At 46.7% G+C, this 144,179-nt stretch overlaps 1 protein-coding gene across 1 annotated transcript; it reads right to left on the bottom strand.

Moving 5' to 3' along the window:
• Nucleotides 1–45,259: 45,259 nt before the first annotated feature.
• Nucleotides 45,260–125,466, bottom strand: LOC147685207 (tumor necrosis factor receptor superfamily member 16-like). The gene is made up of 7 exons (XM_086941118.1): nucleotides 124,566–125,466; nucleotides 83,564–83,696; nucleotides 79,052–79,294; nucleotides 72,346–72,711; nucleotides 56,670–56,865; nucleotides 49,890–50,035; nucleotides 45,260–48,244 (listed from the first exon to the last, which is right to left on the bottom strand). Exons 1-7 carry the CDS (start codon nucleotides 124,617–124,619, stop codon nucleotides 47,940–47,942), a joined length of 1,443 nt encoding a protein of 480 aa, XP_086797244.1. The 5' UTR covers nucleotides 124,620–125,466; the 3' UTR covers nucleotides 45,260–47,939.
• Nucleotides 125,467–144,179: the final 18,713 nt, after the last annotated feature.

Here is a 144,179-nt window from a genome sequence, read left to right as displayed (position 1 = left end):
ATCCTTGTCTTGTGGGGATTTTTCTTTTTCAATCAGTGTTTCCGCTCTGCTGATTTTGTCGACTTTCTTTTTGCAGTTATTTAATACATAGTCTTTGTATCCTCTGGATTGGAATCTGGTTTTACTTTCAAGAATTTTTCTCTCCGCATCTTCTACTTTCGAGCAGTTTCTCTTTAGTCGGACGTATTCTCCGTACGGGATACTTCTGAGCAATGATTTCGGGTGGAAACTGGTCCCATGGAGGACACTATTGGTAGCTGTTTTTTTACGGAACAGCGTGGTTTCTAGTTTACCTTCTGAGACATAGACTTTGGTGTCTAGGAAGTCTATCTCCTTGGTATTGGTTGAACATGTAAACTGAAGCCCAATCTCATTTTGATTCAGTTTGATGAAGAACTCTTGAAACTGTGCATTGGTCCCATTCCAAATAAGGAAAAGGTCATCAATATATCTGACCCATAATACAATACGGTCAAGTTCTTCTTGTTCATAGTTGTTCCATACTAGCATTTTTTCCCAATAGCCCATGGTGATATTGGCGTAATTGGGAGAGAAAGAAATGGGAATTTCTTTCTCTCCCAATTACGCCAATATCACCATGGGCTATTGGGAACAAGAAGAACTTAACCGTATTGTATTATGGGTCACCAAAGTATATATATATATATATCTCTCAGCAAAACCGTTTCAGTAAAGAAACACGCCGCACACTACTCCATAGGTTAATTAATTGGGTTTATTTTCTGTAGGATCCCCACCTACGCGTTTCGGACAACAATCTGTCCCTGGTCACGGTACAAACCGTGAATATATATATATATTCGAAAATATATATATTCACTTAAAAAAAGACAACGGTTACAGAGATGTTATAAGTAGAGGTAGATTTTACTTATACAAAACCAGAGAAATTCAGCCATTATAGTTATTTTAGTTAACTATAACTCAAACCCCCGCAATGCACTGCTAATGACATCACATATTACATCACTCATGACATGGTCAGTGATATCGCTGATGAAATCTCAAATGACATCACTGATGACATCATCCATGTGATCTCTCATGCACCTACTCATACCCTAATATACCCACTTCAAATGTCAAACTACCATTCTTGAAACCATTGACACACCAATACCAGTACATACATACCCACTCACTGATTCATAGGTCTACATACCCATCCACTCACTCACACATACAGACATTCACACAAATAAGTCACTCACACATACATTCACTGAGACACGTATAATCACTCACCTATACAGTCATGCACCCACTAAATCATCCATACAGACATTCATACACCCACTGATTCATCAATACACATTGGTGTATATATATAAATATATATATATATATACATATATATATATTCACTGAAAAAAACATAGGTTTCAGACATGTTATAGTTAGGAATTAGCATTTAAAAAACCTTAGAAATTCACTGAAGAAACCATAGGTTTTAGGGGTGTTATAGTTAGCTGGACATTTCACTTGTACAAGACCCTTGAAATTCCTTCGTTATAGTTAGTTCTGCTAACTATAACTCGCCCGCCCGCAATCCACTGCTGATGATGTCACATATTACATCATTCATGACATGGTCAGTGACATCACTGATGACATCACTGATGACATCTCAAATGACACAGTGGTGAAAGAAGGGGATGTGGCATGAGGTGACATGTCTGCAAAAACGCCCTTCGCACGTTTTAAGTTAGAGAATTAATTCCTCCTCCATCCTGTGGGTCCCTGGGAGCCAACTAGCCCACCAGGCACCTCCAGATGTTTAGAGATGCGGCAATCAACTGTGTATAAGGGAAGGAACTCGCACATCAACAAAAATGTATTTATTTTAATACTCAATAAATTTTAAAAAACGAATAGCACCTATTTAAAAAAATAAGGATAATAGGGGTTTTGAATGGGGAAGTGTATTAAAATTGTGGACAGAAACTGTACACAGTAACAAATAAATATACTTGTTTTAAAAAATAAATACAAAGATATTTATTTTAATACTCGTATAATAAAAGAGAGAAAGAATTAAAAGCACGTGTCAACTGAAAAACGTGACAAAAAAATGGGAGGAGCACTAACTTGGTTCCATAGTGACTTCAATAACCAAAACGTATATAAACTACACCCCGTAGGATGATTACTTTTGTTTCTGTGATTTAATTACGGGTGACCAAACTACGAGCAAGATAAAGTTTACGATCGTCGGATTCATCTTCAGTTATCGTCCATTTCCTCAGGGGGAACATAAAGTTAATGTATATATTGTAATATATAAAACATTATGCTCCCTCCAGAGGATTTGGATGAATGTCAACGGAAGGAAAAAATAATTTTAAAGAGAGGTAAATCAATAGTATAAGTTTGCTTTATATATTTTTCTAATGCAAGTATATTATTATGATTTCTAAATGTAGTGTGTAAAAGTATAATTGTACTTTAGAAACAAAATGACGTAAGAACAGTTCATGTATTATCGTCGCAAATTGAAAATACTACAAAGACACAGAAAAAAGAAGGTTTGAAATATGTACAAATCAAAAAAAATTATCAAGTACTTTTCTTTTTCTTCTAGAGTGAAAATGGGTTTTTCAGTATGTATATTGTGTAGTACTGTGACCTATTTTCACACATGAAGAACTGGAGGTTTATCGTTGGAAGCAGTAAACATGTAAAAAAATATTAATGTCAATTAACAAATGATAAAATAATCCTTTTTAACAGTCACAATATTTTCATGAAGAGTAATTGAAAAGAAATGTACAAAAAACAAAAAAGAAAGATGAAGTAGTGAGGGAGTGTTTGTAGTAGCACTTCTACTTTATCTGAAAGTAAATCATGCCCGCTTATATTAATAAAAATTTCGGGCAACACTTTAAAAAAGATTTGAATAGAAAATAGTGTTTGCGGAGAAAAAAGGGAGTGTGTTCATATTTATGTAGCGCAAAGTCGACCTAAAACTATATCAGCAATTTAGATGAGCACCGTATTTACAGTACATTTTCAGGCAGGTGTAGATTAGATCATTTCTCTTCAATAACAGGATGTGGACGCGACTCAGAGGCTCGAACACTAATTTCCAGCACCAAGTTCGACAGTGTACCTGAATGACCACATACGTATATATATATGTAATAGCTGCCCTTCATGTACCAAAAACTGCATCCTAAAGTTTTCATAGCACTATATTACTACAACTACAGCACTCCACTGAATGTAAAAAAAACATTCATATTCGCAGAAATACGTCATGTCCACCATCTTTTATGTGTGCAACTATGGATGAATATAGGGTCAGTGATACTCCTTACCTTCCATGTTGGCCATGCTGTAGTACTTTACAGATATAATGACACATTTGCGTTTAAGACCCGAGTGACGTCAGCATTACAACACGGACACCCAAATCAGTTGATTTCTCACATAGCTCACGACGGAACCACGCCCATAGCTCTGGAATCATGGTTCACAACCTCGCGCAGGACTGGCATACGTCAGTCCAGCCCACTCCGCTTACGCTTCCAGGAAACCACAACAAATTTAACAACACTTTCCTAACGCTAAAGCAACAATAATTTTAACGCTGTCCTTGAAAATATGCCCCCAATATCACAAGAAATACAGCGAAAATTCATGTTCGCAAGTGAAAACCTTGTTAATATAAGACTGTGCACTTAAGATATCAATCCACCTCGCATATGAAACATGTTTAAGTCTACTTCACATGTTAGGATCCGACATAAACTGCAATTAACGAGAGTTTTGCTATCGGTCCTCAAATCCAGGGTCGCCTTGTAAATGCAACGCTGTTGTCATACCTCCCTCTTCCTTTTTATATTCTCATAGAAACACCTACCTTGCCACTGAGAACACCTACATTGCAACTCATTGGAGATACGAGGCGACCACTTAGCAAACCGGCTGCTAACATGCATTAATGCATCTTAGCGTCACCTAGTAAAAGGACAATATAATTCTCACTGCATTTTTGGCTTTTTTAAAAAAAATTGTGGTGAAATGGCACTTGTTAATATGCCCTCAAGTTTGCTATGACACAGTGAGAACCTCGACTCCTGCCCTGCCCTAGCAAACAGCAGTGTCCCGGGGGTAGACACCCCGAGACACAGCAGGAGCCGCTCCTGGGGGGTGGTATTCCCCAAGGCTTTCGACTGATCCAGAATGGAGACCACACGACCCCCCCCTCAAAATATAAAAAGCCCCGGAGGGTGGTAATCCCTGGGCTTATATGGACCTTTGAGCTCCCTCACCTATTTATTTTGTAGCACCAAGGAATGGCTGCCCCCGGGCTACAGGGCCCCTCTGGACCCCCATCAAATGTAATATTTTAGACACCGGGATTTGGCCATCCCAGGTAACTAATGCTTAAACAAGTACAGGAGCCCCCGCTTCATTTTTAGGGCTCGCCCCTTGTGATGCACTGCACAGCAGTGCCCGCGCAGGCGAGCCGTTTTGTAGGGGGGTTCAAAATGGACCCGGAAATTCCACACGCTCGTGCGTGTTCATTTCCTATGGTCCATTTTGATTGGGCTTTGCGTGCGTGTTGTTTTTTAACAGAACGCGCAATAGGCCATAGGCGGTCGCGTTGCTCCACCCATGGCCTATTGGTGTCTGTTACGCGCACCAAATCCCATATGTCTTCAATTATCGTGCCCAGACACGGGCGCGATAATTAAAGACATATGCCTCCCAGTGGCACTCGCGGGCATTTTAAAATTTCTTTTTTACAATGGCGATCCCTTTCGCGATCACTTTCAGCACTTGTTTTTATTTGGTATTTTGACAAGCCCAGTCCTAGTCATTTAAGAGGTTGCGTTTGTTTGGATACATTTTAGTGTTGCTCGGATTACACACCCAAGTGATTTGCCTGCATGCTTTAGACAAGTGCCTAGCTGTCTGGCCACCCTTTGCTCGGGGGTTGTAGAGGAAAAGTCTGGCACCAGTCACTGTGCATCTAGCACCGAGTCAGTCCGCTTCGGGGTTGTAAACAGAAGTCCCTCTGTGGATTTGTGGGAGAGAAAACGCAAGGTCCTCGTGCAACACTTTGCTATTGGCAGTAAGTGTCCACTTTCACTTTTAATCTCATAGAGGTACTTTTTTAATGGTCCCTTTTACAAGGTTGTTAGCAAGTATGTTAATCCAATCTGCGCAATTAAGATAAAACAAGGTTTCAACTCCTAGAAAGTACTAATATGTTAAAGTATAGTCCAGGAATGTTTAAGTGGTGACTTGGAGCCATCTGGTCACCCTAGGCATGGGGGAACAGGACACTATCTCACAGCAAATGAGGGGCAGCTAGGGCCATCTCCTTTCTCCACCCAGTCTGGCATCTACCCACAAGAGCCACTCTGGGCCCTAGTTTTGTCTTTCATCTCGTCACCACTATAGGTTGTCTGTATCCGACTAGTTTCAGTTATTTGTCTCTCTTTACCTCCACACTGCAGATGGAATGCAAATCATTAAATTTAGTGCACTTGCTGCGAAAAACATGACACAAAAATATCCCTCATGACTAGCCCGCCAGTCAAGATGCTTCCTTGTATATTGTCCAGCCCCTTTTGACCCCGCACAGCCAGAGGATGCGGCATGAAGATCTGATAATGGGGCAGTGGAAGCAGCTTCAGGGGCCAGAAGAGGGCCATCGGCTGACAACGACACTGACTGCGGGGAGCGCAAGGGCAGGGCAGGCCGTGGGTTCCATGGTGGCGGGGGCAGGGCAGGCAGTGGAGGCAACCAGTGAGGACTCTCGAAAACATCCGATGTGCATAGAAGATGGCCGCATGTGTGAAAGGGGGGTATTTTCCCCTATCGGTGTGTTTTAGGCGCTATGACCAAATCATTGACTTTGATTGTCTCCCACCCAACACACACACGCTCCCTTTCCTCTCATTCTCTCTCTCTCTTTCTTCTCTCTCTCAAACTTTAAATCACAGTCTCATTTTCTTCCTCGCTCGCTCCTACCCTCTTTAGTGACCTCCTTTTCTTTTTCTTCTTCTTTATCTTTACATCTTTCTCCCCCTTCTCTTTTTGTATCTTACTCCATCCTCTTCCCTTTATATTACACTTTCTCTATTCATTCCCTTTTTCTTTCTCACACTTTCTCTTCATTCTGACCTCTATATTTCTTTCTTCCCTCGTATTCTTTTTTCTCTTTGCTTGTATTTCACTTTCTCCATTTTACTCTTTCTTCGCTCTCTAACTCACACTCTCGCCTCTTACATCAAGCTCTATATTTGTCTTATTTCCCTTGTTCTTTTTCTAGAATTCTTTTTGCATGTCTCGTTCGTTTTCCCTCTCTCTTTTCATCTCCCCTTCTGCTTCTCTTTGTTTCCCCTTCTGCCCTTCGGTATCTGTCCAACACAACACCGTCTCTGTTTAACCCACCTAGACCTCCGTTGCTCTCCATCTAAGCCTCTTTCTTCCAACATTTTAAATTGTGCGTTGGTGCAGTATCTTCTCCTATGGGTGCATCGCCAGGCAGGAGGCTGCACCCGCCTCCAGGAACCCGAGGACGTCAAATGACCATCCTTTTGTCTCATGTTATAGTTCAAATTGATATTTTCACCACCCCTTCTGCCTCTCTTTGTTTCCCTCTCTGCCCTTCTGTATCTGTCCAACGTGTCCAACACAACACCATCTCTGTTTAACCCACCTAGACCTCCGTTGCTCTCCATCTAAGCCTCTTTCTTCCAACATTTTAAATCGTGCGTCGGTGCAGTATCTTCTCCCATGGGTGCATCACCAGGCAGGAGGCCGCACGCGCCTCCAGGAACCCGAGGACTTCACATGTTATAGTTGAAATCGATATGCTTACAACAGGTTTCCTGGAAATACCATACATTTCCAAATCTTCCTGAAATAAGACGGCATCCGCCTAGGCACTGTATTGAACTGCATTGAAATTACATTTATGTAGCACTTGCCACCTCTGACTAGACGCGGAACCGCTATATTTTGTGTTAGGTAAATGAAGCACGGGCCGTGCTGATCAGTGTTGGAGAAGGTGGGATAAATGCATTTTAATGGCAGCCGGTGTGTAACAAGTGTATGACAAGTCTCTGTTACAAACACCGATTTTTTTTTTTTTAAATCTGTTTTATTGAAACACTTGACATACAATTACATTTCTTGTGTGTGTGATTCAAAGGGGAAACAACAATTGGGGTAGCTCGTACAATATCAGAGCGAATCTGTTGACGACGGTTGAAAATCCAATAAATGCACCTATTAGTAAATAACACCATCAGTTGTCATGGGGACAGTCACTGCATTCACCATACTGATCACTTCATCATTACATTACAGTTTAATTCGCGGTGTCGATCCTACCAGAGTATCTGACCTCGCCCATTCAGACGGGCAGCCTGTTGGCCAGCTGTACCCCTGTTGCCCACAACCCTCTGGCCAGTGATGTAGTGTGTTGTTCCTCAACAGTGTAAATAACCAACCAGGCCCGGTTCCGGGCGACATATATGAGTGCCGTGGACGACTAGGATGTTCAGTACGTCGTCGCCGTGTGGTAGAGGGTTGCGGCAGTGGTTGTCATGTGTGCTACAATCCCGTGTTTAGTCGCCGTGTGCCAAAAGTAAAAGGTTTGCATGAGAAAGGCAGATCCAGCGTTGTCAACTGGGGGGCGACATTTGCCGTAGGTGCCACTGACCTAATCGGGGGAAAATAGGAAAGAAAGTGGGGGTGCAATGAATCTTAACTCGGGGAGGGGGGAAGGGGGTGCTGCAGTGTGGGTCCTGTCGTGTTAGGTCCGGGTGGAGTGGTCTCGCAGGGTGCTGGTGTCTAGTGTTCGCGGGGAGGTGGTTTGGGTGGTGTGTGGTAGCTCTAAGGCCCGGGGTGGGGCTGCATTATTGGAGTCGATTGTGTGTGTGGCCCCTTCTGACTAGGGGGGGGGTGAGAAGTAGGGGGAGGGGGGGTCGGGGGGTGAGAGAGGGGCTATAGGGGTGGTATTTCATGTCTGTATGCGTGCGGCTCTCGTATCTCCCCATTGCTACGCAGCTTGCCACCCAGACGTGTTCCCTCATTCCACTGGGGGGGGAGTGGGGGCGAGCTGGCTATCATCTCACATCACCCCTTTATCGTGGCAGGCCCTGATGAATGTTTGTAGGAAGCCCTCCCAAATCTGGGCTATCGGTATGGCCCTCCGCCTCGCTGTTTCTTCCCTGCGTAGTACCGTGCCCTCTGCGGTCGCCCAGTAAATGAGGGAGGCACTCCAGTGTTTCGTCAGGGGTGGTTCCGCGGCTTTCCAGTGATGTGTTATGAGTCTTTTGGCGGTTATCAGCCCCAGATCCCAGAACCTCGTGTGGGCTTTGTTGTGTTTTGTCCTGGTAAGGAGGCCTAGCACACAGGTGTCCCAGTCGTGACGAAGGCCCAATGCCGTCCCTTTCGTCAACAGCGTGTTGACATCGTGCCAGTACGTCCGTAGTTTGGGACATGCCCACAGCATATGTAGGAGATCCGCGTTCAGTAGCGCGCATCGTGGGCAGCTGGAGGTATCCAGGCCAAAATAGCGGTTAATCTTGTCCGGGGACAGGTATGCCCTGTGTGTGATGTAGAACAGTATTATTCTGAATCTCGAGTTGCGGGGAATGTGTTGCGGTCCCTCCAGGATCCTTTCCCACTCCTTATCCGACCAGTCCTTCCCCCTGTCAGTTGTCCACCTGTCCCTGAGTGACTGTAGTGAGCTCGTTGTGTGGGACCTCAGCGCCTGTGTTAGCCAGTGTATGACGTGCGACCCTGCCCCCATAACGTGTAGGTATTGTATCAAGAGATGTGTCTCGGGTTCCACGGACATGTCGCCCCAGTGTTTCGTTAGGACCCGTATCATTGATGCATGTAGCAGGAACTGTCCCGCTGGCAGTCCGGGATTCTCTACTAGCCCCTCGAACAGTACCAGGGTCCCTTCGTCATATAAATCCGCCATTGTCTCAAGTCCCACCTGCACCCAGTCGTGTAGGCGCGCTGCAGTCACCACTCCCCCAGGCCTGGGCATTCCCTCCAGTGGAAGTGCTGGGGCGTAGGGTGTAGTCTCCTTGGTTAATTTTAGTGCACGCTTGTAGCATCGCAGTGCCACCGCGAGGTGCAGTTGCGTCTCGCTAGTCGTGCCACTAAGGGGGTGGAACATTGCGAGAGCCTCCGCGTGAGTCAGGGCCGGGGCCACCGAGGCCGTATCTTGCAGATTTCTACCCGCGAGCCAGGCCACCACCCACTGGAGCTGCGCGGCGAGGTAGTAATGCTCATGGTTCGGGACCGCAAGTCCCCCCCGAGGACGTCGGGGCACACATTTTCTTCAGGGCCACCCTTGATCTCCCTGCATTCCATATGAGTGTTCGCACTAGAGTCTCCAGGTCTTTGAAGACCCGAGCAGGGACATACACCGGTATGTTCGAGTAATAGTACAGAAGTCTAGGTAAGACTATCATTTTCGACAGGGTGATTCTGGCCGGGACATTAAGCGGGAGTGTGCCCCAGAAACGAATCTGGGCCCGCAGGGAGTTTATGGCCCGAATCAGGTTGCCATCCAATATATCCGCCGTGTTCCTGTAAATGTGAATGCCCAGGTATTTGAAGGTGCCGGCATACCACGCCAGCGTCATGTCCCCTAGCTGCACTGCGCGCTCCTGCATATCTGGGTGAAAGGGGTAAACCCCGGATTTCCCCCAGTTGACCCTCAGTCCCGAGTGGGTTGTGAATTCGCGGAGGGCACCGATGAGCCCCGGGGGTATCCGCGTGAGGTCTCTGACGTAGAGGACTAGGTCGCCGGCATACAGGGAGACCGTGTGTATGCCATCTGTCAATGGGATGCCCCACTCGGTACCCTGCATCCTCAGTAACTCCGCCAGCGGCTCCATGGCCAACGAGAAGAGCAGAGGCGATAACGGGCAGCCCTGTCGCGTGCCCCGCCTCACCTGTATGGCGTCCGATAGCAGGCCCCCTATCCGGACACGAACGGTGGGTGTTTGGTATAGGAGTCCCACCATGTCCAAATATGCGTCACCCAGACCAAACTTCTGCATAACCGTTCTGAGATACGGCCACTCTACCGAGTCAAATGCCTTTTCCAGGTCTAAGACAATGCAACCCGATTGCGGCCAAGGGTCCCTCGCGTACTCCTGCACCCTGAACAACCGGCGGATATTGAGCGATGTGCTGCGTGTAGGTACGAACCCGTTCTGGTCAGGGTGGACCAGGGTAGGTGTATATTGGGCCAGTCTCCTCGCTAGTGTAGAAGCTAATATTTTGTAGTCAGTGTTTAGGAGGGCAAGAGGTCTATACGAGCCCATTAGCGACCCCTCTTTTCCCGGTTTTAAGAGGGAGACCAGGGTGGCTTCACTCAGAGAAGGAGGCAGGGAGGAATCATCCAATGCTGTCTCATACAGTTTAATGAGTTCAGGGATCAGGAGGTCTTGGTATGCTTTATAGAACTCCGCTGGGAGTTCGTCGGGGCCAGGGGACTTTACGTTGGAGAGCGCCGCTATGACCTCCCGGAGTTCCTCGGGGGCAATGGGTGCTGCTAGGGCGGTGCGCTGGGCATCGTTGAGTGACGGTAGCGGCACCTGGCTGAGATATTCCTCCGTGTCCGGGGCGGGGGCGGGCAGGCAAGAGCGATACAGTGTTTTGTAATGTGCGGTAAATGCACCATGAATCTCCGATTGTGTGTGTAGGGGCGTCCCATCCGCATCCAGCACTTTCGTGACTGGTTTCGTCCGGTCTTCTCTGGCGATGAGCCACGATAACAACTTACCGGGCTTGTCCCCTCTGTCGTGTGTGCGCGCCGCATGAGCCGCATAATTCAGGCATCTGAGCCTCTCTAGTAGTCTTTCGTGATTCGCCTGCGCAGTTTGGAGCCCAGCGATGTTCCCTCCCACCGAGTCCCGTTCATGCCGACTCAATTCCTCCTCTACCTTTTGTAGGTCCTTCTCCACCTGCCGTTTGAGATTCCCCTGCGTGCCTAAGCACTGTCCCCTGATGACCACTTTGAACGCCTCCCATTCTATCTGTGGAGAGGTGGCAGAGCCTGCATTGTCCTCAAAGTAATGCACTATATGTGTAAACAGTGAATCCCGGAAGGGTGCGTCTAGCAGGAGGTCCGGCTGCAGTCTCCAATTGGGGACAGGGGGGCGAGCTCGTGTCCATGAGATAGTTAACATGTGTGGATTGTGGTCGGAGTGTGTCCTACCCATGTAAAGTGCTTCCGTTACTAGCGGGAGCAGATCATCAGTGAGCATGAATCTGTCTAATCGGGTGTGCAGGGTATGGGCTCCTGAGTAGTACGAATATATCTTGGCTGTTGGATTCCGGTGACGCCACACATCATGCAGGTTCCAGTGTGAGGCCCAGGCTATAAGAGCTTTCATGGCACCCACTACCGGTGCATTGGGTAGCGGTGGGAATGAGCGGTCCAGTGTGGTGTCCAATACACAATTGTAATCCCCCCCCAATATCCAGGGGATCCCATGCCAATGTGCTAGGGTTGTGGACACTGTTTCAAGGAAGCCCTGTTGTTCTGTGTTGGGGGCGTAGAGCTACGCTAATACCAGCGGTCGCCCATCCAGCCGTCCCTTCACTGCTACCAACCTCCCCTCCTTGTCTATGTGTGAGTCTTCAACTTCAAATGGGAGCCCCGGTCTCACCCATATCAGTACCCCCCTGGCGTAAGAGGAGAACCCAGTCGCATAGATTTGACCACGCCACCGCCTGCGTAGGGTGTGTACCTCAGGGGTCGTTAGGTGTGTCTCCTGAAGAAGTGCTATCTGCACTTTGTGCCTCTTCAAGTATGAATAAATCATGTATCTACGTGAGGGTGTGTGTATTCCGCGTACATTCCAGGTACACATTATGACCTCAGCCATCAGTATTCAACAAGTCAATGACACCCATTCTCCCCCCCGGTCCGTGCACCCCCTCAAGGAGCTCTCCACCATCCAATCTCAGAACATCCCCACACTTGTCCGAACAACACCCGAAAAAGTCCAGCAAGCACCTATTCAGGCCATGTATGCAGCGTATCTCAACAGGGAAAAGGAGGGTGAACATTAACTGGGGAAAAAACCATCGGGTCGGTTGCCAAACGTGCAGCCGTCCAAACATTCTACAAAAAGTACGAACAATCCATTCTGGGGGGTTGCTGCCCATCACGCAGGCCAAGTGGCTAATGAGTGTCTGCTGAGCGTGAAGGCGTGAGTGCCCTTCCAGGGGGTTGAGAAATATAGGTCCAAGTGGCCATCGGTCGGGCCCACCGCCCGTTAAGTAGTGTGTCCATAAGGTCATGGGGCCACAACCCTGTCCAAGTTTGGAGCTTGTGACCATCGCCCACCCAAGGGACCCTGCAATGTTGTGGCCCATGTGGTGTGAGTGCCACAGGGCGTCTACTCCGCAATAGGCTATTGCAAGTGTGACATTGTCTCAACTTACTGCGTGTTCAGTGTCCGCCTCCACCGGGTAGAGCTGTGTCAATGCTCCTGTCTCACTCATTCGTTCGATACCTCCTGGACATCTCCCTCCAATGCTTCAAGACTGTCGATTTGCAGGTGTTGGGGCGGTGGGTGGGAGAGTGTAGCAGGGCGCTGAGAGCGCCGTGGTGTGGCACTCCATCAGCCATACAGGTCCGATGTTTGTGGGGTGATGTCTGGCAGTCCACTCGAGATTTGTGAGTCCGGGAGACCATAGATCGCCTCGTTGTCGCTCGGTGACATCCTGGGGCTGGTGGCAGGCGGGGAGCGTTGTGACGGGGAGCCGCTGAGCTCAGAGACCATCCGTAGGGCCTCCTGTTGTTCCCTGCGCATTTCCTCTTCCGGTGGACTCGCGCTGTGCCGGGTGCCACTGGCCGCAGGGGAGGGTGACCTGGCGCCACGTCTCCTCTTGGACCTCCTGCGTCTCCGTGGCCTGTTCTGGTGTCCTGATCTCTCCGTGTTCTTGTCCGTCCCATTGTCCAGCCAGGCTTCCACGTCTTCCGAGGAGTCAAAGAAGTGTGTTTTTTCATTCGCTATCACTCTGAGCTTTGCTGGGAAGAGGAGGGAGTATGTAAGTCCCAGTTGGCGTAGCCTCCGCTTCACCATTAGGAAGGATTGTCTCTGGCGCTGCACCTAGATCGTGTAATCTGGAAAAAACATTATATTCGCATTTTCCACTTGTATGGTGCCCAGTTTACGAGTTTCTCGCAGAACAGCATCCCGGTCCCTGTAGTTCAGGATACGGATGAGAAAAGGGCGCGGGTTAGAGCCGGTTTGGAGTGGCCTGGTCGGGACTCTGTGCGCTCGTTCCACCACAAAGTATGGCGAGAGGGTGCCTTCTGGTAACAGAGTGCGCAGCCATTCCTCCGCGTGTGTGGTCGGATCTTTGCCTTCCCATTTTTCGGGCAAACCCACTATGCGGACGTTGTTGCGTCTCGCCCGCCCTTCTGCATCCTCCGCCCTGTCTTCCAGGAACTCCACCCTGTTGAGGAGGTCTTTAATCTGTTTGCCCGACTGGGCAACCCGAGGCTCAATGCCTGTCACTGAGGTTTCCAGGGTTTTGGTGCGCTCAGCCAGCTTCTTGTGGTCCTCCTTCAGGTGCGTGAGGTCTATGGCGACTCCGTCTATTTTCGCCTCCAGGGACGTCCGAGTGGACTGGATGGAGTTTTCCAGGCGTTCCATGGCTGCCAGCACCGAGTCTAGTCTGGCTGTTACCGGGTCCGCGTCTGTCTGCTTCTGTGTCTTGTCCATCTTGCCCTTTTGGGACGTGCTCCCCGCTCCTGTGCGTTTCCCCGCACCTCCAGACATGGGCGGGAACTGGCTCATGGAGGATCCGGGTGGAGTGGTGGTCAGTGGTTGCGCTGACTGTCAGGGCCACTGGCAGGGACGTCGTCTGTGTTCCCAGGGTGAGATGTGTTGGATGTGTCCGCCGTGAAGCCTCCCGTGTGGTCTAGCTGCGTATGTCGCTGCGTGGTCCAGTGGTGGCTGCGATTCCGCCCGGCTCGGTTTTCGGCCAAGTCAATGTGTTATATTGTTCCGCCCCCGCGGATGTATATAGCTTGGGCTTCGTGTCGTTCCCCTGTTGTGTCGGGCATCCAGTAATGCCGTGGTCTCAAGGGCACCGGAGTCTGCAAGTGTCCAGTTGTGGGTGTCGGTGGCGTGTGCTGCGTGTGGCAGGCAGTGTCCCCCCTCAGCGCTCACCTCTCTTGGCTGACCTTATGGCTCTGTGGACGTGGTCAGCAGCGGGACCCTCTGGCAAGCCGCAGCAGTGGTGGTCGGCGCGGTCAGTCGAAACCCGGGCCCACTAGCCGGCCGATGGCTCCCTCTGGTGCTTCCCTACTGTTGGCGTATGGTATGGGCTACGAATGCGGCCTTCGGGGCGCCCTGGTAATAGCGGCGTAGCTGCCCGGTCGTCGGATCGGGCTTGCGGTGCTTTGAGAGCCTGGGCCCGTTGGCTCCGCTGTGTCGGGAGGGGCGAGTCCACGCCCGGTGCCAATCGGGCGGGTGGTCCTCTAGGTATGCCCCGCGCCGCGTCACTCACCGCTCAGGGCCACTGCAGGCGGTGTTGGGGGTCCGATCTCCAACCCGGGGGGCGCCCGAGCCCTCCGGGTGCAGCCCCGTGGGATCCGGGTGGGCGGGCAGTGCATCGGGTGTCCGGATATCTCCCGGGTCTGCTCTCCTCAATGCTGGTCCACTCCTCAAGTGCAGGCCGAGGGGGGGAGGGGCACCTCCTCGTGTCCAAGTCGGTCGTGGCAGCCCTGATGGTGACCCCAGTTCTCTGGTGTTGCGCCACTCCACCGTTATCCGGGAGCGGCCAGTCGGGTCGCTGCTACCTCTCCTAGTCTGCCGAGGACTGGTCTCCGATTGTATGTCCCAGCGCCGCCACCTCCGTTCACATCTCCCGGGCGCTTCGTCCGTGTGGGCCTCACTTCCGGTTCCGACCCCGGACTTGCCTAGCGGGTCTCGCCGAGTCCGTGACCTCTCCCTCGGCTGCGGCGGCTGCCCAGGTGCCTGTACGGTTCCGGGGCTAGTCGGACCTCAAGACTCGGTCCGATGCAGTATCATCGCCCCATGGCCACTCGCTGCAAGTTTTGGCCGGCCAGGCAGTGATTTCGTCGGATAAATTAACCCCTGAGTGCGGGATCATGCCGGAGCTCCGCTAGGGTGCAGCCAGTCTCGCTGCGCGCGTAGCCACGCTCCCCTCTGTTACAAACACCGATGTCGTGGTCCAGGTATATGATTTCCACACCGTGGGCACAGCCCGGAGGGGAGGGGTGAGGAGGGGGCGGGCTTAGCATGGCCCTGCGGCTGCGTTCTCTGTCTCACACTCTCAGGTACAGCATTAAACCAGAGGAACCTGTACATCACAGCTTTCCAAACTTTTCATGTTGGTAACACACCCTTTTGTGAAAACAATTTTAGGGACACGGTAACCCGAGGAAGCGCAGCGAACGAGCCTGAACCACCTATGGTGGGTTCGGGCGCCACACCCCACACACACACACCCCACCCCACACACAAACCCACACACACCACCCCACAGACACACCACCCCACACCCCCCCCCACACACACACCCCACACACACACACACACCCCACACACAGAGACTTGAGGGGCACTGTTAAAGGGTACTAGTAAGGGAAACAGTGGCGGAGGTGGCCTTTCCCTCCAACTATCTCCCTCCATCTGTCTCCCTCCGACTGTCTCCCTCCCTCCCTCTCTGTCTCAATCCCTCTCTGTCTCACTCCTTCTCTGTCTCCCTCCCTCTCTGTCGCCCTCCCTCTCTGTCGCCCTCCCTCTGTCTCACTCCCTCTCCCTCCGACTGTCTCCCTCCCTCTGTCTCCCTTCTTCTCTGTCTCCCTCCCTCTGTCTCCATCCCTCTCTGTCTCACTCCCTCTCTTGCTCACTCCCTCTCTAGCTCACTTCCTCTGACTGTCTCTCTCTCTCTCCCTCCGTCTCCCTCTGTCTCACTCTCTCTGTTTCACTCTTTGTCTCTCTCCCTGTCTGTCTCCCTCTCTCTCTCTCTCTCTCTCTCTCTCTGTCATCCTCCCTCTCTGTCTCCCTCCCTTACTCTGTCTCACTCCCTCCCTCTCTGTCTCACTCACTCCCTCTACCCCGATGCAGTTAAGAGCAAGGGTTTCCTAATTGCAAGGAAGATTTTGTTCCTCTGACGAGGCCCTGAGCGGGATAAAGCTTTTTTGGGTGCTGTATGCAGACATGGCCTTTTATCATAGCATGAAGAGGCAATAGCCACTGGTAGGACAAGGCCCTTAATGTAAAGACACGAAGTGGACTGAAGGTAGTACTGTGAAAACATTGTACTCATGCTAAAAAAAAATAGAGCAAACGCATTTTGCTACTTTTTCCACATATGATAGTGAATAGAGCAAACAGATTTTCTCCAACCTCATTTATTAATTATTTCCTCACCACTAGAGAAAAGAAGAAACATGAAGTAATTGCAAAAAAAAACAGATGACGTCAATTTCCCCAAAAATATTTACCAGATAAATAGAGCTGTTAAACCAGCGCTCCATAAATATCAAGTAGCATCAACCCCTATGGTAGCGTCAGGTGTAATTGGTTTAGCAAATCACGGCAGTACTTGAATATTTAATGAGGGCTCTTTCAAATCCTATGACTGGAGCAAATCAGTGAAAACTGTGCTTTAAAATGTATCATTTTGGGCGTGGCCTGGCCGGCGAGCATGGCGGTCGTCTAGAGCTTGAGCTCCGACCAGCCTTAAAGCATCCTTAACAGTAATCCTGGCCCTGGGCATCGGAAGGGGTTCCCTGCTACAGCAACCGGCAGCAGATACGCAGGGCTGCGTCCGGTAGCGGTTTCACCTCGGAGGCGGCCCAGGAGATGAGGTTGCAGCCCGGCGACGCGGCGGGTTCCGAAAGGTTCAGCGAGGCCTAGGCAGCAGGGACCTTGATTTTGGGGACCGCCCGGTCCGGACTTTGCTTTCTTTGACGACGCTGGGGAAGCGCGGATCGCGGTGCTCATACCTGCAGCGGATGAGAATCGCCGGCGGATGGGATCGAGTGGCGGCCCAGACACAGGTGATCTGACTGGGTGGCGCAGCTGATCCTGAGAGGTCCGGCGAGGCCTACCGCGCCGAGACCTCAATTTTGGCGTTGCCCGGTCTGGGCGAGTCTGCTGGAGCCGAGGTGGGAGTTCCCCATCGCCATTATTTCTGGAAGGCCTGAGTGACTGATGGAACCCCCTATAGCTCATTGTCCACTCGCCCTCTGCAGCGGATGTGGCACTCTGCAGGGAACTCTGTGAGAGTGTGCCAGGAGCGGCCACGGTGAGAGGGCCGCCATTTTGGGTCCCCAGACGCCGGTGGATTTGGCGTTTGGGCCGGACGTACACTTGGCTGGTGTGGTGTAGGCTGCTGTCCCGCCTTCCAAGTCCCGGACAGGTGGATCCAACCTGCGCAGTGTGGAGGAGAGACCCTGCTGTGGATCTGACGGGTCCCCGGAGGACCGAGAGGTGAGCTGTACAGGCTGCTGGGGCGTGGGGTGCGTGCTCGGGGGCTACATCGGGCCCCGGTGGGGAAGACTTGTGGGACCTGGAGGAGACTACGGCAGCAGGCGGGGAGATCCTTAAGGAGCTACTGCTTGAAGTGCCCCCGTGGGGGTGTCGGGGCCCGACGTTCCACAGCCTGGACAAGACGAGGAGAGAGTGCTGGCGGCTGGGTGTGGGGCCCCTGCTCTGGGAGACCCACTGTGCTCCCTTGCTTAATATATCTCGAGGTCTACCTACTTAGCCCGCATAGGGAGTGGGGCGCATACCTTCCTACGGGGATCCTAACTCTCGAAGAACCCCAGAGGGCCATGACACGAGGTGGAGCCAGAGGGGGCCAAGGCAAACAGGGGCCCATGGACAAGTATACAGAATCGGCGGGCCCTGGGGGCTCTCAGTTGTTGGTGCCCGACAACGCAGCGCTACTGAATGCAATCACGCAGTCGATGGACATGCTGGTCGCTAAAATTGGCGCTGTTGGGGCCGATGTTACCCTACTGAGACAAGACTTGCGCAACGCTGTTGAACGGATTACCGGAGCAGAGACCCGCATCTCGGAGGTGGAAGAGGATGTCACGGTCTTAAAGAAAAAAGTGGCGGCCATGGAACAGATTCAGAAGGACCTGGCAATGAGAGTGGAAGATGCGGAAGGGCGCGCTCGAAGGAATAACCTCCGCTATGTTGGATTTCCGGAGGGCTGCGAAGGGGACAAAGTGGAAACTTTCCTAACCCGGTGGCTGGAGGACTGGATCCCGGCAGATGCACTATCTCGATGCTTTGTAGTTGAAAGGGCACACCGGGCGCTAGTGCAGAAACCTCCGGTGGGAGCGCGCCCGAGACCGATCATAGCAAAATTCTTGAATTACTCAGATCGGGACACCATCCTCAGGCAAGCACGACTTAAGGGCGCGCTCTTATATGAGAACTCCAGCATCCTCATATTCACGGACTACACAAAGATGGTGCAACAGCAGCGTAAGTCATTTCAGGCGGCCAAGGCCCGACTCCGGGACCTCAAGCTCCAATATGCCCTTCTCTACCCTGCGCGGCTGCGGGTCATCTTTCAGTCCTGTACCATGTTCTTCGACACTCCGGAGGAAGTTTTCCAGTGGACGGACGAAACAGTAAAGATTCGCGTCAACGTTGCTAGAGATGGGGAATCGGACTCCTCCACCAGCGGTGCTGCAAGGGGTGGCCTGAGAAACAAGCGCCGGCGTCGCAGAGGATCGCGCTCGAACAGGGGCTCGTGCGCCAGCTCGGCTGCCCGGCATCAGGGCTCCACACAGGAGCAGCAGCGTGATGCTCCCTGACTGTGATGGGGCACAGGTCATAACTATTTGCAGGGGCCATATGTAGATGCTCAGGTGCTCTGTTACGATGGGCAGGGACCTTGCCCCAGTTGGTGAGGGAGGGGGTGACAGCCTAGTTCTTATGCCACAAGGGGATTCATTGGAGGATGCGTCTCTGGTTCTCCCGTTGGAGATCAGACCGGGGTCCGGCCGCAACAGGTGCTTCCATGTTTGGGAGGTACAGGGAGGGGGGAGGATGGGGAAAGTTGGGGGTTGGGTCTGGGGGGTTGGGGGGGGAGTTGAGCAAGATTGGACACAGGATCCTGGGATTGGGGGGAAGGAGGGTTGGTGGAGGGGGGGTATAAGACCCGTACATAGTGTTGATGCGCTTGTCTATCCCGGTGTGTGCTTGCATACTAGGTCCATCACATGGCCAATTTGTATTTTTGCGACTGGATGGCGGTTGAGAGTCGGGACTCTGGGGTGTCTGGGGCCTGCATGCGGGTGGTGAGTTGGAATGTGCGGGGCATGCTGCACGGGATCAAGAGAGGAGCAGTGCTGAGGCTTGGGAAAAGAGAGGGAGCGGATATTTTATTGCTGCAAGAGACGCACTTATTGGGCACCAAAGTGCTTAGTTTGAGAAGATATGGGTATGACCAGGTCTACCACGCAGGGTTTACGCGGGGCTCCCGGGGAGTAGCCATATTAGTGCATCGAAGGCTGCCCTTTGTTTATGATTCACAGTGGACTGACCCGCAGGGTAGATACTTATTTGTTAAAGGCATGAAAGGTGCTGAAGCGTGGGTGATTGGAAGCGTGTATGCCCCCCTCTGCTACAATGGGGGTTAATTGAAAGGCTCTACATGGTGTGGCCTGAAATTCCTGAGAGCTTAGCGGTCATAGGGGGTGACTGGAATGATGTCATGCAGTGCCGGATGGACAGGTACAGGCCAGGGGGTGGACCATGGGCCGACGCACCTACTAAGCTGAATGAGGTGGCCCGAGGACTGGGTTGGGTGGACGCCTGGTGCTGTTTACACACGCATAGTCGGGAATATACGTATGTTTCGGAGGTTCATAAATCCTTTTCCAGACTAGATTATGTGTTCGTTCCTAATGCCTTCATAGGGAGGGTGGAATCAGCGTCCATTTTACCCCGGGGGTTGTCGGATCATTCTCCTGTAGCGGTGACCCTCACATTGGGGATGGGGAGACGGCCATTCCGATGGCGCCTCTCAGCTTGAAATCTGCAGCAGGCAGACTACCAGAAGCATATGGGGGAGGCCATTGCCCACTATTGGGACGATAACCTGGGCTCGGTGGCAGACGCCCAGATAGTTTGGGAGGCCCTCAAACCCACACTGCATGGTGTGGACATCGCCTGGTGTTCTATGGCCCGTAAGAAACGAAGGGAGGGATTGACTCAGGCTGCAGAGAAAGTAGAGGATCTAGAGTCCCGCTGCGGCGCGGCTAGCGATGATGGAGGAGTGCAACAGCTGCTCCTCGCTCAACAGTCCTATGCATCTCTATTACTTGATGAGGCGCGCCAAGTATGGCTGGCGACGAGGAGCAGGATCTATCAATGGGGAGATAAATCGGGCACAATGCTGCACAGACTCTGCCAGAACACATTTCACCCGCAGGTGCTGCCGAGCCTCACGGACGACACTGGGGCGCAGATTTCAGCCCCGATGTCTCTGGCTGACAGCTTCGCCAGGTACTACGCGACTCAATATGCCCCGCCAGACTGTCTCCCCTCACAAGAGATCGAATAGTTTCTTACCTGTCGCTGTAGTTTTGCAGCTTGAAGATCTTTCTGGATTCACTATGCTGTGCATTATTCCGCGATCTGGTGGTTGGATCCGGATTCGTAGTCTTTTTTCTCTTTTTTTTTTTTTTTGTAGCCCAGGTGGGCGTCGACGTCCCACCATTTGGTGCACCTTCGTGACGTCGGCACGCTTCCTGCGGAAGCTCCCACCCTTGGGCGCCATCTTCGGATTCTTTTTTCTTTTCTCCTTTGTGGTGAATCCATGGCTATGTGTATTAAACTTTCCTTCAACGTAAACTTCTTCACGTATATTTGTCTTTGTTAAACGTTCCTATCTTACTCCATGTCCTTCCACCTTCTCCAGCCTCATCTTTCTGGCGGAGGTGGGTGGGTTCGCTAGTGAATCCAGAAAGATCTTCAAGCTGCAAAACTACACCGACAGGTAAGAAACTATTCGTTTTGCAGCGTGAATCTTTCTGGATTCACTATGCTGTGCATAGATTTCGTAGCGGTTTTGTCACTCATGTGGCGGCTGGGTGGAAGATGAGCGTTGGTTGTTAAAGATATGTTGAAGCACTCTTTGGCCCACTTGTGCTTCCTTGTTCATCTGCACATCTACGCAATAGTGTTTAGTGAAAGTGTGCCCTGAAGCCCATGTTGCCGCCAGGCATATGTCTTGGATGGGCGTGTTTGCCAGGAAGGCGATCGTTGCCCCTTTCTTTCTGGTTGAGTGGGCTCGTGGCCCCTCCGTGAGCTCTTCACCCGCTTGCATGTGGCAGAGCTGTATTGTTTTGGCAATCCATCTTGCTATGGTGTTCTTAGTCACTGGTCTACCCAGGAGACTCCTTGCGAAGGACACAAAGAATTGTTTTGTCTTCCTGTGTTCTTTCGTCCTTTCTATATAGTGCATTACTGCCCGCCTTGCGTCCAGAGTGTGGAGCGCCCTCTCCGCGTTTGACGTGGGCTTCTGGAAGAAGCAAGGTATCTGGATACTTTGGTTCATGTGGAATTTAGATACTACCTTGGGCATGAAATGCGGGTCTGTCCTCATCACGACCCTGTCACTGTGTATTTGTATGTACGGTTCTTGCAGCGTCAAAGCTTGTAGCTCGCTCACTCTGCGTAGCGATGCTATTGCTACTAGAAAGGCTGTCTTCATTGTCAGCATTTGTAGTGACGCTTTGTGGATGGGTTCAAACGGTGGCTTCATGAGTTCCGTCAGTACCACGTTCAAGTTCCATGTCGGCGGCGGCATCCTCTTGGGTGGCGCTATTCTCTTCGCTCCTTCCAAGAACCTTTTCACTACTCTGGAAGTGAAGAAACTTCTTCCCGTTTCTCCTCTAGTGTATGCCACAATCGCTGCCAGGTGAACCCTCAGCGAGGACGAGCTTAGTTTAGCTTTGATCAGGTGCGTGAGGTATCTGAGTACTGTAGACTCTCTAGTCAGTTTACTCTCCAATTTTTTCCTGTGGCACCACTGCGTGAACCTCTTCCATTTCTCCCCATAGCACTTCCGCGTGATGGGTCTCCTTGCTTCCCTCAGCACCCGACGTGTGCTCTCTGGTAGTTTTAGATGTGCGAACTCTAAGTCCTCAGGAGCCACGCTGACAGGCAGAGGCTTTCTGGTTCCGGGTGTAGAACTTGTCCCCCTTCCATGGAGAGAAGGTCTCTTCTTTTTGGGAACTTGTGTACTCTGCCCTGCGACATCTCCATAATCTGAGAGTACCAAGTCTGCCTCGCCCATTGGGGAGCCACCAGGATGAGAGTCATGTTGCTCGACCTGCACTTGTTCAGGACTCTGGGGATCAGTGGCGTCGGTGGAAAAACGTAGGCAAATTTCTTTGACCAGCTTATCCATAGGGCATTCCCATGGGACATTGGTTCCTGTTCCCTCGATGCAAAGTGTCGGCATTTTGCATTCCGGCGTGTTGCAAACAGGTCTATTGTTGGTGTGCCCCACCTCCTGAACAGGTTCTCTGTCTCTTGGTTGTTCAGTTCCCATTCGTGGGACACCGATGCTTGCCTGCTGAGCCAATCCGCTTCCACATTGTCCTTCCCTGGCAGGTGTATGGCAAGCAGGTCTATCCTGAGTGGGATCACCCATCTCCATATTTCTTGAGCCAAGCTCAACAGAGGGAATGACTGAGTCCCCCCTTGCTTGTTGATGTAAAACATCGTTGTGGTGTTGTCTGTCTGTATCATCACCCTTTTGTTGTAAAGGTGCTTTTGGAAGGCCTTGAGGGCCAGCAACACTGTTTTCAGTTCCAGGTAGTTGATGTGCTTGACTGCATCTCCTGGGTTCCACAGACCCCTCACTCTGAGCCTGTCCATGTGTGCGCCCCATCCTTTCTGGGATGCGTCTGTGGTGATGGTCACAGTTGGGTCCGGTGGCGTTAGAGGCTTCCCCATCGTTATATTCTCCTTCGTCCACCATTTCATCTCCTCCTGCACATTGTGCGTAACAACCACTAGATCTTCCCAACTTCCTTCTGCTTGTGACCATTGCTGTTGCAGCCACTCCTGTAGTGGTCTCATCTTGACCGAACATTGGGGACCAGGTGGATGCATGACGCCATCATCCCCAAGATCTTGCTCACCGTCCTCACTGTCAGAACTTGCCCCTTCTGGTAGTGACGTTTCTCCCTCAGCAGGCTGAGTGTTCTCTTCTCGCTGGGTGTCACTCTGTATTCGACCGTGTTGATCAGGGCTCCCAGGAAGATTTTCAATTGTTCTGGGTCCATGGAGCACTTTCTCCAGTGGATGGAGAAGCCCAGGTTCGTGAGCGTTCTTGTGACCTGTTCTGCGTGAGCTTTGCATCTCGTGTAAGAGCTTGCTTTCACGAGCCAGTCGTCCAGGTAGGGGTACACATGTATACCCTCCCTTCGTAGGTGTGCGGCCACTGCCGCGAGGCATTTGGTAAAGACCATTGGCGCTGACTTGAGCCCGAAAGCCAGGGTTGTGAACTGGTAGTGGTCTTTGTTCACCTTGAATCTTAACATGTGTTTGTGTTTCCTGTTCATGGGGATGTGCAGGTATGCGTCTTTTAGGTCTATCGTGGACAAGTAGTCCCCGGGCCTTATTTGTGGGATGACCTCTTGCAGGAAAGTCATCTTGAACTTTTGAGTTTTTACGTAGGTGTTCAGGAACCGTAGGTTCAAGATGGGTCTTAGGCTTTCGTCCGCCTTTGGTACTAGGAAGTAGTTTGAGTACACCCCCTTGTTCCGTTCTCTGTGCGGGACTTGTTCTATGGCCTCTTTGAGGAGCAGTTCTTGAGCTTCCTCTTGGAGCAACTGCAGTTCTTTGCCCTTGTGACCCCTTCTCCTTGGCTTTCTGTTTGGTGGATATCTTTCCAACTCTATGCAGTATCCGTGCTGTATAATGTTTAGTATCCACTTGTCTGTGGTTATTTTTCTCCATTCATGTAGAAAAAATCTCAACCTTCCCCCTACTGGTGTTGTGTGTTCTCTTGAGCCGTGTCCGTGTGAGCCTCCCCTTAGCTGTTGGTGCTCTCCCCCCTGAGGCTTTGGGTGGGTGAGCGCCTCTTCTTCACGGAGTCACTTTTGGGGGGGTTGATCACCACCGCTCCGTCTCTGGCCCCGTCCGTTTCCTCTCCCTCGAAAGGACTGGCCCCTATTCTGGGAGTTCCAATTCTGCCTCTGTTGACCCTGGTGCCATTGGTTGTCACTCTGTTGACCATGGTGGTGCGACTGTTGCGAATGTGATTGCTGGTTTCCCCCTCTACCATTTGGTCTCCTTGTGGGGGTGCCTCTCCGCATCCCCCTGAATTGTAGGGCTCCCATTGATTTGGCTGTCTCATTGTCCTTCTTCAGCTGAGCCAGTTTGTCATCTACTGATGCCCCGAACAGCGTCTCCCCGTTGAAGGGGGTGTTCAGGATGTTATTTTGCACTTCTGCCTTGAAGCCTGATATTCTGAGCCAGGCTTGCCTTCTCTCAGTGATGCCTATGGCCATCAGTCTGCTAGATTTTTCTGCCCCATCTAGGGCTGTCTTCAGGCATGCGTTTGCTATGTCCTTTCCCCCCTCCACGAGGTGGGCTGCCCTCTGCCTGTACTCCTCAGGCATGTGTTTCAGCAACTGGCTCATCTCATCCCAGTGCTGATATTGGTGTCTATTCAGGAGTGCATTGGAGTTTGCCATCCTCCAATGCATAGCGGCATTTCTTTCAATTTTCCTTCCAGTGAGGTCCATCCTCCTGCTTTCCTTATCAGGTGGTGGCCCAGATGTGGTTGGCACGTTGGCCCTTCTCCTGGCCGTTGCCGCGATTATGGAGTCAGCTGCCACGGTGCCCTGGATATAAGGGGGGTCCTCGGAGGAGAACTTTTATTTCTTCTCCGTCCTCGGGGTCACTGACCTGCATGTGGCCGGTTCCTTGAAGGCTTCAGTCCCTTGGGCCGTGACGCTCTTCAGCATGGGCAGGAAACTGCTTTTCGTCTGTGAGGGGAGCAAAGTCTCTAGCAGGAAGTCAGCCTTTGTCTGTTCCTCCTCCAACTTCACATTGTAGACTGCTGCAGCCTTCTTAACGACCTCATAGTAAGCCCCGATGTCGTCTGGCGGCAAAGGCCTCGAAGGGTATGTCTCCACAGGTTCCTCGGGGTTATCGGCCTCGAGATCCTGCCATTCTTCCTCCCGCGACGCCGAAGATTCTGAGTAGTAGCTCTCGCGGGGGTAATCTCCTTCCGAGCGGTAGAAATCCTCCTCTTCTCCCTCATCTGTGGGGTTTGGAGTTTTCGGCGGCTCCTCGGCTTCGAAGTCCTCCTGCACCTCTACCTCTTCGGCGGTCGCAGCGGTCTTCGAGGGAGTCGAGTAGGTCTTCGAGGGAATCATATAGTTCTTCATTGTTTCCTCGAAGGCTCTCTTCCTCTGGAGCATACTCTCCATTTCGGCCTCGAGCCTTCTTCTCTTTTTCTCCATCTCTGCCGCTTGCTCGGCGTCGAGCTTTTCGGCAGGTCTCTTCGACGGTACCTTCGACGTCGAGGCCGTTCTGAGCGTCTTCTCGCTCGAGGGTCCCTTCTCGAGGGCCTGCCTCGACGACCTTTGCTTTTCGCTGGTCTTTGCCATCTGGGAGTCCTTTTCGAAGGATCCGCTGAGCCTTTCGGAGGATGCGGCTTCGGACGTCGAAACTTTCGTCGCCGGCGCTCCTTTCGAGGACTTAGCCTCTGCTTTTCGGGGTTCTCCCCCAGGCTTTCTCGGCCCTGTCTGTGTTTTCGGGGTCGTAGACTCTCCTACCTTTTTTGAAGGTCTCACATCGGTCTCTACGACCGTGAAGTCATCTGGTCCCTCGGCGATGTTCTCCTCTTCGTCGGAGGAGGCATCCAGCTGGTAGAGGGTCGGCGTGGTCCCTTTCCCTTGCATCGTGTGGTGGGCCACCCTCCTTCTCTCTCGAACTTTCAGAGTCTTCGGCCTGAAGATTGAACAGGCGTTGCAATCCTCGCTGGAGTGGTCGATCGGCAGGCAGAGGTTGCAGACCGGATGCTGGTCCTTCTGCACGTACTTGTGGTGGCAATTACGGCAGTACTTGAATGGGGTGTTGTCCATGTGCTCGCTCAGGGGGCCCCCTGCGCGCGCTTTCTCCTTGGCCGTCGAGTATCACGAGGTTTTCTCCTCTTTCTTCGTTCCGGCTCTAGGAGGTCTTCTCTGACTTCCCTCGGTCCTTTTTCCTCAAAAACTTGGTGTATTTCCTTCTTTTCTCCTGAAACTTCTAAGGAGCTTCATGCGACGATCCAGACCCAACGGCGGAAAAAAGAATCTGAAGATGGCGCCCAAAGGTGGGAGCTTCCGCAGGAAGCGTGCCGACGTCACGAAGGTGCACCAAATGGTGGGACGTCGACGCCCACCTGGCCTACAAAAAAAAAAAAAAGAGAAAAAAGACTACGAATCCGGACCCAACCACCTGATAGCGGAATAATGCACAGCATAGTGAATCCAGAAAGATTCACGCTGCAAAACAACAAATTCCTTGCGGATCTCCCGCCCCGAGCGCTGCCTGAGGCGGTGAGGAACCGCCTGGAATTGCCGCTATCGGCCGAAGAACTTGGTGCGGCTCTAGGGGAACTTAACGCAGGCAAGGCCCCGGGACCCAACGGGTTCCCGAGCGAGTTCTTTAAGAAGTACTATCTTCAATTAGGACCGCACTACAAGAGAGCCTTGGAGGCAGCAAGAGAGAGCGGGCTTCTGCCCGTGGATTGGAGACATGCAGAAATTGTGGTATTTTGCAAGCCGGGTAGACCACCTGACAAACATGAGTCGTATCGCCCGATCTCTCGGTTAAATATCGAGGCCAAGATACTGGCTAAGGCCCTTGCGAATCGACTACTTCCGCATATAACTGAACTGATACACCCAGACCAGGCGGGGTTTATGCCCCATAGGGCAACACGACACAACATCAGGTGCGCGCATGTGGCGGTAGCAGCGATTTGCGGTGCCAAAATCCCGGCAGCGTTGCTCTTGGCGGATATCGATAGAGCTTTTGATTCCCTTAGCTGGACCTACCTCTTTGCTCTGCTCCCACGGCTTAATTTAGGGCCGCATTTTCTGTCATATGTGAAGCTCCTATATACGGGTCTGACGGCCTCGGTGAGAGTGGCGGGTGCCACGTCAGTGGCCTTCCCGATCGGGTGGGGCACTCAACTGGGGTGCCCCCTCTCGCCGTACCTCTTTGCGCTTGCCATGGAGCATCTGGTGGCTTGGGTCAGGATAGATGCTCAAATACGAGGTTTGGAGTGGGAGTCAGGACCGTCAGATATAATTGCCCTGTACGCGGACGATGTCCTACTATTCCTCACGGATGTGAATAAATCGGGACCCAGAGCCCTGGAGATTATGAGGATCTTTGGGGAGGTGTCAGGTCTGTTCTTAAACCAGCGGAAGTCCACTATCTGGACGCTGGGAGATCGACTAGACTTGGGACAGTGGGCATCGCCCCTGCAAATAGCAGTTGGAGGCCTTAAATACCTGGGGGTGTTTCTGACGGCCTCACCTGACGTCTCCTGGGAACTGTAATGGCTGCCCTTTTGCTGGCCTTTTGGAGAGGGAGAATGATGGAGAGTGACTCCAGCCTATCACCCCTATAGCATAGGGATTAGGACTATAGACAGGGCCCCTGTCTTACATATATTAGGGCATTTTCGTGTCATTTTCCTTAAAGTAGGGCTTATGAATTTAAGTTAGGGGATAGATATATAAGTATTAGTCATGATTTGCTCATTTGCTAACATGCTGGGATATTTTCCATGGAGCTATGCATATTGTGGGCTCCGTAGGCCTTAAACGAGACAGACTCCATTTTGCTTTCTGCCCGGTAGCTCGAGAAGGCTTTCTAGGTGAAGAGTAATGTTTTAGTTTCAAGCTGTTGTTCGCTTGGAGAGAACCGGTTCAGGCTGACCCTTATCGAAGGAATGTATTTTTCTCCACACCGAAGACACAACTTCAGGCCGGCCGGCTGGGAACGTGTCCTTGGTACGGGGAGGTACAAGAATTTGGTGGGCGGCAGGTTACTGGCCAGACTTTCCATGAAGGAACGGGCTTTGATATTAGCGAAGGTGTTAGTCAGTTTGTCAGTTAGTCCGTAGGCGGCATCTAGCCGTTAGCATCTCTGCTATTAATTATCTCACGGCGGACAGTCGCCATCTTTGAAGTCTTAGAAAGATTTAAGACCGAAACTCTCTGAGAAAGACTGAAGGAGAATTAGCGCGGAGCGCACTGATACAGAGAGAGAGAGATATGGTAGCTAATAACCAGCTAGGTTCCGGTGCCCTGGAGGGAAGCAGACGAGGTTGAGCCTAGCGGTGCAGACGTGTACTTGTGACGGCTGAGGTGTGACTGCAAGGCGAGCCAGGACACAGAGACGAGAAGGGAACCTAGATGACTGCCGAGCCCAGACTTCATATTAATCAGGTGACGTCCGACCAGCTCTAATAGAAACGTGCACTCTAATCTTTACCTTTTCTTTGCAGAAGTTATGTTGCATAGTAATGTGATTCGTGTCTATTGTTAATAAATACCCTAATTCTTATGGAATTATCGTGTGCCTCGTGCTCATGTTCAATAATGGTAAATGTATCTCCTAGTCGAAAGTTGTTTATGTGAACGGATGTGAAATCCCGATCAGGTAAATGGTGATCGAACAAAGAGGGAGTGAGTGGACCTTTGATGCCAAGAGCAGAAAGTACACCATATAATTTGGAACCGTGTTCAAAGTCATTATTATAGTTTTATTCCGAGTAGGTAACTGAGATATTATCCTGATAACTGGTCATAGGAATGTGGTCGTCGTTGATATACGGTGTTAATGAGAGCACTGGGGAGGATTACCAGTGTGTATACCCACTAGATTGTGGCTTGAATAAATGAGAGCACTAGGAGGTCGAACTAGTGTGTAGTTTTGCAGGATTGCAAACAGTTTGGAAAAGGGAGCATTGGGTTCTGCAGGCCCGTGTGTAGACACGCCGGATTGTGTGTCATATCTGCCCTAGGGTAGAACGGTCTGGGTCGGGGTGGCCGCGAGACCAACTGATGTGAATAAGATATTGTAGAAGATCCATATATGTATATTGTCATTCCCCATCCTTAGGTCCGATCTGTATATATATATATTTGTATATCTATCCATTGTGAATACGATCTGAGGAGGGAAGGTGAGTACGTTTTGGCTGGGTCATAGGGGCCCCTGGGGCTGATCCCATCTGAACAGAAAATCCAGCCATTACATCTGGCGTCACGAACTGTTTACGAAGCCTGTGTGCATTGTATTGTTTTAATCTTGTTGGTTTGCGCTCGGCTTGTACGTATAAAATTTTGTTTATAATTGTATATATAACTTTGTTGTGTCATTATGTTTGCGAAAAAATCTTCGTCGGTTTTCAAGCTACCGATTCAGATTCCCGGCTGGGAATGTACCCCTTACGAGGCATTGGCCCGTGAGTGGGCCGACTCTACTGGTTTGAGTGAAAATTGGTCTTCATGTTTGGAGCAGGCGGAGCCTGCCGATGTGGTGTCATGCTTGCAGAAAGCGCCAGTAGTGAAGGGTGATGAGCTTCCTATTTTAGGACGCAGAGGTTGGATTGTTCTTAATGCATACAGGATGTTGCATGAGAGGTTTGTTCAGCTACAAAAGCAGTTTAAAGATATGGAAGGACAGTGTGTTGAGTTGCAAAATGCACATACTTTGTTGCGTTGTCAAAATAAATTGCTTGCCGACAAACTTGAAACATATCAGACCATTGCTGAAAGAGCTGCGGTCCGTATTGCACGATATATGTATAAACATCGTCGTGGACGTGTATCTTCACGTAAAGTGCGTATGCTTGTAGCAAAAGCTGGAATGGATTGGAACCCCGATGAGTGGGACGGTAATATCTGGGATTCTCATACTTCTGACTCCTCGGCAGAGGAGGGTGACAAGCGCGAGTCTCCTCGCTCCGGACGTGAGTGTAAATCTGCTTCATGTACTGATTTAGGTCCTGACTGTGACCGTGCTCGTTCTTCCCGTGCGGATAACGTAGCTTGCCCTGATTGTGCTGCTAAATCTAAGATGCGGGCTTCCTCGGAAGCTCTTCCTGCAGTTTCTGCTCACCCTATTTTTCGACGAAAATTACAACAGGCCCCTGGTAACCCGGGTGGTATAGCTCTTGATTGTATTGAAGATTTTACTCAGCAGGAGGTTAGTGACATTTTACAACGATTTCGACAACGGCCTGGTGAGGCCTTGCTTACCTGGATGGTGCGTCTTTATGAACTTGGCGCTGCCGGTATTATGCTCGATGCTGTTGATTGCTTACGATTTTGCTCTTTGAGTTCTGATTCTACGATTCAGGATCATTTTCGGAATTATAATGGTGCTGGTCAAATTTCTTTGCTCCAGCTTGCGTCTGACGGCTGTAATCATAAATATCCAACTGAATCTGATTGGCCTATTGATGAGAAACCGTGGTACACCTTGCGCGATGCGTCGCAACGTCTAAAGGAGGAAGTTATGAAAACGTCTATCTTTCTTAGTACTGCTGACAAGTTATTGGATGGTCTTTTAACATCTTCTGTGCGCAATCGCATTATCCGTTCTTCCCCTGTTGCTTACAAGCAGGTCATGATGACATTATTGATTAACCAAACTGGCAATCCTTTGTCTGTTGTGCTTGAGTCTGTTCGTCAGCTTGGTGAGCTGGGTGAATGGTTTAAACCTGAACGACAATCTCGACCTGAGGGTCGCACTGGTGGGGACTATAAGTTCTCTAGACGTGACATGTTTCTTGCTCTCGTTGCTGATGGTGTAAAAAGGGAAGACATTGATGGTGAGCCTAATAATATCTTATGGGATATGTTTCGTAAGCGTGGTTTGGATCGGAAGGAGGGTGCCCGTCGTGTGCGAAAGAATGAGTATGACAGTGGTTCGGATGACAGTGGTGATGAGAGGCGACGTGTGAATTCTGATCGCCGTGATGATCGGCGCTATGAACGTGATGGATCCCCTCGTCGTAATGAAGGGAGGGGGAGAGTGGATGATCGTGAGAGGGGAAGAGATGATCGAGTTTCCAACAAACGAAGAGATGAAAGGAGTTATTCCCCTGACGCGAGAAAGAGAGAGGATCGTAATAGACTCTCTGATCGTAACTCACAACTTTTCGAACATGACACTAATCCGTTTCGTACTGGAGACGGATATGAACAAGACATTCTAATACCAAAGAAAACTGAAAGCATTTACCCTGATTTGTCTTGGTTGACAGACCGCAGGAAAAATGACTAGGAAATAGGTCAAGCTCCGGTACGCAAGTGGGCTCACAGAGATTACAGACCCTATGTAGATATTGAGATTTTTTGGAAACATCGTAATATCCAAAGGGCCCGAGCATTAGTTGATACTGGGGCGGAGGCCACTTTAATTCATGGTAAGTCGAAAAAATTTCATGGACAATCTTTTACAATTACTGGTCTGGGTGGTAAAGAGACACCCGCAGTTCAAACTGCACTCGAAATTAAAATTGGTAGAATTCCTCGTAGAGAATACTCTGTGTTGGTTGTGCCACTTTTGGAATTCATAATTGGAATTGACATTTTAAAAGGAATGACTTTGCATCTGGATGATGGTTGTTATCAATTTGGAACTAGACAGTACATTTCGACCAGACCCGTACGGGTTGGCCATTTACGCATGCCACCTATTAAAATACCTTTAGCCACAAAGTTAAAGTTAAAGTTTGCGGTACTTATATAGCGCACGGCTACCCCTAACGGGGTGTCCCGGCGCTTTTGCATTGGGAACCCGTCCTGGCTTTTCCCTGTGAGATAGCCCCTACAGGGCATCCCCAAGGTGAAAGCCAGGCATCCCGCCGCGGGGGGCCGTTGTGGAGATTAAGCAAGCTAATGCCCAGAGTTGCAGAGTGAGAACCCATGACTAGAACAGGCACCGAAGCGAGAATTATCGAGTCCGTGGACATTTGAGCTCAAGACCCTGCCGCGACGGGAATTGAACCCTGGTCCCGGGTCTGACCTCCGCTTCTGGGTCTGCCTGCTCTACACCGTGAGCCACACTTCTCCACACAAAGGTGGTTTGTCAGAAGCAGTATCGTATCCCAGGTGGTCATGAAGAGATTACTGCTACTATTCAGGATTTGGTTGACGCGGGAGTCATTACTCCGGTCACATCTGCTTGGAATAATCCCGTTTGGCCCGTGCGCAAAAGCGACAATTCTTGGCGCATGACTGTTGATTATCGAGAATTGAATAAAAATACACCTAAATTGACTGTTGCAGTGCCTGACATTGTCACACTGATTCAAAGAATTCAAAAGCATCCAGGTACATGGTATGCTTCTATTGACATTGCTAATGCATTCTTTTCAATCCTGATTGCTCCCGAATGTCAGGAACAGTTCAGTTTTACATGGAATGGACGTCAAATGACGTTCCGGAGTCTTCCTCAGGGCTATGTACATAGTCCTACGATCTGTCACCGGCTGGTGGCGGAGCATTTGTCTGAAGTGCCCACGAATCCACAAGTTCAGGTTTGTCATTATATTGACGACATTTTGATTCAAGGTGAAACGCAAGACCAGGTGCAGTCCCATTTAGATCAGATCATTGACTGTTTGCGAGCGAAAGGCTGGGAAATTAATCCCGACAAATTACAATCTCCATCCCAAAATGTGAAATTTTTAGGTATTAATTGGCATGAGGGTCACAGAGAAGTGATCCCACAAGTAAAGCGTAAAATACTTGATTTTGCAGTTCCCAGAAACAGGAAAGAGGCTCAATGCTTTATTGGTTTGTTTGGATTTTGGCGTCAGCATAATCCCCATTTGAGTCAGATTTTGGCTCCACTGTATCGAGTCACCCGTAAAAAGAATGCGTTTGAATGGGGTGAACCTCAACAGACTGCTTTTAATTTGGCTAAAGAAGCTATTCAGTATGCCTTGGATTTGTGGCCCGTGAGTGAAGGTGATGTGGATTTGAATGTGTCCGTGGAAGGCTTGTATGCCAATTGGAGTTTGTGGCAAAAGCAGGGCAGACAAAAAGTGCCATTAGGTTTTTGGACCAAGAAATTACCGGAGGCTGGTGAGCGTTACTCTCCTTTTGAAAAACAGTTGCTTGCTTGTTATTGGGCTCTGTTGGATACCGAGCAATTGACCCTAGGCCATGCTGTGATTTTAAGGCCTGAAATTCCCATTATGCAATGGGTTTTGAGTTCACCGAAGTCCCATCGAATTGGACATGCTCAGGAGGCTAGTGTGATTAAATGGAAATGGTACATTCAGAACAGGGCACGTGTGGGTCCGAAAGGTGTGGCAGTCTTACATGAGCGAGTGGCGCAGGCGCCCTCCAATGAGACGGAAAGTGAGTGTTCGGTTCCCGTAGTGCAGGAGTCTCCCATGAAGTGGGGTAAATCATTTGATGATCTGTCCGTGGAGGATAGAAAACATGTGTGGTTTACGGATGGTTCTGCGAAGTTCATTGGTGACAAAAGACATTGGAAAGCTGTTTCATTCAACCCGATTACGCAGAAATTGTTGAGCACAACTGGAGATGGTAAGAGTAGCCAATATGCTGAACTCTATGCAGTTTACCAAGTTTTGAAACAGGAGCTACCTGGCACATGTCATATTTTCACTGATTCCTGGTCCACTGCGAATGGACTAGCGGTATGGTTACCAACATGGCATTCTCATAATTGGGAATTGCATTCCAAAGAATTATGGGGTAAGGAACTGTGGCAGGAAATTTGGGAGTTGCTCCCGCAGAGTACTGTAACAATCTTTCACGTGGATGCTCACACTCCAATTGACTCCCTTGACAAATTTTTCCATAACATTGCAGATGAACAGTCTAAAATTTCTGAGGCAGTGGTGGACATGCAGGATTCTGATTTGGCGGGATTGGCGAAGTGGGCCCATCAGAAAGCAGGACATTTTGGAGAGAAAGCCACTAGCAGGTGGGCTGCCGATAGAGGAATTCATATTCCTTTTTCTTTAATAAAAGATGTCATTCTACATTGTCCCGTTTGTCAGCATTCTAGGAAAAAAGAGGTGCCTCAGATTGTTCGAGGTCACTTACATCGAGGTAAATTGCCCGCCCAAATTTGGCAGATTGACTATATTGGTCCGCTCCCTATGAGCAGAAATTGTCAATATATTTGTACAGTGGTTGACACTTATAGTGGCCTTTTAGTCGCTTTCCCTTGTAAGAACGCTACCCAAGTGAATACCATTAAGACCCTGGAGCTGATTATTTTGTACTATGGTGTCCCATTCCAAATTCAATCAGATAATGCATCCCACTTTCGTGGAAGATTGGTGCAGGAATTCTGTGCGGAAAATAATATTGATTGGGTGTTTCATATTCCATATTACCCACAGGCTTCAGGACTGATTGAGAAGATGAATGGGTTGTTGAAAGAACAGTTGCGCAAGTTGACTGATGACCGTTACAGCCAGTGGAGAGATGTCTTACTTCAAGCTTTATTGATTTTAAATAATCGCCCTTTGTTACATGCTGAATCTCCTTTAATGCGTTTGTTTCCTCCAAATGTTGATGCGAGACCTAATTCTGTATCGAACACTGTCATGTATTGGGAAATTACCCCCGGTGCTTTGGCTCCATGTAGAGCGACCCCAGGTTCCGCAGGCCTCGACCTGCATGCTTTAAATGATGCTAAATTTCCAGGAAAGGATCGAATAATTGTTGAAACTGGCATTGGTGTCTGTATACCTGCCGGTAGCTTTGGATTAATTGCCCCTAGATCTGGCCTGGCCCTGAAAGGTGTACAAGTGCTCGGAGGAGTAATTGACAGTGATTATCAGGGAGAGATTAAGGTTCTCCTGCTTAATAGCAGTGAGACGGATCTGTTTATAAAGAAGTCTGACCGCGTTGCTCAGTTACTGATTATGCCTGTCTTCAGTGGTGAGATCAAAAAAGGCTCTGCCCCAACGTTGCTAACTGTGCGAGGACAAAAAGGCTTCGGATCATCTGATCTTCCTGGAGCTAAGATATGGGTGCAATCGCCTAAAAATCCTCCTGAACAGGCTGATATTATTGCGACCGGTCATGACAATACCGTTTTGGTGATGAAGCCAGGGAAAGATGGCTGGGAAGCTGTCCCAGCTGATAAATGTTACTTACGAGAATGATTAAGGTCTGTGTTTGTATTCTTTCAGATCATTCTCTGGACTGCTGCTGCAGGATGTGTCGGCGCTGGACTCCTTTTGGCCTGCTACGCCGGGAGAGGAGAGGATCCACCGACGCCGGTTGATGGGATAATCCGAGCCCCGCGGTCTGCGTGGGTTACATCGTCCAACTTCTGGATTACACTCGCAAAGCGGGTGACGAACTCTCCGCATTTTTGTCTTACCCCAATGAAATCTGTCACTGACATTTTAGCGACCTGTTTGGTTGCTGTCCCTGCATCTACCGAGACTTTGCGACACATTTTTAATATTTCAAATGCCCGACCTAATGTTATCTTGGGCGACTTTGCGGCTCATGAATTTTGCCCCTTATGTACTGCTCTTCCAGACCTTGATGTTGCTATTCATTCCCGTATTACTACTTTTAATATTACTCCTGGAGATCTATGTTTCATTATGACTTGTGACCCTAAGGCTATTACTGAGTGCTTGAAGCTAAAGCTCCAGGCCGCTACTTCTTTTTCACCTCATCAACGATTGCTATGTTCAAAGAGACTTCCGACTTCATGTCTTTCAGTAAAAAACAATATGACTTGTAAACGATTATTAGTAGCCACTAGCCATTATCGTTCAATGTTACTGCCAGCTGGATGGCTATTTTCCTGCGGGAATTCATCTTGGCCTTATATTCCTGCGAATATTTCTGGTGGCCCATGTGCCATCACTAGATTGAGTTTGCTAATGTTTTCCTCACATCCTACTTCACATTCCCGTATTGTACGTGATTCAATGTCATTGCATGAAGATTGTGATTCCTCTGTTCACCTCTATTCTAGATCAGAATACCTTGGTTTAGCTTTTTCTATTATTGGAGTGCCTGCATTGGCCGTTTATAATGCCAAAACAATCGGCAAAATGGCCTGCTGGATGGTTAAGTCTATTAACCAAACATCCACTGTTTCATCTGACCTCTTATTAGATGCCCAAGGTGAACGTAGAGCTATTTTGCAAAACAGGGCCGCCATTGATTATCTCCTGCTGAAACATGGACATGAATGTTCTGATTTTGAAGGTCTGTGCTGTTTTAATTTGTCTGACCATTCTAAAGCCATCCAATCCCATATTGACAAACTCCACGACTTGACTGCAGAAATTAGACAACATATAGATCAGGGTTTCTTTGACTGGCTTTTTAATTGGCTGCCTGACTTGCATTCTTTACGACAGATTTTAGGAGGGGTTATTGTCGCTATTTGTGTCTTGATAGCTATTTGTTGCTTTATTCAGTGCATCCCTTCCTTGCTCCGATTTTTTAGACTTAGTAAGGGTCGTAGATCAGTTAATTTTGTTTCATATTATTCTTCTACTGATGTTAGCTCCATTTAGTTTGTGGTTAATAGACTGGAGTCAAGGGGTGTAATGTAATGGCTGCCCTTTTGCTGGCCTTTTGGAGAGGGAGAATGATGGAGAGTGACTCCAGCCTATCACCCCTATAGCATAGGGATTAGGACTATAGACAGGGCCCCTGTCTTACATATATTAGGGCATTTTCGTGTCATTTTCCTTAAAGTAGGGCTTATGAATTTAAGTTAGGGGATAGATATATAAGTATTAGTCATGATTTGCTCATTTGCTAACATGCTGGGATATTTTCCAAGGAGCTATGCATATTGTGGGCTCCGTAGGCCTTAAACGAGACAGACTCCATTTTGCTTTCTGCCCGGTAGCTCGAGAAGGCTTTCTACGTGAAGAGTAATGTTTTAGTTTCAAGCTGTTGTTCGCTTGGAGAGAACCGGTTCAGGCTGACCCTTATCGAAGGAATGTATTTTTCTCCACACCGAAGACACAACTTCAGGCCGGCCGGCTGGGAACGTGTCCTTGGTACGGGGAGGTACAAGAATTTGGTGGGCGGCAGGTTACTGGCCGTAACTTTCCATGAAGGAACGGGCTTTGATATTAGCGAAGGTGTTAGTCAGTTTGTCAGTTAGTCCGTAGGCGGCATCTAGCCGTTAGCATCTCTGCTATTAATTATCTCACGGCGGACAGTCGCCATCTTTGAAGTCTTAGAAAGATTTAAGACCGAAACTCTCTGAGAAAGACTGAAGGAGAATTAGCGCGGAGCGCACTGATACAGAGAGAGAGAGATACGGTAGCTAATAACCAGCAAGGTTCCGGTGCCCTGGAGGGAAGCAGACGAGGTTGAGCCTAGCTGTGCAGACGTGTACTTGTGACGGCTGAGGTGTGACTGCAAGGCGAGCCAGGACACAGAGACGAGAAGGGAACCTAGATGACTGCTGAGCCCAGACTTCATATTAATCAGGTGACGTCCGACCAGCTCTAATAGAAACGTGCACTCTAATCTTTACCTTTTCTTTGCAGAAGTTATGTTGCATAGTAATGTGATTCGTGTCTATTGTTAATAAATACCCTAATTCTTATGGAATTATCGTGTGCCTTGTGCTCATGTTCAATAATGGTAAATGTATCTCCTAGTCGAAAGTTGTTTATGTGAACGGATGTGAAATCCCGATCAGGTAAATGGTGATCGAACAAAGAGGGAGTGAGTGGACCTTTGATGCCAAGAGCAGAAAGTACACCATATAATTTGGAACCGTGTTCAAAGTCATTATTATAGTTTTATTCCGAGTAGGTAACTGAGATATTATCCTGATAACTGGTCATAGGAATGTGGTCGCCGTTGATATACGGCGTTAATGAGAGCACTGGGGAGGATTACCAGTGTGTATACCCACTAGATTGTGGCTTGAATAAATGAGAGCACTAGGAGGTCGAACTAGTGTGTAGTTTTGCAGGATTGCAAACCGTTTGGAAAAGGGAGCATTGGGTTCTGCAGGCCCGTGTGCAGACACGCCGGATTGTGTGTCATATCTGCCCTAGGGTAGAACGGTCTGGGTCGGGGTGGCCGCGAGACCAACTGATGTGAATAAGATATTGTAGAAGATCCATATATGTATATTGTCATTCCCCATCCTTAGGTGCGATCTGTATATATATATATATATTTGTATATCTATCCATTGTGAATACGATCTGAGGAGGGAAGGTGAGTACGTTTTGGCTGGGTCATAGGGGCCCCTGGGGCTGATCCCATCTGAACAGAAAATCCAGCCATTACAGGAACACAACGTGGTGCCAGTATGGGACTGAGTTCAGTCAAAGATGAAATCCTGGGCCGAATGCCGCTCAATATCTATGTTTACAACAAGGGGTGGTGAGGGACAGAGTCTCTGAATTAAGCAGAAAGCTCTCACCCAGTCAAGAGATCAGGGCTAGATCCAACACCGTTTTTTAGCTCACTGCACCATCCCAGTTTCAGAACCTGGCTGTATGCAAATTAGTCTGTTCCTGTCCCAGTGCATGATGGGAACAGGGCAAACCAAACTACAAAAGCCAATTCTTACACTGGGAAGGAAACAAGCTCCCGGGGACCGGTTTCTGGCATTACAGCCATCTTCGGCCCGGTTTGCTTGAATCCTGATGGTGCAATGAGCAAGGGTCTCACATCTGAGAATACCCTTCCACGCTTAGGGTGGACAAAAATATTTACAACAAGGGGTGGTGAGGGACAGAGTCTCTGAATTAAGCAGGGAGATCAACTAGACTTGGGACAGTGGGCATCGCCCCTGCAAATAGCAGTTGGAGGCCTTAAATACCTGGGGGTGTTTCTGACGGCCTCACCTGACGTCTCCTGGGAACACAACGTGGTGCCAGTATGGGACTGAGTTCAGTCAAAGATGAAATCCTGGGCCGAATGCCGCTCAATATCTATGTTTACAACAAGGGGTGGTGAGGGACAGAGTCTCTGAATTAAGCAGAAAGCTCTCACCCAGTCAAGAGATCAGGGCTAGATCCAACACCGTTTTTTTAGCTCACTGCACCATCCCAGTTTCAGAACCTGGCTGTATGCAAATTAGTCTGTTCCTGTCCCAGTGCATGATGGGAACAGGGCAAACCAAACTACAAAAGCCAATTCTTACACTGGGAAGGAAACAAGCTCCCGGGGACCGGTTTCTGGCATTACAGCCATCTTCGGCCCGGTTTGCTTGAATCCTGATGGTGCAATGAGCAAGGGTCTCACATCTGAGAATACCCTTCCACGCTTAGGGTGGACAAAAATATTTACAACAAGGGGTGGTGAGGGACAGAGTCTCTGAATTAAGCAGAAAGCTCTCACCCAGTCAAGAGATCAGGGCTAGATCCAACACCGTTTTTTAGCTCACTGCACCATCCCAGTTTCAGAACCTGGCTGTATGCAAATTAGTCTGTTCCTGTCCCAGTGCATGATGGGAACAGGGCAAACCAAACTACAAAAGCCAATTCTTACACTGGGAAGGAAACAAGCTCCCGGGGACCGGTTTCTGGCATTACAGCCGTCTTCGGCCCGGTTTGCTTGAATCCTGATGGTGCAATGAGCAAGGGTCTCACATCTGAGAATACCCTTCCACGCTTAGGGTGGACAAAAATATTTACAACAAGGGGTGGTGAGGGACAGAGTCTCTGAATTAAGCAGAAAGCTCTCACCCAGTCAAGAGATCAGGGCTAGATCCAACACCGTTTTTTAGCTCACTGCACCATCCCAGTTTCAGAACCTGGCTGTATGCAAATTAGTCTGTTCCTGTCCCAGTGCATGATGGGAACAGGGCAAACCAAACTACAAAAGCCAATTCTTACACTGGGAAGGAAACAAGCTCCCGGGGACCGGTTTCTGGCATTACAGCAGTCTTCGGCCCGGTTTGCTTGAATCCTGATGGTGCAATGAGCAAGGGTCTCACATCTGAGAATACCCTTCCACGCTTAGGGTGGACAAAAATATTTACAACAAGGGGTGGTGAGGGACAGAGTCTCTGAATTAAGCAGAAAGCTCTCACCCAGTCAAGAGATCAGGGCTAGATCCAACACCGTTTTTTAGCTCACTGCACCATCCCAGTTTCAGAACCTGGCTGTATGCAAATTAGTCTGTTCCTGTCCCAGTGCATGATGGGAACAGGGCAAACCAAACTACAAAAGCCAATTCTTACACTGGGAAGGAAACAAGCTCCCCGGGACCGGTTTCTGGCATTACAGCCGTCTTTGGCCCGGTTTGCTTGAATCCTGATGGTGCAATGAGCAAGGGTCTCACATCTGAGAATACCCTTCCACGCTTAGGGTGGACAAAAATATTTACAACAAGGGGTGGTGAGGGACAGAGTCTCTGAATTAAGCAGAAAGCTCTCACCCAGTCAAGAGATCAGGGCTAGATCCAACACCGTTTTTTAGCTCACTGCACCACCCCCTTTTCTAAATCGTTTTTGGCCACTATAGGTGTGGCAGGGTATACTCAGACATGAGTCCCTTTCTCACTGCTCCATCAGGATTCAAGCAAGCCGGGCCGAAGACGGCTGAAATGCCAGAAACCGGTCCCCGGTAGCTTGTCTCCTTTCTGGTGAAGAATTGGCTTGGTAGTTTAGTCTGCCCTGTTCCCATGATGCACTGGGCCAGGGACAGACTGATTTGCATATAGCCAGGTTCTGAGCTGGGATGGGGCAGTGAGATAAATAACGGTGATGGATCAAGCCCTGATCTTTGGACTGGGTAAGAGTGGTCTGCTTAATTCAGACACTCTGTTCATCACCACCCCCTTTTCTAAATCGTTTTTGGCCACTATAGGTGTGGCAGGGTATACTCAGACATGAGTCCCTTTCTCACTGCTCCATCAGGATTCAAGCAAGCCGGGCCGAAGACGGCTGAAATGCCAGAAACCGGTCCCCGGTAGCTTGTCTCCTTTCTGGTGAAGAATTGGCTTGGTAGTTTAGTCTGCCCTGTTCCCATGATGCACTGGGCCAGGGACAGACTGATTTGCATATAGCCAGGTTCTGAGCTGGGATGGGGCAGTGAGATAAATAACGGTGATGGATCAAGCCCTGATCTTTGGACTGGGTAAGAGTGGTCTGCTTAATTCAGACACTCTGTTCATGACCACCCCCTTTTCTAAATCGTTTTTGGCCACTATAGGTGTGGCAGGGTATACTCAGACATGAGTCCCTTTCTCACTGCTCCATCAGGATTCAAGCAAGCCGGGCCGAAGACGACTGAAATGCCAGAAACCGGTCCCCGGTAGCTTGTCTCCTTTCTGGTGAAGAATTGGCTTGGTAGTTTAGTCTGCCCTGTTCCCATGATGCACTGGGCCAGGGACAGACTGATTTGCATATAGCCAGGTTCTGAGCTGGGATGGGGCAGTGAGATAAATAACGGTGATGGATCAAGCCCTGATCTTTGGACTGGGTAAGAGTGGTCTGCTTACTTCAGACACTCTGTTCATCACCACCCCCTTTTCTAAATCGCTCAATATCTATGGGCGGTCGGCGATTTTTAAAATGGTCGCTCTCCCGAGACTTCTGTACCAACTACAGAATCACCCGTTCTCCATCTCGCCGCGTTGGTTTCAGCAAGTGAACTCATCTTTGGGTCAGTTTCTGTGGGCAGGAGGTGCGGTGCGTGTGGCCCTTCGTACATGCTTTTTATTCTCGTACTGCAGAGGGTTGGCCACATCGGATATCTTATCATACTACCAGGCGTCTCACCTTCTTATCCTGAATGAGTGGTGGTACGGAGACAGGGGGGACCCGGCATACGCCCTTGAGCGTTACTGGATGGAACCGCACTCGCTTCACACTATACTATACTCGGTGCCATTGAGGAAGGGATTGTCAGGTGTTACGCAGGTGGTCTTTCAGATTTGGCGACAGGCACTGCGCCGCATGGGGTGGTGGGGTAAACTTACTGAAGAGACCCCACTCTGGCGGAATGGCCAACTCCCGATGTTGGCGTCCCTGCAGGGCTTCCGGGGGGGGTGGGATTCTATTGGAATCTCGAACCTGGGACACGTGATGCGGGGCAGGAGCCTTAAATCCTTTCAGGAACTCAGTCAGGAATATTGCATGCCCAGGACACAGTTTTTTAAGAACCTGTAGTTTTGTCATGCTATTACACCCGCATTGGAGGGCCTAGACTCTCTGCCTGAATTTAGCCCATTAGAAGCTAAGGTGTTCATGGGAGAGCTAGAAGACAAAAAGATTTCCCGTATCTATCAGACCCTAGTTGTCCACTGTTCGTCGTCCTTACAACATTTGCTGGAGGTTTGGGCAGGGGAGGTGGGGGAACTAGAGGAAGAAGATTGGCGGGAAGCTCTTGAGGCCCCGAGGGGAGCGGCTATTGCGGTACACCTACGCTTTATCCAATTCAAATACCTGCATAGGGCCTATTACACCAGGGAGCGATTGTGGAAGGCAGGGTTGAATGCGTCCCCCGAATGCCTGCGATGTGGTCAAGCAGTTGGCACTTTCCTGCACACGGTGTGGAGCTGTGACAGATTGAAGCAATGGTGGACTGGTGTTTGGGACTGCCTGTCGGAGGTGCTGGGTTGGGAACTTCCACGTACCCCCAAATTGGGTCTTCTTCATGTCCTTGAAGGGATGGGGGGCAATATATATGAGTCATTTGTTGTTGCTGGGCCTTACGGTTGCGAAGAGGGACATAGCTAAAGCCTGGAAGGATCCTCGGGCTCCCAGAGTGTCAGTATGGAGGCAGGGCCTTGACTTTTGTATGGGACTCGAGCGGCCCGTCTATGAAGCCAGAGGATGCCCCAAGAAACACTACAAGATATGGAAATGGTGGGCAGACTACCGGGGGATTTGGCTGGAACCACCGGCAATACTTGGAGATAATGAGAGGCCAGTGTGATGGTGCCAAGGGGCGTTATGGCACATGGAGTTATAAATATACATTTTCTGATTTTACATGCTACAGAGACAAGGTGACACTGCGTGGGGGGGACTTGGGGGAAGGGTGGGAGTTACGGTAGGGGGAGAGGGGGGGTTGGAGGGTGGTGTAGGGGCTTGGGGCTATGTCAATGTTTTACGGATCGTAATTGATGACGAACTGATTTGATTGCAGTGCCTCCAGGGCTTGGTGTGCTGCGTTTGTATGGTGATACTTCAATAAAAGAGTTGTTAAAAAAGAAAATGTACCATTTGACCAACTTATTTCAACAATTTCTCAATGTGCGAGGGAGGGGAAAGCAGAGAGGAACACCCTCAAACCCTCTCAGAGGCACTTGGGGGGTGCTCGCTGGAATTCGAGCATTGTATTCACCCTACTACTCTGGAAGGTGAACAGCCATCAACATTGAATGCAACCAGAGAATGTAAATGGGGTGAAATGTCAAGAGCAAAACACATAAAAAAAGTTAAAGAAAGGACACACCTTTAGGGTCCTCTCCATGACATACTCTTTTGGCGGAGAGCATCTCAACTTTAACAGCAGTGACTCTTTTACGAGCAGGAGGTTTCGACTCGAGTGAAACTTGGCATTCAATGCAGCTTGAGCACTCTGCCACCTGGAGAGTCAGGTCCCACTTAGGGTTCTTGGTCTTCCTTAGCTTCAATTGCTTTTTCTTCAGTTTCTGCAACTCAGCTACCTTTGCTCAACATGTATTAGCTTTACCATCTCCCATACCATCTACCCATCTATTGAAAAATGACCAATAATTCTCATGCTAGTATGAGTATTCCCAGTTTTGAAAATGTGCAAATATGTACTGTTTCTAAACTCCATAATTTGTACCCAATTCAGAAATACATAGGTGTCTTTCATGCCAATTTTTCAATGTATACATTTTCCAAGAATAATTGCTCTATACCCGGTACATAATAAAATACCATTGCAAGTAGCTGCTCAGTTTTTGGCTCTGGGTTTGTCGGGTTCTTGGTAAACCTACAAGCTATATATCCCCACAACCAGAAAGGTCCAGCGGATGTAACGGTATATTGCTTTCAATGAGCTGTCATAATTACAAAAAGATACAGGTAAAAACGTTGACAAAAAAGGCTGTTTTTTGTTTTAAAAATCCATTTTTTCAATATTTACCTGTTAGTTTCTATAAAGAAACCATCATGGATTTAGACAAATGACCCATTTCTGAATTCAGAATTGTATCTACTTTTCTACAATGTATAGCTTTCCAGGATCCATTATTGCTTTCTTACTCATTTTTACCATTAACTGGGAAGGAGGTTGAAAGCACCAAAAATAGCAAAAATAGGCTAAGTCCCAGAAAAATGCCAAAACTGTGTGAAAAATGTTGGTTCTCTGACAAAAGACTGTCATTTCCTAAAATCTGGGAAATGTTGATTTCAGCCCCCCAAACCCTTTTTTGATAACAGTTGCAGGGAAAAACTCAAAGGCTTTCATTTGCAGCCCGTTTTTCAAATTTTTCTGAAAAAAAAACAAAATTCACTGTATTTTGCTTAATTTCTGGGATCCCTCCAAGGGAATCCACAAACCCTGCGTATCTTTAGAATCCCATGATGTTGGAAGAAAAGGACACAAAATTGGTGTGGATACCTTATGTGGTCAATAAGTTATAGGGGCCTAAGCGGGCACTACCCCAAATAGTCAAAAAAAAGGAGGGGAAAAGGCCTAACAGCGAAGGGGTTAATTAGAAGTTACTGGTTGGGTGAATTCATACATGTAAACAAAATTTCAACACCAGCATGTGTGTATTTTCAGAAACTTATTCGCTGCTATTTGACGAAAAATGCATTATTTTTCACAACATATTTAAAGCTGATATTTCAGTAATACATAATGAGGCGGTAGGGAGATTTATCCGTAATATTATCACCTTTGTCCCGGGGACTTTGCAGCCATGGCTGGTGTGTATTACTCATCAAGAGGCATTCCATATTAACAAAGTCTCCTATACATTAGTGCTTTCAGCCATGCCTATGGAACTGAGGTAATGATCACTGCTGGTAACCTTGCGATGGTGACCACTGATGCAATCTTGTCTGATGTTATCACTATTACAACATTTATAATATTAATAGCCCGAGATGATTTTCATTTATCACAAGTAGGGCTTATTACAAAAAAGGTTGGACGCCCCTGGTCTGGCCGGTCAATGTCAAAATGTCATTACTAAAACACCCAACCACACAAAGAACAAGATCGTAGTTAAGTAGCTTCCATGTTTAGCACTTTTTTGTGCCTTGATGTACAATATTTATTGTATTTCATGTTAAGTTAAGATGAAAATGTAATTTACAGCCATTATAAAAGTATTTAATTATGTCCTTATAAAACCCATTGTTGCCCCCTGCCCCACCCTACCAACAAAGAATCGGACAAAGCTAATGTTTCTTACAACATGTTTTTTGGATAGAATTCAGTTAAGATGAAGAGTCATTCTCGTTTCATTACAAAAAATTGGCAAATTGCGAGAAGAAATATAAAGTATGAAAAAAGACAAAGTATATTACAAGTTCAAGATAGCATCAAAGTCCGGATCACTTGGATGAGCACCACATGTTCATTTAGCGAGGCGTCCATGGGCCAGGTTGCTACAAAATGGAATCACACAGTCCATGGTCCTCTTTGATTTTCTGTCACCTCCGAATAGGACCTCTTGATTAACATCTGATGATCATTGGGACAGAAAAAGCACCATAAAAGCTGAGAAGCGATTGGGGCTTCCAATAGAGCGGGTGAGGAGCAGGCACACATATTCATTACGATAAGGTTAGATGTATGTTTTCACTTAATGTGAAAGGAACACGTTGAGCAGCCATTGAACTGACCCCTGGATAAAATCAAGTTAATGCTTTGAGGGAAGGCACAGATTTCCTATGTCAGTGCTACTGATATGCTAACCCCCAGCTAAGGAACAAGCCAGATGACGCGGTTTGTGATGATGGACATCTACTACTGGAGTTCTCACGCACAAGGGAACTCTGGGTATCTCACATAACAGGGTAGGGCCTCTGGCTTAGTGATCAGTGACCTCATAAATTTAAAAAAATGACCAGTGATCAATTCTTCCTGCTTATTCAAAGGTGCCAAATGATCTTCGAAAGACATTCATGGAATTTGTACAATGCTGAAATCAAGTTGCATCAGTAAATTTCCTGAATAAAGATACTGTTGAGGTCACCTGGGACAAATACTTCCTGGTTTTATACACTAGCCAAAGGTTCGGCTATGATAATTTAACTTAATGAGTTTACTACACAACAATTTGACTAGCTGTTCTGAGTAGTCCCCCCCCCCCCCCCCCCTGGTCTTACAAGTACCATCCACATTCCCTGCAAGTTTCCTTTACATCAACTCTAATGTTTCCAGAAACATGTGTTTGTGGGTTACAAATAACTCCCAAATGTGCATGTGAGGTTAAAAAAAGGGATAACATTGAAAGGATTGAGAATATCTGAAACTCTCTGAATTTAGTGGTACACTGTTCAGCACTCGTGTCTTTCCACACTTCTCTGGAGTGAGTAAAGAGGAGAACTATTTGGCATCAGACACATGATGACAACAGATGCTACACTTTCTGAATTAGCAGAGGAACTGACCACCAGATCATTATAAGACTGAAGGTAGGCCTTGTCTAGGCTATCTCAGCACTATCTTTATTTATATGAGTGCTTCTTTGAAGCATACGTTTTGGCCAGCCTGGGGAAATGTCCTCTTCCTTTCACCGAGAATCACTTGTGATTAACGCACACTGATTTCTTCCCACGTGTGCTTGTGACGTTGTTCAAAGTGCACTTTGAAAACAGGGACACTACACTTGCAATATGAATCAACAATGATACACATTTGTAACAGCACAAAAAACACATTTCAGAAAAACCCAAATGAAGAATTACCCCAATGAAGTCAACATGGAGCTTTTTATCTTCTAGGCACAATTCCACAACAGACAGCTCAACACTGTATGCACTGGTTTGTGTGTTCCACCTCATGTCGTTCACTTTCCAGCCATTGAAGTGGGCATCCATCTTAATCTGAGAACATTCTGCGCTTGGTGTGAGGTGTACAGGCACTGTGGATAAACAAAAAACAGCCCCTTTCTACTAGACGCTACTCAGAAGGGCTTAGCAACAGTAAGGCACTCATAAGTTCAATCACTTTTTTCTAGTTCACTAAGAACAAGTAACAAGAAATCAAAAGTGCACTTGATGTGCCATTTACACTTTCAAGAACCATTTAAAGTATGAGGCCATCACAAACGATACATGTAGATGCTTCCATCACCATTGACAAGGAAGAGGCAACTTCTCACGAAGGATGTTAGGCCAGCAGCCATTGGCTTTGAGGTGTAGGATCATTCTTGGGGGCATCACCGCCCAACATTAGATCTCAGGTTTCTATCCTTGCTGGCTGCTCAAAAGAACTCTGGCTGATGAAAAGAACTGCCACCTTGTGCAGCTCTACAAATGTCACGAGAACCCATGGCGTTACAAAAAAAATTGATTGTCATGTAGTAAAAAGTTTGCTTCACAAAAAAGGCCATGGGTATTTAAACACCATGCTTCGGGGCACAACATCACAACAGAATCAATCTGAAAGGGATGAACATGGAGGAACCAACAAGGCTGATCAACAAGACCTCCAACAACACAGATTTTGAGAAGACCTTGCTCCAGAAGCTGGTCCTATGCCACAATTCCAGGATCTTGCCTGGCACCGATGCAGTCTGTGACAACGACCAACTTGAAAATTCGCACATTATTAGGCCAACCCACCAGGACTTTGCTGTCACCGCAGCACATGCTTTGCGTTTTTGTTCTTCTTCACCGTTAGTCGACAGTGTCTGTATTTAGGATTAGTTATTTATGATGGGGGAACTGTCCACCTTTCAGCCTTCATTATACCACAGAGCTGGCTTCTGATTTACTGTTAAGTTTTTCCACCACATCTGCTCTCTGCATGTTGATTAGGGCAGTGCACAGCACCTCCAGCGTGGCACCCTCCTTGGTAGACCAGTTGGTAAGGAGGGTATGGACAGGTTGTTCACCGCGACCAATGGTATCAATGCTGTCCTCCTCAAAGCCAAGTAAGATAGCCAGGCGTTGCCAGTCTTTGCCATGGCTTAAATCTCCCAGCAGCCTCTCCACTTCTTCCTGCTTGTGGGGTGGAAGGTTAATGTAGAGCTTTGGTTCTGTCTTGTGCACTGCGCGGAAGAAAGGAGAGGTAGTTAGGCAGTGGTCCCGGAGCAGAGCACATATACAAAGTGGTTTAATGATAAAGATAGTAGCTTGATGACATAAGACTCAACAAGTCCAGCTTGTGTTCCCCTTTGACAATGATACGTAGAAATAACGCTGACAGATAAGCATCATGGATCTGGACAGTACAACTATTTCACTACTTGCAACATCATGAACTCATCTCCTATCATTTGTTTATATTCACATCATAATAAGGGCTTCCAATTTTATGGTATTTATTTTTGGGGACATTTATGTCTTATTTATCCATTTTTGTTTTGTTGTCAACCTGTGCAGAAATCTACCTGGCAGTCATAACTAATATCAATCAAAAACACTCAAAAACAACCTAATTCAGATTTTATGCAAATGTAAAAATACAAACTGACAGGAAAATATGGGATTTTATGCCTCTATTTATCTGTAACAATCAGTAAAAAATTATATCTGGAGCCTTTAATATAATTAGTCCCAAGCGTGCACATAGCGTCTTTGAATTGAGGTATTGAGTTTGTCCCAAAAGCCATGCTGTTGAGTAGTATCATGCACTTACAGCCATGGGCTGCACATCAAGTAGAAATAGTGCTTTAAGAACCACAGGGGTTGAATGGGCTAATGGGTTGCTCCAAAGAAGGAAATATGTCTCGTCTTTATCTTGACCTAAAAGAATGTGGTGACAGGCAGTGCTTCAAGTCTAATTAAAAAAAAAAGGTAAGGGTGCTACAAAATAAGCATTGCCTAAGAAGCATCTCTAAGAAACCTCAACAAGAGGCCGGGCCTGTGTAACTAAGGGCCTTAACTAGAGTTATGCAGATGGACCACTTCATCACAAATATGACGCATATCACATACATGTTGCAGCCATGGACTGTGACGGGAAAGTAGGTCGTTGTTTCTTTATCAGTTAAGCACAGAAACAGTGGGTCCATAGTGCCATGTTTTAATTTCAATTTTTTATTCTATTTTGCAGGGTTCCCTCCTAATATTTTTCAGGCACGTTACTGGAATGATCACTGGGTGAGCCCTATCCAAATTTAGAGAAAAAAAAAAGAGGTTACCTTTAGAATACTTGTTTACATTTGACTTTGGCAGCAAGAATATGTTTGAAAGGGATGTTATTCAACAGTTTTGAGAATAACCTGTTCTTCCCAATCCCATGTAACCCGGTGTGTAGAGAGGTGTTACCAGGCTCCACCCCTGGACTGCTGTACATACCCTTGTTAAGCTGGTGAGGCACCACCCCCGTACATACCCTTGTTAAGCTGGTTAGGCACCACCCCCGTATTTTTGCACCATTGCGTAATTTGTAAAGAAAAATAAAAAGTGCCAGGGCCCTTGTCAGTGGGCCACCCCAGCTTGCACCACCCACTATCATTGGTACCACTGCCAGTTACAGTACCAACAGAACTACTAACCATCACCCTCCCACAAGTGTGACATTTCAGACTGTTGGAGGCACCCAAAGCCATAACAATGACATGGGGGCAGGTATTTGTTATTTTTAATATGTACTGAATTGATAAACAACTGTTGTTCTGTTTATCTCTAAATTACACAAACCGTGCACAGAAAAGCACCTGCTCAAATTAAGCACTGCTTTGTACATACCCTTGTTAAGCTGGTGTGGCTCCTGCAGGCTGTGCGTGTCTAGAAAGACACCACTGTCGCTGTGCAGCTTCTCTGTCTCAGGATTGGAGCCCAGCTCCACTGCCCGCGCCTTTGCCAGTTGCTTCTTTTGCTTGCAGGCACTCCAGCTATTCGTCATGAGGGATGGGGCGTAAGAGAGCATGAAAGAGTGAGTATTAACAGAATATCGACTATTTATATAGTCTTATGTATGTTAAAAGAAATCAAATGGTAGAAACAGAAACTAAAACGGTTGCTAAACAATTTTCTTTAAAGAAAAAAACATTTTAAAGATAGTATACAAAAACGTTCACAGTACTGTTAAGTTAATATAACATGTCACGCGTTACATTATGGCCAACACTTTCATGCATAGGAACTGTGGGCCATATGTATCAACACATTTCCCCATAGACACAGAATAGGCAAAGCCCTTTGATACATCTGACCCTGTGTAACATGTGGCTTGCTCCAATTATCCTGCGGCTGCATTAAGAATAATCATTTATTTAGCTGAGTTCTGAACTGCATGTTTCAACCAATAACATTATGTAATTGGAGCAGCTTAATTTAGCTCATCTCTTACATGTTACTTCTTTACGTTATTTTATATAGATGATTACTTCTTTAGACCGTATGTTTTAACATTTCAATCAACAGGGGGATTTTGAATGTATTACTGAAATGCTCCATGATAAACTTCAACAAAATAAGTTAATGAGTGCATATTAATGTTTTAGAGTTTATTATAAATGTAACTTTTAGTCATGACTTATTCTGCTTCATATTTTATACATGTACCAATTTTAAAATGCCTGCACATATATTCACATGTCGGAGTGCACTCTATGTGTTAACTTAGCATAACCAACGGCCCTAAGCTTCTGAAATACAATGTTTAACTTTCACATGAGAGTTGCGTTGTTTGAATGTTTCCTACTCTGCAGGTGCAGATAGAATGGTTCGTTTATTAGAATCAGGTATTGTCTGTTTATAGCGATAGTAAGATTAGGGAAGAGTTTCTTGGCAAGAAGATGTGTTAACGAGGTGGGAGACGTGTTCTCATGGTGGAGAAACGACGCACGCCTAAAGGACAATTGAATGTGCCCTATCAGGAGTGTGGGAGAAGAACTGAATGTTGAAAATGTCTATCTAAAACAATAGAAATGTACTGAAAAGTGACGTAGTAGGTTACCTTGAATGCTTGTGTGGTAATAGATGTTGTATTGTTAGTTAGTATACGATGAAAGACACGCACCACAGGAGGTTAAGGTGACCGGTTGAAAAGTTGTTGCTGGGGCTTCGCTTTCTGGACCTAGAAGCGTTAGATACTGTCAAAGATGCAATTCCTGTTAGGAGTTGTCCCCCTGCGCACAGCATATGAGATACCAACAACTGGTATAATGAAGTAGAGCAGCAGAACACTTTCTGATTTCACGAGGTACAGACCTCTGCAGTGATTCCCCGCATTGTGTAGCTTCATGCTATGCTTCGTAGGCTTGGAGTACTTTTTTATGAAAGGCTCCCTGATGCAAACACCTGTTTCTTGCTTCCCATGGCTTACTAGGGTTTCCCTGAAGTTAGCAAATAGTAGGATAAACTAGATTTATCAGAATTACTAATGACTAGGCAGAAAGAGCAAATTCTGCAAGCAAACCTCCAGATTCATTTCCTCATCTTTAGCATTGCAGCCACCGAGTTTTAGGTGTGTTTCTTATTGTTCGGAAGGAACTTTGGGCCATATGTATCAACACATTTCCCCATAGACACAGAATGGGCAAAACCCTTTGATACATCTGGCCCTTTATTACGAGGTTCAGATTTATTCTTGTGATACTATATTTCTTTAATATGCTTCTGAGACTCCTTTATATTACTTTGTTTTTGAGTTTGTAATAAAACCTTTTAACTTCCTTTAGTAGTCTTTGTCTTACTGAGTGAACATTTTGCTACACTATTATTGAAATTTGTAACTTGTGTTTACTCCCTCTTACCTCTCATGCAACAAATAAAGATTCACTAACCAAAGAGAGAAATGTACTATCAGAAATACAGCATAGACAAGTTTAAACCCAAGCCCCAACCTCCAGACTATGTTTCAGACTGAATGATCAGTGAAGTTCCAGCTGTCTGGAGGAGAGTGGTGGTAGCTGCGAAGAAGTGAGTATTAATAGGGTTGTGTGTTGCAGTGGTTTATACGTAGCTTGCGGGTAGAATGGAAATGGTCTGATGTTTAGCGGAGTGTTTGTGTGTTGTGGGAGTGTGGTGTTAATTTAAAGTTTTTATCAGGTCAGACGTACCAAAGATCCCGGGATGGTATTTAAAGTGTAGAAGACTCTGAATTGTAATTTCTTTCCTTGGCTTTTGTGGGGCTTGTCGTGAGGCGTCATCGATGGCCAAATTGAGATGGGGACTTTATTTCTATGTGTGAAAGTGGGAAATGATCATCGCTGTTAACCTTTTCCGCAGACGAAAATTGTACAAATCAAAGTGATTCCCCACAGGTCGTAGTCTCATTTTGAATGTGTGTTAGAATGGAAATATTTATTGGGTGATAGTATTCTGTTGATTTCTTTGGTAAAGCAGACAATTGTGGTTGATCGTTGTTTGTATTACAAGCGTCTTAGTGTGTTGATGAAGTGAGAGTGATAGTGGAAATTGTAACAGAGGTAAACCGCTGCGAGGGGCAAGATTGGCGTCCTAATGTGCTGCGCTGAGATTGGTATGTTTGTGTAAAGCCATTCTTTATTGGTTATTCCCGTCATCAAGTGCTGCACTGTTATCGGTAAGTGGTTTGGTATGAGAGTTTGAGGAAAAACATTGTTTTAGATTGAAAACATTCTGAACTTTATTTGTGACAAATTTGTGGCGGAAATGCTTTAGAACATTACGGGATTTGGTGAGGGGAGATGTGATAATACATGTTAGAGAGGGAGAATATGCGCCACCTGGTGATACAGAAGGGCATTACATGGCGATAAATGTGGAGCTTCACACATATATTTGGCTTATTCAATGGCACAAAATCACACAGAAAGAAGGTGCACTGGAGTTTCTAAGCTATGGTTTGTTTAATGTATGAATCATCGAAAACTTGAAAAGAGATTTATACGAAGTGAAACTGTTACCTGGAATGGCACAGTTTGAGGCGCTGAACCCTTGGGAGCAAGTGGGAAAGGGAGAAATATTGGGGTAAAGCTAGAAAGGCAGTGCGGACATATGTGGATGCTAGATGCAGAACAGAAAAGATGGAGAACACACATGATAGAGGGAGTGAAGTTGTAACCTGTATTGACCAGTGAGAAAGTGGGACAGAGAGAAATAAGGAGAAGAGCGACAAGTCTAAAGGACCAGGAGAAAAGAGAGGATAGTGATCAAAAGTTAATGACTTGGAAAACACAACCCTCCTCCGCACAAAATCCCAGACATTTCAAACAGTCCTAAACACTGCAGAAGGCCATACCAATGTCAGAGGGGCCCGGTACAAATACCAACCATACAATATGTAAGAGTAGCGAGGCAGGTACTGGGGATTGTTTGAAGTGCTGCAGCACTACTCTGGCATCAAAGAACAGTGATTGCTACTTTACATTGGGAGTATTAAAATCATGATTTCAGCTTTCTTCGAACACCAACAGCGAGTCATACTGGCCCATACTGACATACGATACATATCGGTGCCTAACCAAAAGATGGCGGAATACCACATGAATCCAGAAAAGGTTCACACTATAAAAGTGGGAGTCTTGAAATAAGCAGAGGTGCTGATGAGTTAGGAAGCTGCAGAAGGAGGACACAAGAAAGTGGGAAAGGGGGAGCAGGTAAAACTGAGAGACGGGGAAGTGGAGAGCAGGGGAAAGGGAGAGCAGGAAAAGAGAGCGGGCCTGGGGAAACGAAAGTGCCAAAGACAAATGGAGGCCGAATGAAAGTTAAAGGAGAGGGGAATGGGTGAAAAATAAGAGACGGGAAGGCAAACTGTGAACAGGAGGAAAAGAAAAGGAATGGGTAAGACAGTGAAAAACAAGAGATGGCAAAAGATCTTGAGAAATAGGCAGAGAATGTAGAAGAGGGACAGCAAATGGGGAGAGCAAGAAAACTTGAGGAGGCGGAGCAAGAGACAAAAGAGGATGGTAGACTGGAGTGAGCGTGAAGGGGAAGGGATTAAAAAGAAGGGTATTGAGACAGTGAGAGACAGAGTTGGGGGGAAATATGAGGAGGGAAGAGGAAGGAAAGCCAGTGGGGCCGAATGGTTGGAGAGAAGGAGAGGGAGAAAGAATGAGAGAAAAGGAAAGACAGAGGGGGTAGAAAAGAAGAGGGGGGACTACTAGTGTGTGTGTGTGTGTAGAGTCAGAAGAGCGGGAAGGGGAATGCGAGACAGAGAAGCTGAGAGTGAAGGGGAAGAGAGTAAAAGAGGGATGGGGGGGAGAGAGAGGGCTGTAATCTCACCCAGCACTGGCCCTCCCTGCACAGCTCATCTTATTGCACCCGAGGCCCGACCTGTGAAAGGAAGCAGCAGGCTTGGTTCTTCCTTGGGGATGAGAGGCTGTAAGGCTGCTCGAGATGTGAATAATGCTGCTGGAGGCCTCAGAAGTGGCCTGCTGCGGGAGGGGCGCGGGGCATTCCTTTTCATCTGAGGCAGGCGCACATGTTCTCTGCCATCTCCGAGGTATCAGCTTGCTCATTTGTAACACCTGTGCTCTAAAAGGAGGAGAGGCGGGGAAGAGACACTCTGGGGCCCTCACGACTTTCTGGAGGGAAACCAGAAGCGCTCTCGAGCAAGGCAGTGCTCTTGAAAAGGCTCGCGAGTCAGTCAGAGCCCAGCAGGAAGTACTCCCTGAGGCCCGATTCTATGTTTAGCTGTAAGGACTTCGCCAGCAGCTTTACTCAAGTTATCTGGCAGAAAATGTACAGCCATTTAACTGCAAAACGATGCCCGGCTAAAATCAATGAACGCAGAAGGTTTATAAAGGGCTTATTTGAATCTCGAGAGAAAATTAATTCGGCACTTTTTTGTCTTCAAAAATATCGTCCTTTTAGTGGAAATTCACTGTCTATTTTTAAAGACGCCACACACACTTTAAGGGAAATACCACCACCATTCGGTATTCAGATAAGCTCTGCCCGTTTACTCCTGTGTCTGCAATGACTTAACAGCAGGGGGCAGCCTGAACACCATATAAAAAAGCATTTCCGAGTTTAAATAGTGAACAATTAGACGATTGAGGAAGGTTGGAAGCTAAATGAAAACACATTGCTGCTTTGAAATCGCGGCCAGTTTTTGTTTTGCATCTTCTGCTTAGGAAGTTCCTAGAGAAGACACTTGTGGTTGAAAAAATGCCGTGTTTGCCGCCATCTTGAACAAGGAAAATGTTTGGCTAGAAAAATGCTTAAAATACATAATCCCTGCACCTTCCTCCATCCTCTCACCACACAACATAACAACACTCTGACGCATGATAGCATAGGTCCCAAAGACCTCAGTGCACCACCTACCTGCATACATAGAAACCTCCAAAGCGCAGAGAGCCCCCCCCAAGCATGCTAGTTGTCTAGCCTCATCCCAACGAAGGACCACCTCCCCAACCAGTAGGATTCCTACCTTGCCCCCATCCCACCAGGGCCATCTCTTACATGCCAGAAACCCTCTGCGTCCTGCCTCTCCAGCACACAGTGACGCTTTGGTACAGCAGCAGCCTTCCCAGTACACCAGTTGCACCCACCCCTCTGGCCAGGCTTACAGGAGAGTGATATGGTAGGGTCTCTCTGGCCTACTAAACTTCCACAAATCTTCATTCAGCAAAGTAACATTTGTATTGTACTATTGCATTAGTTGTAGGCCTTCAAACCTTTGTTATAGACAGAAACGGGTATGACCATTATAGGGTTGTTTTTAAATCCAATTTCCTACTCAAAGTCAGAAAGACAGTGCTTGACAAAACTACCAGGGTTTTTTGGGCAGACCTGCATATAGAAAGGAACACTGCAATACTTGTATCATGTGCTTAATATAGGTGGAGACAGACTCCAAACTGCTGTGTTTGTTTATCAAACGCAGTGCACTGGAAACACTGCTCTATTTTGCACCAAGTTATTAATTAATCGAAGTACTTGTGTCAGGTGACATTGTGCCCCTCGTGTGCTCCCAGTCAAAGGCAAGTGCTAAATTTGTGCGAAAAAAAAGTGCTTTTTCTTAAGAGCCCACCACCTGTACCTCCGAATGGCACACCATAGCGGTCTAGTTGATTACAATTTATTCAACCGCCCTGTAATTCCTTTCTATTTTTTGTACGTTTTGTAAGGGCATCATCATCAGTGCTTTCTACCGGTGTTAAAGTTTTCCTATTATTCCTTTCCTCTTTTGCCCTTTTCTGCCTTTCTACCTCTTGCTCAAAGACTGAGATAAAAAATGCGTCCTTGTCCCCAAAAATGTGTGCCGCTGCCGAGCACCTGAAATCAGAGGCACCATGTAGGCATTGCTCTGGCCCTATCGTTAGAATGCCCCAATGGATGTAGCGTTTGCTTAGCTAGACCCCAAAAATCATTCTTTTTTTGGCAGTGTATACTTTTGCAGTGTGAAGTCTCTTCTATGTTCACATACTGTGCATAATTCCACCATCTACTGGTTGTGTCTGGTACTGTTAGGGTTCAAAGTTCATCTCACTCTGGAGAGGTCACAGAATTCACTATAGATTCCCTTTATTCTACTTTGGACAGTGAGAAGTTTAATATAGCGTGACCACGGGGAAAGGTGGTGTAACGTACCACTTAAAGGCCACATAGGCGATGAGTCCCACTACAACGGCCCCCAGGATGGAGCAATACACAGGGATGATATTGTTGCTGCTGTCCTCCCGTGGGATGAATTCAGGAGAGCTGGGTGAGGCGCTGCTCCCCGCGACCCCCATCTTCTTGGAATTGTCCTTGTCGTCCTCAATCAGGCTTGGTATGCGTAGATTCCCTGCAGAAGGGACACAAGATATATCAAGATTTATGTTAAGGTCATGTGAACACATAGCGCTAAATACTTTTCTGTCCACACACAGTTACCCGGCAGCATAAGTCACAGCAAGGCAGATACCTCAGTTTCCCAATGCAGGGACTTAAAAGTTTCAACAAACTATACATTTTAGGATATCAGGAGATACATTTATTGTTATATAGGTGTGGCGGCAGCTGGTCGTCTTTCGGATACTGGCTGCTTAGGCCAGATTTATCAAACTTTCTAGCAACGCTGCAAGACACCTTGATGCACCGCGCTATGTGAAAGGGCGAGGGTAGGAATGCGCTATATATAACATGATATAGAGCATTCCCGTCCTCTCCTATCACTGCCACACAATGTGGTGCCTTGCGCCAGCGCAGGAACAAGGGTGTCTGCTTTACAGGGGGGGGGGTTGTTTTTTGCAGGAAGGTACAACTCACGGTGCAAAACAATCCTCTGATGCTTTTTCTTCTTTCTGTGTATGCTGCAGGATGGAAAAAAGAAAAAACTAGAAGAAATAAACATATTTCTCCTCATTATGCCTCCTCTGGGAAGGCGTAGCATTTTGACGCATACCCATGGCTAGCATTCATGGTAAATCTGGGAATGTGCCAAAATCCATGGGTGGGTGCACTCTACCGATAGAATGTCTCCTTGCGGCAGAGTAACGCAAGGCAGCTACAGACTTATTAAACACCACAGGACTGGGGGAGGGAAAAGAATTCCGCTCTGCCGGCGGAGTTTGTGGGGTTTTGCCCACTCCACAAAACTATGCAAACTGATGCGGAGCAGAGTTTTCTCTCACGCAGTTGGCGAGCGAGAAAAATCACGCGCTAGACCTCCTCCTAGCGAGATTTCTCAATGCGGGTGGTCGTGACCACCTGAGTTGAGGAAGGTGCCTCGCGAGTAGAAGATCTACTCGAGCGGCAAAAAGAAGCAGCGCCATCTGGCACGATGCATAGTGCCGTTCACACTGATTTTACAGCGCGGAACAAACCCCGATGCTAAAAATCAGTGCAAGCAGTGCAACTTACCACACCCTGCTGCTCGCAAAACTCTGCAGAGCACAGCAGAGTTTTTTCGGCACTTCCCACAGTTCCGTAGAGCAGAACTCCACGAACTGCGCCCAGGCCTACTCAGGGTGGTCTTGCGTTGCAAGGTAGATATGACTTTAGTGTTGCTTTGCCCTTGCATTACCTTGTGTGCCTCAAGGGTAAAGCAACACTCCAATAAATCTGGCCCTTAGTGATGTATTATATTGCATAGCTACTTACTATATAATAGTTACTCAGTGGATGATGCTGCTAAGGGTCAGTGTGGTGTACTGGTAAATAGGGACTGTGCCATTTTTTTTTTCTGCTGTGCGTAATGGTATCATTTTGTCATGTATATGCCATTCTGAAATGTAATATGTGTGGTAAATTTCAGTTAACTTCTTCAGGAAAGTTTATATGGAGACTACTAAGGAGATGTACAAGTGTTGTTGACAAGACACACAGGAGTCAAATTCTTAGCTAACTTTTTGGCTTCAAAAAGTTATGCCTAAAACATACTGTTAGTGTAAGAGTAGGAGCAAGAGTAGGACATGCTTAGATGTGAAAAAAAGATTGTGTGGCCTCCATGCAAGAATAAAAAAAAAAAGAGAGTAACGCTGAGAACGAAAGGGGATGGGGTTTGAAACCTATAAGTTATTTAGACATAGCCTTGGGGAGGTAACTGCTTTTTAGTCGGCCTCCTTAAAAGAGCATGGCACCAAATCCACAAAGCAAATCAACAGCATTGCCATATGCAACGAGCACTCTAGAGTAAAACTAGCTACCAGTGGCGGCTCGTCCGCTAAGGCGGAGCAGTGTCACCCCACTGCTTTTAAGCAGTGTAGCTAAAAAAAATACATTTATAATAACTCAATGTTATTATCATTTTATTTGTTCCTGCTGCTTTGCAGGTGGGGCGGGGCTGCTCTGCTCTCAGAGCAGAGGAGGAGTGGTTTGCTGCCTCTCAGGCCCGCCAAACAGCCATGTGCACTTTGCAAGTTCCCAATTGAGCGCTGAACCACGGCGCTCAGACCAGTCACAATGCTACATTGCAGCGTTGTGATTGCTCAGGGTAACCTGGGTTGCTTCCTGCTTCCTGATCTGGCCCATGTCCGACGTGGAGAGCAGACACAGCGATAATGAACGATAAAAAAAATTACATTTCTCCTCCTTGTAGTCCACACCCCCCACTGCCCCCCCCCCCCCGATTCGTGCCGACCGTCACTGGTGCCCACCCTCACTGGCACAACATAACTCATCCTTGCTGCTACGACATTCCATCCATAAAATACCGACCCAGCTCGGATACCGATGCGTGTAAACAAGTACTATACACTGGCTGACCAATGGACAATTGCTCTCCTTCACCAATTGAGAGAAAAACACGAAGACCTTCAGCAAAAGTACCCATACAAAAGACCAAAAAGAGCTTCCTTCAATCCAACTCATTTGACTTTCTCACTGTTTTATACAAACCATTTTGAATCTTAATAAACCCAACTAAACACCAACCAAACAAAAGGCTATGGATGATGATTCCTCATGTCCAATTGGTTGCCTTTTCAGATCTGCACTAAAAAGCTCCTAAGCGAGAAACTTTATACTTTGCTATACCCAGGGCTTTAAGTTGGGTAGATCCCTCTGGGTCTCTTACCTGGTAGTAATCATATCCTAACCTTAAAACTGCCCCTTATTTGGCCCCATATTCATGTTCCTAACTTTATAGGAAAACACGATTATAACGACAGTTAAGATAATCCATGTCTGCAATGTAGCTTCTGTGACCATTTAATTTGTTTTACTTAATCTTGTATTCCTTAAGAGTGTTTGTTTTTTCCCAAGATGCTGGGTTTCTCGAATTTGTTTTCATGCAGCATATTAACTTTTGTATACTGCGTAAAATGAACTGAGTCTGGGCCGCGATTGAGACCTCTGGAGATAAGGCTGAAGGTAGTACACATGCTCATCCAATCCTTGGGCTCTCACAGTGCTTGCAGGCGAATGGTGTGCTGTGTGTTTGAGGGGGTGGTGAATTGAACGACATGCAAGAGAGAACATGTAAGATAGTGAAATGTGTGTTCTGATTAGAGAAGATGAGATATGCAAATGGAGGATTTCAGAAAGACGTGGGGAGAAAATGTGTGACTGTTTAACAAGTTGAGAGACAGCAGAGGAAAGTGGTGTGAAGGTAAGAACGGGAGTAATTGAGACTGAAATTAATCTTTGGGCCCCCATGTTAACCAACATCCTGAATAGCGCAAACTCCCATGGCTTTATACCTACTTGGACCGAAGCAATAGTGGTTCCCATCTTCAAAAAAGGAGATAGGAACGACCCCACCTGCTATCGGCCAATTTCCCTTCTTGACGCCTTAATGAAGGTAGCAGGCCATATAATTTTAAACCGAATTCAAATATGGGCGGAGGAGAGTGATATTATTTCCAGCCTTCAGTACGGATTTAGAACAGGCAATGGCACAGTTGAACAGGGATTAAACCTGGCCCTTGTTATATCAAAGTATACTCAAGCTAAGAAGGGTAATCTTTACATCACTTTCGTTGACCTGAGCTCAGCCTTTGATTGTGTGGACCACAATAACTTGTAACCTGTGGTCCACACTTTCTGACATGGGCATTGATGATCAAATCCTTACATTCATCAAGGAATTATATAGGGGTTCTGGAGCCAGGGTAAGGTACGGCACTCAGGGAGAGTGCTCGGATAAGTTCCCCATTAGGAGGGGTGTGAGACAGGGGTGCATACTAGTACCCCTACTCTTCACCCTATATATAAACTCCATTGGTAATCACCTTAACCCCTTCTGTGCTGATGACGAGCCTAGGCTCGTCATGCAGCACGGTGCTCGTGTGCTGGTGACGAGCCTAGGCTCGTCATGAGCCGTGGAACGCTCACACGCGGGGCTAATTTCCCCGCTGTGCTGAGCGTTCCATTGCGCGGGCGTGGTCATGACGAGCCCAGGCTAGTCACCAGCACACGAGCACCGTGCGGCATGACGAGCCTGGGCTCGTCATGAGCACAGCGGGGCCGTGCGCGGCCCCCCTCCCCCCGCGCTGTGGGGAAATTAGCCTCGCAGCGAAGGGGTTAAAGAGTCACAGTTTGATTATCCATCGTTTAAGGGGCAGCCCGTGCCAATACTCGTTTACGCAGACGACGCTGCCATTATGTCCCGAACCAAGGTAGGCTTACAGAGGGCTGTTCTGAAATTCTCCAACTACATGAAAGATAAGGGCCTAAAAATAAACATCACGAAAACCTTCACCATGACCTGTGGGCCTGGTTCTAAGAAAGCATCCTGCTCAATACTCCTCAAGGGTAGGAGGATTGAGACTATCGACCAGTATGGAAGTGGTCGCAAGAAAGTTACTGAAAAAAATGGCTCTGAACTATTTAGCCAATAATAGATGGGACATGGAAAAATCTAAAAACTCAGTCATGGATTACCAGCAAATTACCCCCAATAAAGGGCCCCAACTGTATCTTATAAGCGATTTTAACTGTTATTCTAGAATGTTACTGACCCGTTTTTGGTTTGGTACCTTCTTTCGCTTAATTACTTTTCCAGTCTGTAATAACTGGTCAAGAGACACTTATTTGCCCATGGATGAAACCTCCGCCCAATCAAACATTCATTGTATTCTATTTTGCAAATGTTATTCAGCTCCTAGGGCGGCCTTCCTGAAACCAATCCTGAGGGCATGGGGCCACCGCACTTGTAGAACTGCTTTTATTAGACTGCAACAGCTAGAAAATGTTATTGTTGCACACACTGTATAGAGTTTTTTTTAATTATTGATCAAATTCAGGAATTCAAAGTAATGAACTTTGTAAATTAACTGCTTTTTAGATTCTTTTGTACTTCTTGGTATTACTAGATTTTAATGTTGGTGAATGTAACAACCCCTTCTTTCTGTAACTTATGTGTTATGCACCTTTTAAATGTATGCTTTTATGATTTCAATCATGAATTTTGAATAAAGCTTTTTGAATTTGATTTGAATTGAGACACTACTAAGACCACTGCCCTTTCGACAGACCTTAGCAATGCATAAGTTACATTCTCATATTTTTACAATAAAACTTTTCAGTTCTAATTATTCACTACGTCACTGATGTAAATAATGTATCTGACACTGCTAATAAGCATTGGCAATGCTAATGGGCGTAGCTTGTTTTAGATGCACATTCGTTATTGAGTGATACATCTGGATGCACTAACGGAAAGCTCGGAGAGGCACCAGAATACTGGTTGGGCGGCACAATACAGAAAGTGTAGGGTTTTAGTTCAGCCACCCGCTTATTTAGATAGGCCACACCCCTGGAAAGGATTCCTAGTTATGCTTTTTAGGCCTCACCCCTTTTAGAGAAATCACCCCGCCCCCTTTTTTTCAGCTCACAGAAAGCCTCAGACATTCCAATGCCGTTTTGGGATATTCAAACACGAATAATATACACCTTTGTGCCCAATGTGCACTGGTCTAGAACGATACACGAAAATAACTAGAATACAATTGAGTAGGAATTTCCTTTCATAAGTTATCTCGCCTTCTAGCAAGTGTGTATGTTTTCAATATACCATCTCCATTCCCCCTAGCCCCCATTAGATATGTGGTGAAAGCCAGTCCATTGTCTTGTGCATTCAAACAGCTTACTGACTAAATGACATCACAGCCTAGGGAACCAATCCTTTGACACGCCTCAAGCCTGAGCACGTGCCCCTGCACGAGCTGCGTGTGTCTGCTTACTTCTCTTAGCAGGAGGCGCGAGCTTGCAGAGAAGACGCATTCCGGAAGAGGGGGCCTGTGGGCCCATGGCGGTCTCTGTGTAACCGGGCCTGGGCTCCCATCGCTCAACAAAGTCTTATATTTCATCATGGTTATTAAGATGAGGGCTGTCAGAACAGAAGGGTAGGCAGCCACATGCGCGAGCCCCCGCTGGGGATCAGGGCACAGCTGTGCTGTGGCCAACTTTCCCGTCATAGTTACCTTCAGTTCAAATAGCATGTCGTGTTACAGACAGAAGACCCTCTCCCCGTCCTGCAGTATCTCTTTCCTTTCTCCCGCGAGCCTGGCTGTAATGGTTATCATCTCTTCTACACCTGCTCCAGTATGCGCCGCTTCCAATATCCCCCTCCCAGAGTACAGAGCAGATGCTTCTAGTGCCTTCCATGAGTGGTTTCTGACGTTTTATCCCGGGGGTTCTAGTCCTCAGATTGTAAGTAGGATAGAGAGACGCGATGGGAAGGTAGCTCCGCAGGTAAAGCACACACGGCAAGAACAGGTGAACGTCACAGGTTTGAATCCCAGGCGGAATGGTCTGGATAAAACGAGAACCAATGAGCTGGATGGTAACTCTGGCCCTTAAGTGCTGAGAGGCAACCCGGGTTACATCAGATTGAGAAGTGTGGAATGCTAATGGCAGAAGTTTCTGTTTCAAAACGCTCCACTGCTGTTGTAAAAGAAAGCAATTTCAATCATGTGTTACCTTGACTGTTAAGAGTAGCTGTAGAAAATTCTCTACACTAGATGATGTACAGGAAGGGACTTCCCATTAGAGCCACAGGGGTCACTGTTCCTCTACCAGATCTGGGCCCAGGACCGATTTCTGCCCATATCCTATCAGAAAACGGGCTACATGCCATTGTGCCACAGGCAAGGCGACACCTAAACTTCCAGGGCACTTGAGACATGCAGTGAGCCGGGAATCTGGATTGGTATATTGCACCATTATTTTATTTTAGTATATACTGAATGGCTTTTGGAAAGCTCGCCATTACTCTTGCGGGCATCCTGGTGCTAATTGCATAGTTTACAAAAGGCAGAAACATCTTGAGCAATTACAGATGAAACAGGCATGTCTATAGCAATTTCCTAACTGGAAGGTGGTCTGAAGTTAGTTGCAGCGTGAATTCCAACGCTAGCAGTGAAGAAGGAGCGACGACCCGCTGTCATCTTTTTGCTTTCTGGACCAGCAGTGAAGAGCTTGAGAAGGCTGGTATGGAGTCAGTAAGTTGTGAAGGGATGTGGGGCTACAGCCACACATCATGTGCTTGAACATGCTTGGGGATAGGAACCCAATGAAGTTCTGTGAGATGTTGAGAGAGGCACCCATTGAGGAGCCTCGACAACATCTTAGCAGCTAAATTTTGAATCAGATTGATATTTTGGACATATTAGAAGGGCCAGATAGAATGCATTACATTAACCTAGCCTTGATCCCAACTACTGCATGGATCACTTGGAATCTCACACCCACTGGAAGATGACGGAGTACCACAGTCTCAGTTAAAACAGACACATTGAGGTGTTCTTGGCGGTTTGGGCAGAGAAGTCTAATTTTGACAACGACAAAACCCAGATTGCATACTAAAGCTGAAAGAGCTGAATAGACTGCCAAAGTCCAACCTGTGACCAATCCGGGAACCATTTTGAGGAAAATGTACCCACCATTAACATTTCAGTCTCATTTAAAGTTACGTTTCAAGACACAAGTCATGCTTCCATGAAGCTAAAGATGAAAGGCATATCCTAAAGTTGTCTTGAGTATACATTACTATCCAATTTCTGTTTATTCGGAGTATTGTTGGCAGGAGCCATGACTACCGTATTATAAGATTGGATAGGCTTTGCTAGAAGAGCAGCATAAAATAATAAACCCCAAAATTTGCCCTGAAGAAGAACACTAGCCTCCTATATATTAAAAGGATCATCTAAAGGGAGGGAGAGCAACCTTCAGGATCCTACCAGATAAAACAAAGAAATAGGTTGTGATCTCCTCCCAGAAGAGGCCGGAGCCAGACCGGGATAGACACAGAAACGGCAGATGCCAAATTCAACTATCGATCTGACCTATCATTTTCCTGATCCTAGTTATCCATCCATATGAGCCTACACTATCAACAAAGCATAACAGACAGCATTAAGACACAGGCTTCTAGCAGTTAACAAGAACAAGCATTTGCAATGCAATAGGTCTTGCAATTACGAGAGTTTAAGCTATTGTAATTTACAATGGTAATAGCTCAAACTCTTGTAAATGCGAGACCTATTTCACTTCAAAGAAGTAGCTGCCATTTTCCAGGGTTGTTTGGAAGTGAAAGCGTGCTTAACAAGGAAAGGCCATTGTGCCTGCAGTAGGAGAAACTCATTAAAGAAAATAGTCTTTACAGAATAAATAAGACATTCCGTGTCGCAACAGAAGTAAAAGGGCCAGTCGCCATGGGAGGATACAAATGCAGACATAGAGACTAAGGAGGGACTAACAAGCCTACTAACGACTCGGACGCCAGTGTTTACAAAGGACAATGACACAAGCCAATTAAACAATATGGGCAGAGAGTGGGCTGGACTTCAAAGCCATACTCCACTATTGCATGCCTCGCAGCAGCGCATGCGCCGCCCAGGCGTGACCTAAAAAGCACTCTAAGAGACCACAGGTAATTATGGACAATAAGACTAATCAATTTTACTCCCTGCTTCAGTGGCATTGGCTCTCCCAAGTACACAGAGATGGACAGTACAGAAAATGGCATCACCTGTCAAGCTCCAGACAAGAAGAACCTACCACCACAGGCCCAATATCAACAGAAAATAAACTGTATTAAAGGGGTCAGTACGTTTAAAAGAGGCTACCAAAGCAGGTAGTTTCCTCTTGTCTACAATGATGAAAATGCAAGTCCACACAGCCATCCATCAAGAGTATCAGATACTACACCTGGCTTACATTTTGGCATTTCATACACATTCCTTTCTACCCCTAGTCTAAAAGAGTCATGAAAACAGCAGCAAGAACCAAGGCACCATGTTTGCTTTCTGCAGTACACCTCCTTGACCTTTCCCCGAAGCCCTTAGTTGTAAAAAGACTGTTGAAAGTTTAAGGATAGAAGATGAGGTTACCTCTGAGGTCATAGAAGGTCAATGAGTGCTGGGTAACAATTTTTCTACCTCGGCGTTTCCGAGAAAGGATATAATTGCAAAGTAAAATTATAGCACTACCTGCTCATTCCCTGCCTACTTCCGGTTAAGTTATTGAGACTTGCTGCACAAACTGCATGACCACAGAAGCTCATTAGCAAAGCATCTCTTATGCAAAAGCATACTATCACGCACTCGTCTGCTTTAAACTCATGCACAGCCACAAACAGAAGAGACTCAAACCTGGCCCTCAAGCGTGAGGCCTACACTGGCCACGCATGCCATATAACAAACCCAGGATTCCATATATGGCGCTCTCAGCCTGGGCCTGCACTCCCTCCCCTTCACACATGCATGGCGGCCCGTGCTAGCAGCCCACGTCCGCCCAGGAAGAATGCGAAAAGTGTGGGTGTGTTGGTGGCACCGGAGGGGTGTGGGTCACCCTCCTAGGGGCACGGGGCACTTCCCAGACCTGAAGCCGCCTGGGTCCGCCTCCCCAAGGAGCCTCTTGCTTCGCGCAGCCACTCTGAGACCTATGCTCCATTTCGCGCCAAGAGCAGAGGCGGATTATTAACAGGTCGGAGGAGGGTGTGAATGGGTAATCCGGCGACGGCGGGAAGAAATAGGTTTTTCAAGATCCGCCACTGCACGTAAAGGTTTGGGAATTCTTCTTACTTTATTTTAAAATGCACCTACCGAGGGGTTGGTTTTCCAGTCATGGGTTGAAGGCAGTAAAAATAGGCTTGAGTTGCTACTGCTATGTGGGAAACGGCCACTAGGTCTCGTGACTTTGTGGGTGTTGAGAAAATGTGATAATGCTTTTTCCAACACTCATTGCACATCAAAACACACACCTACTTCATTTAGGTTTTAGGTGGTGCAATGAGCATGGCTAAGTACTGTAAAGACCCAATTTTTTAAGGGCGGTGGGGAAGGGATGTCTCCACGTGAAAAAACAATTGCACGAGGTACAGAAAGGGGCACCATTTGTAATCACACATATACCTTAATTTATGGTTGGGCAGTAGGGTAGCCAGTGTGCCATGTGCAAGGTCACTGGAGTTATGCGGCAGGGGAGGACCAAATTATGCGGCAGGGTTGACGAAATTATGCAGCAAAAAAGCTACATTCTATGGTGCAACGCTGCATATTTTATGATAAGTGTTACGTCATTATTGTGGCAATCCCCCACTTGTTAACACTGTTAGGGCATTTTGACTGCACCTCTTTAGTTCCAGTTTGACACCCAAATATAGAAATACGCAACAGAAAGGTGACTATTTTTGCTTTGCAGGGGGCCTTCCTCTGCGCGGCAACACGTCACTGCACTTTTTGTAACTTTCTGACAGTTTGAGCTAGGAACTAAAATGAAAAACATTTTCTGTTAACATTTCCAGATTATGCAGCAGATGGTGGAGCATGTGGCAAATGCGGCAAACCTATATTTATGGGAAAAACGCAGCGGCCGCCGCACAATTGCATAATTCCAGTGGCCCTGGTCATGGGCCATAGTGCAATGAAGGATATGTTCCCACTGGCTCCTGTTTGAATTATAAAATACAGCAATAACCAGGATTCAGTGGGCCCCTCAGGCCTCTGAAACCTCTACCGCACCTCTTGAACCAATGGAAGCCATGCCCCTGTGTGTGCAGAATTGTCCGCTCTGTGTAAATGTAGGAAAATAACCCTGAGTATGCTTCGAATCGCAAGAAAGGCGGAAATGTATTCAAATTCGCCATAACAGCCTACATATCTACGTTTTAATTCCGAATCTACTCTTTTGTTTTAGGGTTAATAAAAGCCCACGCCAAGACAATGTGTGAGCTTATTAACGGTTATGCGGAAGGCCAAAATCATTTTAATTGCTTTAAGTATACTTTTTAAACAATATTTACACACCCAGCGCATGATACAATCAGTTGCTGATGCCATGCCAATTCCAAGTGCGTGTGCGCCACTAGGCATGAGGAGGCGGCAGGAAGGGGCGGGACCCGAGCCTCAGTCCTACTGTGCTATTACAAAAGACAGCATGTTCATTTTAAAGGTCAGAGGTTGTGACCTGTGCCCTCGCCCCCTCCCCCAAGCACTAACTCCTGCCAATTGAAACCATTCTCCCAGCAGTGCCAGTTGTCTGCCCGCCCCGTGTGAGCACATGTGAGCGCTGCTCTCGAGTTCAAAGGCCGGCCATGCGGATATGAGCATTATCTGAGGCTTGGACCCGGTTAGAATTAAGTGGATTTTTGCCCGAGCGGCTACTTTAATTGGAGGCCAACAGGAGTCAGAGCAGAGGGAATGTGGGATCCCCTGAAGCAGGAGGGTTGTTGGCTGACAGCCCACGAGGAGCAACATGCTTCATTACCAGTTTGTTGGGCTTCCAGAGTAACCGCCTAAACTGCATTTTTAAGATGTTATTAATTCGAATTCGTATAGCGCTCTTTCGGTGGCTCCTGGAATGATTTTCGAAGCGCTTGCAATGCATTAAAGCTGGCGCGTGATTCCGTTTTCACAGATTTGTGCTTTGGAGTAGCAAAGCACCCCCGTGTTGAGCCGCAGGCAGATTTCGCCAGTGAGTAGCGTGACAGAATATATCCACGGAAAACGGCCTGGAATACGGAAAAAACACGTGACAGGACCACAGTTTCAGTAATCCCCATTCCTTACAGACCTACTCGTGGTCCTTAATATCCCGCGGTATTGGGATTCAAGTGCAGAATTACCGCATCTAGAGTTCCGAGGAACTCGCATAAAGTTTACTGCAGGCTGAGTTCCAAGGATATCCTAAACAGGACCTACTTACCAGTTAGCAGGACCTTGGCGGCCATTTTCACTTCTTTCAAATCGCGTTTCGTCGAGTTTTTAACGTACAGTCACAGAACAGAATTATTTACGATAATCAGTAGTTCTAAAACACACTTGGCCAAGTTATTCAATCTGTAATTGTGTGATAAGAGTTTCTATAATTAAGCAACTCAATGTCACTAATTTTATGAATGTCAAATGTCAGCTTGGATGAAATAGTGGTATTGGAGCCTGTATCCTTCTAGTTACACTAATATATTTTTCCTGAACTCGCTGAGGTAGTCCCTGAACTCGCTGAGGTAGGGGGGGATTGTCACTAAATATATCACGCTTTACTCTCTGGTTGGATCAATTCACTTTGTGGCAGGCACAGATGTGCTGGGCATTAAACTCTGGCAGGTGTTGGTCTCAGCAGGTCTAGGAGTGCTAGGTCTTTGTGCAAGGGCGTTGATTGTCAACGACTCCATCGTCTCTTGCGCTACCAAAGACTTGGACTGGAGAGGGAGCTTGTTGCCCTGCTGTTCTGTTGTGGCACTTCCCAGCTGGTTTTCTTCTGCCCCTCGCCCAAGTAGAAAGAAGAAGATTACTTATTGGATCCCGGCTGCTTCCTTCAGCGGCTGAGCTCACAAGGTCCATTCTCTACCAGCACTAGGGCCTTCGCGGGCTGGATACCACACTGAGCTGGTGCTAAACCCCGGACACAATGAAGCCTTAGGCATCGCTCCCCTGCTGACTTCTGTTGCCACAGGTCCTTTAATAGACTCCGCTTCACTGTGCTTTTTTTAAAATGGAACACAGGCAAGCCCACTCGCGCCCATGGAGGTTTATACAGACGCGGATAAGGATTAGCGCCACTGGAGCAGGGGACAAAGGCGAGATTATCAACTACCCAAGGAGTCTCTGTCCCATTGGACAAAAAGGGCAACTGTGTCTGGAGAAGGAGGATAGAGTGAATTCAGCGTCGAAGGAAGTGGGAGGGAGTGTGGCTGGGCCCTCTAGACGTGAAGCAAGATGGAAGCTGGGCTATTTGGAAGAAGGAAGAAGAGTACCAGGGGTTCGCCTGAGCCACGGAGAGACAAACTCCTAGGTGGCAGCTAGAATGTGTCTCAAATGAACAAAGTATGCCCTGGGCCACTGTACTAATGTAAGTGACTTAAGTTTTGTATAAAGTGCTTAAAAAATAAATTAAACAATAAATAAATCGCTGCTTATGTTCGCCATGCTTCATTTGACCGATAAGGGAATGGAAGCACAAGATGTTTAAGTGATTATTACATGATCCTAGTGTTTGCCCACCCTTGGAAGTTAGAATTACAACTCAGGTCTCCAGGTTTCGAAGTCACTGGCCACGGATTTGAATGGAGTAGACAAGTGGGCAAACATGCAGGTCATGCACATCTGGAAAGGGTTTGGTTGGCAAAGAATAGAGTTATCAAAGGTAAGTGTGCCCAAAAACCTGCTGAAAGACCTATAGTCAAAGGTTCCAGTAATGGCACAGCCAAATTGGAAACTCAACCTGCAGAGGTTGATACAACTTTTATTTTTCGATAGAGCGTGCTTTAGCCGAAACATTTCATTATATTAAAGAAGCCCAGCTATAGTATAGCTACTCACATAGGAAACTAGCTATGGAGTGTATCATTATAACAACAAATGCAATATGTCTCACATATAAATAATTAAGCTTCAGAACAATGAACCAGGATTGAATAGAAATACTATCATTACATTAAATGTGTTATTGCAAGTACGCCATGTGTGTATGATATTGTATAAAATGGTATAGGATTGTGTGAACATTTGCAAATGTGGGGTGTTTATTGAGACTATGTCTATTGATTCAATTAGAAATTATATGGGAAATGATTGATATATAAACAATTCTTCACAAAGACTAATATGAGTGAGGCAATGGTGCGTTAAAAAGTAATATGTACCCTCTTAGAGAGTACTTGCTGTATATTGGTGATACAACTGCTGACATTGTGTTGGGCGATAATCCTCGGTTCAATTGATTTGTCACCTCATGCCAGTAGCAAAATCTTGCTCCATACTGCCAAATGTGGCAATGTGACAGTTCCAATTAAATACACTAGTGAGTGTGTAAAACCAAGGAAAAGTCACAACAGTTGCTTAATCTGCATTCAGATGCAGGGCATTGTGAAAGGCCTAGTGTTAATGACAGTTGTAGAATAGCACATAGAGAAGGCAGGATTACATTTTACAGAACATTGAATATCATTTTGCTGTTTCGGTCATAAACATGAAAACAAGAAGGTCATCAACAGAAAAAAAAGAAAAGACAAATTTGACACGGTACTGACACGGGTGATACAAGCAGCAAGCAGATGAAAGCTTCGACGTTTGAAGAAAGATGGTAAATATGTGATTAGCTTTCTACCAGCAAATTACTGTCTTATTTTAGCTCAAAAAGTGGTGTGGTGTTCACCGCCACTGTTCTGGAGAGAAAATTTGACGATAAACCCTACAGGAAAAAGTTCTCCTTGAAGCTCCTAGAGTTGCATGGACATGTGGTTTTTATTCTATGCATCCTATTCCTTATTTGGGACTGCAAAGCGCTATATAGAAAAACCCAGTGATGATGATGCTGAGTATAGCGATGGCTGCTGCACCACCGCAGAGGGTTATACATGCAAACTAGGATCCTGGAGCTACCAAAACAGTGACTTGAGCATTGTAGCAGAGAATTATGCACAATGGTTCTACTGCAGTAGCGCGGTGCCAGGGAACAAGACATGATAATCTGGGGTTCTAATAGCTTACTAGAGGGATGGGGTGTGCATTACAAGGGATAAATTCACTGGATCATGGGGTCATACCATTTAGTGCAGTGATGACCCAGAACTAAAGCAAGGGGTTGCACAAAATTATCTCGAATATCCTTCCCAGCCTTTTTTAACAGTAAAGGTGCTCTGCAACTTTGCAGGGGATAAACATGTTGGTTCCTAGAGTCTTATGAATTATTGAAGTAATCACGCCTGCACTGCAGGTGAGGGTGGATACGGTACTCATATGGCGCTAATGAGTTAGCACGCCAATGATCGGCATGCTGAAGCAGGGGCGCGCACACTATAATCCAGGGTTCTAGAGCATTGGGCTCCAGTGCAGCAACAAACTGTACACAGTGTTCCACGGCCTTCAGGACATGATCCTGCTTGGCCCGGTTAAGTGGGACCTTTGCAGTAACTTTTTTCTAGGGCACAACTCACAATTATGTGTGCAATAGGCTCAGCACTCAGCACACACGATCCCCATGTAAATTTCACTGAAAGGTGCCCGGTAAACAGGGAAATTTAGGAGATTTGGGAGTGATAGGGACCAAAAATCAGCATCTTAGGTACCCTTTTTGCACTCAGTGATTGTCTCTGTGTGTTATTTATCGCACTCGATACATTATCTTCCCTGCAGTGTGGAAACATATTGGGTTCGATAACACTTGCACCCTTTTCCAGGCCAGCTGTAATGAGGGCAAATGTGCAGTAGTGTTGTTCTGATGAATGCTTTACAGTGGGGGATGAGTATGTTGGTCCATGGTGACCTGCAGTGTAGGAATATGAATCATGGGGGCCCTTCTAGTACACTGAAGACTTCTGTGGTACAGTAGGTGACGAGGTCCATGAGGTACCTTCTAAGCATGCAATACTTTTGCTCTAGGAGGTCGTTCAACCTACCCATGCACACCAGGTCAGACGAGGTGGTGCACTCCCGAAGCACCACCATCCCCTCGTCGCACTCTTTTTGACAGGGATGGCACGGTGACTGGCTGCTCTTCTCCTCTGAGAAGAACCCCTCAGGACAGGGCTCGCACTGGGTGTCCCTCTCCTGGCTGCAGGGCGTTCTGGCCCCATGCCCACGCTGGCACACCTGGCAGGGCTGGCACCGGCTGATCCCGTCGTCCATGTGCAGGAAAGTGCCATTAGGGCACTGGCAGACAGTGTTCTCTGTGCAGGTGCAGGCTCTTGCCACCTCCATGTACTCTGGACACGAGGAGCAGTGGACGCACCCCGTGGGGGGGCCACTACGGGATAGACTCTTTTCTGCAAGACAAAACAAGGAGGAAGGTTGAGCAAAATTAAGACAACAAATGTACTTATGTGTATCATGGTAAATAAAACTATGTACAGGGTCTGGGTGAAAACAGTAACTTTGCCTTCACCCACACTAACATTAGGAAACAAGGGTTGTTGGTAGAAAGAAACCAGTATAAACCAGGGGTAACTAGAGTCTCTGTGGAAGTTCAGACATAATACTTTACTCTAGTGGAGAAAAGTAGCCACTCATCAACGTCCTCCCAGGTCGTTATCTGTCCACACAGAACTTATAAGCCTGGTTAAACCAAGTGGAGGGGTCAATAATGCACAACCGGCTGTTCAGTTGGCCGAAATGCAAATTAATGACTCCTAAGCAACTTTTGGGCCAAAGCTGCAAGTAAGAGCTCATAAGCAATATAAAAAAGGCAATAACAACCAATACTACCCAGATCCAAGGGCATTATTGCAATCATTTCTTAACCCTGCCTGTACCATCACACTGAATAGTGCTGGGCTGCATATTTTAGAAAAAATTGGGGGCCCCTGCCTTAAAGGATAAACCCTAGCAAGGAAAGAACTATTTTTTGAAAAAAAGGGAACATTAGCGCCGGGTTTTGTGCATATTTTAGTACATCCTATAGACGCCTATATGTGTACAATATAATTCAACTGACACTAATTCTTTCTGATTAAATTTTATTAAAAATATTTTTTCTTTTTTCTTATATCTTATATATTGTTGTTTTATCTGTGCAAATTATCAAATCTTAAATACATTTCAAAATCCACAATTCATTGGATACAATATGTTTGTTCACAATTATATACAGAAAAATTTCCTTCAACGCGTTTCGGCAAACTTCCTCACATATAGAGCACTAATAGGATCCTTCCTTTATTTTTATTTGCTTGCTAGATTCGAAAATGATGTGATCATTCACGCGTACCCTGGCCAAATAAGAATAACTTTCCATTGCGCCGCAACCATGTGCGTCTTTTGCCCATTTTGAAGTCGGACTCTATGTTATTAATGCACAGGTAAATATAATTGGCATTAATAACTTGTTCCCTTCCTACGGAAACTCACTTTAACAACTAAATGTCTGGTTAAACCCAGTAGATAAAAGCTTCTGGTCCTGTACACAGGACACAAACTAAATTCATGATACATGCAGCTCTTGAGCTTTTAAATTGGTCATTTTAGAAAGACCATATGTTTTTAAAATCTCTGCCTTCCTTAGTCAGATACTTGTACCTTGGATACCTCGAAACACTGTTGGTTTAAAATCTGTAATTATATATAAATGTGATAGAGATAAAACTTTCTTTAATAGCCTTAGTACCATATAAGGTTTTATGTCAGCACTAAATGTCCAATGTTTTAAATATATATTAATTGTTCAAAGTGAATGTATATAGTGTGAATAAGTTGGATATAAGTTGTATAGCAATGTATGTGGTGGTTTGCCAATTGGTATTGTAAATAGGAATTGTAATGTGTAGATAATATGTAATATATGTGTATAAGTAGAAACACAATATACAGTTGAATATGATATAATGACATGGATATCAGATATCACTCTGAGTAAACGGCTAGGCCTCACCTGTTAGGTTTGTTAACTGTCAAGTATGATAATTACATAAATTGTGCACAGTTGTAAAAGATAACAATCCACTTGACGCTGATAAAGTATAGAATTGACATTTAATTAATTGGCACTATTTTTATTTTGTAGTTACCATTGATACAGAGAATATATACAGAATTCATGAGGAAGGCTTTGCCGAAACGCGTTGAAGGAAATTTTTCTGCATATAATTGTGAACACAAATATTGTATCCAATGAATTGTGGATTTTGAAATGTATTTAAGATTTGATAATTTTCACAGATAAAACAACAATATATAAGATAAAAGAAAAAATATTTTTAATAAAATAAAATTTAATCAGAAAGAATTAGTGTCAGCTGAATTATATTGTACACAAATAGGCGTCTATAGGATGTACTAAAATATGCACAAAACCCGGTGCTAATGTTCCCTTTTTTTCAAAAAATAGTGCTGGGATGCTGCCATTTTGGAAGGGAGAATGGTTGGCACGCACTTAGCAAACAATCGGAGCGGTCTTACTGCTTACCAAGTCATCAGGATAGAAAGTAGCACCTTTCATTATTTTGCTTCTTACCGTGTAGGCTCTGCATATGGAAATAGCATCAGTAGTGCAGCAAGTGGAGTGACACTGGGGCCCGACCCATGTTTGTGAAGAGCCCATTGCACCTTAATTAAAGCTGTTTTTATTACAAACTATTTGCGCGCGTGCCATTCCCTCACTTGCCTTGGTCAAGGCTCATTTGTTACGCCACTATCTTACCTTTTATATATGTTCATAACACTGCCTGTTTTACCCCTTTAGCTATAAAAAAACAAGCATTAGAAATGCAATAGGTAATTTAACAAAAAGAACATTTTTACAAAAAAAAGAAATGCAATAGGTCTTGCATTTTTTTGAGTTAGACTTATTGGCATAACTCAACAGCAACCTGGCAGAAATTGTCACTTTGCAGGTGCCGAACAGAGCATTGCTCTGTGAAAAGGCCTGAAAGCCTAAAACGATAGCCTACAAAATAAAAAGGCAGATCAAGATGACCAGGAGGAACAGCCGACGTATTGGGATGGCGAACGCAAGGAAACAATGAGTGAAATTGTCTGGGCGTGACCCAAACACACAAAGGTGGAAGAATCAGACCCAATGCACCAATAAATACCCTGTATTTTCAATAGCACAACAACGAACAAATGGCAATTCATGGCATTGCCAAAAGCAGATAGAGGAGATAACAACAGGTCTTGCAGACAGCGCACGAGCACTGCCTAGGCTCGACTTAAAAATGGGGACACCCAGCCACATGAGAACTAACTTTAAAGGAGATAGCAGTTTCAGGTGGCGGTGTTCACCAGGCTGTGAGTTCCCTGCTACGTACTGTTTTTTTTAATAAATATTGCACCCAGGGTAGCACTTCCTAGGTTTGTAAAAGTAAATCCTGCTGGTGGTTGGTGACTTTTGGCGGAGAGAGCTAAAGAATGATGATGGATTAAACCCAGATCATTTGACTGGGGGTGAGTGTTTGATTTGCTCAAACACTCCGTCCATCATCCCCTTTGGTATCGCTTGGTAGCCCAAGAACAGCACTTGTTTTGAGCTTCAGACAGTTGGCCCTCATCCAATCAGCAACATCTTCAAGCTGTTGTGGAAGTTGGTCTTTGTGGTGGTGGTGGGGTCTGCTGAGCGTGAGAGGATGAGTGTAGGATATGATGTTGAGATTGTGGACTCTAACAATGTCGGCTAGAGGTATTGAAGAGGGTGGAGCTGAGGGATAAACCTTGGAAGGATGCAGCAAATGGTGCTCTTGGGCTCCGAGGTGAAGGGAGGTAGGCAGATTATCAGAGTTCGTCCTGTGAGTAACGATGCAACCCATCTTAGTGCGTCTCCCTGGATCCTGATGAGGTGCAGTTTCTTGAGAGTTTGGTGGGATACAGTGCTGAATGCTGCAGAGAGGTTGAGGAGGATCAGGGCAGCTGGTTCTCCCCATCGAGGATGGTGCGAATGTAGTCAGTGGTGGCGATCAGGGCATTCTCAGTGCTGTGGCTAGAGTGGAAAACAGAGTGGTTGCATCTAGCAGGTTATTTCACTCCAGGTATTCAGTGAGCTGTTGGTTGGTGACCTTCAAGGACTTTGGCGGGGAAAGGGAGCAGTGCGATGGGGCAGTAGTTGTGGAGGTCCTCCGGTCGAAGGAGAGTTTCTTGTGGAGTGATCTGACTTCTGCATCTTTCCATGCATCGGGAAAGGCAGCTGTGGTTATGGATGCGTTGAGGATGGTGGTGAGTTGACAGCTGATATTTTTACTCCCTAGTTGGAAGAGGCGGTGGGGGCAGGTGCCTGTGGGTGCTCCAGAGTGAATCACTGTGGTGTTCTGTGTGGTGATCTGTTCCCATGCTGTGAGAGGCTGGTGGGGGAAAGCATCCGCTGGAGTGAGGAGGCTGGAGGCCAGTGGGTTGGGGCTTGAAGTTTTTGTAGATGGTGGATATATTGTTGTTGAAGTGGTTCGCTAGAACATCGCAGATTTCCTGTGAAGGGGGGATTGTGTTCTAAGTAGCTGGGGACACGAAGTGGTTGGTGCTTGTTTTGATGCAGTGTGCTAGGGTGTCTTGTTTTGCAACTTTGATTTGTTGGTGGTAATTGTTGAGGGTGGACTAGAAGGTGCCTCAGTCTGTGGTTTCTCTGCTGGTGCGCCATCTTCTCTCCAGCTGTTTGCAGCTGTGTTTCATTGTCCCGAGTTCTGGAGTGTATCAGTAGACTTGCGGATCTGCAGGTCCTAGTTGGTTTGCTGGGGGTGCCTAGGTCAGCAGCGTTGGGATATCAATATGGTGAAGTTCGGACTGCTCGTTTCAGGTTGGTTGCAGGGTCGGGCTGGGTGGTGTTGAGGCATCCATCCATTTGGGGCTGTGTCACTTTGTTCTAGCTGCAGAAGGAGGCAATGAGGCTGGTGGCGGTGCGCGGTGATCCTGCAATGTTGAAGTGGATGAAGGACGGTCCAGGTGAGTTCTGTGTCATGGCTGTATTTGACTCTGCTGTATGATGTGAAGATCGGGTCCAGTTTGTGTCCTGCTCTGTGTGTAGTAACTGTTGCCAGCTGAGCGAGGCTGATGTTGTCCATGTGCTCCAGGAGGTTGGCGGAGTTTGTGTCTGTGGGGTCGTCCAGGTGGAAGTTGAGACCTCCGATGAAAAGGTAATGCTTGGGCTCGATGGCAAGTGATGGTGTCGCAGATGCCGGTCAGTGGTACTGAGGGTCTGTAGGTGTGGGTGCTTTTGATGTCTGTTCTGTCATCGGTGTGGAGTAGGAAGTTGAGTTGTTCCATGATCGATGTGGTGTCATGCTCAGTGGTGGTGCCGCAGATTGTTTCTTTGTGAATGATGGCGATGCCTCCTCGGTGTTTGTTGGTGCAGTCACGGTGTGTCATCTTGTAGCCGTTTGATGTTGCGGTGGTTATGTCAGGGCGGAGGAGGGTGGAGATGGTGTACCAAACTTCAGTGGCATGTTTGCAGAGAAATCGGGTGTTAAGCAGGAGGCATTGGAGTGACATTGGCGCAGGATGCTGTAAGAGCGGGAGGTTGTGAGTTGCAGGTGAAGAAACACCGGTGGCAGGTGAATGGTCCTGCTGTGGAACAGGGAGATGCAAGCCAGTAGTTGTTGAAGTGTCCAGGGTCCACGGCTTGGAAGTTCTGCGGTTGACCAGAGGGCCAGTGTTCCTGGCCTGGGCGTAGTCCAGGCGTGAACGGGCGCAGACGGGCTTGCCTGGGGCGTGCCAGAAGTACATCCACTGCACGGTCACGCAGCAACCTCCTTTATGTAGGCCTGGAAGGTGGGATGGTCGCTGGGAGGCTGTGGGCACAGGAGGGAGGTGGGAGGGAAAAACTGTGGGAATTGAGCAGGCAGGAGGGAAAAAACGACAGGAATCAAGCTGGCAAAATAAAGACAAAAATAAAATCTAGCTAATCGAGCGCTCTATGGGCAAGATAAAAACCCAAAACAACGGGGACCAAATCAAGGCAGTAAAAGGCAATAGGGGCAGCAAGGGGAGCAAGACACGGGGACCTGCATTCCAAGTTTGATATTTAATCAGTACATAGGTTCAAACTTGGTCCACCCTTCAAAACTTTCAAGTCTTGTCAGAACAGGGTGGAACACGGAAAACAGAGGCTCTCTCATTAAAAACAGGAAGTCCAGGCTAAAGAAGAAGCTGCACCCGGATCAGAGATGGAAAGACCTTCCATCTGAAAAAGAAGCTCTGGCAAATGTTCTCAAGTGCAACGTAACAAGTTCATCTACACTCGACTGATTATTTCTGCATGATAGGACATTGAGCTCCTATTGTCTTGTGGCTAGTCTGCAACATTTAGACTGTCTAGGATTTTTAGCTTAGATCCCTCTCCATTCCGGTCCTTGATAGGCTGTTTTTTAATGGCAAATGAGAAAAGACAAGTACCAAAATGTAAGGTGATATGACCTGAGCAGGTCTCCTAACGATGAGCATATTCACAGGCCCGAATGGAGGGGCTTCCAACCAGCTTAGCACATTACCTTCTAGCCACACAAAACAGGTTAGCCGACAGTTAAACTGGGGAACATCTTAACAGTCCATGCATCTGACAGGCAATTTTGTGTGGATCACCATGTCACGCCTCAGATCACCAGATGTCTTCACTGCCTCAACCCTCCCCACTGACCAATAAGACGCGTCATAGGCCCTAATGCAAGCAAGCACCATAGTCGCAACACCTACCCACGCACAGCCTGTTGGACATATCGGTGCACATTTCAATCTCCACCTCGTCCGCACCACACTCTGTCCGGCATTGCAGACAACTCCGGTGTCCAGCCTTAATCTCCAAGTAGTATCCCTTGGCACAGCGGCACACAGTGTCTTCAAAGCGGGTACAGGGTATCAGCACCTCCATGTTGGCGGGGCATCTGGAGCAGGGTGTGCACTGCTCGGTGGCACTGCTCTTCGAGGAGAAAGTTACATCTGCAGCACAAGGGGGGGAAACAGATGAGGTTAGAGTTATAATCATGGAAAACAGTATCATCCCTCAATTTGATTTTAGAATTGGGGAGGTGGGAAGACTAAATATTTTGTAAAATAAAATTGAATAGAGAGTAATTTGCATACTCTCTAGTATACACTTTTATGTTAATGTACTCTGGTGCTCCTTTGACTTCCGTTACATTGTGAAGAGGGCTTTGGGAGGAAGGGACGGCAGACCGGAGGGGGGGGCGCGGGGGAGAGGGGAGGAGTAGCCAGCGCCGTAAGTGGGCTGGTTTTGGGCTGCTTTGCTTTCCCTTGGGCTGGTTGGGCTTTGTTTTGGGCTATGTTTGGGCTGCTGGGGATATAATCGGCAGTGACACAGCAGCCGGTGAAGGGGTCTGTGGGGCTTGGCTTTCTTTTTCCCACCTTCCCGCCCCTTTTTGTTGGTGTCAGGTAGGGGGGAATCTTGTAAGGTTGTAGTTCAAGGGGTGGTGTTTTTTATGTTGGCAGGTTGGACGGTTTCTTGGGAGCCAGTGCATTAGTGGGGTTTGCTGTATGGGGTATTGTCGCTGGAGCAGGTGCTGTTGTGTTGTTCGGTCGTCAAGGTGGTGGTTTTTGGCGTTTTTTTCCTAAAGGGCTGGGAGAATTTAGGAGGCCTGCTGCATTTTCAAAGCAAGCACGTGCTCCTGAAATACCATGATGTTGCCTTAGTCTAAAAGACAAATGCCCAGATCTCTGTACTGTGGTTAATGTATGACATTGTTCTGCGTTCTGTCCATCAACTGTGGTTTTTGCATTTGTCACCCCGAGTGGGATGGGTGTGCTCAGACGTGAGTTCCATGCTCTCCACACCACTGGATTCAAGCAAGCCGGGCTGAAGACTGCTGGAATGCCAGAAACCGGTCCTCGGAAGCTTGTTTCCGGTCCAGGGAAGGCATGGCTTGGCAGTTCGGGCTGGACTGTTCCCATTAGGCACAGGGTCAGACTGATTTGCATATGGCCATGGCTGAACTGGGGTGGTGTGGAGTGCAAAAAAAGGAAGGATGGATTTAGGCACAGATCTCTGTACTGGGGTGAATGTATGACATTGTTCTGCATTCTGTCCATCAACTGTGGGTTTTGCCGGATGAACACCCAGGCAGAAATGAATGCTCCTAAAATTTCCAAACCAGCTGACCTACCCGACCTGATCAAATTGTAAGATCCTTGAGATATATCTTGTTTATCTTCCAGTACTTTGGACCCCTGACCTGCAGAAATGCTTCCCACTCACAACTCACCTATCAGCAGCCCGCTAACTGCATACATAGGGCAAAATAAATGGATATTTTTAAGGGATTTGAAATACCAAATGCACAGACACATTGACTGGGTTAAAGACATGGTTATTTACTCATGTTCTGATAAAGAAGTATGTGTCATTGATACACCCTTAAAAACTGGCGGACGTTACACTCTCCCAAACTAGAAATAAAGCATTAAATCTGGTTCAGGTAGAGCTGGGCTGCCTGACTTTAGAATGGCTGCCAGCCTTCCTTTAGTTCATTTTCACACTCTTTAGTTGCAAGTTTCACATCTCAGAGTAGTATTGGCTTATCCCAATAACCCCACTGATTTTAATCTCACACTAGAAACACTTTTTCTATGAAAAAAATTACAGTTTAGTCCTAAATCCTAAAATGTTCCAGCCTTGATCAGCTGATTATTGCAATCATGAGCCTGCAATATGAATAGTGGTCTAAATGGAGACCTACAGTTTTTGGAAGACTTCTGCACCAGCCTATCAGGACTCCCAACACCACTGTACAAGGGCAATTTGAATTGCGAAAACTTCCAACCAGGCATGCTCCTTATATTTCAGCTAGCGGGGAGAGGGCGGGCCCCGAAATTAGCATAAGAATTCCTATTCATTCCCAGGGCCTCTGGCATTGCTTTAACTGCAGCAGACATCAATGGAGGGATCAGACAAAGTCAAACACTATACATCCGGCTAATCTGGTGACTCCCAAGTAAATGAATATGAGTCAAAGGACGTTCCCCCCCTTAAACAAGAATCCATCCTTATCGAGAATGACATTATAACTATATGTGTTCTAGGATGGGTGTCAAAGATATATTTGAGTGACCCATGGATGGTAGCCCACAGGATAGGTGACAAATGGTATATTGGGGGAATTAAATCTATATTCATGGTAGCCTACTCCCGAGCTGATAGTTAGAGCTACACTAATAGCTTATCAACTCAAAACAAAAAACTGGGATTTTGGTGCACCAAAATATCTATACTCATACAAAAAAGTCCTAATAAGTATGATAAATTTCACATCTTCTTTAGTTTGCTTGTGTGAGAAAAACACTCCAGACATTAGATACATTTAATGGAAGATACATTTATATAGCGCAGCTATCACTCCAAGGAGCATCTTGGCGCTTGTTGCCAACCTAGGTGGAACAAGTTGGCTAACTGATGTCATTCGGGGGGATCCTGTACACTTTATACTAGGGTTTTACAGGCGGTGTCTGTAAGGGAAAAAACCCAGGTCTTCAGGGCTTTCCTGAAGGGCCTTTCTGTTGCAATTTGCCGAAGCTGTGGAGGCAGTTTGTTCCATGCCCTGGAACCGATGACAGCCAGGGATTTCCCACCCTTGTTGGTGAGCCTGAATTTAGGTGTCACTAGTAGGTTTTGATTGGAGGACCTTAGGCTACGTGCAGGCAGATAGCGTCTGAATCTATTCGACAAATACCTGGGCCCCTGTAAATGAAAGGCTCTAAAAGTGATAACCAGGATTTTGAATAAAATGCGCTTATGCATTGGTAACCAATGGAGGGCGTTGAGGGCAGCCGAAGCAGATGACTTCCTAGGCCAGCCAAGAACCAGGCAGGCGGTTGTGTGCTGGACCATCTGCAGTCTGTAGAGCACGTATTTATTCGCTCCTGCGTACAGGCTGTTGCAGTAGTCCATTCTGGATGTTATGAGTGCAACCGCTACCGTTTTTCTTGCTGGGAGAGGGAGGAGGTCAGAAAACTTTGAGGGTTCTGATGAAGTGAAAACAGGTACCAGCCACGGCCACTGCTTGTTGCTTAAATGACAGATTGCCATTGAACTTAATGCCTAGGTTGCGGGCAGAGGAGATGGTGTTAGGGGGGACTTTGGCGTCTTCAGGCCACCACTGTTTGGGCGAGAACAGATTCTGGGGACCGAAAGGCAGAATTTCAGTTTTCCCCGAATTACATTTGAGGTGGTTACACTTCATCCACTCGAAAGTAGCAGTGAGGCAGTTTTTGAGGTTTTCTTCAGCTCCAGGCAGCTCTGTCCAGCACCAGGATGAGCTGTGTATCATCCGCGTATGATATTGTGCTGATCTGGTAGGAAGAGATGAGCTTAATCAGTGGGACCATGTAAAGATTGAAAAGTACAGGGCTCAGACTGGAGCCCTGAGGGACCCCTGCACTGATATATTTTTCCTCAGATCTGTATTCCAACAATACAGTGATTTGGCGTCTCTGGCCAAGAACATTTCTGAACAAGGTCAACGCTACCTCGCTTATCCCGGAGTGAAATAGACGGTCAATCAGGATGGTGTGCGAGACCTTTCATTACAATGAACAGGCAATGTGTTTCAGCCACATGTGAACTTACTCAGGGCATTTACAATATGTATTATTGGAGCATGTATCAATTTCTTGTCTCCACAAAACCCCTCCTGTAAGAATCTTTTTAATAAGTGGATGAGATCTTCATCTGTTTAGAACCCATTATCTGTCATGGCTGAGGCCAATCCGCCCATACAGCTGACACTTTGATACATGTCACTGGCCGCACAGACTTTCTTGCTGAGACTTACGGGAGGTAAAAAAACGACTTATGTGTGGCCTGTGCCACATATCAAGGTGTCCGCTGTATGAGCGGATTAGCCTCGCCTCAACCATGATGGATTGTGGGTACTAAACAGAAAGAGATCTTGTCCACTTATGAAAAGGATTCTTAAACAGTGGTGTAAATGCTTTGATGAAATGCACATGTTGTGAACGAAACGCGTTGGCGGTTCGATGTAATGTCTGGCGTGTTTTCTTACACAAGCAAAATAAAGAAGATATGGAATATATCAAACCTTGATTTGGACTTTCTGGTATGAATATCGAGTGGGTAAATAGAGTACCATTAAACTGGGTAATTGTAATACCGGTTATGTACAAGGCATTGAAACAGCACAAGTGTGTTATGCTCAGTCAAGGTTGGTGTGTAAGAAGCAGAGGGGGAACACTCACTCTTTTTGCAGGCTTCGCACTTTGTGTTGGAGCTGCCGCATGGCACAGATACCCCGGACCCAGCCGGACAGAGACTACAGCACTCCCCCTGGTCGGTCATCATCCCACTTGCACAGGGATCCGCCGCTGAGACCTGCATGATGGAGAAGAAATAATGAGAAAGATGCATATAAAGCGTTCAGGTATACTCTTGTGAAACAGCTTGGTTGGCTGATGCAGAGATAAGTGCAACTAACATACCACTGCACCGAGGCAGCCTGCTACGCACTCGCATTCCATAAAAGAACTATCAGTAAGAGTACTTGGGTGGGGGAGAAGGTATGGTGGGGATTGGGGAGGGGTTACTTCGGAGTTTGGCAGAAGGGCATCATCCACCAAAAATTTGCAAGTGTCCTGCTCACCATAGTTAGGGTGTAAACTTATTGTGCATTTTTGCCTATTTATTGCATAAGTTCCCCCAACATTTGTAATACAGCTAAACCTTTCAGAATATCCAATGAACACTTTACATGCAACAGGGCTGTCTTAACAGCATTATAGGCCCCGGGCAAAGCAGTGCACTGGGCTCTGCCTACACAACCACTCACAGGAATAAAAATGTTTAAATGAAAACAGGTGTTAAATTCTGGTCTCCTTGGGGCCCCTACGCTTGTGGGGCCCCCAGGCAAGTGCCCAGCGTGCGTTATGACGTCACTCCTATACACTAGCTTATCAAAGCAAGAGTAAGTATGGTACACAAGGCCTGCTAGCGGTGCAGCGCAGGAATAGTCCGCTCCAGTGGCATAGTGCAAATCTGCCCCTTGCAAACTTGTACCCATAATTATGAAATAAATGCACATCTCTCCTAATTCTGCATAATTTTAAGACCTCAATAATAATGTGTTGCTGTTTCTTGCACAGGCGTATTGAGTTAAGAAAAGCAAGCTCGCCAAATGGTACTACGCAATGAAATACTCTTTGAAAAGTTACTGTATTTCTGTGTTCAGGTGTTTCTCTGGTACTAATAAAGTAGCCATTTTGCATAGACAGTGTTGAGTTGTGCTAAAATAACAAAAATAATGAAATCACACTTTCATGCGAGCTACTGCATTATGCAGCACAATTCTACACACCTTTGCGTGTAATTTTGTCTTAAATTACTGCATAGTTCTGGTGCTCTTGTAATACACGATGTGATGGGTATCACTTAGTTTGCAAAAACTGTAGGAATCCAATGTACTGGATTCAGAGACCTATTTTGGGTAATGGTCACTGCCCGATTTTGTCAGTACAGACCAAAAGGAAAGAAAAATTTATTTCTAGAGTCCCCTCACTCACCGGGGGAACGAGTAGGTAACACGGTGCGGTTTCACCGGGAAGGAACAATGTTTCCATGAGGTGATCCTGCCCCCACCAGAGACCATGAAGTGCTATTAGGCACCACTAAATAAACAACGAAACAGTACAATCGTATGTATAATACGCATGTTTTAAAGATAACAGCGTTGAATGTATTTTGATAACTTTATACACCCTAATTAGGAACTCATAGGAGTGGAAAATACAGGGCTGGTCCCTGTATGGTCCTGACGAAAAGCCTGGGAATTTAAAAAAGCTGTAGATCTGCGCTAATGCAAGGATATATATATATATAATTTGTGCCCTTTTGTGGCCTAATTTTAAAAATTTGGCCCCTAATTAGGTCTCTCTCTGTGTACCAGCTGGCTTCACTGTGAGTGACAGCATTCTTCTCTTTCAGATGGAGCGTATTGGCACACACAGTTTTGCTCAGTGCCATAGACTAATGTGGCAATGTGTGCTTTTTGAGACCAAAACATATTATTACTTTTTTCTAATGTTTGTTATAATGGTGAGGGCATTGTAGCTCCCACAACAATGAATTGTCTAAACAGGAAACGCATTGACAAAACCAAAAGGCTGACCGCCAATGTCAGACCTATTGGCTTTGACAATTATTGTTTCCCATAATCTTTTTGAAACTGCTTGCACTGATTTTCTATAAGAAATATTTTTGGGGAAGGCCAGCATGCATCAGCACATTTTAGTAAATGATGCTTCAAAAAAAGGGTACCTAAAAATTCACAGTAGTATAGAAAAATATATTTTTCTTAGTTGCATTGTTTTGTGAACATTTAAATTGAAAGCAAAGAGACTCGTCAATCTTGCTTTCAAGTTTCTGCAAATATATACATCTAATCAGAAAGCCTTCTTGGCACAATATACACAGCCTCATATTGTTAAACTTTGCAAACCTGTGAACACATTTGTATACTGGGACCACTGTCTTACAACATTCCCTTAGAGCGCTCACCCTCATGATAATGGCTCTGCATTAATGGACCATAAATACAAGTTGGAACAGTATTATCATATGGACACATATATTACCTTAACTGCAGACATTTCCCTACCCTGATCCATAATGTAGTACTGTAAACTGGCAGCCAAAGGGTTAGTGCTGCAGGGGGGTTGGGCCTACTTGTCCTAAGGACAAAAAAACGAAAAAGTGCTGTCCTAGACCCCAAACAACATGCCCTGTGCATCTGGCTGTAGGAATTCAACACTCCGGCATTGTGACATGGTCTTTTAACTGCAGACAAAATGTACATCTGATTTAGTCATAGCAAAAAAGGGCACATGAACGGGCATAGACCAGTGATATTGTGCTCCAGAAGAGCACATTTCGGAGCAGAAAATGCTGCCCCAACACGGTTTTTTTAAGGAGTTTTTGGAAGGGCTATTTGGAGAGAACGCTTCTGTGCAGAGAGATTAAAAAACATGACTGCAGATTAAAACAAGCGCCTGGTTGTTTTTCGCGCACAAGCGCGTCTTCAGAAGCGCACGGCAGGCCCGGCGAAACATGGGTCAGTTGTGCTTGGCTCGGATGCCAGCATGCCCCCTACAAGGCGCTTCCTTTCATCCAGCCTGCAGATTTCCAAAGACCTTGGAGCTCGCGCCCAGCTGTCTTTTTATATTAAACATTTTGTGACACTCATATTCCCACGATGTTAGCCATCGCCCTGCGCCCGCAGAGCCATGGCAACTGAGCTGGCTCCAGGGAATCCAAATCTTTATTTATTTTTATCTCGTAAAAGAAGTGGGTATAAACGCAGGGAACGTTTTCTTCTAGACAGATAGGAAATTGTAAAAAGTATACATTTGGGGGTTCGAGGATTTATGATTTTGATTATTTAATGCTGCACAATAGCCCCGTAAAGGTATTTTTTTCGGGGATAGTTTTTTGGGGGCAAAAATATATTCACGTAATTGTATGGCGTTCAGTATAGCTTGAAAGGGATACCAAATAGAACGCCCCTAAATCTGTCAGGAAATGTTTGGAGACTAATCTATAGCGTGCTGGAAATCAGGGATTATTTGACAGGCCCTGGCATCATGTGCGAATCCGCGGCAACCGTGGTTAGAGCGGTTCAACTCCTGTAACCTCTGGCAGCCTATGTCAGCATTTCTCAGAAACTTTATAGTCATATTTCTGAATGTGGGGGCAGCCTTTACGGTCAAATTTCAGCATCTTTGAGCAACACTGCATTTCATGCCTCCGGCCATGTGCAGCGTTAGGAAGCAGTATCTGCTAAAAAAAAACAACGTCACTCAGGTTTCAGCATCTCTGGGCAACAGCTGCGGACCGATGTCTGCATCTGGGAGCAACATCACAATTAAATTAATTCATGGGACCCCCGCAACATAGCCAGATATCTGCTTCCATGGACATTGTTAGTACAGCGCTTAATACATAAAAGCAAATTAAAATAAAATGAAAAAATAACAAGTGCAGGGAATGGCACTGCCCACTCCCCCACTGGCACAAGCCACTGCCCTCCTTCAAACACGTAACCCTATGTAACTAAAGTCGTACTATAGCGAGCAAGCACGTCGTGTCTAAAAAGAGGGCCGAAGGAGTCCCTCCTTAGAAAAGATTTTGAAAAAAATAGCTAAAATGCTGCATTGTACAGCATCATTTTCTCTAAAGTTTTCTGCAGAGCCATATGCTAAGAAGGGGTACTCGAAATGGCCCGTATTACAACTGGCGCATGCGTGACTAGACATCTGTAGAGCAGCTGAGGATTGGGTGGCCATGTTTCAACAGTTTACGACCAGGGCCAGTGGAATTATGCGCACGGGTACACTAAATTACGCTGCAATACAGGTCAGATTATGCGACATGTTGTGGCATATTTATGGATAGTATTACTTCAGTATTTTGTCATTTTTACATGTGCTTTGCATAGTGTGCCGCCCGACTAAAATGTTGCTGCTTCTGTCATTGCATCCACATATATAATACACCACATAACATTGCACCAACAGCAAGCCAGCAATATTGGTTTTATCATTGGTTATTATTAGCATACGATAAATAAGCAGCAACTATGGCTTCGTTGTATAGAATATTGAAAATGCTTCAGTTCAGACATGGGACTGTGAAAGAACTAAAGCGAGGCTCTTTGAAGTTACATCAAAGGCAGTGAAGGGTGGTACTGCTGCAGAGTAAAGATTTTTTTTCATCCTGAGGGTAAGGTAAACAAGCATTGGAAATGCAACAGGTCTCGCAGCATTAGAGTTAGTGCTTTTAGAATTGTTTATGGGTTTTTTTTGTAAATCTTTAGCATTTTTGTTTCCTGTAGCCAATGCTAAAGAATTACAAATAAAAAAAGCCATAAACAATTCTAAAAGCTCTAACTCAAATGCTCCGAGACCTATTGCACTGTGTGAGGGTGAGGGGTTGAGGGTGAGTGAGGGTGAGGGTGGGTGAGGGTGAGTGAGGGTGAGTGAGGGTGAGTGAGGGGTTGAGGGTGCGTGAGGGGTTGAGGGTGAGTGAGGGTGAGGGTGAGTGAGGGTGAGGGTGAGTGAGGGTGAGGGTGAGTGAGGGTGAGGGTGAGTGAGGGTGAGGGTGAGTGAGGGTGAGTGAGGGTGAGGGTGAGTGAGGGTGAGTGAGGGTGAGTGAGGGTGAGGGTGAGTGAGGGTGAGGGTGAGTTAGGGTGAGGGGTTGAGGGTGAGTGAGGGTGAGGGTGAGGGGTTGAGGGTGAGTGAGGATGAGTGAGGGTGAGTGAGGGGTTGAGGGTGAGGGGTTGAGGGTGAGTGAGGGTGAGTGAGGGTGAGTGAGGGTGAGGGGTTGAGGGTGAGTGAGGGTGAGGGGTTGAGGGTGAGGGGTTGAGGGTGAGTGAGGGTGAGGGGTTGAGGGTGCCTACTGTTATATGTTACATATTTATTATGTGTACATCCTGCTAGAAAGTGCTCTATTGTATTTTTGTGGGGAGCTACATATTAATGTCAATAAATAAAGATAAGTAGCAGAATTCTCAATATACTTTCATCCACATATAAATTCTTCGATACAAAAACGATTTAATTTTAGGAGATTTGTTTTCCATGTATTCTTGAAAACTTTCCAGTCCTATTGTTACATTGATAGTCACACGCATTTTGAGAGCTGCTCATGTACCATATGATGAGTCCAAAGATAGGTGTAGTTTAATAGGAGCTTCTGTTATTCACGTGAATTATAACTGTATTATAGATAGAGAAGAGGTGTTAAATCACCAGCCCCCTGGAAAGTGGGCATCAATTCCATACGGTTATCATTCTGACCCCCCCTAGATCCCGGTGCATGATAAGAACACAGTCCAGGTCTGAAAGTGGGTCAAGGATGGCAAATAAAGGAAGCAAAACTAACCAGCGCAGTATGTAAGCTGCAAAGGTAGCGAGAAGAAAAAACAGCAAATCCGCATAGTGCAAGCAGTCATAAATAATAAAGCCCCCATCATAGAACACCCTTCATTCCTACATGTCGTATGAAGCGAAGATAATGAGAGGGCCACCCGTCACGGCAAGAAGCAAAAAAACCGACAGAATGAACTAGCCTAAAAGTCAGCTTGCCAACGTAAGACTTACCGAGATAAGACTGTTGCGGTCAGCTGGAGCGCTGGTGCACGTAACAGCAACAGAGAGCCGGGCAGGAAACCGCAATGGTATTGGGTTTGTTTAAATAACGCGGCGAGCCTAGAGAAACCGGAACACCTGCGTCAATTGGAGGGGACGTGCCCATCGCGGGTCATATAGTTCGCTCTTTTCATAGCGGCCATATTGTGGCGATAGTCATTATGTCCAAACCTAATTATTGTTAGGATATTTTAAAGATCAAAAGCGTAAGATGGGCATAATTTTCATCTATGCCCAATATGCAATGATGCCAAAAGAAGTCTCAGTAATTATCAGCGCAATGACGAAAAAGGTTGCACCTTCTATAAATAAAGCCCATAGGTTGCATATGCGGCGCGAGCGACTAACAAAAGATACATTGCATCAGGGAGCACTGTGTGTTAGGAGGGCATTGCTGTGGGGAGGGGGGAGGAGAAATGCGACATGGCGGGAGGGGGGAGGAGAAATGCGACATGGCGGGAAGGGGGCGGAGCGGGGGAGAGGGTGTGTGTGTTGTTAGGAGGGCATTGCGTGACTGGGCACACGCACGATGCACCTTCTTAGACGCCACTGTGCTCGTGAAGGTGCTGTGACATTTGTCCAAGTTTTATCTTGCTGTGAATATTGTTACAAAAAATATGCGAGGCTTTGAGGTAGGTCCCGCCTGCTTCCCGTGCTACAGGCTCCAGTTATGGCTCATGCTCGGGGTGAGATCAGGAGGGAGCAAACATCTTCCACCTTCAAAGACTCGTTCGTACGCATCCCACCTCGTCAAGTCCTGTGATGAATTGTGCGTGGGCCTAATTAGTTTACGTATAGTTCAATCAGGAAGGCGGGCCGGAGGTGGGCTTCTGTGTGTTAGGAGGGCATTGCTGTGGGGAGGGGGGAGGAGAAATGCGACATGGCGGGGAGGGGGCGGAGCGGGGGAGAGGGTGTGTGTGTTGTTAGGAGGGCATTGCTGTGGGGAGGGGGGAGGAGAAATGCGACATGGCGGGGAGGGGGCGGAGCGGGGGAGATGGTGTTAAGCAGCAGGGTACAGACGGCTGAGGGAACAGACGGCGGGCAGGGGAGGGGGCGGAGCGGGGAGGGGGTGTGAAAGCAGCAGGGGCCTGGAGTGCGGCTGAGGGAACTGATGTGCACGCGCTTTTAAGCTCAATGCGCATGCGCATTGAGCTTAATAGTCACGGGCACTGCAAGGAATCGCCACGATTCCTTGCAAGTTGGGGAAAGAGTGGATAAGTCCCAATAGTCTCGCTTGCTCGATGCGCATGCGCATCGACAGGCGAGACCTAAAAATGGAGAGCCTGGTGGGGACCCGTCTCAGCACCTGCTTTTTAGAACTGCTGGAGTTGGGCACTGGCAGGACCCGGACCACTTAAGGCCCTGCCTGTGCCACACAATAAAATGTTTGGGCTTGTACAGACAGTGAGTCGGGGGCAGTCATAAGAGGAAAGAGCAGGCACATTGAGGCCTACTGATTTTCGTATGTCTTTAAAATAAGTCTGGGCAAGCCGGTGAGAATTTGCCCATTGGAGAGGGCAGCAGAAAAATTAGTGCTGCTTGGCCCAAGGCACTTATTTTTCATATCAAGCTTTTGACCCAGAGCAAGACAGAGAGAGGTAAAAAACACAAGAAAAAAGAAATTTGACAAAGTTAGAACCTTCAAGATGGAGCCAAGGAGAGACGAAGTAGGGTGTTGGAAGAGAGGTATCTGGTGGAAATAGACTAGGCAGGCAGCCTTGGTAACCGGCAACCCTGGCTTCCAGCAGCAGCAGTGGTGGGCTCTTGAGATACACACAGAACCCTCACACTTATTTGGGGGTTTTAAACAAACTGAGCACAAAAGATGACTCCCCCCGGTTCCCCCTGCTGTCCAGACGTGGGTTCTTAGTTGCACAGCGCTCCAACCTAACAATATGCAACCAAGCGCTAGCCGGCATATATAGAGAAATTTGAGCGAATAACAGATACGCCCTAACATATTTTCTAAATACATGCTGATCTCCCAATGGGGAACTGCAAATAAACACAATGGCTATTACATACCTTAAAAATTAGATATTTTAGAAACAGATGTCAGCTGTCACTTCCCTAGCGCAATTCTAAAACCGAACATCCGTTATTTTAAAAAGGACCACCAGCACCACAAGTGGTTAGAGCTTCACTCCCCTTCTCCAGCCTTGTGTGGTCCAATGAGCCTGCTTTATACATGTTGACTATTATTAACGTTCCATTTTAATATGCACATATCGTTTTCTAGCTAATGAATACAGCCCTGTGCGCCTCTAAATGAGTGCTCACATTAAGGGGTTGAAGGTCACGATTGGACACGTCGCGTTTTTTTCAGCGTGGCCTCGGAGCACCAAGACCCTGACGTGCTCACGTACGCGCATACGCATGCGCATTTCCGGGAATGGGGCAGGCAGCGCGCTCAAGCTGGATGGAAATGTGCCAAGCCGCAATGTGAAGTCTAGGTGAGCCGTTTAATAGGGCCCCTGCAAGGAATGGCAAAAAAACGATGGCAGGCTTACACAGGCCCCTTGTTCCAAGGTGGTTTTATTCGAGACTTAAGGCGCAGTTAGTAGCTGGCCTAGACTGTCCCTGGCAGTAAAGGTCAAATTAATATATTCCAATGCCTCCAAAGCAAGACATGATGCAGTACACACACGAAGCCTCTCTCAAATGATGCACAAACCAGGTTTGGTGCTGGGAACCGGACAAGCTACCGAAGATGGGGCTTGCCGCAGCGTGAAGCTAAGGCATCTAATGCAGGCTAGCCTATCACTCCTGATTATGGTAAAATTATGATTCCTGATTATGGCAAATTATGGTATTTGTGAAACAAGTCATGGATCGTGCAGCTAACCATTGCTTGCAAATGGAAATGTTTTTGTGTTATAACTCTTGTTAACTGTAGTGTAATTCGAACTTTCAATAAATGTATATATAATATATGTTGTTTCTATATAAACCACACAGCCGGGCTCTTCTACACTTACTGCGAAGCAGTGAATGTCTTGAGGCACCGCATGAGCCTATACTTTAAAAAGAATGCCTCTAGAAACAGCCATCTCTGCATTGCAATAAAACATGAATAACAAGTGTTGCTTTATGAAGCCATAGAGTGCTGCTATCCTCCCTAGTTACAATTCAACAGGTTATAAGTGACGACGAATGATGTCAAATGCATTTGTGTGTGATACATTGTAGAAAGTGTGCCGGGGGCATAACGTTTGCATGCAGGGATCTCAGAGCTTTATGATCATGTTGGTTTTTATTAGTGCTTTGAAGCAGTCTCGTCTGTTTTGAGCACCATGTAAATATAATAATCTAATAATGATGACAAACTGAAACGCGAAGGGCACATTCCAAAGTTATTTATGTTTCTCATCTTTTATGTTTGTTGAGATGTAGGTTGCTCTATAAATACCTTAAAATGACAACATTTCATAACCCGAGAGGGGTAAGTTTGCTTGTTACATTTTAAAGGGTTGCTTTTCAAGGAGTACAACAAATGTCCTGAGTTTAACGTGATAATTCACAATTAACAGAGCTTAGGCAGCAAAGCATTATCAGGAAATTGCAGCCTTAAGTGTATCTGGGCTCCACCAACCCTCTTTACATTTGCTAATTATCAGCCGGTCTTTCTGAAAGCAGATGCCCGGCAGGCAATTGAAGTGGGCAGGATAAAAATGGAAACAATCCTGGTCTGACCCTTGAGCTCAAGACAAATTATTTGGGGGCCTGAACCCCAGGAGGCTTTATAACCTGGCATCTACACCTCCATCTTGAGGAGCCCCAGGATTTCTACATCCCAGATTTAGCAAGGTGTACCTAGCTGCCTCGAAGTGTCATAAAGTAAATTTAAAAACTCTTAAGCACCCTTCCTTAGTAAATGAACCCGTGGTATAGGGTTACCTTTTAAGACATCAACAAAATGCAAAGCCTGCCTGAAAGTTAGTCATTGTCATGGTTATCTATATAATACATTGATGCACTATATAATGAGTGAGTGCCCTTGAAGCTTGGTCACTCAATGGAAGGTCACAGCGTCTAATGTGGATTATTAATGGCAGTCACGGAGTGCACTATCTAAGCAGAGTAAATATAATACTGTCACTCTATCCTCTACTATGGTTTTGATCGGTAGGGATGCTAGTCTAAGGTTAGAATATGAAGATGAAGCTTTTATTTTCATTTCTATGGCTGTTTTGAGGATTTTAATTTCGGCTGGATGGAAAGATCCTGTAGCCCCCACCTTTCAGTTGTGGTTAACTAAATTGCTGGGGATCCATAACGTTGAGGAATGTTTGTACGACTTTAAAGGAAGGAGGATGAGGGAATTGGGTATTAAGATATGGGCTCCGCTTAAAAATTGGAGAGAAATTAGATGAATAAGAACTTAAAGATCAAGTTAAGATATTGAATTTATTTTTGTATATACTCTTGGATGTTTTAATTTCTGGTCTGTTTGAATTTCTATGAATGTGTTTACATTGTGTTATTTTTTTATTTCAAATACCTGAACTGTATCTTGTTAAGTTATGAATTTATGTGATACCCGGAACCATCTCAATAAAAAAAAAAAAGCAAATATAATGCTGTCTCGCCAACCCCTAAAACAGTGGATTTTTTTTGTTTAAATAATATATTTGTGTTTGGTAGCAGAACACAAGCAAATCAAAAAGGCAAGGTAATATTAAAAAAGGCAAAAGGGCTGTAGCTGAATAACAAAGTTTTAAAAAGGGTGAGTGAGAATGAGAACTTTGTAGATCAGTTGAACTGGCCAACCAGTAAAGGCCTAACAGAACGTTCCCGCATCGTAGTATAATAATACTGAAACGCGTGATTTGTGATAGATCCTTGACACTTATCGCAATTTACATTCCAGAAAAAGTTGTTGGGCCCTCGTGGTTCAAAAAAAGAAATCGATGACTGCAAGCACATTTTTAGTCTCATAAAAGCAGACATTCCCATGGTATTTATTCCCAGGCACCGAAGGGCACCTCTAGTCAGTTTGCTCCATCACAAAGATGTGTTACCTTCGGCCATGTTATGGAGGCGCCAGCGATGGATAGGGGGAGCCGAGGTGGAATAGGGTTTTCTAATCAATGGCCCCGAGACTGGTGGGGGGAGGGGGGGCTCTTGATGCATTTATTATCAACTTTACAACCATAGGTTAAGATTCGGACCTGTAAAAAACTGCTACAGAAATAAAACCCGCTTACCCGTTTTATGCAACCCCCCCTGAGGCTGCGCGCCATATAACTGACCCGGTTGGGGGCTGTCTCACTTGTCCCCTAAACAAACCCCTAACACGCACGCGCCGCTCTTGCATGATTTCACAGGCACAGAAACGGCCAAGAAATGCACGGGATGAGGTTACTACATTCGTGAGCCTTCTTGACAAACATGGCTGTGCCAAGGTACACAAGGGCCTGCAGTGGAATCAACGGCGGAGAAAATCGAGCTGGGCTCTGGGGCATAAAATGCTGTCTAACAAGAAGAGCGAAGAGCAAAGAAAATAACAGGAGCGTCCCTAGGCCTTCGCCGCGCGCCTCCTACGAGCAGCGCTGTCCACAGAGGACTTCTGTTGGCGCGAAGACGCACACTGGGGCCTATTGTGTGTTGCAGTGGTTCTCCCTCGCCGTTTGCCCCCGGGCGTTAATAATAATTTTTTTTTAAAAGTATGTCTGGGATGCTGCGTGCGTGTCCCCTGGTGTTGTGTCAAGTGAAAATTAAGTTATAGCGCTCGAAATGGGAAAAGATATGCACTTGGTCAAATTGAACCCGCGGTTTAGTGCCGTTCTGTCCTACCCCACTGGGTAGCTCACTGGGTTGAGCGCCAGCTACAGCTACAGGCATCCATATCCAACAAGCTACAGTTCATAGGTTTGAATCTCAGCAGGGCGAGTGAAGCAGGCGAGTGCTTCTTTCTGCCTAGGTGGAGGATAGGCGTTGACTTAGGTCTTGAAGAAAACCCTGGTAAAGAAGTACGAACAGTCTATTCATTTTGCAGCGCAGTTTGTAATTGATCACTATCCTATACACCAATTTGCAATCCCAGCAGGCATCCATATATGGATATATGAATGAATGCTTGACCATAAATAACTATAGTAAAGGGATTGCTCTGATGTTTATGCCTGCAGTCTATATCTTTGATTTTCAAATGTAGGACGTTCCACCATCATCTTAATGTGCCCCCCCCCCCGCCCTAAAATATGTGAGGGCCTCAAAGGCCTACTTCTGAGCTAATTAGAGGACACCGCACTCCTGGCATGTCTGCTCAAACCATGAGACTCGTTATGTGTCATATTCAGAATAGGTCTTGGGATAGGTCTCTTCGCTTAAAGCACTGGAGGCGCCTTTAACGTGTTGAAAGTACGAAATTAACAAGGAGGTTTGTGCCATTTAACTCTGCCGGTGTCTACATCAGATCTAGCCAGAAGCCAATATCTCCTGTCATTTAGCTGATCATCGATTAATCATGATCAACACTCCAAAGCAGAAAAAATGCCAATGTGATCTCAAATGATAGGGGCCCAGCACTATAGTAGTGCAGATATGGATATGCGGTAACAGATGGGGCTTTGGGTTCCAGATCCTTCATGTGATCAATTCGCCCTGATCTTAGGACGTGTAACCGGGCCTAACAGAGAACAGTTATCCGACGGAAAGAAGCCAGGTACCACTGACTGGAACATGAACCTTCAAGAGCCATGCTCATACGATTGTGTCCCTAGAGGGCAGGATAAAGGTACTGTTATGCCTTCCATCCCTGAGTGATGGATGGGAGTACTTTGGGTCTTTGAATTCTGCAGAGACATATGGATCTACCCTGTGGCCATGCATCCAAGAGGAACAGTTCAATGGACTCTTTGGCCATATTTCTCTGGAAAGCAAACAGAAGAAACTTTATGACTATGCATACCAGGAGGCATATAGAGATGGTATCAGTGGGTAATTTGTGAAAAAGTAAGTGCTGGGGCTCTCGTCAGGAGGCAGCTTGCACCAGCCCATTGCTCCTATAAGCACCGCCTCTAACAGAACTAACTACTAACCATGAAACCCTGCAGGTTGGGAGAGGATGTGGCATAACGCCCAGAGCTACCGGCTTTGGAGCTGGGGAACGGGGTTCGCGTAGCTCGGCGTAGGCTCAACATCCTGTGAAAATCACTTACTCTTCTCCTGCCTACAAATAATGAATGTGTCTTTAACTGGTGCTCATGAAAAGCGCTCCAAAATCTTCGGGTCGAGTTCATGATATAAGCGCAGGTGTTAATGCTCAAGTGCTGGTGTCGAGCACTAGAAACCACCGGCTCAAATTAAGCACTGGAAGCTACTCTATGGACTTGCGTTCCTTGAGTACAGATGGAAAGTTCTTTATGACCATGCATACATGGAGGACAAAAGGAGGCACATAGAGACGGTACTCTATGGCCATGGATCCCTTGAGTACAGACAGAAGGTACTTTATGACCAAGCATACTTGGAGGACAAATTAAGGCACATTAGAAGATAGTCTATGGCCCTGCATCCCTTGCGGACAGATGGAAGGTACTTTATGACCATGAATGCAGGGAGGACAAAAGAAGGCACATTAGAAGGTTCTCTATGGCCCTGCATTGTTTGAGTACAGACAAAAGGAATGTTGTGACCATGCATACCTGGAGGTCAAAAGCAGGCAGGTATAAAAGGCGCTCTGCTCTAAGGCATTGCTTTCATAAAGGACAGGTGGAAGGTACTTTGTGACCATGCATACCTTGAGGGCAGATCTAAAGTACTTCGGTCCAGCATGCCTAAGAGACATATGGAGGGTACTGTATGACCTTGAATCCCTGAAATATAGCTGGAAAGTACTGTAAGCCCTGGCATTGCTGGATGACGTGTGGCAGGTACTCTAAAACGGTGTATCCGTATAGTGCAGATAGAAGGAAGACTATGCCTGTGCACTCCTGCTGAAGGAAGTCTATAGCGTATATTCATAGGCGGCAGATGGGCAACCTGCATCTGTAAGGATTATTTGGAAAATGCTCTACAGCCTTACAATGCTGGAGGACAAATAGGAGCTTCTAGGTGACCATGCATCCTCTAGGGATACATGGAGCACAATGCAGGCTTGTGTGTCTTGAGTTTTCAGTAATTAGCCTTCTGTCAATATTACATCACTCAGGAATATGGAGATGTCCTCCCTATAAACATTTAACAAAGAGATCACAAAAACCACCCATGGATGTAGGACCCTTATGATTTGTTTACTTCACTACCAACCTAATCCATGTCCCACATTCACGCTTACCCAAACAATGACCCCCCCCCCCAAAAAAAAGAAAAGAGTAACAGAAAGTAATTTACAATCAAAGACAGGAGATCTGTGATGAACAAAATCTAACTGGTGGGTGAAAAAGGTTTTCTTTTCGCCTAGTTTTGCAAAAAAAAAAAAACAAAAAAAAAACCTTGGAACGTATAATTTGTCCAAGCGGCGACTTTTCATATTTTCCCCACTTCCATCCATCTGAAGACATGGAAACCTTCTGATCGGATTACAGCCTTCAGCCCTTCCCCAGACAGTCAGATGCAGATGGCCTAGAGTTATAAATCTATACTGTTAATGTGAAATGTGAAGTGGAAAAGGATCAGATAAGACAAAGGCAGCTTGAAACGGGACTCCCTGGGCCAGACAGGGATGGGCCATAGGTAACAAGATCGGGTAGTGGTTTGAGAGGTGCCAACACAAGCAAGAGACAATAGTCTCTCAGAAGCAGATGGGCTTGTAAAAACCTGAGCTAAGCTCGTGGGTCCAGACTAAACCCTACTGCAAAAATATCTTACTATGCTCTTGTGCGCAGGTCAGAGTTGACTAACTTTCCAGCTCAAAATCTGTAAAGTAGACTTCTAAAATATGGATCAACCTGATTTTTTACCCCAGCCCTGACAGTATTTGCGTACACGTCCTTGATGGGAATTTGACTCATAATGTAAGTGCGTGCTGATTAGGACGAGGGAAGGTTTCAAGAGATAAAGTTGCAAATGTAGGCAGATGTAGTCAGTAGTGTATGAAGAATATGCTTGAATGGCTTTCTCAAATCATGTTTTTTTTTAAATAAGGTATTTAATGGTATGTTTATATGTCTATTTTTAGTGACTGGATCACAATTATTTGTGGCTCTGGATTAGAGGTCTGCTATTGCGAAACATGTTGGCCAGGGTCTATATGCTATGGAAGGATCTTAAAGAACATTGGATTAACCACCGAATTGTGCCCCATTCCCCTTTTCAGCATGGTGGGAATTGATGCATCTGCGGAGGCGAGCTGGCATGAATTTGAACTTGTGGATGGCCTTTGTAGTTTGATACTAGGATTAGCTGGAGCTGGACATTTTTGTATGGAGATTTTTTAGCAGTTTGAGATTTTGGTAGTATACTTTCTGAGGGCCATTTTTTTTTGTAAAAGAGGTTTCACAGTATTGCCTTTTCAGATGCCTGCATTTTCACGTTATTATTCTGACAGGTCAGCTGTTTAGGTAGTTGTAGGCCTAAGTCAGTGAAAACGAGCATTTGCAAAGTTTGAGATTTTGGTAGTATACTTTCTGAGGGCCATTTTTTTTTGTAAAAGAGGTTTCACAGTATTGCCTTTTCAGATGCCTGCATTTTCACGTTATTATTCTGACAGGTCAGCTGTTTAGGTAGTTGTAGGCCTAAGTCAGTGAAAACGAGCATTTGCAAAGCCAAAAGGCCTGGCCTTTCAATCTGTTGCAATTATGTTTTTTTTAATTGAATGCAAATGGCAAAAAAAAAACAACAACAAAAAAAAGAATAGCAACCCATGCCTCCTAATGTGGCGGCCATGTGCTTTAGAAATAATGTTTAAATAAAAATACTTTTAATAGAACCCGGTAGGTGCTTACTGACAGGCATCTGTACTGAGAACAGACATAGCAACCATCTTTAATTTTAATGCATAGCACAGAAAAATATGGTTCTTATTGAACTGCACATTTGGCTTTGAATTAATGTAACATGAAAACGGTATAAAACCAAAATAATTATAAAAAGGATACCACCAAAGGATAAGGAATAGAAAGAAAAAAAAAGATCAACAAGTTATTGGACCATCAGGTGCACATGTGATCAGGTCAAGAACTTCCTTCGCAGCCAATCGCTTTAGTAGATTGGCCCACTGACCCTTGCGGTAGGCTGTAGTTGGTGGTAGCAAAATGTGAATGACAGTTGAACAGACCAGTGGATGATGGGGGCAGAACAAAAGCCTCCTAATGTATTTATGCACGTTTTACTTGCATGAGGCATATCAATAATTAAAGCTGTCCCTACACCAGACCTAAAACAGATCTAACATAACTTGTCAGAATTTTTTGATAAAAAATGTAGCACCACACGTATGATCTGTTGCACTTACACAACACACACGTTTCTTTCCTGAGTGACACAATTGTTTTGAAATGTTCCTAGAAGGTGTTTTTCATTTTAAAAATAATGTAATTGATATAGATACTCAAAGTACGCCCGGGACCCGCATGCGGCCCTCCTGTCCTTTACATGCAGACCTTGGTCAACTGCTGTTACTCGACTCAGCACTAACGTTGAGAAATATTCAAAAGGGGCAAACATTTATTTAAAGCTTTAATTTGTGTGTTGTGCACCACTTACATTTGGGAACACCTTCCTTTTTAAAGGCGTTGTAACAAACGTTTGTTAGTCTCTTTCAAAATTAAAAAAGTGTATTTCATTAACATGCAGAATCGTTTCCTCCGAGTACATTACATTATATTAGTGTGTTGAGAATGTTTTTTCTTTTTAAAAGTGATAGTTTTCAAAGATCAATTTAGAAACATTCATGCTTCCCCTCCACCCTGGCAACAGTGCAAATAGTGAGCTAAGAGGCAAGTCAGTTGTTATGTTTAACGTTTGAGTGGCCAGGGTTCCTCTTACACATGGATAACATTATAGTTTATTGAAATAAAAAAAAAATAGAAATGTTTTGTACAGTGCGCATCCAGAAGTCATGTATTTCGAGGTCCTCTTATATGTGATAATGAAGAAAAGGAAGGTAAAGTGAAATAAAACAATTGTCTACGATCACACAATTTGGTCAAGTGGAGAAGCCGGGATTGATCCCAGGTTTTCTGTTTTCATAATATGGAATTCAGCCTTTATATGTAAATGCTTTGGTTCTCTTATGCCCATCTTAAACGCCCAACCCCTCCTGCCATCCATGCGTCCCTCGATCACATGACAGGCCAAATGTTTTGGCCCCTTGGAAAATGTTTGCGAGTACCCATGATATTTGTAACTGGTGAACATTCAGCAACACATTTGAAATACAGAGGAGCACAAATTGCCAGCTTTGCGCATCTCCTGCTAATTAATATTATCACTATACCGAAATTCAGAGAGTGTTTCGGTTTGTAGAGGCTGTCTACTTTTATGTACTAAAATCAGTGCTTAATTTGAGCCGGGGGTTTCTGATGCTCCGTACCGGCACTTCAATGCGGCTCAAAGTGACAGTCTTCCACATGGTGGTGTTTTTTTAATTTTGATATGAGCACAACAACCAGATTTATTAAGTCAACACACATTGAAAATGAATAATACCAACCTCCCATGCCATATGTGGCGTGAAATAACCAGAATTGCCGTACTTGTAGGAGTGCAATGGTTAGGTGTTATGTTGGTACTGTCATTGGCACAGCTCTGGCAAGGGCAATGGGTGGTGCAGGCTGCAGTGGCCTCCCTATAAGGCCCCTGACACTTAATTTGTTTTACACATTAAGCACTTAAAATCCTACGGACAGCAAATGCGTCCGTGTATCTTTAATAGTCAATGAAATGTACAGTACTGTGGTTGCTAATTCATGCTTACACCCGCCAAAAATTAATACGGATAAATGCTAAAAAGATGACGCAAACAAAATACTGCAAAACACAGAAGCAAACGTCAAAAAATACCATAAAACTGGGAACTGTAATTATTTTCTACCCAAACCACTTTGCAGCTCCAATGGCAAATGGACTGCAAACAGAAAGAAAACAGTAACACTCTAATGCACATGCTGAAAATGGGATAACATGTATGTATGTCAAGCTTTAGCAAATAGATAAATCTACTGATGTATCTGTAACTGGCATATTGGCTGGTTTCACACTTCAGAGAAGTATGGCTCAGGGGTTAGAGGTGGCAGAACCGGAAGCTGAGATCGGCCCTGGACCAGGGTTCAATTCCCGCCTCGGCGGGTCTTGGGCTAAAAAAAATTCCACTGCCTCGATATTTCTCACTCCGGTGCCTACTCGATTCATGGGTTCACATTCTGCGACTCTGGGCAATAGCTTGCTTAATCTCCACAACGGCCCCTCGCGGCGGGATGCCTGGCTTTCACCTTGTGGATACCCTGTTGGGGTTATCTCACAGGGGAATACCAGGACGGGTTCCCTAAGCAAGCGCCGGGAAACCCACTGCGGGTAGCTGTGCGCTATATAAGCTCAAATACATTTACATTTACATTACCCTGTAGCCACTGGATTTATTAACAAGCACTTGCACAGTCAATAGTTCTCGGTGTCAAAACAGTGGAGCTATTGGCTTTGCCAATGCTTGTTAGTATCAGCATGTGAACATGTTCACGAAGGAGCCTCCACTCCCATGGCTGTCAATCTTGAATGGGGTTCCTATGAAAAGAAGGCTCAATCCAAGATGGCCTCGATGCATTATGATTGCAGCAGTTTCCAATTTACTTTTCCAACGTGGCGTGCAAAGGAACACATCCCTAAGTAGAACATTGAGAGCGAAATGATCCTGGCTAGGACACACCAAATAATAGAGAAGCAAGCAATCAAATCAACTTCAGACAAAAGAGAGAAAAAGTTATTCATTCATGAGCAAGGGGCTGAACTCAAAGCCCTCTCTATGCATATTGGAAGCAATAGGGCTATGCGACAAAAAAAACCTATTTAATCCATTTTAATTGGGGTGTCTGATTAGCGACTTCTGAATTTTGAGATCAGCTTCCATACACACCAGTTGGGACTAGGAAAACCACGGCCTGTCATTCCAACGCACACACCACTGAGTTGCATTTGCCACAGATTTTTGGAAATGTGAATAATGCGTTGGATAGATTTCTCATGCGATCAGCATAATATTTCTGACATTTGGGAAGTGACAAATTAAGATTTTAAACCGGCCCACAACGCTGAACTCGGGTAAAGATCTCCAGGGCGCCATATTTTCTGGGGTTTCCCTTGAGCCACTGAGGTTTACATGAGGATGACAGGCAAAAGGGTATTCTTGGACGAGGCTCTGCAGCTTCCTGGCTTTCACCCCTTCCCATAAACAAAATTACCCTTTTCTTTGACCAAACACCTCACACCACTGAGCTGGAGGCACCCCTCTCTGTTAAGGAGGGGCTGTGTGTTTTGGGGCAAAGCTTATCTTTGACAGCAGTGCAGGAAAAGCAATTGTAAGTTTTGAAAAGGATTCCTCCCCACCTCATACCTCGCATTAGACGAACTATGCCTGTAATGTAATGCGATGCCCGCTGCGTGAAGTGTTAAGCCAACCTCCTGCGATCCAAATACCCAGACTTACTCAAGATGGCGCCTTTCGATTCCATGTTCACGAATTTTATAAACTAGCATGATGGCTAGAGGTTGATACCTCCCATGACTTGCAGGTCACAAGCTTAAATCCCGGCAAGGGCGACTTGGCTGTCCATCGCTAAATTTAGCGCCATTAACTTCAGTAATATTTACTCAATATTTGTAGTGCTTGGTGACAGCGAAACTGCAGTATATGATAGAATGTTTTAAAAAAAAAAATTATGGACAATTTCTCCACTGCCCATTGGCTTCAGAAGGAATGTTGGACAAACTTCTATGTTGAAGAAAGCATGGGGAAAGGCTACCAACATTAAAGGGTTAGGTATCTGAATGTAGGAGTGTGTGTTTTTAAAACAAGTAATAATTGCCACATAAAGCTGGGAACACATGAAGAAACCATTAATTTTTTCATGACTGGAAGGTATGTATGCATTAAATACTGGAAAGTATTGCCTGGCATCCTTGAAATGAGTGTTATTATAAATGAAAGTAATCTTTCACGAGTTTATTTAATTACTTTAAAAGCTGACACGTTTATGTCGTGGATTCAATGTAGTGCCCAAAAAAACAGAAATCACTTAAGCCCTCAGACAATCGGAGCACTGAACCCTCCCTTCATTCAAAGAAATGAATGAAAAATCCACATTTTTTTTTCTAATAAAGGTCGGTTCATTTTTTTACAAGATACTTTTTATGAATTTGCCTGCAGGGGTAAACGATTATATATGGTAAGTCTGAAAGGGGTATTCTGTGCTTTTTAGACTAATTTAAAAAATGATACCAATAAAAAGGGTGGGGGGGGGGGGCAGAGACTACCTTTTTAAAACCACATAAAATAATACCATTTTGAAACTGGCTTTTTATGCTCGAGATTTCAGAAGAACTTTGAAACATAATTCAAAGATCAACACACCTGTATATATGCCTGTTTCTCTTGCGTAAAAAGCTAAATCGTCTCGGTTGACGCTTATATAAAACGCCTAGTTGTTATTAATCGACAGGTTTATTTAAGGTTCCAACCTGTTTCCTTTAGCCTGAGAGCCCGGTAGCGGGCTCTACGGCCATTAAAAGCCCTCTCGGGTCTTTAATGACTGGTAGAGCCTGCCATTGAAATGTTGCTCTCCTTCCATTGTCTACAATGGAGTGCTCAACATTCCAATGTTCTAATATAGCCTTAGAGTCCAACCTAGTGGGCTCTACTGACCATTACAGTCCGGAGCCGGAGGCGAGATCCTTTAACAAGGGAATGGGCCTTTAATGGCCGATAGAGCCCGCTAGGAGGGATCTAAGGCTATTAAAACATTCCACCACAGACTGTAGTGTTCTAATTGGTCAAAACAAATGCCTCTAGGAGCCCGATTTAAATCCCCTCATGCCCTGAGAGGCCTTTGTTCACAGCAGCAGCAGCTGTGAATGAAAAACAACATTAGAATGTTGTTCCGAGGGCTTCTACCAGCCCGTGGAAATCCAGGGCACCTCGCTGTTTGCAGTGGAGTGCTCAACATTCTAATGTTCTAATACAATTTAGACACAGAACCCATTCAGCTATTTTAGCAAACGCTTCAGCATTCAGCTGTGAGAGCACCAGACAGTGTATGAAATCTGTAACATCTACTCAAGTCTCACTATTCAGGGTCATAATACTAGGCCCCAATACATCTGTCCCTAATCCACATGTCCTCTCCTTTACACTTCTGCTTAAGTACAATTTGTCAAGAGGTGGCTGGCCAGCGCCATGTTAAATAATGCAATGGGATTACACAGTGTTTGAGGTATATTTCTTTAGAAAAGAGAGGTAACCTGGGCACCTGGTGATATTGTACGGTCTATAACTAGATGCTATCAGATGACAGAAGGGCACCGCAGATGAACTGACCAGCTACCGAAAAGGCACAGCACAGCTGAAAGGGCGCTCATTAAGGCTGGAAAGAAGAGGTAAGTAAGTAAGTAATTTTATTGTTTTAGGTTAATTAAAACCATTACAAAAGTACATTGATAGCTCATACCTCCGGATAAAAAGATTTTTAGAAAAATATATTATTTTTAAAACAAGAGAATTTTGATAAAAACAGTTTGGTGCAGGTGTGAGGTCCCAGTGTGGTGTCTTGGCCAATATTCAACTAGTCCGGTCTGGTGCCATCTTCCAGATTTTTTAGTTTCAGTTCCAGACATTTCAGGAATTTGACCATCTTCCCATTTAATGGGGGATGGCCTGGGTCGAAGCAAGCAAGAACCGCTTGTCTGCATGTGCGGATTTTAAGTTCATTGAAGGCCGTTTTTAACAGGGCTACTCTTTCCTCTTTCAGCCTTGGGCAGGTGCATAGTAGATGTTCGAAGTCTTCATACTCTGCCCCGCACAGCCTGCATTTTGTCCCCCAACCCCTTCTCAGCCATGGTTGCAAATGCGGAATACAGGGTAGAATTCCTAGCCTATGTTTTAAAAAGGCTTCTTTTGATTTCCTGCCATACCCCAGACCAAAGTATGCTTGTAATCCAGGCGATTTGTATGTGGACAAAGTCATCCATGCGTGTCGCCTTTGTGAAAAGGTCGCTTTATCTTCCAGGTGCGATTGATTTTTTATGCTCTTGTTTACAACACGCTTGAATTGCACATGCGGTAAAGGAGTTTCCCATAGTTCTTTTAGACCTGTGATAGTCAGGGATTCCTCTAGGAAAGTTTTCGCCGGCAGTTGAAGAGAGCTGCTTAGGTCTAGCCACAGCAGGTGGTTCAGTGAATTTTCTGGCGAGTTCTTTATTTTCTGCCAGCACTTTATGTATGAACCTCTTCTTGCAAGCTTTTGGGAGGTCAGTCCAAACTCTAACCGGATCTGGGCTTGTGAGGTGTAGGTTGGCAGATTAAAGAGAAGTCGGTAGGCCTTTGCAATGGTTGTGTCCAGCAATTTCTCATCTATGCCTTTTAGAGCCTCACTGCCGTAGGTTATAGATGACTCTAGCTTGACTTGTGCCACACGGAGCAGTGGGAGTAGAGTGGGACCATTCAGATTAGACTTTAGCTGTTTAAGCGTGGTAGCTATCAGCATCCCTTTCCTCTTAATTGCTTCTAGTTGGTTCATAAAGCGTCCTCCTTTATCGAACAATATTCCAAGGTATTTGTACTCTGAACAATTCGCGACAACCTTTGTTCCAAGGAACCAAGTGTGCAGCTTTTTGTTCCCATTTATGGACAGAACTTTGGTCTTGTCGATATTTATTTCTAACAGGTTCGCTTCGGCATAACCATGCAGTGCATTGATGAGGTTTTGGAGACCTACTTTAGTGTGGCTGACCAGGACCACGTAGTCTGCGTAGGATAAGCTAGGCAGCGCTTTGCCCCCCAAGCGTGGAGCGTGCGCGTTACAGGTTTCTAGGGCAGGTGGTAAGTCGGCTGTAAATAGGTTGAAAAGGGTCGGTGCTAAGACGCACCCTTGCTTTAGGCCGTCGGTTGTTGGAATGCGCCTAGAAAGGTGTGTGCCGTTGCCGAGCTTTATCTGGACCCACGTGTTGGTGTGCAGTTCGATCAAAAGGTTCAGTAGGGGATCGGGGATTCCCCAGGAGGCCAGTTTTCTCCAGAGGTAGCCCCGGTTGACGTTATCAAACGCCGCCTTGAAGTCGACAAAGCAAAGGTGAAGAGCCTGTTTGGTCACCCTTGCTTTGTCAATAAGTTGCGAAATTGCCAGCAGGTTAGTCGTTGTTCCCGTTTCTCTGCTGAAACCAGTTTGGCTCGGCGGAATTATATTATGGTGTGTAGCCCATTCGCACAGGTGGGTCAGTAAGAGCCCGGCAAAGTATTTAGCCTCAATATCCAAGAGTGCTATCAGCCGATAATTTTTTGGCAGCGTTCTATCCCCCGCCTTGTAGATTGGTGAAATGATTGAACCCCTCCAAGAGGCAGGAAGAATCCTGGATCGGCTCACAGACGTGAAAAGAGGGGTTAGCGTTTCTGCCCAGTATTCTGGCTCTAGTTTGAACAGGGCCGGAGGAATCCCGTTTGGCCCTGCTGCACCATCCTTCCTTCCCTTCGCAATGAGTTTAAGCAGAACCGCAGAGATTCCAGGTTTGGATTCTAGCCAAGTTGTTGTTGTTTGTAGCGGTTGGCCCTCTGGGGCTTCCTGGGGCTTACTTGTAGTGGCGGCCTGCTGGTTAAAATGCAAGTCTAGGAAGGATTCCCAAGAAGATTTGGTAATGTTAGACGTTATTCCGCAGAAAGAAGAGGTGAAGCACGGCAGGGGTGACGTCCAGCCATCGACTACATCGGGATGGAGAGGTGATGAAACGCAGCAATGCAAAGAGCGCGTCCTACATGGAAATGAAGGTGCTGATGCACAGCATTGCAGAGAGAGCATCCAGCCACCCGCTGGACCTGTAAGAGGAGGCGCCGACACACATGGCACAACAGAGGGCACCAAGCCATCCGCTAGACCTGTAAGAGGAGGCGCGGACACACATGGCACAACAGAGGGCACCCAGCCACCCGCTGGACCTGTAAGAGGAGGTGTGGACACAAATGGCACAACAGAGGGCACCCATCCACCCGCTGGGCTGGAAGAAGAGGTGCTGGCACACACAGCAGGGGGCACCCTTCCACCCACTGGGCCTGTAAGAGGTGGCATTGACACACAGCACAGAAGAGAGGGCACTCATACACCCACTAGGCCTGTAAGAAGAGGTGCTGAAACACACAGCAGAGGGCACCCATCCACCCGCTGGGCTGGAAGAGGAGGAGCGGACACACACAGCACAGCAGAGGCACCAATCCACCCGCTGGACTGGAAGAGGAGGCGCGGACACACACAGCACAGCATAGGCACCCATCCACCCGCTGGACCTGTAAGAGGAAGCATGGACAAACACAGCACAACAGAGGTCACCCATCCACCCGCTGGACCTGTAAGGAGGCGGCGCGGATACATACAGCACAACAGAGGGCACCCTTCCGCCCGCTGGACCTGTAAGAGGAGGCGAAGACACACACAGCACAGCAGAGGCACCAATCCACCTGCTGGGCCTATAAGAGGAGGCATGGACAAACAGCACAGCAGAGGCACCAATCCATCCGCTGGGCCTGTAAGAGGAGGCGCGGACACACTCAGCACAACAGAGGGTACCCGTCCACCCGCTGGACTGAAAGAGGAGGCGTGGACACACACAGCACAGCAGAGGCACCAATCCACCTGCTGGACCTGTAAGAGGAGGCACAGACACACACAGCACAGAAGAGGGCACCCATCCACTGGCTATACCTGTAGGAGGAGGCGCAGACACGCACTGCACAGCAGAGGCACCAATCCACCCGCTGGGCTGGAAGAGGAGGCGTGGACACACAGCACAGCAGAGGCACCAATCCACCCGCTGGGCCTATAAGAGGAGGCACGGACGCACACAGCACAGCATAGGGCACCCATCCACCCACTGGGCTGGAAGAGGGAGCACTGGCACACACAACAGAGGGCACCCATCCACCCGCTGGGCTGGAAGAGGGAGCACTGGCACACACAACAGAGGGCACCCATCCACCCGCTGGGCTGGAGAAGGAGGCGCGGACACACACAGCACAATAGAGGGCACCCATCCACCCACTGGGCTGGAAGAGGAGGCGCAGACACACAGCACAGCAGAGGGCACCCATCATCCTGCTGGGCTGGAAGATGAGGCGCGGACACACATGGCACAACAGAGGGCACCCATCCACCCGCTAGGCTGGAAAAGGAGGTGCGGACACACACAGCACAACAGAGGGCACCCATTCACCCGCTGGGCCTGTAGGAGACACACACCTAGGGCGCCCAGCCATCAGCTGGTGATGGAAAATGTGACAGACAGAATACAGCAGCAGAGAGGGCCCGCAGAATGGACTGAGAGGTGGTGACACAGCAGAGAGGGCAAGCAGGAGTGGGGGCATACAGGATGGACTGAGAGACGGTGGTCAAGCAGAGAAGGCACCCAGGATGGACTGAGAGGTGGTGACACAGCAGAGAGGGCACCCAGGATGGACTGAGAGGTGGTGGTACAGCTGTGGGGGCATACAGGATGGACTGAGAGACGGTGGTCAAGCAGAGAAGGCACCCAGGATGGACTGAGAGGTGGTGACACAGCAGAGAGGGCACCCAGGATGGACTGAGAGGTGATGGTACCGCTGAGGGGGCATACAGGATGGACTGAGAGGTGGTGACACAGCAGAGAGGGCACGCAGGATGGACTGAGAGGTGGTGACACAGCAGAGAGGGCATACAGGATGGACTGAGAGGTGGTGGTACAGCTGAGGGGGCATACAGGATGGACTGAGAGGTGGTGACACAGCGTGGAAGGCACCCATGATGATTAAGAGGTGGTGACACAGCAGAGAGGGCACCCAGGATGGACTGAGAGATGGTGACACAGCAGAGAGGGCACCCAGGATGGACTGAGAGATGGTGACACAGCAGAGAGGGCACCCAGCCGTCGACCTAAGCGGGAATGAGACGTTAAGAACTATCTGGGGGGCTTTTCTCGAGCAGACCATTGCGCTCTGAACAGACTCCCTTCTGCGCATGCTCTGTGGAATTCGCTAACTCTGGTCTTTAATTTGCAAGGAATCGAGGGAGGGGGGGATATTGGACCGCTCAGATCCAGTAGTGAAGGGACAGGGCACAGACGTGGTCTTCTTTTTTCGGAAGAAAATGGGTAAATATTGTATTTGTTTGCCTTTTCTTTTTAAGCGTCCCCATGACAAGTGATGGGAGGATGTAAGGCGACTTGATGAATGTTGAGCCCAGTGAACACCAAGGCATCTTTCAGCTAAACTGCCACTTTTTGTTCTGTGCTATGTAACTCTATCCATCTCTGTAACAGTACCAATTAAGTAACTTAGTATTACATTCAATGATACCAACTAACTAAAAAAACAAGTAGAACTGAGTGACTAACTATCCTAACTTTGTAACCATAGTACCATAAGCACACTACCTCTGCAACTTTCTGTACCCTTACTAGCTATATTGATGTTAAATTATAGTATCTACCATACTATGTAACTAGTTTATCTCAGTAACAATGTTGATTACATAATCATAAGTATAACATGTGATTATTAGAAAATAACCAAAATAACTGTGTAACTCTACAGTGAACCTTAAACTATACTATTGCTGCAACCATAGCAACAGTGCATGTATGCAAACTCTAAGACTGCTCTTCAACTCTGCGTCTGTACTAACCACGTACCTTTATGAACTAAGTAGATCTGTGACAATAGTAAGTGTGCACTTACACTAATTTCATAGGTCAACTATTTACAATGCTGTAACGATATGATGTAAATCGGCAACTACGCCTTAATGTGTACCTATCGACCTTAACTATACTATGTAACTATACCAACTGTGATCAGTAACAATAGCAACTTTGCAGCTATACATATACTAACTCTGGAACTTTACTATTTAGCTAACTATCACAATTCTGTAACCATATTAGGTAACTCCAAATGTAATAACTCTGACTATGCCGCAGGGTATCTCGGGAATTGTAGGCTGCCTGCTTTGGTAACGGCCATTTTTGGAGGAGTCAGGCATGCTGGTCGGCGGACCAGTGGTGCGGGCTGCCTCACTTAGCCTGCTCAGGTAAAAAATTAGTGGCACTCTCCTCCGCGCAGCGGACGCGCTGTGAGGTCGCGCCTATCCCGCGCCAAAGGAGCGCCTAAGGTAAGCCCGTCCGCGCCCGTCAGCGTCCCGGAGGCGGACGGGGCCATCCGCCTTGGGCTCTCATAAAGCATGCTCACCTACACCCCGCTGAAGCTTCTCTCCCTTAGGGGCGATACAGGCAACTGTAGTAGTATCTTTCCTGGGAGGCATGCCTTGAAAAAGCAAGGTCTTAACTGTGGCTGGCGACTTATTCGTGTGCCTTCTCCACCTCCCATTGATCCCCCTAAACTTTTCCCTTGTCTGCTTCTCAATACTATATCTCTTACTAGGCACGCCCTTGACATCTACAACCTCTTGACCGAGGCAAACCCTATATGTCTTTTTCTAACTGAGACCTGGTTGGGTGAAGCCGCAGGCCCGGACCTAGCAACTGCTATTCCTCCCAACTATGTTATTATTAGGAAGGATAGGACTTCGGGCAGGGGCGGTGGCATTACTCCGATTGTTGACAAACGCTTTTCGGGCAAACTACTGATGACATTCGGGGCTACGAATCCCTTGGTTTCTCCCTATCTCTGTCATCTCATCTAGTGTATGCAGGGCTTCTTATATATATACCCCCTGGTCGCTTGGGTTCTTTTTTTGACGATCTCCATGTGGTGGTCTCGGCCTTATGCATGAGATCGACCCACTGCTTATTGCTGGGAGACTTTAACATTCACTTGGACTTTAAAACCGATACCGATGCCATTAAGTTCCTGGATGTTACTGCTCCTCTCGGTCTGTCGCCTTTTATCACCGGTCCTACGCATGAGAAAGGCCATACTCTCGACCAAGTGTTTTCCACTATACCACTTGTTTTTCCTCCCGAACCGGTGCTATGGTCGGATCACTATTTAGTCAACTTTCAGATCCCAGTGACAGATACATTTTCATTCAGTCCTCCAGAACGCTCGCTGGCAAAAGTCGAGAGCCTTCCATCGTGTATCCCCTGACATTCTGTTGCATTCTCTTTCCATTCATCTGTGCCAGCTGTCAGGTAGTTTAGAGGCCGATCTCGATATTCTGCACAGATGGCTAGTCGATAGATTCGACGTGTTAGCCCCTGAGACTAGTTCTCGCAAAGCCTACACCCGGGCATCTGCCCCGTGGTTCACGGCCTCGCTCTCCGATCAGCGGCGTAGGTGCAAGAAAGCGGAACGTACATGGCGCCGGCATTATGGGGTAGCAGATAAAACTGCATATAGGGAAGCCATCAAACTCTACCACAGAAACATCTTGCTAGAGAAAAAAGCCTATCATGCCAGAAGAATCAGGCCGCCGCAGATACTAGTAAAGAATTTTTTCTTATAGTAAAGGAGTTTACCTCACCTAGCTCTGTTCTGCCCACACACTCTCACTCTGAATCATGGGTGCTGCATCTCGCTAATTTCTTTACCACCAAAATCAAAACTATTCAAGACTCTTTTCCCTCCACAAATCTGATTTCACCCCCAGACACTAATCTCCCTCTGTATACGTCTTTTTCCGACGAGGGGCCCTCCCTGTCGGAATTTCCCTTTCTATCTCTTTCTTCTTCTTCTGAGCTTCTTTCTAGACTCAAATCTGAATCTCTTTATCAATCAATCAGGGCATTTGTATAGCACGCTACTCACCCGGGAGGGTCTCAAGGCGCTGGGGGAAGAGGGGTATGTTACTGCTCGAACAGCCAGATCTTGAGCTGCTTCCTGAAGGAGAGATGGTCTTGGGTTCGCCGAAGGTGGATGGGGAGGGAGTTCCAAGTCTTGGCTGCCAGGTAGGAGAAGGATCTTCCTCCGGCGGTGGCTCTGCAGATGCGTGGTACGGTGGCAAGTGCGTGGCTGGTCGATCGTAGCTGGCGGGTGGGCGTGTAGAAGGTCATGCGGTCGTTGAGGTACTTGGGGCCCAGGTCGTGGAGAGCCTTGTGTGCGTGGGTGAGGAGTCTGAACGTGATTCTCTTGCTGACGGGGAGCCAGTGCAGGTTTCTCAGGTGTCCGGTGATGTGGCTGTGTCGGGGGATGTCCAGGATGAGTCGTGCGGAGGCCTTCTGGATGCGTTGGAGCCTTTTTTTAAGTTTGGCTGTGGTTCCGGCGTAGAGGGTGTTCCCGTAGTCCAGTCGGCTGGTGACTAGTGCTTGGGTGACGGTCTTCCTGGTTTCAGTGGGGATCCATCTGAAGATCTTGCGGAGCATGCGCAGGGTGTTGAAGCACGAGGATGAGACTGTGTTGACTTGTCTGGTCATTGACCCTTGCCCGGCAAAATATCTTGGGAAAATGGCTTCAGTGATCAACCCTTTGATCAATCCGGTGCTCAATCTCTCTTTGAGCACGGGTAAGGTCCCTCAGGCCTGGAAGCACGCCCTGATTTTGCCTTTGTTAAAAAAGCCTAATCTTGATCCCTTGGCCTACACCAATTACCGGCCCATCTCCCTTCTCCCATCACTGGCAAAAGTGGTGGAGAAGCATGTCCACATCTCGCTCTCCAACTTCTTGGAATGTAATAACATCCTTCATGACACTCAGTCGGGTTTCCGTGCCAATATGAGTACGGAGACCGCTCCTTGAAGTCACCGATGCCATCCGTGAGGTGTTAGATGAGGGTGTAAAGGCCATGCTGGTGATGCTGGATTTGTCGGCGGCCTTCGACACCGTTCCCCATGGCGGTCTTCTTTTAAGACTCTGGGAGATCGGACTACGGGGAGCGGTGTTCAGCTGGTTTAAGTCCTTCTTAGCGGGCCGCCGCCAAACGGTCTGGGCCCTTCCGTTCTCTGCTGAAATGCCGCCATCGGAGGTCGGGTGCGTCAGGGCTCTGTCCTGAGCCCCACCCTTTTTAACATCTGGCACCCTTGGCGGCCTTGGCAGAGTCTTTCGGAGCCCAGATTGTTTCTTACGCTGATGACACCCAGCTTCTCTTCACCTGCAAGAGGGGCTCTGATTTTGACAGCGTGGAGATCAGAGGCTGCCTGGGGGCAGTGTTTGAGTGGTTTGAACATCATAGCCGCAAATGCAACTCCGATAAATCGGAGCTGCTGTTTTTTGGCTGTTCCGCCGATCCCAGATGGCAGTCTTGGTGGCCTCCTGCCATGTTTCCTCTATCTGTCTCCTCCAAGGTAAAGAATCTGGGTGTGCTGATCGATGAGGGTCTTACTCTGAAACCTCAGATCCTAGGTCTTGTTGGAAAGTGTTTTGGCATTTTGAAAACAGAAATGTCTTCCTATGCTCTCTCTTGCGCATCGAAATGTCACCGTGCAGGCCTTGATAGGCTCCCGTTTGGATTATTCCAACGTCCTCTACCTGGGCATGCCTGATTACTTGTTATCGCGCATACAGGTAGTGCAGAATGCGGCTGCTAGAGCCATCTATGGCCTCCATCGTAGAACCAGCGCAAAAGAGCTATTGGAAAAATTGCATTGGCTCCCTATTAAGAAACAGGTGGCCTTCAAGGCACTTACACTCGCTTTCAAGGCATTGCACGACTCTGGAGCAAAATACATTAGAAAGCGACTGGCTTTCTACATGCCGGCCAGAACGCGGAGGTCAGCCTCTCTGACCTTGGCACGTGTTCCATCCATACGTCGGACTCGGATTGGGGGCCGCTCCTTCCGTTTTCTGGCACCTAAGTTATGGAATTCCTTGCCAGCTCATTTGAGGAAAGCCTCGAATTGGTTAAGTTTCAGGAAAGAGTTAAAGTCCTGGCTCTTTGTTCAATAGTTTCCTGTCCCTCCTCTGCTCCCAACAGCCGCTTCGGGTTTTCTTAAAGCGCCGGGACACTCCTCGGAGTAGCTGAGCGCTATATAAAACCATTAATAACATAACATAACTATGCGAACCGCGTAACTAGCCATCACAAACTAACTATACAAATTATGTAGCTTTACTATGTATCTATCCAACTATAGTATGTAATTCTGCACCAATACTAACTCTGTAACATTTATAACTACTATATAAGTTTGAACCTATCGTGTTTGTGCAAAAATACTACTGGTGTAACTACACTAGCTGTGTAAATAACTATCACACTCAGTAACTATACCAAGTAACACCAACTATATTAACGCTATGAAACTATGTAACTAATTAACAACTTTCGCTAGCCAATGTAACTCTATAAACATACTAATGCTATGTGCATGCTAATCGTGCAACTGTAACAAGCATATCTCTTTAACAGTACTACATTCTTTTGATTATATCTGCAGCCTTATCAGCCATGTACTTATACTAACTGTAATTGAATTATGTAACTATGAAACTATACAAACTCTGAAACTTTACTTACTCTGGAACGACATTAGCAGTAAAGGTTGGTGCTGGCTGTTATGTCATATTAGATAAAATGTTGTTGATTTTACAAAAAAATTGAAGGCTATACCATAGAAGAAGCTGGCCTTAACTCAAAATGTGCGATAACTGTGATATGGAGTTAAGGAATTTGTAACGCTCCTTTGTTATGTGTTGCTTAAATGAAAAGTCTGAAAATGAAGATTTTTTAAAATGGATGTATGACATCACAACGCATGCTTTTACCATGCATGCTTTTACATCGCAAGTTTTACAACGCATGCCTTTACAACGCATAGTGTTGTGGGGTGCTGGATAGTGAATAGTTTAATTTACTATTCCAACTCCAGTCCCCGTGGATAGTAGGGAAGGTGTTGGATAGTAAATTAAATCTATTCCCTATCCTAGAGCGCAATGCGTTGTAATGGTTTGCGTTGTAAAAGTTGCGATGTAAAGGCACTGCGTGGTAAAAGTTGCGTTGTAAAGGATGCTTCCCTTTTAAAATGATATAGCTGACCTATGCTATTATGCCAATAATATAACATAACACTGATAAGTGTAACTTTAGTACAAAAGGAGCGAGATGAGGAGTAAATGCAAATATTCTGTGTAATAGATTTAGGATCTGTGCACATTTACGCCTGCAGGAGGAACTTCCCATTGCAGACAATGCCCTAGAGTGGTGGATTATCCACAACCTGGGTTCAGTGGTGAGGAAGCGTGACTGGCTGGGGGAAGAGATGGCTAGGACACACAGAGTTGCAAGTTTGTAGATGTTCACAAATATTTATGCAGGTTGTTTCTTTTAATGGAGGAAAAGGGAACCGATTACATCCCATATTTCATGGGAGATGGAAAAGGGTTCCTCTACTGAGAAAAAACAAGTTTACTAGCATTACAGGTATAGTAACTATGTAACTTAATTGACTAAGTTGAATGAAAATACAAAGTATAATATGAGGGATGAAATACTCCCCTGACGTACATTATAATAAGGATATTGCAAGTCACAGTGGAGTTCCATAACGATATAGAGGAACGAGACTGACGGCCAAGCTCCTTTATATGGCTATGGAACTCCAAGGTGACTTGCAATATCTTTATCATGTACGGAAGGGGGTCCATTAGCCCATATAATACATGAGCTCACCATCCCCTTTCCCACAAACCATGTAAGTAGCCAGCGGCGGCTCCTCTGTTATGGCGGAGGAGCGTCCTCCCCCAGCCCCCTCCCCCCTGCTGAAAGCCAGCAGAGGCAACCAACAAAAATTAAATTATAATAAAACATTTGTATTATAATTGTATTTGTTGTCCTACAGGCTGTGTATCGAGGGAGGGGTGGGGGCATTCATCACAACACTGCAGCACCAGGGAGGAGTGGTGGGTGCTGCCATGTGCGCATGAAGGTTTGACCGGCCCTCTGGAGCTGCCAAACTTACATGCGCACTTACCCTTTCTCCACCTAGCTGTGTTGTACAGCTAGGTGGAGAAACCAACACAGGCCATGTCTGAGCGCCAAGGTGCTCGGACTAATCCCGGCACTACTGACATGCTCGGAATAGCATTACCAGCATTTGGGCAGCGCTGACATTGGGAGCTGGGAGCCTGCACAGTTGCAGCACGCTCCCGACAAAGGCGCGAGGATCAGGAGCAGGGCGGCGGCCACCGAAGAACGAAAGTGTCATTTTAATATTTATAATTTTATTTCTTTAGTTAATATTTCCCCGCCCCACCACTTCACAATACCAGGGACTGCTACTGTGTGTAGCTCTTTCATATGAAAATGCAAGCATGTTTGCAAACACAAAAAAAAAAATGAAAATAAAACCTCTAGAGCAAAATTAAATAAATCAAAAGCCTGTTAGATATGTATTTGTTCCAAAGGATATTTGAAACAAGTTCAATACAAGTCAGTTAAAAAAAGGTGCAGTAGCTCAGACTGTGTAAAAACATACAGAAAGATTATAGTTTTTCTCTATCTAAGGAATGCCAAAAATAAATATATTCTCTCCGCTTGTCATTATAATTTATTAAAGGAGAGCAAAGAAAGAAAAGTAAAGTTCCCTTTGTTGCTTTAAACAGCTGCTTTAATTATGCTCCTTGACCTGACCAGCCTTTGACATCAGCTCCTGGGTGCTATCCTAACTCACAATAGTCGACTTCTTTTCATTATAATCAGCGACTAACAGCCAATAGTCGCTGACTATAAAGAAATTAGAGAGCTGCATTTATGCAGGGATTACAGATCCCATGAATTTACAATATTACTTTACCAAATACCCTATATATCTTTCATTATAGTAGACATTATAGTAAGTACAGTAGATTATCGATCTTATTGCATACAATTTAATTATGCGACTACTATCAGCAGACAACTAAAAACATTTTCAAAAGTGAATCCGCTCCAATGCTTCTGTCTACGACATGAGAAACTTTCTAACTTTTTGGGGATTCAGAAAATCACGAATGTTCAGGGAAGTCTACACAAATGGTAAATTTCCACCAACCTTCTTCCTACACTTCAAGCCTTTTGCGATTCGTTAAGGCCGAAATTCGCAGAATTTCGGCCTTAGCGAATCGCAAACGGCCTTTTTTCCGATTTTGAATTGTATGAACAATTAGCAAAATAAGGAATCGCAAAAAATTGTGATTCCTTATTTTGTTTAAGCATTTAAGGAATCGCAGTTTTGTGATTCCTTAAATGCTATGTATGATGCTTTTCAAAATTGCGAATTCAGGTTTAGAAATCGCAAATTACCACCAACTTGTAGTTGGTGGTAATTTGCGACTTCTTGTAAATATGCACGATTGTGCATTTGTGAGGGTGGCATATGACGCACATACATGCCTATTGGGTATGTATGTGCGCCATATGCACACACATGTAATTTTCAGGGGTGCAGCAGGGTGTCCTTGAGACACCCCTGCACCCTTGAAATAATTCTCAAATTGCAATTAGCAAATTGCGAATTCGCAAATTGAGAATTATTTCAAAGTCATTTCTATGGGCCTCCTTGCCCATAGAAATGAATGGGAAATTATTCCTCATTTGCGAATTCACAAATAAGGAATAATTGGAAATCGCTAAAAAATAGCGATTTTCTACATACATACCATTTTGCGATTTCTAAATAGCGATTCCTTAAAAATCGCTATTTAGAAATCGCAATTGGTGATGATGATACATATGGCCCTTACTCCTACAATTATGCGATTGGCGTGCAATCTGCTCAGTCAATACAGTGGATTGCATTTCATATTTTTTTCTTATCTCCTCCAGGAAAGCCTTTCACTGGTAGAAAGCAGAGCAATGCCGGCTTTAGTGCCATAGGGCCGCATTCACAGTATTTTCTGTGGCAGACTCCAGAAGCGCCCCTACATTCAGGACACTTACGGACTTCGGGGGCCAAGAATGTAGTAGGGAATATCGAGTCCCCGATATTGATAGGACAGAAAATCGTTACCACAATATCGAGGAACAAAACAACAGAAGGTAAGTGCACAAAGGGGAGGTAGGATTTGCTATTCTTAACGCCACAGCTACGTACCATAAAGATATAGATAGCATCAAGGTACCTATATGTTGAGATTGTATTTATTTATTAAATTTTATAGGTTTATATAGCGCTAGCTAGACCTGGGGGTATCAGAGCTCTTTACATACATAGGTGCATTACATAGCATGACATATGGATGAGATAGGTATAGAAACGTGTCATTTGATATTTTGTAAATGGATTTGTTGCAATAATACTCTGTCCCGTCAGTATTTGGGGTTTAATATTCCCAGCCTTCTCTGGGTGATAGGATGGGTAATAGTACTAGCCCCAACAGTAATAGTAAGCTGCCTTTATAGAAGCGTAAAGTACCCCGTCCTTTTCACAGCTCACCTGTGCATCTTAATTGCAGTTGCTGCCTGTGCCAGCAGCCTGGTCTGCCCAAGAGTGACAGGCAAGTTCGGCACACACTGTTTCTCCGTGCCAGCTTCCTTATTGCCCATCGATGCCAGCCTCCTTACTGCCTACTAGTGCCGTTTTCGCAGACTGCCCAGTGCAGCGCCCTCATACCGCCCAACACCGATGCTTATAAATTACAATGCCAACCGATGCCACCTTTCCACACTACCCATCACTGATGTGCTCCTGCTGCCTACCAGTGCCAGCTGCCTATACTGCTTGCTAGGTCCTCCTGCTCATACTGACCCCCTGTGCTGCCCTTCGGCGCCAGCTTCTTGCCCGCCCGGTGCCAGCCCTGTTCTGATCCCACTGATAACCAGTCGCTGCTGGGATCCGCATACAACGCGCGAAACTACGAGGAATAAATGCGAAACTGGGCGTAGACGCCGGTGCGAAAGCAACGCGGAGGGAAAGAGCTGCTCGGGCCCCCTCCCCTTGTAATCTTGGGAGGATCTCGAGGCTGGAGCCAGCAGTGACTGCTTAATCCGAGATGCGATCGGGGAGCGCGAGAGCAGAGTGTTCCCCAGTTTGTGAAGTGCGGCCTTGCAATCAGCAGCTCCATCAAGCGTAGCAACCCTCCGGACGGCGGGGGTGGGGGCGAAGCACAGTGCAGCTGTTAGGAACAACTGGTTCTGGCGCCTGCTGCTCACCGCCCCCTTCACGCCTCCTCAGGGACAGAACAAAGAACCGGGGCCGTGAATATGGCCTGCCTGCGCCCCTGGGGCTACCTGCCACACGCACGCACCTGCTCAATTTAAGCGTAAGACAGGTACAGCGAGGGGTGGGGAGAGGGGGGGCTGCAGGAGTCTGTCATGCCACAGACCCCGCGACAAGAAGGAAGGAGGCGCGAGGCAGTGGACAGCCACTAGTAATCCCAGTCTTGGACTAGTTAAATAGGAGGGCAGCCTAATTGAATTCACCTGCAATGGAACCCGTGTTACCCTGTCAGTGTCGAACCCATTACGAGCAGACCACACCGAAGACTAAGGGTGTTAAACTCACTGAGCCATCATGCCAGCATCTTGGACCTCGCAGATGTGAGGCAACTGGTTTCTGCGGCCGGAAGGAAGGCAAAATGGAGTGGATTTGTTCAGAATAAAGTAACCCATTTAAGTGCACATCTGGAGTATAGTCTCCAGGTACGACAGGTAACACTTGCACGATTGTATTCAGTCCTGAGTACTTGTCCAGTTCTGCAGGCCACGCCTGAGTACAGAGTACTGTGTCCGGTGCTGCAGGTCATGCTTGAGCCCAGAGTACTTGTCCAGTTCTGCAGGCCACGCCAGAGTACAGAGTTCTTGTCCAGTTCTGCAGGCCACGCCCGAGTACCTAAGTACCTAGTACTTGTCCAGTTCTGCAGGCTGTCCCAGTAGTATGATGTCTCGAACGCCACGCCCCCAGCAGCGTCTGATTGGCCTAGAGGGCAATCTTGCAGTGCTGGAAGGGCTGGTCAGCGAGTTCAGTTTGTGGATCTGTCTTTAAAGTTGATTTCCCTAATATGAACATAAACATTACCTCCGGCAGGCACAAATGCATGCAGTCCCACACACTTCTAAAACAGGTATACAATGTTCTTTTTGCAAGTTCAAAGCGGCCCTAACTTGGAAACGTGGGCTACATTTTTATTTACTAATGGGGCCGTTTGGATTTTGCCCTCCCCCGGCCAGTTTTCTGTCCCAGTCCCAAACTGCGCCTGAGATACAAGCACTGTGTCCAGTTCAACCAGGTGCGTGCTCCACCTCAGACAGACAACATCGCTCCCCATCTTCACAAGAAACCTCAAAACCTGGCTCTTCGACAGACCCCCTCCTTGATGGAATGGAACCTGCACCCCCCCCACACACCCCTAGCGCCTTGAGACCCTCACTGGTGAGTAGTCTCGCTTTAGCAAACTCCTGATTGATTGACTGTATAAAGAGCTGCAGGCCACTAAGAATTCTTGGAGCCAGTCTGGGCTATTGTGTCCAGTTCTACAGGCCACGCCCGATATCATCGGCTATCATCGGCACTTTTGAATGCCGCGTTTGGAACATAATTGGTCCATTTCTTAATGCCACGTTGAAGTACTGAAGGTGTACGCGATACTTTTTATTCGATTTGTTAAAATCATAAAAGGGTAGAAGTACTGTGTCGACACCCAAATACTGTGCCCAGTTGCTGGAGAACTGGGTCTTCCCCCGAGCATTGTGTCTAGTTCTGCCACTCACATCCAAGTATAGCGTCTGTTTCTGCTGGCCACACTTAAGTAGTGAGCCAGTTCCGCAGGCCTGCCTTGTGAGAACTGCATCCTGTTCTACAGCATGTCGCCCAGCTGTATGTGAACATCTACAATATGGCGGCCAGTCATGGTGCCACATCAGGATCACTGTGTCCAGTATGGCGTACATCTAGCATATGGCAACCCCTCCGTCTCCTATTTTAAAAGGGGCCTGAAACTCCATCTCCTCAACAAATACTTTCCTGACCAACGTCAACTAACCTAGACTTTAATATCCGAGTTGACTCCCCTCTCACTTGACATTCAAGGATAGTTGGTGACCGGTCTGTGTTAGCCACCTTCGTTTGTTTTCTCTCCCTCCCCTGCCCTGTTTACCTATTTTTAATATTGTATTTTTTATCTCGGTTTTGCTTCCTTACCGCCTCCCTACTATGTAATGCAATGTCCTTCTGTTTTTTACAGTGTGTATGTAAAGCGCTCTGATACCCACGGGTCAAGCCAGCGCTATATAAAACTTTTAAAATAAATAAAAATATGACGGTCAGTTGTGGGTGCCACGCTTAAAGCATTGCGTGCAGTCCCGCGGGCCCTATCAGAAGTATGACTGCCATTTGTAAGCAAACATCTTGATTAGAACATGGCGGCCAGTCTTGGGTGCCATGCCTGAATCTGTAAGTAGTTCCTTACGCAGGACAGTATTGTGTCGTTTTCTACCGTTCTGGGGCATGTATGGCGCCCTAATTTTAAATGCACATCTGGCATAGGCCCATCAGTCGCAGCTGCCACACCTGGATCATGGAGTCCGGTATGGTAGGCCGCATCCAGAGTATGGTGCCCTGTCCTGACATTCAGGAGCACAGGGCCCAGCTTTCATTGCACATCTGGAGTATGGTGCCACGGACAGGGAGCAGGGCTAGATACCATGAGCGCTCCTCGAGCCACATATGGACTTGTGCGGTCATGCCTTGAGCTCACATCTGGAGCACTCTGCAGCCAGCGCCTTTAGAAGGAGTAAAGCAGATTAGACACAGTCTGGAACAGAGCTGTTGAGGCGCAGAGACGGGCATTTTCTTAAAGTTGTACACCAGGGAGGGAGACAGTGAGTGGGCCTCGGTAAAGAGCGACCTGTGTGTCTCGAGGGCATGCGTGCAGACATGTTCCGCGATCCTGTGGTGCACGTGGACGTGCACAGCGCAGGAAATAGAACTGAAACAGGCCGGCGACGGGCATTTTACGGACTACAATAATTAAGTGTGACGGTAAAGCACGCGCTGGAGTGAAATGTTCAGTTCACATTTGGTCGTTTTCGTGTCGCTTAGACACGCCTGGGGGAACCAGTAACACATGTTCTTTGACCAGTGTGTTGTCTGTCCTCCTGTGTGAAAGGGATACGCAGGCCAGATCAATGCATTTATTAAATGGAAACATTCATATAAGTATTAGAACTTTGTGCAGGCGAGAGCCGTTGTATCAAGCCAGGAAGAAAACACGACGTGCACAGGATCAAACGGAGCCGAGACTCGAAGAAGCTCGTAGCTCGGAATTCAGTGCCTCCAGTGGAAACGAATGTCCTCTAGCAGCTTTGGGGGAGGCGGTGGGGGGTTAAGGCCCCTAAGAGGCCACCACGCCTGCTAATATTATGAATGACATTAAACTGTCCAGTGTCCCCCCGTTTCTTCCTTCTCCTGGTCTGCTGGGTCATACCCCTCCCCCTCCTAATTCGAACATCAAAGCCTCTGCCTGTGTCTGTTTGTGCCCCTCCCATTGCCCGTAATCGCCACCATATTGCCCCCACCCGCTACCAATTAGCTCACTCTCGGACAGCCTAGATAGCTGGTTGTAAACTGTGGCAGTTATCAAACGCTTGAACCCAGGGCTTCTCAGAGGCTGAGCTGCTCGAACTGGGCCGTCCCGGAGGCCGCTGCCCTACCAGCTTTACCCTTGTGTACCCGGAGGCACTACCTGACTGTGCCTGCGTCTGTCCTGATGGGGTGTGGGTGAATTATCTGCCTTCTGCCCCCTGTCTGCTTGGGGGTTGCCCACTGAGCTAAGAACTCACCTCACACGATACCCCAGATGTGAACTTCGGAACTGCACTCTTGACTCGCGATGTACATCTTGAAAGTAGACTCAGTCCCCAGATGCGCACCTCTGGGCTGCACATTACAGCCGACAGACATCCACAACTGGACACAATACTTCAGATACCCGCATCAGACAGAGCTGGACACATCACTCCAGATGTGCATCTTCAAACTGGACACAACACTCCAGATGTGCATCTTAGGACTGGACGTGACTCTCCGGATGTGCTCTTTGGAACTGGCCACACCACAACACGATGTGCGCCGTGGGAGTGGATACAATTACAGATGTGCACTTCATAACTGGGCCGAATTCTTTAGGTGGCCTTCACATTTGGACGCAATACTAAAGACGAGGAACTCGAAAACGACACTCCTCCAAAATGGGCAAAACACTGTCCACGTGCACCGCCTAACCAGGCACTGCATTCCAGATGTTTAACAGGGGGGGGGGGCACAATAGTCGACACGCGGCTGACAGTGCTAGATCCAATACTCCACCTCGAACTGGACAGAACAGCACACATGTGGCCCCGAAAACTTGATACCAGTGGAATACTCATCAATATTGTGTACAGTGTAACAGCCCCCTCCCCCCCCCCCCCCCCCATTTCCCAAATCTGGTAACAGAAACACCCTTCCTGCTCTCCTGGTGGTTTTGGAACGCATGGACCCACACTGACGTCAGCACATACCTTGTGTTATACTATACTATACATATTTTGGTTTTAAGTGATAATAGACCACGTATATAGTGCCCACCACAAAAGTGAACCACCTCTAACCGCTACAACACCCTGTATTACCTATCTCAGTTGTTTTTACTCCCCCTTCCCCTGAAGGTAGAAAGGTTCGGTCGACCCTGCTGGAATTACAACTGTGCACACCGGGTTCTATAGATCATTAAAGCAGATGCTATTTCACCTCTATGCACACTTGCGCCAGGTCAAAATAACTTATACTTAAAGACAGATTTAAAATTTAAATACGTCTTTAGACATGTACTGTTTATCAAACGCCCGCACAACGTTGTGACTTAGGATGTCAAAGGTAATACTTCGCAAAACAAAAAAGTACAAATAAAAAAAAAAGGTGGAAAAAGTAGAAACCCCAAGACTACGGGCCATTAAAAGAATTTTAAAAGCCTGAGCAACAATAAGCGGCTCTCCCCCTTCAATAAACCACCTCCCAGGAATGACTACAAACAAAACACTCACATGAAACAAACACCTCATAACATAATGCATATCGACATATAGAAGCGCACCTGGATTAGGAGCAAACCCCATAGGGGCAGTAGGGCCGCCCTCCTCAGCTTCATGTCTGCTTCACTTGGAGAGCCGGCGCCGCCAACTCGCGCTGCCAAAAGTTTTCTCGAGCAGCTCTTCTTCGTAGGCGGCGGGGGTGTCCCACGACCAACTGAAGGGCCAAACACCCTTCTTCCGAAGAGTCCACCCTATAGGCTGTCTGAAGAGGAAATCGAATTCTTGAGCGTCCGGACAGGTTTCTATGCGCTGTGGTAAGGGTAGCCGGACCGATGAGCCGCAACAGGTCGACCCCCACGGCCGGACACACGTCTGAGATGGCCGGACCGGGTCAGGATTCCTCCCAGAGCCGCTGGGGGGAGAGACCTCGTTGGTTTAATAAAATCCCCAAAATACGTCCCGAGTCCTCCCGGCTAAACTGTCCTCCTCCCGAGATCTTCTCGTACCAGAGTCCAGAGGGAGCCTGGGGCAAAACCGGAAACCCGGCAGGGTGGGAGCATCGGCCGGGAGGAAGCAGGGAGTGTACACCACGGACCGTGCATCAATCAAAGGTGCACCACAGAGCGCGGCGGCCTCGGGACCCGCCAATCACGGTTTAAGGAATAACTTGGGTGAGCCCCTAATCCAGAAATGATCCTATTATGGAAAATGAGCGAGCATCCAGTCCGAGGGGCTGATGCCTTCCTCCTCCTCCGGTGAGCAGCTGAGCCCCTGGAAAAGGCAGCTGCTGCTCCCTGTTCCTCCTTCCTCGGCTCGCCTTCTCCTCCCCTCCCGGCTGCAGGTCTGTGTGATGTGCCACCACCCCCTGCGCGGCCTTAAGAACCCCACCCCTCCCTCACCCCCAGCCGCTCTCCAGACATGAAAGAGGGGAAGACAAAGCAGCAGCGAGGAGGAGGAGGGGCCGGGGGAGCATCACAAACAAAGAGTAAATCACACCCTTGAGCCTTTTTTTTTCAAACAGACAAGATGTGGGCGGGGACGCGCGCGGGCCGCCTGATTGGGCGGTGGCTGCGACAGTCGGGGCCTGTTTCCAGGCTCTGATTGAGCGAGGGAGGGTGATGCATCTGTAAGGGTCGGCGTTGGTAATGACAGCACGGAATGAAAAAAAAGGGGAGGGGTCTTCCTTCGTCTTTAGGGGTTTACAATCTAGATGCTTGTATCACATTACCATCTGAAAAGGGGCGAGGAGTGCTGGGGAGGATGTCCCTCCATTGTCACGGTCCTTTTATTGATGGGAAGGGGGCTGCGGGTCTCTGATCATTTTACACCAGCCCATCCTTTCGAGTAGAGGGGCATGGTTGAAAGGAAGTGAGGACAACTTCACCCCTTGTGTTTTGAGGGGAGTGGATGCAGACACCGCGCTGATAGCACGCCCCGTCCAGGTTTGCCGCGTGTCTAAGAGGTGCTAGCGGCAATACCACCGAAAACGAGGCAAAAAAACCTAGAGATAGTTTCAGCAAATTATATTTGGTCTGGGTGCGTCATGCCTATGCCATATTTCTCTCCGTCTCTTCATGTCCCTACAGCTGCAACATAAACAAATCCATTATTCCCAAATCCTCCCACAGGGAGAGAAAGCCTGCGAAGGTGTTCCATAGGGGGCTTTCTTGGCTTGGGTTGCATCAGTTGCTTGTGTTTACCTGTAACTGTTGGTGTGCTGCCTATATTCCAGAAGCAATGATATGTCTATCTTCTTCATATGACACACAAATGATGGACGGAATGCGTAACAAATCAAACATTCACCCCCAGTCAAGAGATCTGTGGTAAATCCATCAGTCTTTTGTTCACCATGACACCGCAGTTTAGACCCAGCCATATGCAAATTAGTTGTGACCCTGCTCCTCATAGAAACAATCCAGGCTGAACAGCCAGGCCAGGTCATCCCTGGACCAGAAACAAGCATTTTGGGACCAGTTGTAGGGTTTCACCCTTCATCAGCCAGGCTAGCTTGAATACAGTGGCATAGTGAGCCCGAGACCGACGTCTGGGCATACCTGGCTCACTTAGGGCGTGAAAGCAAAAGACACACAACTGATGGACAGAATGCAGAACCGCATTCCGCCCATCATATTGTTGTGTTTGCTCTGTACGCACTAAGTGGCCAAGGGTTTGCCCAGACATGGTTCCTTGCTCACTGTGCCACTACATTCAAGCTAGCCCGGCTGATGAGGGGTGATACCCCAAAACTGGTCCAAGGATGCTTCTTTCTGGTCCAGGGAGGACCAGGCCTGGCTGTTCAGGCTGGACTGTTCCCACGAGGAGCAGGGTCGAGACTGATTTGCAGATGGCTGGGTACAAACTGGGGTGGCATGGTGATCTGTTATTGCTGAAAATCACAGCCTGCCCACTTTTAACGACTGACTTTATTGTCACTCTCATTTGCTTACTTCTTATTCAATAGCTTGCCTTCCTCTTCTTGTTTTTGTCCCTCTCCTGTAGCAGAGCATCTTTACCATCCTTTTGATTGCCTGGCTTGTATCGTTCAACTGCTCACATTCAGGGAACTACTTTGTTTCTTTTTCATTCAGCACTCCATTAGAGTGCATGTGTTTTGAAGCTCTCTACTTCAGGTGCTGCTTCTCCCCCTCAAATACGTTCCTCTCCACACTGTGCTTGTCCCCAGCCTGTCTGTAAAACCACAGCAACATGTATATATACGTTCAGATATGGCTGAGGGTTATACTTTAAGGTTTGTTTTTGTGTTATCTCCTGCATTCCACATAAAGCATGAAAGTACAAGGTTTGGCACACAAAAGCTTCAATGGCACTGGGGAAAGGGCCATCTTCTGCACTCACTAACCTGGCGTATGAGAAAGAAGGAGTTCTTAGCACACAGCTTTCCAAACTTTTCATGTTGGTGACACACTTTTTGGAGATGCATCATTTTGGGACACAGTAAGGCAGTATAGCGAGCAAGCGTAGTAAGCGAGCCCGAACCACCTAAGGGGGGTTCGTGGGGGTTCTCACTCACTCTGTCTGTCTCCCCTATCACTCTCTAACAGTGTCCCTCTTTCTGTCTGCCTCCCTCTCTCTCCCTCTGTCTCCCTCCCTCTCTCTCCCTCTGTTTCCCCCTGTCTGTCTCCTTCTGTCTCGCTCTCTCTGTCTCCCTCTATTTCCTGCTCTCTGTATTCCGCTCTCTGTCTCCCGCTTTCTGTCTCCCTCTGTTTCTGTCCCTCTGTCTCCCTCCCTCTGTCTCCGTTCCTATGTCTCCCTCCCTCTCCATCTCTCTCTCTCTCTGTCCCCCTCTCCCTCTGTCTCCCTCTCCCTCCCTCTCCCTCTATCTCCTTCTGTCTGTCTCCCTCTGTCGGTCTCCCTCTGTCTCCCTCCCTCTGTCTCCCTCCCTGTTTCCCTCTCTCTCTCTGTCTCCCTCTCTCTCTGTCTCCCTCCCTCCCTCTGTCACCCTCTCTCCCTCTCTCTCTCTCTCCCTCTGTCTCCCTCTCCCTCTTCGTCTCCCTCTCTGCCTCTCTATCTCTGCCTGTCTCAGTCTCTGCCTGTCCCTGTCTCTGCCTCTATCTGTTGGTCTGTCCCTGTCTCCCTCTCTCTGTCTCCCTCTCCGTCTCTGTCTGTCTCTGTCTGTCTGCTCCTGTCACTGTCTCTACCTCAATTTGTCTCTGTCTGTCACCGTCTCTGTCTGTCTCTGTCTCTATCTCTGTCTGTCTCTGTCTCCCTGCTCCTGTCTCTCTCTATCTGTCTCCCTCCCTGTCTCTCTGTCTCTCTCTCTGTCTCCCTCCCTCTCTCTCCCTCTGTCTCCCTCCCTCTCCCTCTCTCTGTCCCTGCCTGTCTCCCTCAGTTTGTCTACCTCCCTCTGTCTCTCTCTGTCTGTCTCGCTCCCTCTGCCTCCCTCCCTCTGTCGCCCTCCTCCCTCTGTCTGTCTCCCTCTGTCTGTCTCTCTCCCTCCCTTTGTCTGTCTCCCTCCCTCTGTCTGTCTCCCTTTGTCTGTTGCCCTCTGTCTCCCTCTGTTTCTGTCCCTCTGTCTCCCTCCCTCAGTCTCCCTCGCTCTCCCTCTGTCTTCCTCTGTATGTCTCCCTCTGTCTCCCTCCCTATGTCTCCCTCTCTGTCTCCCTCTCTCTCTGTCTCCCTCCCTCTGTCTGTCTCCCTCTCTTTCCCTCTGTCCCCCCTGACTGTCTCCCTCTGCCTCCCTCTGTCTCTTTCTCTAAGTCTCCCCCTCTCCATCTGTCACCTTCTGTCTCCCTCTCTTTCTCGCCCGCTGCCTCTGTCTGTCTCAGTCTCTGCCTGTCCCTGTCCCTGTCTCTACCTCTATCTGTCTGTCCCTGTCTCTGTCTGTCCCTATCTCCTCCCTCTGTCTCCCTCTCCGTCTCTGCCTGTCTCTGCCTCTGTCTGTCTGCCCCTGTCCCTGTCTCTGCCTTTATTTGTCTCTGCCTGTCCCTGTCTCTATCTCTGTCTGTCTCCCTCTCTCTATCTGTCTCTCTCTGTCTCCCTCCCTCTGTCTGTCTCCCTCTGTCTGTCTCCCTCTGTCTCCCTATCTCTGTCTCCGTCCCTCTGTCTCCGTCTCTCTGTCTCCCTCCCTCTGTCTCTCTCTCTCTGTCTCCCCCTGTCTCCCTCTCTCTCTGTCTCCCTCCTTCTGTCTCCCTCTCTCTGTCTCCCTCTCCCTCTGTCTATCCCGGACTCCCTCCCCATGTCTCCCTCTCTCTCAGTCTCCCACGGTTTCCCTCTCTGTCTCCCTCCCTCTGTCTGTCACCCTCTGTCTGTCTCCCTCCCTCTGTCTGTCTCCCTCTCTGCCTCTCTCTGTCTCCCTCTGTCTCCATCCCTCTGTCTCCGTCCCTCTGTCTCCGTCCCTGTCTTCCTCCCTCTCACCCTCTCTGTCTCCCTCTCTCAGTCTCCCTCTCTCTCTGTCTTCCTCCCTCTGTCTCCCTCCCTCTGCCTTTCACCCTCTGCTTGTCACTCTCTGCCTGTCACCCTCTGTCTCTCACCCTCTGTCACCTCACCCCAGCTTTCTGGACACACACACAGCTGCTACTTCGCAGGTCTTTAAAAGGCCCTTTACTTGTTAATGAGGCTTTGTTGTGAATCGCCTGGCCCCCATAGAGCAGAGTGTCTCAGAGTCCACGCTGTTGCGGCAAACACCGAGACACTCTTTCAAAGGAATGCCTCTTAATTAGCAGCAGTTATGTCATAAGTGCCCTTGATACTGGTGTCATCTCGCGACACACACCACATGCAGGTGACACAGTACTGTGTCGGGACACACAGTTTGGAAAGCTCTGGCTTAGCATGACACTTCTTGACAGCTCATAAGTCAGCTCCCTGGGCCACTACAGATAACCAAAAGGGTGGAACCTGTAAAAAGTGAATGTGGCCTTGGCATACATTTCCCTTTACATTCTGACACTTTCTCATTCTTTTGAAAGAGTATTTAGAGTTTCCTGATTGAAAAGTATAAAAAACATAAATCATGACATTTGTAAAGGCTCAAAACATTGAATTCAATGTACAGTTCTGAAATACAATAAGCCACGTGTTTGATTTTCATCCATTATTTTGAATTACAAAAAATGTTTTCTAAGCAATACTTTAGAGACAAACACTGGCAAAGCCAACAGCTCGGCACTCGCATTACAAAGACAAGACTTATTTGCATTGCCAGTGTTTGATTTTACTTCCTGCTAACTGTAATTTTATGCAGGGTTGAATCCTGGCTTCCACATTTCTCCTTTACTTCCACCTTCATGAACGTCTCCTTTTAATTTTTGCCCTCCTCCCAGGGACTCTCATTTTTCTGCAGCTTCCCTCTTAAAAAGTTTTATTTGTCAAGCTAAGGGTAGCACCATACGGTCCACCTCTCATTCCCTTCTGTATCTCAACACTCCCCTACCCTTGTTCCCTTTTGTAAGCCACTCTGAAGGGTTAACCAACAGAATATCGACCACAAAAATATAGATGTAAAACATATCGAGGTAAAACTATAGAATGCAAAAATGTTGACTCCCTATACCTAAACAGGTAAGTACAAAAATATTGAAAAAAATATATAGTTTACAATAATATAGCTGTATTAAATATCACATTTACAATATATATATATATATATATATAATTTAAAATATTAAAATAAACATAAGTTAATTACTAACAATAATAAAAAAATGAAATGGATATTTTAACAAATACAATAAATGCACTTTAAAAAAAATGTAAACACACACACACACACACATATATATATCATTATGCATATATAAAAAATATAAAATTAATAATATAATTTGAAAAAACCTAAATAGCACATTATCAAAAATATATGTCAATATATTTAAATATACCAAAAACATAAAGTATAAAAAAAGAATCAATTTAATTTAAAATAAAAATTAAACAACACACGTATTTTACAATTTACTTAAAAATAAGTTGCAAACAATAAAGATTGAAAATTATAAAATGATTATTATTATACTAAATCAAAAACAAAATTATATAAATTGCAACATGAAATAAATGATTACAAATTAAAATATATATATACACATTTCCCTCCACATGAAAAAAAACATTTTTAAACTAAATAAATAGAAACATAATTACTCCCACCTAAAACAATACAACAGTAATAAAATATTTTACACCACACAAAAATAAGATTTACTATTCTAACTACAATGGATATAAAATTACATAAAATATAAGATTACGAAATGTTACAATTTACTATTCTCACTACACTTAACACAACAATAAAATGTATAATTAACAAAAAAAAAAGCAATTCCCACTCCAGTCAGTGCAACGGTAGGGAAAGTATTGGATTGCGGAGGGGTAAAATTTGCTCTTCCCACTCCAGTCAGTGCAAAAGTAGGGAAAGCGCTGGATTGCGCAAGGGTAAACTTTACTATTCCGACTCCAGTCAGGGCAACAGTATGGAAAGCGCTGGACTGTGGAAGGGTAACATTTACTATTCCCATTGCAGTCAGTGCAACAGTAGGGAAAGCGCTGGATTAAGGAGGGGTAACATTTAATATTCCCACTCCATTTAGTGCAATTGTATGGAAAGTGTTGGTTTGTGGAGGGGTAAAATTTACTATTCCAATTCCAGTCAGTGCAACAGTAAGGAAAGCATTGGATTGAGGAGGGGTAAAATGTACTATTCCCACTCCAGTCAGTATAACAGTAGGGAAAATGTTGGATTGCAGAGGAGTAAAAACTACTATTCCTACTCCAGTCAGTACAACAGTAGGGAAAGTGTTATATTGCAGAGGGGTACAATTTACTATTCCCACTCCAGTCAGTAAAACAGTAGGGAAAGTGTTAGATTGCAGAGGGGTAACATTTACTATTCTGACTCCAGTCAGTACAACAGTAGGGAAAGTGTTGGATTGCGGTGGGGTAAAATTTACTATTCCCACTCCAGTAAATGCAACAGTAGGGAAAGTGTTGGATAGCGGAGGGGTAAAATGGGCTATTCCCACTCTAGTCAGTTCAACAGTAAAAACAATCAAAATATCTTCAACAAAATAAAAATATTTTAAAAACAAAGTAAACAAAAAAATACATGAATATGTTGGGAAAAAATATATATATTTAAAAATAAAAAAAATAAAAACATATTATAATGTTAAATACATATCACAAATACCTTCAAATATTATTATAAATAAAATACAAAAATGATTTTCGTACAAATAAATATTTGTATTTAGAAATTATTTATTAACAAAAGCATTAATTATTACATAAATGTAGTTTAGTTAGATCCCACACTATAGCACCACAAAAGTCACGACCTGCGCCTAAAAAAATATTTACACTATTAATATAAATATTCATCAACAATTTAATTTTCATTAATTAAGTATAAATAATGTACTTCCCACAATATACTCCCACAAAACACACAACATAATTAATTAAATTAATAATAATTATTAATTAAAAAAATATGAATAGCTTAAAATTGATTTACTTCCTACCCTATACCGCTAAAGAACCCAGAACTTACATCTAAAATGTACAAAAAAACATTTATTTCCACAATTAAAATAATTATCAATTAAACAAATATTATTAATTAAAAACCAAATTATAATTCACTAAAATTAATTAACTTCCCACCGTTTACCCCTATAATCCTTACATCCGCACCTAAAAATAAACTTTAAAAACATTAATTACACAATAAAAATTACCTTTAATTTTATGTCACAACTAATTATAAATTAAGTAAAATCTTTACTCCCCCCTTTACCCCTATAAACCCAAAACCCACACAGCCAAAAAATGTAATTAAACAATTAACATAATTATCAATTAAATTATTAATGTTAATTATCAACTAATGATTAATTAATTAAAAAAGAATTACTTCTTTCCCTTTGCCCTTATTAACCCCACAACCTGCACCTAAAAAAACAATTACCGTAATGAATTATCAATTAATTAATTAATGTTAATTAACAACTAATTATTAATTAATAAAAAAATACTTCCCACCCTCTACCCCTTTTAGCACCACAACCCCATCCAAAAAATTACACAATTACCACAATTAATTATCAATTAATTAATTAATATTATTCAACATTCAATTATTCATTAATTGAAAATAAATTACTTCCCACCTTTCACCCCTATAAACCCCACAACCCACACATAGGGGTTGATTCCGATTTGGTAAAATCCCCTACGAATAGCCGTACGGAGCATTTTTCTGTACGAATCGTACACCTCCAACGTCCCCGTACGTACGATGAAGTACTATTCAAACCCAAAGCATATCTCCGTACGAATCATACGAAAGACCATACGACTTAGAAATACGTACAAATCGCATTCGGAACACGAAGTCCATACGGATTGAAGCAGCTTTTTACGAACCAGCAAGTACGATTCGTTACGACGACACTCCGTACAACTCTTTTTCTACAGGAGCTGAAAACTTCCCTAAAAGCACATTTCGACTCGAACCGCGTATAAAACTGACCCCCCGAGTATGCGAGCACACCCCATGATTGCAGGGGTACGGTGTGTAGGGGTTCGGTGCATTGGGGTACGGTGCGGAACATACTTGTCGGGTCGTACAGCATGTTTACGATTCGTACGGTTCACCGTGAGGGTCCTGTATCGTCCAGATTTTCCCTTGCTTTTTGTACGGTTCGCAAACATTCGTACATATTCCATTCCTACGGATCGTACTACGCGATTCGGACGGATTAGTACGCTTTGTACGTAAACGGCTACGAATTCGAATCGCCGTATGGATTAGTTTCCCGAATCGGAATCGACCCCATAAGGTTTACCCCAAAAAATTCAAAGCACAATTAAAACTATTAAATATCAATGAAATAATTATAAATAAATAATCATTAAATTACTTCCCACTCTATTACCCTATAAACCCACAACCCGCTACGGAACTAAAAGATGCAAAATTTAATTCAATTAAATGTAATAACTACTAGAAATGTAACACATATATTTAAAAATATAAATAATACTTATATGAAAAAATTACATGACATACATTTAAAATATATACTAAACTACTTGACAATATATTTGCAAACGATATTAATGACTTCTGTATTTAGAAACTCAATATTACTTACTTTGAAATAGATATTGTTGACAACTATAATCTTGTACTCGATATTTCCATTCCACAATATTTCCAACTCAATATTAATGTAGTACGAATTTTTTGCATCAATATTCTGTCTCATTACCCTCTGAAGTACCATGTTTTATTGCTCTTCTTTATTAAACAATATTTTTTGGTTTTCATCGGAAACATAAATAACAACACGCCATACAGAGCAGTGATACACCCATACTTTATACATATTACCTATCAAAGCATACACAGCTCTGGCTCCTCAGTGTCTGCTGTGCAGTTGTGTCTGAACCCTACAACCCTCTCTGCAAGTACTGTCTTATTTTGTCAAATGTATGCGCTAATGAATATCAAATGTAATAATTTAATTGTATCACATCACTTACGCTCGGGTTCTGATAATGCCTTAGAAAATACTGAATTTGTGCACGGATCGAAATTCCAAGTAATTTGGACTTTATAGCACCCAGTAATTACTGGGTGCAATAAAGTCTGCCTCCACTGACAAATTTCAGAAGGTCAAACCTGCCAGATTTTAATGGGGAAAAATACCTGATAATTATTGGGAAATACTGATTTTGGTGCAGTAAAGACCAAATTCATTTTAGTCCCCCTTAAAGGAAAAATACTCAGAATATGTAGGGGTTCATTGGACCCTTTAAGTTCTCAGCTTAGCAATACTGGATTTTAAAATGTGGTAAAATTTGTATAAACCCCTCAGGGGCACACAAATGCATGCCCTTAGCAGAGTAGTCCTTCAAGGGTCACTTATTCTTGGAGGTACAGCCAAGGATTCCTTCCAATCTACTATATCTTCTTTTAGTTGGGTGTTTCAGACAGACAGAGACAGGGACAGACAGAGACAAATAGAGGCAGAGACAGGGACAGGGGCAGACAGACAGAGGCAGAGACAGGCAGAGACGGAGAGGGAGACAGAGGGAGGAGACAGGGACAGACAGACAGATAGAGGTAGAGACAGGGACAGGGACAGACAGAGGCAGAGACTGAGACAGACAGAGACAGAGAGGCAGACAGGGGGAGACAGCGGGCGAGAAAGAGAGGGAGACAGAAGGTGACAGAGGGAGAGGGGGGGACTGAGGAAGACAGGGGGAGGGAGTCCAGGATAGACAGAGGGAGGGAGAGGGAGACAGAGAGAGGGAGACAGAGGGAGGGAGACAGAGAGAGAGAGGGAGATAGACAGAGGGAAACAGAGAGAGAGACATAGGGAGGGAGACAGAGAGACGGAGACAGAGGGACAGAGACAGAGATAGGGAGACAGAGGGAGACAGACAGAGATGGAGACAGAGATAGACAGAGACAGGAACAGACAGCGACAAATAGAGGCAGAGACAGGACAGGGGCAGACAGACAGAGGCAGAGACAGGCGGAGACGTAGAGGGAGACAGAGGGAGGAGACAGGGACAGACAGACAGATAGAGGTAGAGACAGGGACAGACAGAGGCAGAGACTGAGACAGACAGAGACAGAGAGGCAGACAGGGGGAGACAGCGGGCAAGAAAGAGAGCCAGACAGAAGGTGACAGAGGGAGAGGGGGAGACTGACAGATAGAGACAGAGGGAGGGAGGCAGAGGGAGACAGTCAGGGGGAGACAGAGGGAAGGAGAGGGAGACAGACAGAGGAAGGGAGACTGAGAGAGAGGGAGACAGAGAGGGAGACAGAGGGAGGGAGACAGGGGGAGACAGACATAGAGAGACAGACAGAGGGAGACATACAGAGGGAGACATACAGAGGGAGACAGAGGGAGTCAGAGGGAGAGGGGGAGCGAGGGAGACTGAGGGAGGGAGGCAGGGGGACAGAAACAGAGGGAGACAGGGCAACAAACAGAGGGAGACAGACAGAGGGAGGGAGACAGACAGAGGGAGGGAGACAGACAGAGGGAGACAGACAGAGGGAGGAGGGCGACAGAGGGAGGGAGGAAGAGGGAGCGAGACAGACAGAGAGAGACAGAGGGAGGTAGACAATCTGAGGGAGACAGGCAGGGACAGAGAGAGGGAGACAGAGGGAGAGAGAGGGAGAGAGGGAGACAGATGGAGAGAGAGGGAGGGAGACAGAGAGAGGGAGACAGAGAGACAGTGAGGGAGACAGAGAGAGAGACAGGAGGAGGGAGACAGAGACAGACAGAGATAGAGACAGAGACAGGCAGAGATAGAGACAGACAGAGACAAATAGAGGTATAGACAGTGACAGGGGCAGACAGACAGAGACAGACAGAGACGGTGAGGGAGACAGAGACAGTGAGACAGGGACAGACAGACAGATAGAGGCAGAGACAGGGACAGGCAGAGACTGAGACAGGCAGAGATAGAGAGGCAGAGAGGGAGACGAAGAGGGAGAGGGAGACAAAGGGAGAGAGAGAGGAAGAGAGGGTGACAGAGGGAGGGAGGGAGGGAGGGAGACAGAGAGAGAGGGAGACAGAGGGAGACAGAGAGAGAGGGAGGCAAAGGGAGGGAGGCAGAGGGAGACAGTCAGGGGAGACAGATGGAAGGAGAGGGAGACAGACAGATGGAGGGAGACAGAGGGAGACAGAGAGAGAGGGAGACAGGGAGGGAGTCAGAGGGAGGGAGACCAACAGAGGGAGACAGACAGAGGAAGACAGAGGGAGAGGAAGACAGAGGGAGAGGGAGACAGAGGGAGAGAGAGAGATGGAGAGGGAGGGAGACATAGGAACGGAGACAGAGGGAGGGAGACAGAGGGACAGAAACAGAGGGAGACAGAGAGCGGGAGACAGAGAGCGGAAGACAGAGAGCAGGAAACAGAGGGAGACAGAGGGAGTGAGACAGACAGAGAGAGACAGAGGGAGGTAGACAGACTGTTGGATTGAAAATCCAACAAATCCAACACCTTCTGCCCCCTACAGCAAGTCATTGTAACGACTTGCGTTGTAATGGCATGTGATGTAACAATGGGTCATTATAAACGATTTTTCCCAAGTTTCTTGGTTTAAACAATGTATTTACCCTTTCCTATGGCAATTGTTAAGGAGTTCACTATGGGACGTATTTCCAATTGTAGTTGTCAGAGAGTTCTCAGTGTAAAATCCTTTCCTCTTACATTTGTTAGGGAGTTCACAAGGTAAACCCCTTTCTAGTGCATTTGCCAAAGAGTTCACAATGTAAAACCTGACTGTCAGGTACTGAGTTACTGCAATCCAACGCCGACTTGGAGGTGTTTTGGGCTAGAAACTCCGAACTGAGCAACATACAAAATAACACACCAATGCTTTGTCTTTAAAAGAGAAAAGTAGTTTAAGGCACACACAATTGGGTCGAATAACACAAAACCTTTCAGTCAAATTCTTGTAGAGAATATTATCAACATGGGCGGAGCTACCACCCCACTTTTAGGGGGTGATTACAATGGCGTAACGATCGCCACTGACGTGCCAGTGGTGGCGACCGTCACTGTTGGACCCGGCCTCGTGGCATGGTCCTCTCTGATCTCCCGCAACCCAAGGACTACCGGTGGGCCTGACCCTAGCCCGCCTAGAACTGTACACGACCCCTCTACCCCGGACCTGAGCCGATCTCCAGACCGCGTGCCTGCAACCGTGCACGTGACCATCAGACTCCATGTTTGGCCACACCGGCCGGCCGGCCGCCTTCTTCCCTTTCGGCAGCTCGTGGCCGACCCTGGCCGCAGACAGGCGTGCACGTCTGGCGCGCCCGGACCCGCCCGGGGGGCGAAGGACCCACCAAGTACCCGAAACCAAGACTTCAATCACACCTCCAGCCTCCTCCCGAGGAACTGGTTCCCCTCACACCTCTGAACTATCCCTGGGGGCTGGTTTCGATCACACCTTTGGCCTCCTAGCGAGCTGGCTCCAAACCTTGATGGGCGTCTGGGATCCCCTGGACGCACGGTCCAAAGCATCAAAGAACCAGCCGCCCAGACAATCGGCCGCCTGGCCCTCGGACCACCGGCCTCCTGCCTTTGAGGGTCCGGACATCAAAGGGCCCCTGAACTATAAGACAGCCTGCCTCCCATCCAGCCGGCAGTTGTGTCCTGGACAAGAAAGCCCTGCTGATCTGATCGCGGGTGACCTTGAGGAGAACAGACTCTGACCCGCCGAGCCCTGCTGACGCTGTCGCGGCTCATCCTCGAAGCTACGGAACTGAATCACCGAGCCCTGCTGACGATGTCGCGGCTCCCTCTCGAAGAGTAAGACTTGATCCATCGGAGCCCTGCTGACCTCGTCGCGGCCCACTCTTGAGAACAAGAGACCCTGGCTACCATCCTGAGCCCTGCTGATGCTGTCGCGGCTCCTTCTGAACTACGAGCACTACGGTGCACTCCAGATCAAGCCCTGCTGACCTCGTCGCGGCTGGAGGAGTCCCCTGGTCCGGCTAGACCATCAACGCTACCCTCACGACAACCTCGAACCAAAGTGAGTAGGACAGCAAGTACCATCGCCAGCCTCCGTACCCCCCAGTTCGAGGATTGAGAACTGTGCGCAGGGTACGCTACGTACTGGCCGGCCCTTTGAGACTGTCCCGCTTCCCCGTTCCCTTGTGTTACGAGACTTTCGAGATCCCTCGATCGCTGTATATTGCTACCCTTTTTACCTTGATAAAGTTCATACTTGATAAAGATTCACGGTGTGGTGTCCGTTCGTAAGTGTGGTGTGCCGACAGTGTGTACGATCAGTCCTCCCCGGCGGAGACCATCCCTCGATAAGACTCGGCAGGAATTGTGGGAGAGGAGGGTCTCGGGTGGTTAGGAGAGCAGTCTTGACCCCTGGGGTCACCCCCTTCCAACAGTCAAAGCCATCGTAACGTGATTTACCCGCCGCCATGTCACGATGGCGGTGGGTATCGCGGCGGACAGAAAGTCAGTCTGCCACTTTTCCACCAGTCGGCAATCATTACGATTGCCGGCCGGGCGGAGCTGGGGCTCATATGTGGTGGCGGTGCCTAGCAGGCATCGCCATTCATATTATGATGCTTGATTTAAAGGCTTTTTTGCATAGCAGCGGCACCGCCATGGAAAGGCTGGCGAAGACCTGCTTTGGAGGCCTGTTGCCGGCCCCCAGAAGGTGCACTGTACCCCCCAACATGTCCATGCACAAGGCGGCAGGCACCGCGCGGTGCCTGCCACATACTGCCGTGACCGTGGCATAACGATTGCCGACTGGTGGAAAAGCGACAGACGGACTTTCTGTCTGCCGCAATACCCACGCCATTGTAATATGGCAGCGGGTAAATCACGTTACGATGGCGTGTTGGTCGACACCACTGGCACGGCAGTGGCTATCTTTACTCCATTGTAATCCCCCCTAACGTGGGGTGGTAGCTCCGCCCATGTTGATAATATTCTCTACAAGAATTTGACTGAAAAGTTTTGTGTTATTTGACCCAATTGTGTGTGCCTTAAACTACTTTTCTCTTTTAAAGACAAAGCATTGGTGGGTTATTTTGTATCTTGCTCAGTTCGGAGTTTCTAGCCCAAAACACCTCTAAGTCAGCATTGGACTGCAGTAACTCAGTACCTGAGAGTCAGGTTTTACATTGTGAACTCTTTGGCACATGCACTAGAAAGGGGTTTACCTTGTGAACTCCCTAACAAATGTTAGAGGAAAGGATTTTACACTGAAAACTCTCTGACAACTACAATTGGATATACGTCCCATAGTGAACTCCTTAACAATTGCCATAGGAAAGGGTTATACATTGTTTAAACCAAGAAACTTGGGAAACATCGTTTATAATGACCCATTGTTACATCACATGCCATTACAATGCAAGTTGTTACAGTGACTTGCTGTAGGGGGCAGAAGGTGTTGGATTTGTTTGATTTTCAATCCAACACCTTTCCTACTGTTGCAAACACTTGAGTTGGAATAGTAAATTATAATATTCCAAACTCCATTACCCGCCCTACAGTAAGTCGTTGTAATGACTTGCATAGTAATGGCATGTGATGTAACAACGTATCATTGTAACAACTTGCGTTGTAATGGTATGCGTAGAAAATGCATGCGTTGGAATGAGTGCTATACAAGAAACCTTTTAACTAGACCTCTAGTGCAGGTGATGCATGAGTGGTCTCAATTTCATTGTGTACATTTGTAATTGTATCTTTAGTATTTAGTTATGTGGAAATTAAAGTACATTTTCTTTTTAGATGTAAAAACACTGATCTCTGAATAATTTAGAATCATTGAGGAGTTCTTTAATATTTATTTAACCCCTTTAATTACTTTAATTTGATCATTTTGTTTTATTTTTTAACAAAGCTGATGAAATTCAGTACCTGGAAAAACAAACTGACTTTCTCCTCAATTTTCAGAAATGTCTTGCTTCAATCACATGTATGATGATCAATAACCTTTGTAAGCGGAATGCAAATAAAATCAAGGTGTTGAATCTAGTCGCTTACCCTTATACCTGGACCTCCATTTGGGAACTGGTGGATCTGGGCCCACTCCCAGCCCCAAAAAGTGAAGGTGTTACTATTAATGCTGGTGCTTTTTACTCCATTTGAAGAGCTTAAAGTAAATTCTTCCTTGATTCTGAGGTAAAGGGAGAAGGTTGGTGATTGCGGAAGCTATCGTATCCTGTTTGGATTATAGCACAATGTATATTTGCTTGGCTTACCTAAATATCCTACCTGCCGCCTTCAGATTGTGCAAAATGCAGCTCTCATGTCTGTTACTTAACTCACCCCTGAACGCTTCTGTTGAATCTCATGTGAACTTCCTCCACAGATTACCAGTGAATAAAAGAATCTGGTTTAAGACACTTTGTATGGCGCACAAGGCGGTTACTGGCAATTATCTTTAGTAACTCAGCTCTTGACTACAGCCACATGTGCCCTTTCACATGCTTCACTCTTCTTCTCATGCTCTCCTGGTGGGGCCCATGTTCCATCGCACCTGAGAAGACAGGTCCCCTTTTTTTGGTTCTTGCTCCTATTCCTGGTACATCAGAAGTAAAAGAAGTGTGCCCTTCAGAGTGCAGGGTAGAGCACATTAAAGCAAGGACTAGTGGCACTGCCAATGCTTGTTTTGTTCTGTGCGGATAAACTCCCCAGTAGGCATGCCTTAGGTCTTTTTTGTATGTGCATATTTGTACTCTGTGTGAATCTATCCACTATTTGGGCAAGACACATATTAATCCCGGACGTCCCACAGCATGTGTATAAAATTAGCAGGAGTGATGTTTGCTCAGTGCAGTATATTAAACATATTCAGTTTGAATCTTGAATTGCTAGTGATGTTCATTATGTGCAAGCAAACTTTATCCCATTACCTGTCCTCTATATTGTCGGAAATTGAGACATTTTCCCATTTTGTCCTGCCTGACAGCATAGGGTGTACCATGTCTTGTCAAATATACTTTTATATACATCGATATTACAACTTTCTCCAAGTCCCTCCTCTATTTTATAAAACATCCCAACCATTCGTCAGCGGCATTCACATCCTACTCCTACTCTGTTTTAAGTCTTTTAACCCATTGCATGTGTCAGACGGCCCCCGGCCGACGTCACAGTGGGCATGTGCGGAGGACAGCCAGGGGGCTGTGGTGTCGGACCCTTCGCCCAAATTAGGGAAATAATGGCCACGGACACCAGGGGATGCATTACAGTAACTGGCCCGAGCACCTGCACTCCGGCCCTTTTTATTGGTAGGCTCACGTTCTGCGTGACCCTGTGATGGATGCATGTGGGGGTGCAAGTGTGCCCAGCCCTCAAGGTAGTGGCTGGCAAACAGGAAACTGTGAAACACTAGAACGTGTCCCGCAGGACACTACATTCCTCCCAACCTTTATTGAAGAACAAAACAAAAGGTCAGTCCAACATGTGGGAGGAAATAAACCAATTACAGAACACCACAGGGTCCGTCAGCTTTACAGGTCCGGTGGCGGGTATACAGCGGACGTGGGTTGGTGACTCTGCCGGCAGCAGAACGATCTCGGCGGGCTCTGTGGTTTGACCTGACTGGTTCAGGGCACGAGCTCCGGCCTGGAAATGTTTGCTGCACTCCCTTCGACTTGCTGGTGAGAAAGTGTCCTTTAGTTCGGTGTTCTTTCACTCCGCTGACGTCGATGAGGGTCTGTGGTGGTTTTATTTTCCTTTTAACAGTTCTTTTGTTGGGATGCGTCATAAGCATGGGTGGAGTCCGAGGTGAGAATTCGTAGGTGTTGCTGGATTGGCTGTCCCTATTGGACTGCTTGGCTGTGACCAGAAACCTGTCAGTGGGGCAAAGTCTCTACTTGCTCTCCCGCCTGGGGAGGCCCGTTGTCGGGGATGCTGCGGGACTGTAGGAGGGCTGCGCTGGGGGGCTGCTTGTGTGCCGTCTGGGTGCAGCTGCAGGACCGCCGAGGAGCCGTGACTTAGTTGCACGCCCATCCCTCACGGGTAGATAAGTCTTGGCCAAGACTTGCGCTCGCTGCTGTGGTTTCGGTGTGTGTCAGGTTCACAGGTGGCCTCTGGTTTCTCTTGTCGTCTGGCATGGCGACGGTGCAGGACTTCAGTACGCTGATATTCTGGGATTGGCGGTTTTGACGCAGGTGCCGATGGCTGGCGTGATGGCAGCTGCCTGCCATGTGGTGACACAGGATGAGAGGCGGTGGTGGTTTGCTGTGAGAGTTGTGATGTCCGGAAGGACTGCCAGCCAGGTGTATCTGCTTTGTGAAGCTTGAGCCTTGGTGGCCACTTGACACGTGAAGCGTGTCTATCCTCTCTTGCCTGGGTTGGGGCCACTGCCGGCTCCATCTTGAGGCGGTGTGAGGAAGGACGCTCTGTGCCAATCTTCACCCATGGCATATGCGATCCGGGGCAGGGATGCCAACCGACTTAGACCGCCGACATTCGGGGTGGCCGGTCACCTGGGGAAGCGTTGTGGAGAGACGTGGTTGGCGACTGCTGCGGCTTACGTTTGGTTCTCCTGTGAGGTTGTGTCCAGGGATGTCGGTCCTCCCTGGTGGCCGTCTGATGTCTCAGGGTGTGCTCTTGGCTTGCTGTGAGACTCCTCCGTCTTCTCCCATTGTTGGTCTGCTCAGACCACCTGTGTTCATCCGATCACTGGGGTGACAGGGCTGTCACTCTCCTCTCTTCTCTAAGGGTGTTGCGCTTGGACTTCGAGGTGCTGGCTTCTGCCTTCGCTTTGGCGTGCTTGTCCGGACTGGCAACTTTGCGACGTGCTTCTTGCTTGTTGATGAAGCATCTGTGGCTTCGGCGGCATGTCACGTAGGGTGTGCGACTCCTCTCTTGCCTGTTGTGGGTCACCGCCGACTCCGTCTTGAGGCAGTGCGAGGGAGGACACTTCGTGCAGTCTTTGGCCTACTGCGGGCTTCTCTGGGGTGGTGGAGACTTGGGTGCTCTTCTACCGACGTGACATCCAGTCACGTGTTGCTGGTTGAGGGAACATCTGTGGCAGCATGCCACGTGGGGTGTGCGACTCCTCTCTGGCCTCTTCTGGGTCACTGCTGACTCCATCTTGAGGCAGTGCGTAGGAGGACACTCTGGATTGGCTTCGGCCCACTGTGGGGTTTCGTTGGTGCAGCTGAGGTGTAGCTGCTCTTCGTGCTGCGTTCATCAGTGCATCTCTGTGGAGACGTCGCTATCTCCTGGGCGCCTGCCCATGCTAACAGGTTCCGTGGCACGGTCTTCTGCGCCTCTGACTTGGTGTGCTCCGTCTTCTGCTACTTGGGTGTTCTCTTTGGGCACAGGTGTACCTGCGTTGTGTCTTGCAATGGTGTCTGTACACCAATTGGAGCGAGTGATGCAATCTCCGCTCTGGCAGTGGCATTGAGCAGCCACGTGTGGTAAGCGCTCTGCACCATTCTTTCTCATGCTGATGGTGGGGGTAGCTTCTTGGGACGTTGCTGTCCGGCTGGCCTTCCACCCTTGCTGGCGGTGGCCATCTTGGGCATGACTGCTTGTGCGGCATTAGGCTGGGCTGGAGAGACTTCGGGCTTTGTGGGGTCCTTGGGGACATGCAACTGTCTTTCTCCTGTGACAGGCTAGGTAGTCCGTTGAGGCCTGTGGTGCCTTCCTCACATGCCCTGGCCGCGTCAGTTCCGTT

Source organism: Lissotriton vulgaris, chromosome 10, assembly GCF_964263255.1.
Source record: "Lissotriton vulgaris chromosome 10, aLisVul1.2, whole genome shotgun sequence".
NCBI classification, from domain to species: domain Eukaryota; kingdom Metazoa; phylum Chordata; class Amphibia; order Caudata; family Salamandridae; genus Lissotriton; species Lissotriton vulgaris.
Note: the sequence above shows the minus strand (reverse complement) of the source record. Positions and strands in the feature narration are given on the sequence as shown.

Bases quoted from the DNA above. Each gene is read 5' to 3' on its own strand.
- LOC147685207 (XM_086941118.1), bottom strand. From the start codon at position 124,619: ATGAAGCTGAGGAGGGCGGCCCTACTGCCCCTATGGGGTTTGCTCCTA. The intron at 83,697-124,565 runs GTGCGCTTCTAT...TCCATCATGCAG, and splicing joins GGGGTTTGCTCCTAATCCAG to GTCTCAGCGGCGGATCCCTG. The intron at 56,866-72,345 runs GTAGGTTGAACG...TCCCTTCTGCAG, and splicing joins GTCTGACCTGGTGTGCATGG to GGAATCTACGCATACCAAGC.